Genomic DNA, 144179 nt, shown 5'->3' on the forward strand with positions numbered 1-144179 from the left:
TAAATGTTTTTATTTATAACAGATAAAAAAAAAACAAAATTTGCAGGACAGCTCAGCCACGTTGGTCCTCACACATGATCACAGCAAAGCAGGTGAAGGGTGAGGCCGCCATCACAGGGAAACTACAGCTTGAGGCAGTAATCTAATGACATGTCTAATAGAAGCTTCAGACTCCATGACTTTGCCCATCTGCATGGTGGCGGGAGGGGAGGGGGAGGAAACGCCACTTGGATTTATAAAAACCTTCACTGGGCCAAGCTTCAAAAGCCAGAACTACATGTTCACGTCTCATAGGAGACGATTCCTAACAAACCCGCTTTAGAGGGATGGAGAGCTCGGAGACAATACAGGATATTCTGTAAAAGATAATAAATCACAGATATGAGGATTTTAGTTATCTGTCAAAATCAAAGAGCTACACCCTGCAAATAGCTAAAAGCACTCTCCTCTAATCCCTGCAAAAAGAGAAACAAAACTAAGTGCTGGATAAAACATTCTCTGTAGAATTACTCTGATGATTAACATAAATGGGAACATTAGGGATTATCCATAATAAGGTTTATAGGTAATACCACTCAATCATGGCTCCTTAAACACCTGCTTCCTCTAATATTAACTGGATAAATGTGGGGTAATGTCAGATACATGGGCCTGAATTAACATATGATTAAACGTATACTGTAGAGAATCTTACGCATTTTTCAAATCTTTGCTGGAAAAACGCACGAGTCAAGTTTTTTGGTGCATATTTTTATTGAAATGTCACAAGCACAGTCAAGCATTTCCCCAGTGTTAATGGAAGACATTTTAGACCACTTCAATTATCATACTCCGTGTTTTGCAACTAGAATTGAGCTTTTGAGACAGAAACGAATTAGGCAAAGTAGACTAGAGTACATGTGAGGAGAGCCAGCCAAAATAAGCAGAGGCAGGGATGGTTACCCTAACCTGGCTGCTGCAGGGATGGGTGCTGTGATCTTTTTAGCCATGAGTGTAGCTTAAAGAATGACATTTGTCACAGTTGAGCCCTCAGCTTTTACTCTTTCCGTCACCTGCTGCACACACACGCCTGCTGTAAACGCTTCCTGTCAGATTCGTTCAGTAGTTGTTGCAAAGAAAATTTGCTGTAGATACTTAAGATTAACTGCAGATTTATTGTTGTAAATATTTACCCTGATAATACTTACTTACTTATTCAGTCATCAATCATTTTGAACATGCAGTCTTTCTTCTTCCTTTGTTCCTCTTTGAGAGTATTCATCTATGTTCATTGTTTATTAATGTTTCTGTTCCTAAGCTGTAATTCCAGCCTGATTATCTGCAAAGAGATTTTCATGATACCATGGGATGTGAGATATGGGAGATTTATATTCTATCTCTGACAATGTGACTGTTGTTATATCAGCCAGATCTTCTGATCTTGTTTTACTTTGCAGGTGAAATCAGCTCCATCATCAGGTACATGCGTACACTACATGGTAAACATTTTACCTGCTAAGCGTCATTGTTAGCATGCTGACATAAGCGTTTACATCAAAATACCACTGTGTCTAACAAAAGCTCCACAGAGCCCGTATCACGGACTTACGCTTGTCACTGGATTACGGTTACTCGACGGGTTTCCTCACCACTAAGCCACTGGCACCAATCCAGCATGTTCACCTGGGTGTAAGGATGAAACAGACTTCAATGAGGATTTTCAACTCTACTCTTTTTCTCTCAGAGATGACGGCATATTCCTCAATCCAGCTCCGCCAAATGCAACATGCCCTCAAGACTTGGGCCATAATCCGCCATCAGAAGGGATGTGCTAGATTAACCGGTGTAATACAGTTCACTGCTGGGGCACATATCACTGGTGCTTGGTCACCAGGTTGTGAGGGAAAAGAGGCTAAAAGGAGTAAGGGGACCAATGAGAGGTGGATGCTGGACAGGGAGAAAGGCAGCCCATTATTCTCCCAGTGTATGTCCAGACACAACTGACGTTTTTGTCTTTTAGCAGCTGCTGACACCGCTCTGCTGTCACACAATGATGCCATAATTACACAGTGGGGACCAAAGAAAGACACTGACAAAGCCACGGCCCACTTAGTGGGAAAATCAGCACACACACAGGACGATTACCCAACGCTTGCTCCATGTATGAATTTGATTGTCTCTGCCTTTCACATCCATTCCCCTCTGGTCCTTTTGGTGTGTTTTACTTGTGTACCTTAAAGATGGCAAGCATGTCCTCACATATACACATCTCAGACAGATGAAGAAATCCATTTTCCTACTGGAGGCTACGATTTAATCACGAGTCATACTGTACTTACACCCTCCGAGTAATCAGTACGAATGATATTCTCTTCTCAGTGGTAGGAAGGCCTCGACAGCATATCAGGCTTTTTTCTGTTGAGTGATGAGAACATCTCCAGAGCTTTTATTGGTGCACCTACTGTGATTAGTGTTTGGCACTGTGCATGATCATGTACTGCAGCCCCAAGTGATTATTATGCCCACCACATTCATCTCACCAAGACCATTGATTTGCAATTAGTCCAGGCATGATGTCACGCAGCCAGGTCTCCCTTTTACAACCAGGTACAGTATCTTTTGTGTGCAGCGCTCAGCTATTGTTGTAGAGTCCCACTGTGCTGCCCCGAGCTCTGAGTCATTGTGGATAGAGAATTCTTCCAATGTGGTGTTGCCGCCTTCCACCGTGATCTCCTCAATTATTGTGTGTATAAGTATGCAGGCGGAGTGGCGGTGTGTGCCTCCTCAGTCTCCTGCTCCTCCTCCATAGTGAGGTACGCTGGCGGTTTTATCAAACCCTGACTGGGAAGACAGATGGGTTTGAATAGGGGAGCCTAATGTAAAAGTGTGTGGAGGATAGCAGAGGGGGAGATAAGAAGCAGCTGGCCATTTCTCTCTGGCTGTGTTGGGGTACAGGGCTTTAAATCACCTGTTATCTCCTACAGCCTCAGCCAGACGCTAATGGTCATCACAGCGGGCTGAACCGTGCAGGCAGCAGCAGGGGGAGGAGGGATGGGAGCTGAAGCTGTGGACTTTCTCTTTCACCGCTGCTACAGCAGCAGGTTTCACATGGACACACGGAGTGATAGTGGATGTTCCAACAGGAACATTAGTCTTTTTGCTGTACAGTAGAGCCGACGTCCCATCGACACACAGCCCATTAGTTTATTGTAAAATGTGACATCACTGTGCTGGCAGAATTACAGTAGCCTGGAGGTGAAACCTGCTTCTTAAGAGAATGCATTGGTTTCTTATCACATAGGTATTGTTTTTGTTTTCACTGCACTCACTAAAGTAAGTGACATGGGGAGACTGCAACATTTTGACAGCAAAATCTACCAAAGCAAGAAACATGAGCCATTCAGACAAACCGGGAGTTTAGCGAGATTGTCTAAAGCACACAGAGGAGGGAGCAAATTACAGGGACTAACTATTCACTCTAGAAGATATTCTTACAGTGGACTGGTGGTCCTGCATGACAGCCTAATCACAAATAGTCCACTTCTGGGTACTGCTGATCTAAAGCACTGATGTTTACTTGAATCTTTGATTTTTTTTTACTTAGATTTTTGTTTATTTAGTTGCAAGTGTCAAATAGTATAGATAAATACTTTCGTACAGGCTTTAGGTTATAACCTGAGAGATTGTCTGACAACTGTGTTTGTTTTGGACACGGAGTTCTCAGAGTTCAACAATCATTGAACCTATGAAGAAAAGTAACAATAAACCACAATTATCCTTTTTAAACATAATATGCTGTCACAATGTTAAATTCACGGCTCCCATTACCATGTATTAATATGCCATTATCATGACATCAGCGCTAATAACACACTTGGTCTTCATCGGGATGGCAATACAAAGCGCTTTGTCTATTATACAACAGTTACACAGACTCCAGTGACTGCAGCTCCATTATCTGTATGACATCACTGAGCTTTTAGACCAGCTGTGTCCTTCAAGAAACTGTCAACAGCTCCAATGTGGGTACATGTACCTCTTGAAACCACTGTCAGCATGCTCTTATGGTATTTCAAAAATCAGCGCACCTCTCTCGACAGAGTGACATTTACCTGAAATCAGTTGGAGCCTTTCGTCACCTGTGTAGTTCATGAACACAGGCATGTAATATACTCTTTGTATTTATAGCTATGTCATCTTTAAGGCTTCTTGTAAGAAATTGTGAACAATTGAAAGTGGAAAAAGAAAAATCTAATTTGACTTGATTGATTTTTGGTCACAATTTAATGTGAAAGATCAAAAGTTTCTTCTTATTTGAATGTACCAATTGAAATGAAATACAAAAACACACTTCCCTATTTTTTCATGAAGATGCAAAATGTTTTTGGAGAGGTACCGTTCCAAATAATAATGTAGTCCTCTGTTGTGACAGCAAACCATTAGAAGTACCGCCTTATTGGATCCACAGCAGGACTCACAGTTAAATACAGTTTGTGTGCCAAACAAAAAAGCCTTTGTTTCTCTGAGTGTTGATGTGCTTCTCACTGGCTTAAGGTGGCTGTGCTCTGTGCCAAGAATCAGGTTTGTTGTGCTTTGGGATAACAGGTGGGATTAATAATACTGAGCCATTAAAAACTAAAGTGCAGCTGAGTTGATTTAAGGCGAAGAGAAGAAAGATTGACACCCTACAATCTTATGTGCCTTGTGAAAACCTGACACTTTCTCGTTTGAGTTCCCGTCCTCAGCTTTGATGTGGGACAGGTACCGTAGGGCAGACTTCACTTGTTGCTGCTGCGGCAAAAGAGTACTGATTGGAGCCAGCCAGGACTACAATAACCATTTTCATTTCCTTTCCCTTTTTCATGAGTCAGTCAGAATTAATTCAGCTGCCCTTTACAAGATTAGAATTGCACAAGGCGAAGGCGTACCCTCTTATCTCTACATAATATTCATTCCATCAGAGTTACATGGCCATATTGAAATCTTGGTCTGGGTCCTCTGAGCATTAAAGGATATGGCTTTATCAAGTTTGACTTAAAACAATAATCTCACTCCCATATGTACGTTGTAAGAGTTACTGGTCATTGCAATGGCTCCTCCTGTCTGTGCAGACCCTAAAACTAAGGCTGCTTCAATGTAAGAGATAGGGGGCAAAACCCAAAAGTCCATATTCTCCATCTGTACAAACTTTTTAATGTCATCTAAAGCCAATATGATGCTTCTGCAGGTTCAGAATTAGTCAAATCAAAGCAAATGTAATGGTCTTTGTCAGCTACAGTAGCTTCTCGGATGGCTCTATGGATTAAAAGTTTGCGTGGACTTATGTTCCTGGTTCCTTAGCGTATATATTTTAATGTCTTGATTTAACATAGTTATCACCATCATCAGGTCGAACATTCAGTTACTTTAATACATTGGTATATAAACAGAAATCAGCAAAATTAAAATTTACACTGTGTTACACGTTAGTGTTTCTTAAGAAGAAACCACTTTAACTTTGTGCCGTGGTTGTAAAAGTATTGTTAAAATACAGACTTGAAATAAATATGTCCTTAGCTTTTAAAGTAAGGCTGTGGGAAATTTTTGACCTGCTGACAGGTGTTTTGAAATGAGGTACTCAGGTGGGACGGTTTGCCTTTCATAACAAGTCACAGCTTCATGTGGGAGGCCCACAAATGGCCTCAACAAGCGCTGCAACAATTAGACCACAAACGGAGAGAAAGAACCTACGACTAAAAACCTGAATGCTCTCTATCAGGAGTGGTGGCCAATTAACAGAATAATTAACTGAACTAACGTCTCTCTTAAACGACTGTTACAGGCCTCGGTGACAGCAACGAGTGTGTTTTAATTAAAGTGCCCTCCAGTTAGCGTGTGCGTTTATAAAACCCACGAGGGACTCTTTCCCAGTGAAAAGAGATGTTCAATGAACTGCTGTACACTGCATGTGCATTGTGAAGGCTTTGTCAGCGTGGGCTAAATTGGTTGCGGATTGTTGTCAGGAAGGGGGGAAAAAAAAAAAAAGCAATAAAACTATTATTCTTCCTCACACACACAAAAAAAGCTCATCTCTGCAAGCAGCTCCGTGGCTTTCCTTCTGGGTGTCCAATGAAGCATGCAGATCAGCGTTAAAATTAAAGAGAGATCTGTAATGAAACTCCCAGAGCCCCCTGAGTAAGAAAGTAACAAGACAGCCCATAAATAAGACACAAAGAATGAGATCATACACTTGAGACATGTTGGAAGCGGGATTCAGCGTCTGTGTTTCTGAGGGCGGAAACGTCATGTAGCTGTCATGTGGAATATTTAAATGAAGGACAGCAATGTCTCTGTTGAACGTACTGATCTTGGTCCTCGGTTTGAAATGTAAATCAAAGCGAGATTTAAGAAATTCTGCTCGGAAACATCTTGAAAACGCATTCACGCTCTTACTGAAATGATTTATAAAACAAACTACCGGTGCTTTTTTTAAAAGCAGGAGGTAGCACGAATCCTGGGATGCCAAAACGATATCAATTTTAGAAGCTGGGTCTTCCTTTTTTATGAAGATATCAAAAGATGAACTTCAGGTAATGACTTTTACTCTTCAAAAATAGATGGAGATCCTTCAGGAAATGAACTCTTTAAATATAAAAAGCCTTGATTTTCAGTTTCGAATGTATAATGTGTAATGTATCTGAAGCACGTTCAGCCTGATTGAACGAGCAGGTGTCGCCTGTTAAGAGGCCGCGGAGCAAACGGTGAACAGAATCAGGCTGAAAGGAAAAATGCTGTGTTGGTTTCTCAAGTTTATTTGATCTGTGGTTATCAAAGACAATGCCCAAAAACATAAGTTATGAAAAAAAAAAAGCCTTTATGAATTTGATATGATACAACATTATCATTTTTAAACATAGGCATATTTTTCCTCATTTATTTTAAAACAGCAATGTTAAAAGTAAAAAAACAAACAAACTAAGAAACAAATATATGGACAGAAGAGACAGCAGAGATGCCAAGAAGGACATTATCTCAGTGGAGTGCTTCTTTATGGCGAGCCTCTGGACGGCTCCTGTGTCTGGGTGTATGCGTGCACCATGAGTTCACCATACTCCACATAATCTTACCATTGTTCACTAGAGGTCACTAGCAGAGTGACAGGAGATCACCGTTGTTCCAAGTGCTGGGGGGCTGAGGACAGATCCCACTGTCACCACCAGTCTCCCACTGGCCACACAAACACGAATCAGTCAGGAGGAAATGCAGAAATCAAAACGCCGCACACAGGCGCACACGCATCCACCGTCTCTCACACACTGTACAGTATACAATGCACAAGCCCCATACACACTAAATTAAGACCATTAAAAACACTTTGATAAAAGCACAGCATGGTATTATAAAATTAATTGCACGTGTAAAGACAAGATGGAGGAAGCACAGTGATTGGAGCAAGAGGGAGAGGGGATGGGCAGCGGTGAGCATGGCAAGAAGAGGATACAGTACATTCAGTAAAAACAAAACAAAACAAAACTGGAGAAAAAAATCAAAAAAACAAAGGCAAGATTAGAATTAAAACCACTGAAAAACACCTTTTTTTCCAGTTTGTCTTTTTTTTTTCCCTCAGTCACTGATTTGAAGCTCACTCTGCGGTGTCCCAGTCTTACAGTAGTCCCCAAACCGGTCTCCGGAGAGCAAGCTTGGTCGGTTGTGTAGATTTGAATTGTTTTCTTGCTTTATTTAAAATCAATGTTCATGTCTACATCTCTACAGACGTCAGAGCGTCAGGTGGGGGAGGAGTGGTAGGGTGCAAGTCTTCCATAACCTGACATATGCACAGGCATTTACACGAGTGCGTGCACGCACGCACACATTCACGCACACATACATACATTGACACATACATACACGCTCTCACGCATAAAACACACAGAATGCGTTCTCATTCCTATCACCCCTGGGTACAGGATTTTTCTTTTCTTCTCAGCTTAGCGCACTAAGTACGCCTCTCTTCTGTACATAAGCAGCCTGGTTTTCTGGATTCGGAGTCTGCGTTTCTCCTCACTCCTTCTCTACCTCTTAATTTTTTCAATTCTTCTTTTACTTCTTTTGAGAGTTGAGCAGTTTGTCTGCCTCGGGGTACATTGGGTACTTCACGGTCTCAATTTTCTCTTTGACCTTGTAGGAAGGATAGAGGCCAGTGCGGCCCAGTTTGCGGTTGATGCCTTTGGAGTATCCGTCCCAGTGGTTGCCGGCCACGCCGATCACGTCGCCAGGCTCCAGGGGAATGTCCTCGCTGTTGCGCGGCTGGTGGGGGTAGATGGCGATCTGGTTGTGGGCGTTTTGACCTCCAAAGTAGTAAATATCATCCAAGGAGTAGAAGAAGGAGGAGGCATCTGGGTGCAGTGTCTGCATAATCTCATATGCCACGCGGCAGACCTGACGCAGAAACAGAAGCAAGGATTATTTTCATTTTTCTTTCTTTAAATGCAGAGGAATTTGCATTGATGACAAAGCTGTAGAGGCATGTGAACACTGGCAGAGGGACAAAAAAGACTTATACTTGTGATTTGAGTTCAGGTGAAAGAGGGATAGATGTGCTTAGAACTCGTCTCAGACAGATCATTAAAGTGGACTAATAAATCCACAGCGTGAATGGGAATTATGTGACTCGCACATCATTTTCAAGGCTGGCACGAACCCCATCCACTCCATGTTCTAACCTGCTATAAAACAGCACTTCAGAAGCCATTGTAATCCGTTGTAATATTACTCATTATAAAGGTGATGATTACTTTCTATGCTTTGGAACATGTCGGTGAAAATTAGGTTGTTGTCTGATTTTGTTTTCTATAGACTTGCTTGTAACTTAAGAATCATTGTGCCTTTGTTTTATCTCATAATTTCTGTTTAAATACTTTACCAGTACCATCTCACCCTTCAACGCCTGAAAATTATTTTCATGCTGCAGATTGGAGAGAGTGGACCCACCTGTGAGGAGAAGGTGCAGACCAGGAAGTCAGTCTGTGACAGGAAGTGGATGTCCAGGATGACTCCTCTCAGCGAGTTCTCAGTGTAGCGGTTGTGAAGGCCTGCCGACCATGAGATGGAGTTGTCGCTGATGAACTCGTAGTCTGGATACCTGGAAGGGCCAATAAGATAGAAAGGCTGAGTCAAACACAGGCATAAAACAAAAATAATTAAAAAATGAATGTAATTAAATACTGGATTTACTAGTCAGCCAACACACATGAACACATTCACATACCACAAACATAAACACACACACACACACACACTATTGAACACTGACTTGGTCTTGGCTTCCTGCAACAGGGAGGGGTCATCGGTGGCGAGATAAACCCGTTTCTTGTCGACATGGACGCGTCTTGCCAGATGCTGGAACTGCTCCTCTACATGTAACATGTACTCTTCTATAGGATGGAAGGCTGCCTCTGTCCCCACTTTGTCTGTCCTCCTCACATGGACTCTACAGAGATGGACACAGGCGGGGTACACGCTAGCATTATATCATATTACATTGAAACAAGAAACCTCTCATTATATTGATGCCCCGTTTGGCTTCCTATGATTTTTTGATTAAGTTGGCGTTGAGTGTTTGAGCAATGCTGTTGAACAGTAGAGGAACTCACCATAAAATAATCTTTAATAGTCTATAATAATAGACTAGCCTGTGTGTTTAAACAACTTGTGGATAAATAATATGTATTATGGCTGCAGAGATTAGTCCATTTGTTCAACATTTATTTACAATCAATGCAGTTCTACATTCTCCATATGAGATTTTCTTTTTTCAGGTATGGAATGACTTTTAACGCTCGCCAAGGCAATGCAATGCACAATTTGAATGACAAAACACTGCACAAGTTGGCTACGTTAGCAGTTAAAGAAAACCTTTATTAGTCCCACAATGGGGAAATTGCATTAAACTTATACTATTTACAATCTCCAGTCAGAAATGAATCCTAACTGTTTGAAATTAGGTGCTGCAGAATCTTTGACTGCTGATAGACTAACAACAACACTAAGGACCTAAAACAACTAAAAACGTACAGTGTTGAAGTTAAAAAGGATCGATATTGATGTATTTTATACTTACTGACAGGACCCTGCTATGACAACAACAGTAAATTCATGTGTTTTATACTTGATGACAACAGTATTTCATTTTGCTGCCAAAGTAAAATAAGACCCCTTCACTCCAAAAGGCAGAACAGCACTTAAACTTAAATAGCATCTTTTTAAAAATATTGTTGGTATAAACACAAACAAAAAAAAAAAGAAGAAAACAAGCAAAAAGGGGTAAACAGGATGTGCAAGAAAGAGAGTTTGAGAAATGCAGTGAGTCAGAAAGATGGACAGGAAGAGAAATCACTAACACAACTGTAATTTTTTACTATCCTCGTCATCACTTCCAGTAGCAAGGACAAAGAGAGAGTGCTGTCACCGAGTGTACGCAAGAGAAAAAGAGCACAGCTTGAAAACAGAACAAAGGATGGGTATAAAGGAAAACATTTCTTCCTCTGACACCACATCAAGCATCCCTGAAACTGATGGATGGTGAAACTATTTTATTGTACACCAAACTATTCAATTACAAAACTACACAGTCACATCTGCATTGTGACTTATGGCCTCGAGGAGCACATTGCATTTTAAAATCTAAATGGGAACGAGACATTTTTCAACTTTCCCTCGCTGAGGGAAAATTGAGCGTACACCCCTCTTCCCCTTCTCCATGTTCACAGATTGTACCTCCACCTGGGAGCTGCCCAGTGCAACCAGCTGTCTGCTGTTGGCCAAAGAGCATCTCCACTGGAACGTCCTGGGTCACCAGCCTTTTAAGAGGCACCTTGGTGGAAAATATTAGTCTGACCCTGACCCTTCCTCCATTCTGGATTACCCTCCCGTTTTAGAGACTGAAGCCCATTCTCTAACCTAGAGGCTCTTTGGTAAAAGATAGAGGTAGAAGAAGTAAAAGCGAAAGAGACAAAAGGTTCAGGGAGAAAAAGAATAAACAGGCTGTAGCTAATTTCTACCAGTGGCCAGAGATCAATCAGTGACTACTGAGGAAGCTCGCCGGAGAAATAGACCCTTTATTTAAGTGGCAAATAAAATCCAAAGAATGGAGGTGAAGACAGGAGGGCGAGAGGGTGGCGGGGGTGTCAGAGTCTTTCATTCGGCTTCTGTCTCTGTGATCGGACAGAGGTCTTGACTCCAGGCTTTACCATCCTTTGTCAGGCTCCCTCTCTCTCTCCTGCTTCCTGGCTTCTTTCATGTCTGCTGTTTATTGTTCCTGTGAACCCTCTTTGTCTAGTCTCTTTCTGTCTCCGTCAGAACAGCAGAGGCCACGCTGAGGCATTCTCAGCACTCTCCCACTCTACTGTAAGGTGGGTGTAAAAGCATACATTAAATATATTAAACACACCTACTCGAGAAACAGCAAATGTTGATTCTAGCAGAATGCCACAATAACATATAGACAGAATAAATATGTTTTGAGGTTGACCTCCGTGCTCTGGCTGCCTATCAGCAGCAGATGAAGAACACAGCAGCTCTGGGCTACTTGGCTTTTGAACCACAGCTTCCATTAGCATTTGAATCATTGCAAAACAGCTCATAGCATTTTATTATACAGGCTGTGGAATTGCTGCTTATGCAACGCGTATTTTGGCATCAAATTTACATTGTTCACTGGTTGTTTGATGTAATGTCAAAGAGCTCTAGTATCCCAGTGTATGCTACATGCCCAGCACCAGAGTGTGGCAGATAAAGTTAACGACTACCTGATGAGCATTTGGCAGTTAAAGATTGAGATGTTTCATTCACAGTAGAGACAAAAACAGAGCTTAAACATAAGTAAATGAAAGTAAACTTTCATCTAACCCTTCATCAGGAGGCCATAAACACGAAACTAAATGAATGATAAAGTAACTCTGTATCTGTCTAATGTGAACGGATAACGGGTGCATCATATCAGTGCTTTTTTTAGTAATAATTACTGAGTCTGGTCATGAAGCACCTGGATTTTTTCAGCATTGCATGCATGTGATGTTTATACCAGCAACAAGATGTGAGCTGCTGTAGTTTATTGTAAAATGTATTTATTACTAAAATTGTAAAATAGAAGATTTATTGATTCTTGTGTATTAAGCGCGAGTCAGAATCTCTTACCATCTCTATTCACAAAGTGAGTAAAATGGTGAGAAAACGCTAATTAGCTGCTAATTATGCACCGGAGTCGCACTAGGTAAATTCCTATTTTGGAGTTTCTACTAGTTTTTATCAGGTTTTCATCCAGATAGGTAGTTTTAATCACAAGAGATGACAAGAGATGTTATAAAAGATATACTGCACTGTATAGTGAAGTCACCTCTTGATAACTGCATTGCCATGGCGATAACACTACCCTAATATCAGCAGAAGCAGAAGAAGAAGAAAAAGCAGCACATTATTTTTCTGACTGACTGTCTTTGCTGCCATTAAGCAGCATTAAGTGGTGGCAGGACGTAGCTGTGCTGATAGCTGGTTTTAGCTGGTGGCTTCAAGCCTTCCTGCAGCTCACATCCTGAGGGAGCAACTGCTCGAGAGTGGCGGCAGAGACTGAAGTGTGTGGGGGTTGTGGGGTATTCTAGGGACAAGCTGCTTGTCTGTTGTTGTTCGTACTCTCTCCATTATCCTCTGCGTCACTGCTGCCCTCTCCTACCTTCTTTTACACGTCACATTCAACAGTCAATCCTCCCCCTGCCACTTTCCACACACACACTCACACACACACACTCACAAACACACATACTGTCCAGTATATGGCCTTTGCCTACAGTGCTGACAGAAGCAGACAGGCACTTTGTTGTAACATCATTGCAGAGTGGAATGGATGTACAGTATAAAGAGCTGAAGACGAAGAGGGCAAAAAGGGATAAAAACTTTGTTCTACCCAGTGCTTAATTTCAATAACTCTTTCCCCAGTGATGTAGAGGGTTGAGTATGTGTGTGTATGTGGAGAGGAGATGGAGTCTGAAACCCAAAGAACTGTGATAGAGAAAAACTAGGAGAGCGAGAGAATTATGGGTACAGATCCACACCTGGGGAATGTTAGAGAGAGGTGAGTGTGAAATAGCAGAATTTGAAAAATCTTGGAACATGATGAACAAATGAAGACGGAGGAACCATCACAAATGAGAGGATGTGAGAGGCTCAGGCAAAAAAAAAAAAAAAAGTTGGGATGAGTCACAGAAAAGGGAAACAAAGGAGAAAAAAGGGGGGAGGAGAGTCAAAGAGGGCTGCGAGAAAGAGATGGCAGCTGCTGGGGTGATGAAAGGCAGAGGTAAAAAACCAAAGAAAAGAGCATCTGAGAAGAGGGAGAGACACAGAGAATGAAAGAGAGTCGAGCAAGAGGGAGTGAGAACTAAGCAGAGCAGGACAGGGAAAGAGATGGAGAGCAGTGACGATCGCTCACAGCAAAATTTAAAGAAGAAGGTGAGAAAAGGCAGAGCTATGAAGGGCAAGGAGCTCGTACAGAGACTATGAACATACGGATGTGAACGGTATGAAGGGGATGACAGAACAAAACCAGGCTGACTTTATAAACTATTAGAAAATAACTTGTAGCATTTGTTTTAAAGTACGCCTTTTACCAGGTGGGTGGAGTCAGCCTCATGGGACAGTGCAGAAACTTTTGACAGAAGTAGTACCAGAAAAGTACCTGAAAGTCATTCTTTTCCCATGACTGACAGTTTACTAGTGACTGTGTGCATTGTCCTAAGATTGTAAATCCTCCCTCCTTATGCCAGACAAACTAGGCTAAAACAACTGCAAAGTCCTTTTTGATCCAGGTATGAAGTACTGCCTCAAGATGGGAGGAATTATTTATGAGTCAAGAGAGGCCGACAGACAACAAAATGTTCACTGACTGAATGTCTGATACAGAGAAAAGTAAACAAGTAAATAAACAGCTAAACATGTTCAACCCATTTCTCAGAAGCTGCTATTACACATGGCCTACAGTACTGAGACTGCACACACTCCTACAATGGGCTGGACCTCATCAGAACTAAGCACCTCACACTGAGGAGCATTTTCCAGATGTGCTGCACTGGACTATGTGAGGACTTTGTGTATCACTAGCTGTACTTGTTAGACGGATCATTTACTTATTATTGTTGGTCTTCTATAAGAAATTTGTGGACAGTAGGAGAACAGATACCAGACTACAGTCATCTTTATCCTTTAATTGAAATCAATTAATGAAGAGAAGCTGCTAGTATTCAAATCATTAGTACAATATACAACAAAATATCAGCTCAGTATAGGATGTCGGTGGATTCTTTGGATTAATTTAAAGACCAAATAACCTCACTGTGACATTCCTATAAAAAAAACAACAACAAGGCCAAATTAGATGAAAAAGCAAAAGCTGAAATAAATTAACTAACAAACAAAGCACTGTCATCAAATTATGTATCTTTTAAAACTGTTGTATTAACCTTGTATTAAACTCGCCCAAAGCAGTGCTCTTTGATTTTTTTTTTTCTTCTTATGCCTTCTGTTTGCTTTACTTGTGAAGCACGATTTAAATATATCCACATTAATACTACAGTATAGAGATTATGTCATTATTATTAAAGTGTTTGTTATCACAGAAAAATCAGAAGATGAACATCATACACTGACAGCTGAGTGTTCTTACCCAATGATGGGATGTTTGAAGCCCAGCTTGGCGGTGCTCTGCTGGATCTCCTTCTCCAGCCACCCCTGAGGACGCACCAGGTACTTCACAAACTGGGACACCCACCAAACAGAGGGATCGCCATGCAATCGCTGCAGGCGTGGGGCCAGGTCTTCGGGGATGGCGAGGGGCAGGTAGGGGGGTCGAGGGTGGAGACTGTCGACAATGGGCAACTCCACAACCTGCACGTCTTTATCGTGGGCTTCTCCTAGAAGAGCAGGTAGAGAATCAGACACTTGAACATGTTTTAAAGCACGGCCCAAGTTTAACGCTGCAGTGAAAAATACTGATCACACTTTATTACAGATGTCTTTGACTGGCCACTCTAATATTTCGTTGGACCACTTTTAGCTTTGATTACAGCACTCATTCACCGTTGCGATGCTTGGATAAGCTTCTGCAGTGTCGCAGCATTTATTCCCGTCCAGAATTGCATACATTTTGCAAGATCTTGTATTGATGATGGGATACAGTTACGGTCTGGACTTTGTGGTTGCCAATCCATGTGTGAAAATGATGTGTCATCCTCCCTGAACCACTCTTTTACAATTTGAGCCAGATGAATGGCATTGTCATCTGGGAATATGCCCGTGCCATCAGGGAAGATAAAATCTGTTGATGGAATAACCTGCTCATTCAGTATATTCAGGTAGTCAGCTGATCTCATTCTTTGGACACAACATCGTTGAACCTAGACCTGACTAACTGCAGCAACCCCAGATCATAGCACTGCCCCCACAGTCTTGTACAATAGGCACTAGGCATGATGGGAGCATCACTTCTTACCCTGACGTGCCAAAACTCTGGAACTGTGTAAATCTGGACTCATCAGACCACATGACCTTCTTTCATCAATCTCCTAAAATGTTTTCTTTGCTTGATTCATTTTCATAATTTGACCCTTCTGAAACAGAATAACATCTTTTCCACAACCAAAGGATGTGTCTTCAGACATGGTTGTTTAAGAAATAAGAAGCTACCCACCGCATTAGTTAGGGTTAAATAACTTGTTGCCAGTTGAAACATAATCATCATTGCAGTAATTATTCAATGGTAGGCTTTTACCTATTTGCTTATTTAAATTCAGGTGGTGACTTTTTTTTGGATGGACAGTGTACATGCAGATTTAGCTTTTGTTTATTCCTGAAATCTTTACACTCAATCATGTTGTAAAAAAACAATATACTACATTGCGATACAGTGTGATAGTTCTGTATTATTCCCAAGCCAATTTCACTTCTGCAATATCAATCCAAATCCCTCAAACCCCCAGAGTCTAGTTTTTGTGACTGGCAGCTGCTCTTTGCTTGTCCTTGCTTAAAGCCCAAGGTAAGCTTATTTCAATCACCACTGTGTAGGGCCAGGGGCTGGGGCAGGGGTGATGGTCTGGCATTGGCCCCTTCAGGCTGAGTCCTGCTTGGCAGAATCCCTGGGTAGAGGTTTGAGCAGGGCTGATCATGAAGGTCACATCTCTGGGCAGCAGAAATCACACACATCAAGGCCAACTGTTGTGTGTTGTGCACATGTGTGATGCACACCTGCATGTGTGATGCACAAAGGTGGAAAACATACATTGGCACCCACCCACAGGTGTCCACAAAAAAGGCCATGTAAATACACACCTGGACACACACATGTATGGGGTCGTGTGGACAGTTGGAAAAAAAGGTGGTCCAGCAGTGGCTATTAATGGGGATCCAAATAGAATAACAATAAAAATGTGCATTTACACACAGAAAGACACACACACGCACACAAAGAACCCCAGCTAATCTCATCTCACCAGAAGGGATATGCCTGGCAGACACAACCTTCACTCTCTTTCAGTCTTGAAACCCAAGGAGTTTTTTTTTGGTCTGCGTGCATGCGTGTGTGTGAGCGCACGCGTGCGCATGTGCGTAAACCCAGATTTAGGCAAAAACAAGTGCTCGGCTCATGATCTGTAAGACTAAAGTGGCTCCTCCGACTGCCACAGACAGGCTCTAATACAGCTGCAAACACAGCCTCCACAGCACACTTCCAAATAAATGGCATAATGAGTCATTAAATATGGCCTTTCATAGAAAGTGTACATAAAAAAAACATGTTAAAAACAAGGACAGAAACAGAGGCTGCCAATTGTGTGAGCGCACGCTGGTGCATGGTCTGAATATAAATTGGTAAAGCATTAAATATTGAACAGAAAAATATTCCCACTCCTGTCTTTGCTTATATAACAGCACTGGCATGATTCACATAAGGGGAAATGGGTATATTTTGAGGCCTGCACTTCTTGGCACAAATTTACAGAAAGGCAGTATGTCTTCCTCCCACAGCTACTTAATTAGATCACAAAGCTTTTTTTAATTTCATCTCCACTCTAAAGCTTCTGAATATGGTTTTTGTATCATATCATTGCTTAAAACAGACAGGTCTGCACTGACACAGAATTCCTTCATTGCTTTTGTTTTCTCTTATATGGCTTTTTACACACTTTTCTGTTTTCTTTTAATGCATGATTGATAGTGAAACTAAAATATTTCAAGATTAGCATAGCTGGGAAACGGCACGTCACAATTCAACTCTTCTTTTAAAACATTTGAGATGGAGTTTATGAACTTAGAAACCTCTTGTTCCAGTTTTCACGTGCTAGGGAACATTACATTTTTCCTGCTACTCTCAGCTTCCCTCATAAGGCAGTAATATCTCTACAGAAGACTTCAAAGGAACACACTCTCTTTGGCAAATTAGCACTCAGATCAACGGGCCTTTGGTTTTCTCTTTGTGAGTTCAAAATGTTGTCTTTTACCAGGTGTGGGATGGCGGTCAGCTCGGTCCCAGTGTCCACTGGGTATCAAAATTAATTACTTGTTTGTGGTAATGGCAGTTTTTAGGCATTATTATACCATTCTCTGTCTTTCTGTCTATAGATGTCTCACTTCATAGGATAACTATGTAAAATCTTTGGTAGGATCTGGTATGGCTGCTTGTTACTAAGGACAAATCCACGCATAAATGTGAGGGTGTCCACAAAGGATAGGTGGCATTTATCACAGAATGATACAGAAGAGAGAGGATGATAAGGATTCAGGAGTGACAAACTTTATAATTTACAACATACAACAGCAAAACTTTATTTCTATTTGAGATATTCAATGCATATCTTTTTAATAACCCAAGCATTTAGCATTTCTTTTGGGATTAGTGCCCAAGAAATCGTTTTACCTAAACTGTTGGCATGGCCACAGGCCTAGCTAGTTAACTGGCCTGTCCAACAGGAAATACTGCCTTTACAATTAGCAAGGGTGGAGAAATCCGAATGGCTGGTGCCAGGAGGGGAGTGGTGTTTATAGTGAGTTGGCTGCGAGCGACCAGATGGCATATATGGATCTTTAGGAGGATGTTTATAAGAAGGACACCAGAGGAAGACACTAGATAGTGGAAAAGGACACATGAAAGGCAGGAAAATAAGAGAGGAAAGGCACAGGAGATAAGAAGGGAGAGCCCAGGAGAGCACAAGTCAAATGAGGCGATAGGAGAAAAAAATGAAGAGCTGTAAGGATGCAATGATGAGAACAAGACAGCAATGAGAAAGAAAGAGATAGAGCCAGAGAGAGAGAGAGAGAGAGAGAGAGAGAGAGGCAGGACAAGACTCACAGTAAAACCTCCATTTAGAAAGGCTTTGGTTTTGTCAGCTTAGCAGATGCAAACACACTTGTACTGTGGGACTATCCATTAATCATATTAAAATCACTATTTCAATTCATGCATCTGTGCAATCTCATTCGTAAATGATTCTGCTACCTTCGCATTAGTAGGGAGATCCATTTCCCACAAACAAGCACATCGATCTTTGCTCTAAGGTACTCTGGTACTAGGTATACATATGAACTACCTTATGGTTGAACATGGTGTTCATTATGGACAGTCCATGGCTGCCACAGAATACTAATAACACACATAAATAAGAAAAACACTCAGCAGCCAAGCTAGTGACTCTGCGATGCTGTACTTTTTGCTGAAAGCACTGTGGCAGACGTATAAGATTTACCGTTTTGTTAGCATCAAGAAGAGGGCTTACAGTACGCCCGGAGGTTTGTTGGCTCAAACACAGGTCAACAAAAGCAAAATTTTCATATTCAACACAAGAATAATAATGATCCCCACGCTACAGGACAAGCTTATAATGTAAAAATATAAATCACAATATAACAAAACTTGGGTGTGCGATGGAGAAAGTCACAGAGTCTTCTTCAGTTACTACACTTTAGCTACAATTGTCAGTGATGAAAGATATTCTCAGTATACAATACATGATGAATCAGAACTGTGCAGGGGCACTGCAACAACACATAGTGTGCAACACTTAAAACATAAATTCATTACATTTTCTCTCTGTATCAGTCACACAGAAACCTACTGAAGGTCAGAGGAGTAGGTTGTTCCTGTAATCTGAAGTCACATGATTTCTTGGCAGTGAAGCCTTCATACATTCACCTGCTGCTGTTAGATTGGCCACCAAAATGCTTTAACAGGAATTTCATAGTCTTCCCTAACCAGGGAATTCACACAGGTCTGGCAGACCTTTTGTTTCCCTGGGATAGTCCACAAACCAGTTGGGGTTATTCTATTACTAAGCAGTTGATTGTAATCGTTGTGGGGAGCACAGTGCTGTGAATGAATGTAATACACATAGTGCGGGTGTGAGTACCTACCTGACCAGTGTCCAGTGGTGGCCCCAGAGCGGTCAGTGCAGGTGTTACTGACGGGCAGGAAGACGGTTTCCCAGCCGCCTGGAGCATAGCGCCAGTTGTGAGACTCCAGAATGAGCGTGCGCTGAGTGCCATAAGCGATCATGAAGCAGTAGACAACATGGTGGAGCTGGCAGCCATAGCCACAGCCCTTATTGATGTTACACACCAGCTTTCTCGCCTTACTGCAGTCTGGAGGGTTCTAGGAGGAGGAGAAACGATGTTTGAACATTTTTTATTGCTTGACCTTCGTCTTGTATCCCTCAAAGCCCTGCTCTCTGACTTGTAATAACACTATGTTTTCTTTGTTCCCTTTACCTCTCTGCCTCATACTTCATCAATTTATTCTGTTACCTGCTCACTCCTCAGCAACACTTGCAGATTGTACAACTATTTTATTATAAGACCAACATATTTTAGCTCATGGCCTTCATCAGGGTCTGTTCAAAGTACATAGCCAAGAACATTTAAATAATATGGTGAGGTTTACTTGTCGGAAACCACATAAAGATGCTTCAACGAACCCATGGAAATTAGATTTCATTCTATTTAAATGTTCTTATCTATGTACTTTTTACAGGCCTTGATAACGGCCATGAGCTGAAACGTGTTGGTCTTTTTGTTGCTCTTGCATTTTTGTATTGCTTCACTTTCTCATCCCATTCATTTGCTTTACATTCAGACAAAGTCTGTGAGGAACAAATCCAAATGAGAGACACTAAGGGAGGAGACAAGGACTTCTCTTTTTTTGTATAAAAAAGAAATAAGAGGAACTAGGAGTGTGACACATGCTGTGTTGTCGATGAGTTGCTGGGAAGATTGTGATTCGCTCGGCAGCCGGTCTGAGCGACTCAGCAACCAGCTCGTGCCAACCGGCTTCCTAAACAGCAATTACCGGCTGATGGGAGTGTTTTCCTCATTAGGCTGCTGCAGCTGTGGATGGTTCACAGTAATCAGGCCGCCCGGCACCCACCGGCTAATGCTGCCTATCACACACTAGCAGGAGAGGAAGAGGAAGAGAGGGAGGAGGAGGAATAGAGAGGGAAGTGAAGAGGAAAACAGATGAGAGGATAAAAAATACAGAGGAGATTAAAGAAAAAGGAGGACAGGGCAACAAGAGGGAAGGAGGAAGAAGAGGGAAGGGAAAGAGGAGATGAGGAGAGAGAAAGAAGGAGAGGCTCCTCTAGGTGCTGAAAACTGATTACCACCACTACTGTTCAATAACGGAGTACAGCAGCCATCGAGCTGACAGAGAAGCCACACAGGTATTCCTTCTGAGCTACAGGGTGCTGGTTAATTTTTTTTTGGCCCAAAGGTGCAAGCAAACCAACTGCACTGATCATTTACAGTGATGTTCTGACCAAAGGAGCCGAGGAAAACTTCATCTGCATCTGAGCCACTATGTCTGTATGAGATCAATGTGCGGCATGACCCGTGTGGCATAAGAGGCCAGGATGCCGCCATCAGATCCCAGGTTGATAATGATGAGGCTGGAATGACTCTGAAATGCTGAGAGACTCAGTTCAGCGATAATGACGGCAGCTGTGTGTAGAAAGGCTGCCTCTGAGTACCGCTGTGCACTGTAGGTTAAGTGTCTGTTTAAATGGTCTGCTTTTTGAGCGTGAAACATCGAGTGACTCAGTTCAGAGAGACCACTGGGATATTGTTTGTGTAGGAAATAAGGCTGAGAACAACTGGACACGAGAGATTGCATGTCAAGCTCAGGTGATTATCCACTGTAGTTCCCACAGTCAAAAGCATAGAGGACAGACAGAAAGTTGTGCAACGCCGTATAAAAATGTTCAAGGAAAGACTCAATTGAATACATTTTGTTTAGGTAAATGTTTTATACTCTCTGTTGCCAGCAGATTTCTAAAATACCAAACCATAAACACAGCAATAACATATCAGCTTAATGGGGAAATAGTTTGATAGTCGCCAACTTTGGTTTGCCTGCAGGTGGAACAGTGTATTTTTAGGCTGATGAAGTAGATAAGAGTAGTAAAAACAAACGATAAGAGTAAAGTTGCCAAGTACAGTTGTCATGTGATCCATTGTTAATTAAAAATGTATTGCAGCTTTAAGGATTATAACTTTAAAGCAGAGAACACACTCGTTGTCTGATAAATGATCTGGGGAATGCAGCATTAAAACACTAAAGATCAAAAACACGATCTTGCTCATTACTAATAGTCTCATAGTGCAAAAATAGATGAAAAGCATTCCCAACAGAAATCCATCTGAGGAAGCCAGTCGTGTTCACTGAATGTCGTGAGTGGACAGATGGAGCAGACGCAGAGATGGAGTTAGTTAAACCAGGAACGAAGGGAGAGGAGTGTGGCGCGGGTGGCAGGGACAGACGGATAGGAAGGAGGAGCCTGTCTGTGTGTGTACATATAGATGTATGAGTGAGTGTGTCTGAGTGAGACAGCAGCACACACACACACACACACACACACACACACTAGGTGATTCTAGGTGAATCCATCTGTGCAGAAGTCGGTGTGTGTGTGATGAATTAGTGATGGCAGCTGGTGGAGCGGTGTGATCCCTCAGCAGTGGTGACAGCAGCTGTTAGTGGTGCTGTCTCCACCCAGCCAGACTGACTGGGTCCTCTTCATCAAACACACTGGCTCATTAATGCTGCAGGGCCCGGTGCCGCGTTGCGGTGCCCCACCTGACAGCCCGGTAGCACCAGGGAAGGGGAAGGGGTGCAGGGTTGCTGGGGGTGAGAGGATGTATCCTGGGCATCCGGCTATATATGTGGAGCTGTTACCATATAGCACATCTAGCTATGCTTGAGTGACTGTGTGTTTTCCCTTTGTACTGTGTAGCTGGTTTTGCATTTCCACACATGCGCGTCTGCCGATCTGTCATTTGCATGGGGATCTGTGTGTTTTGGTGCCTGTGTCTGAGCGAGCGCATGTCTGTGTGTGTGTGTGTGTGTGTGTGTGTGTGTGTGTGTGTGTGTGTGTGTGTGTGTGTGTGTGTGTGTGTGTAAGTGTGTCACTAAACTGCTGACAAGCGACAAGAATCCTGCTTGTCAGATCTGACTGCTGAAACAGTCTGCTATCACACCCCTCACCTGCTCCTTGTGGAAACTGATGCTGACAGTTACGGATGGTGCAAATGAGACAAGCGAGTGTGAAAGATGTTCTCAAAAACACATATGCGCATTTGTACGTGTGAGGGAAACATTTGCATGAATGCTCACGAAGTATTTACGTGTGTCAACATGTGTGTGTATGAGACACAGTAGGTGTGTCTGCACATACCTGTAGGTAGGTGATTCTGTTCTGGACCAAGTCCGATAGGTCTTTAGCCTCCTTTACTCTCCACTCGCCCACTCCGTCTGCCTGGCTGAGGTAGTACAAGTCTGTCATGATGGATCTGCAGACACATACACACATATTAAAACTAAATACATAATAAATCTGTATGTTCAACCCGCTTACTGCTAAACCACCGCATGATACAAACTGCAGCTAAAAAAAAAAAAAAGATCAGTGTGAGGTGAAATTTACAATTCAGCAAATGTGAAAATAAGCATAAGGTATTTTTAAACAGCAAAAATGCATCTGTGGTTGTTGATGAATCAATGTGTCCAGTGTCCAGTCAGCTCTATTTGCATGGTGCGCCTTAATAATCACAGATCAGGGGGGTGAATGTGACGGGCAGGAAAAATGCATGCTACTGCTACTATTCAGGTAAAATGTTCTGTGTCTAACTGGCCTCATAAAGAACTCTCATCTCTGGCTGTACTAAAACATCAAGACCAAAGAAAATCAATGATTACGCTTGTTGGCATCACAGAAGTTCCAAGATAGTTGCTTTAACGCGATGATAATACCATCGCAGTCGTTTAATTAACAGGATTATTGCAAAAACAGACACTCCCACATGAGTGTTTAACTTTCTAGAAAATCAACTAAGTTATTATATAGTGAGGTAAATAAGATTATAATTCCCCCATAGAAGATTTCATGGCCCACCCCCACTTATTTGTAGATGTACTGGGCTGACACACTCTTCCCTAATTATTTCAGTCCAGATAGGAAGCCTAACTTAATCTTTTCAAATGCTTCTGTGACTTGCACAGAATGTTTATGATTCTGTTTCAGTAAACTAAGAAATATTATGAATGAAAAGATGAATGAATAATATGATCTGTGTATGCCAGCAGTTGAGAGATCGTGAGGCCTCGAAGATTAAAAAAAGCTTCGGAAAAGAACATCCACTAGACAGCATATGTTAACAGTGTACTGCGTGTTAAACATTACCGAGGCTCAACATGCTTTTGGGATATTTATAGAAAAAATGTCATTTCCGTCATGCTGACTGATGGCAACAACATCTTTCTGGTTATTTAGCTCTTTTGGATTAGGTCTGCCATCTGCAAGCCTGTGACAGCGAATTTGTGTATGTGTCACACACTGCCAAATATCGTGACCATCCACTTAAAAACATGCCCAAGAGCTCTGATATGTGCAGCTCGGGGCAGATGCAAACACATCTCTCTCTCTCCCTCTCTCTCACACACACACTTACGCAAGCTTAATTTATTACTCACTTCTTTGACCCAAATCAGTCACATCTTGTGTGGCTGAGAGTTCGTACGTATGTATACCGTCTAGAAAAAGTAAGTGAACCCTTTGGAACGATCTGTCTTTGCCTTAGAATATGGGCAGCTCTCATCAACAAATACAATATACTTGAGCTAATAGCACATGAATCACTGTATTTCTCTGGTCCAATCTGAGTCATTCAAATAGTTGTGAAGCTCTACACCAAGAGACTAGAGTTAGGAGTTAGAAAGCCTGGAAGTATGGGTAAGAGGGACCTTGACTTCTCAGAAACGCTGAATTCTAGTTCTACAGTCTCTTGTTCACAAGAAGCATCTGTTGTGACTCATGCCAAACAGTGTCACAGGATTTAATAGATGTTTGAAAGATGTGCTCAATAAAAGTTTGAAAAGTGTCTGTGTTTTATTAGCTTAAGCACATTGTTTTTCCAAACATGAATGCGATTTCGAATGTGATCAGGCGATGCCTTATCATTTTTCTGAAATGTGGCAGCAGCAGGGAACTTTTGTGTGTATCCTTTTGTGCGTATATAAAGTTGCATTGTCTGATGCTGCATCAATAGGAGAGCAATTACAAAGTTTCAGGTTTAGATTAGAGGAAAAAAGGCAGGAAAGACAGTGTGTCCTGTTCCATGACATAACGGGTAGTCATTTGATAAGCTCTGTCTATTCACTCTGAAACTCGCACGTGTTGCTTTTGCACTACTTACAATAACACTACCAGCCACACTGTCCTATTAATCCTGTAGCATGATGTGATGTGTTGAGTTACAGTAGAGAGTTTCACAGTAATGGCAGAATAAATAAATATTTTGTAAATTTCTATATTTTCTCTGTTTTAGTTAGTTTTTAGGTTTTTGGAGAGGCTTTTAATTTGTAAAATTCTAGGTTAATAATTACATACGTTGTTAATCACCTTGGGGAAATTGTTGCTGGGCAGCTGCCAAACAGTACATGTCAGCACTACTACTACAGGGTTTTGGTGTATTGTGCAAGGACACCTTATCACGTAGTCAGGAGGAACCAGGAAGCAAATCTCATGTCTCCTGGAGCAACTTAAGTAACCTTTAACAAACTAAAAATACTTTAGTTTAATTTGGTGTTTGCGGTACACTTTACAGTATGTACAGTGACGGACCAGCATTCATATTTTCCTTGTACGTGCAGAAATGCTCATTACTTGCTTTCCTTGTTGCAGACATTTAAACTTTGGACCATTAAGTTGTTTGGCAGATCGCCACGACCTTTCACACCATCTCATCTTGGCCGTCTATAAAACTTTGAGAAATTGAAAGCTCTTCATAACGCAGTGATCATTTCCACTGGGAGAGCAGTACACGCACTTGTACTGTTGTTTAATGTATATTTTTAATGTCCTATATCTTTATTTTACTTGGCAATTTTTCAACACGACAACCTGAGCAGGATTTAAATGTAGGAGAGCTGCATTTATCTTTTTATTGCTCCTTCCACCTTTGCCCCTATCTCTGCTGCCTCCCTGAATCTTTGCCTACAGTACATACACAGAAATCCAGCGGGCACACATGGAAAGTGAATGCATTTGAAAGCCTGTGTGACTACTGTATGACGTTTTTGTGTGTGTGTGTGTGTGTGTGTACATGCAGGCTTGTGTGTTTAGAGTGAGGAATCATTCTTGGGAAAGCTGCTTAGGCAGCAGTGACTAAGACAATGGGTCCTGTAAGCCACTTCAGGAGGATTACAATGAACCACTTGGCTAAGTAACACCATGCCATTCTTCATTCAGCTTTGTGGAAGTCTGCCGTCGTGATGACGGAGAGGGTGTGTGTGTGACCTTTGCCCTTTGTTTCACAGTTACTACTGCAGGTGCTGCTTTCAAGTCCTACTGCTGTAGTAAATCTCCTCGTTTCAGCTCTTGCCAGTAAACAGTAGCCTGTGAGTCTATGAATCAATACTAAATGCTTTAAAGACAAACCACCCCCCCGCCTCTGACACTACCTCTTGAGGTGGCTTAAAGGTGGGTTTAGGAGGAATTGGCACAGCAAACACCTCTAAAAGTGGCTACTGTCAACGTGGCCACAGGTTTACTGGTAACCTACAATTCCCAGTGGAACATTTTTCCACTTGTTACATCTTTCCACGTTTTCAGTCGTGGCGTTCGCCCACCTTTCCTGGTGTCCAAGGTCCTGCAGGAGTGTGTCTGCGTATTTCTGCCTCTCACTGGGGTCGACATTGGCCAATTTCTTCACTTCGCTGCGAACAAAGTACCAGAACTCCTTAACGCCATTCTCCACCCTCCTCCGCAGCTCCTCCTGAGTGGGCCCGGGGCCTGCAGTGGGGGTAAGAGAGAACAGCTAACAAACAAAACATAACAAAGCTGGTGTGACATTTGAGGCGTATGAGAAGTACGATCTAAACAATGAATGGATCATGTTAGCTTCAAAGGACTTTCATAAGAATACAACTAGAAGAATCAAGGTAGGAAAGAGGTTTTTAGGAATGTCTGAACATTAGATTATGTGAGTGTAAGTAGGCTCATGGCACACATCAAGGTTTTGAAATAACCATTAAAATTTTCCTCTTTCATACTTCATCCCTAGGTGTTGCTTTGACCTCATTAAGCAGCACTCGATCAATGTTTTTTATGCTCATGGCTCTCTCTCATGTGTTTTGTCAGACAGTTCTAACAACAGGAAGGAACTCTACACCCCGACTGAGCCAAACAATGTAGAGTAACCCACATGGATAACACAGCTGCCTGCTCATGTTCTGTGGAGAGAAGTAAACAAACAACAACAACAACAAAAAAAAAATCAAGGGAAAGAAGAAGAGCCTAAAGCAGAAGGAGAAAGAGGTGCTGGTGAAGAGGGTAAATCTCTCGTTTTTACTAACCTTCCTATCTCTCGCACTCTCTTTCCTCTTCACTCGCTCCCTTGGTGGAAAAAAAGCTGGAGGGTATTTTTAGCCTTTTCTTCCCCTGCGGCAAGATGGAAAGGCTGACCCTGTGCTGCCCTCCACGCTCACATGTCCTTCTTTATTTTCTCTTTCGGTCTTTTTTTTCCCCTCTCCTCTCTCTCTCCCTTTCTGCTTTGGGGCATTCATACTGCATCCACTTCATTCACACATTTCCCCACTCACCTAACAGCTTTTGTGCCCCTCTGACCACTGCTCACAACGGCAAATACACACATAACCCGTCCGACCGCACGCCTCTGCCATCATCGCTGCAAAGCTAGTTCTCACTGCAGGCTCACAAGTCTGGTTTCCTAACATATACTGTCAACCCCACAGCTTCAAAATCAATCCAAGCTCTGTGCCAAATCCTTTCCTGCTACCTTTCAGAAAGCCTTACTCACCATCTCCTGTGAGTTTCTGGAAGCTGTGGATCTTCTGTTTGGCTCTGGTTAGCTGGTCCTCCAGGGAGCGCAGTCTCCCTGCAGCCAAGGACCCTGCTTCTGCCTGACCCTCTGGTATCCTGAGAGAACAAGGCACAATGAGAAGATACCATGGATGAGCATGGGTAGTGCGACAATAGAATATCCTACTGTTGCTAAACTATTGTTCTGTAATTACCAATTAAAACTATATAGTAGCGGACAAAAATCCTCCTTTTCTACATATAACTGGTTGTACATAGTACTTGCTTTGTTGTAATTAGGTATTATTGTGTATTATATTCATTTGGACCATAAAATACTCAACAAAACTTTTAATAAAACACTCCAAGCCACACATTTACAGAAGTGTGCTCTATTTTCTCTCTGTAACACGTAGTCTGAATAGTCCTTAACAAGATGCAAGAGTTTGGAGACGCAGTTAATGTTTATCATCTAAACATTTACTGACTATTCCAGTGCGCATTTTACTGGGATGACTCAATTTACATTTGGATGTTTCTAGATCTAAAAGTTGCATTAAAGACGGGAGCTGTAAAGGCTGGCGTCCAGAAGTGTTCACCACTGAAAACTATATTTCATTTGCTTTGACACCACAGTGGAGCCTCCCGCAGTCTTGTCCTGGTTTATTTATAGTGAGCTCAAGATTATGTACAGAGTACTGAATCATCGTCTGTTTTTGTTAGGTTCACATATACTTATTCTATATACTTATGCACAATACACCCAAGCACATCGTCTTACAATATTCACTGAATAGTTTATGTGATGAACGGCTAATCATGATCAAATGCCTTTCTGTGGAATTTAATTGAAATGCACAAAAGAAGAAAGAAAGCTTTATTATTGTCCTTTAAATCCGGTTAATAGCCCCGTGAATGGTTAATTTAGAGCTGGTAAATCTGTAATACAATGCTTACACATGATATCACTTTAAGTCTATAATGGATACAAATGTAAAACAGTGTGACTCATAACATACAAATAAAATTAACTTACCATAAAAAAACACATCACTACATCACAGCTAGCCAAATACAGTAAATTAATTAAATATAACTAGTTCTTATTTGACCATGTATCAGCAGCCAATCTGGAAATACAAGATATGTATGCTTATTGCATACAGTGTGCTGTTGTTAATGTGGCCCTGGTCACGGTATTGTAGCATGTTCTTTCTAACATGTGTGAAAGAACACTGCAAAGACAAAACATGTACGTCACAGGCAACTGATCATTCCTTGTATTCCTGGCTATTAGGTTACAGGGAAACCGGTCCTCAGGGTTTTTTGTTGCTTTGTGTGGCTTTTTCCGTACTAAATATGCAAATGCATCCGGACATCTGTGCTCAGATGTATTGCATTCATTCTGCTTTTTACATTTACAGCTGGAAATCTTGCTATGCTTAAGTGTGCATTAGAGTTGAAATGATGTTTAGACAGCTTTAAAGTCCACTTCATATATTTCACATTGTGGAGTGCATTTACTGTGTGTTTTCAGTGTTTTGTAAATTATAACACAGCGATAAATAAAGATATGACATATATTTTTTCCACAGCACTGTGATGATGAACTATGAATAATTGCTGCATGCATGTAATGAGAACAGAACGACATGCTCAGACATAGTTCGAATCAGCCAAGGAGAAAAAAGAACTGCCACTGACATTATACCAAATCAATTCCTCTACATAAAACTATTAAAAATAGAATATGTTCGAACGCACAGGGGCATTGGTGAAGCGCTGCAAAGGCCATGTTAACGAGCCATCAAGGCATGCAAACTCAATTTGCTCCCTGAGTGAGGAACATCAGTCGCTGCCAGGCATAAAGATGAGACTTTTAAAGTTGCAACAGCCTCGGTCCCTGAGAAGCCCTGGTCTCCCACTTCACTGAGCACTAACTGAGCACTGTGCATCAAAGCCAGGGAAATAACCGAGAAGAAAAGAGATGGTATTTTAACTTATATTATGTAATCATATGATGGACAAGAACTTCTCCGTACCTGCGTGTGGCATCGCAGATATTTATGGCGTATGCATGTATTAAATTCACGCTTCTGTTCTCTGTGAGATCCATGGTGTGCTCATTTCAGCTGTGTGACACAGATGTTTTGAAACAAGACCCAGGTGCATTTCCCTTTCTAGTATGAACTTTAGTATCTGTTCTCACCGCCAAGTCTGTTCAAACATTATACAAAAGATCTCCCAAAGGCCAAGCCTTAACCTGCTAGTTACACCACTGTACAGGAAATGGGACCATTTCACTCAGTGACATCATTTCCCTGGGGTTTTAAGAGTTGCTAAAACTGTAACATAAAGCAACACAGTATCTCCTTGAACAATGCAGAAGAAATAGGCCAGAGCAGCACAGGATCAGGAGCAGAGATTAGTTAACATACTCCAAAGAAACATGAATTGCTGAAGCCACAGTATTGGTGCAGGCAAAACACACCCCCAATGACGATATGTAGATACAAAATACATCTAAACACTGAACAGTATCAAAACACAGACACACACAGTAAGGAGGAAAACATTGTACACAAATGATCCCTGATGGTATCTCTAGAGGACTTGAAACCAAGACTAGACTAGGCAGCTGGATTCCACAGTGTCTCAATCAAACGATACAGGCGCAGTAACAGATGAGAACAACACTGACTTGGGGGAAGTAAGGTAGGAAGGTACGGGGAGACACGCTGGAGTCACAGACAAGCTATCGGCACTAAGCACTGAGCCAAAAAGCAGGTGAGGTTCACCGTGCAGCTGCAGTTTTTTCTGAAACTGCTTCACAGAATGATCCGAGCTGGGCGGAGCAGCCTGAACGGTGGGTGGCACTGTGGCACACACATATATTTCCATGGTAAGATTTAATATACTATGCCTGACAAAAGAAAACCCATGTGCTCACCTGGGAAGCCATATACATGGATGGAGATTTAAAGGAGACGCAGGTGAAAGGGCACGACGTGAACACAATTAGGCAGTAACTTACTTTGATTTACTGTTCTTATACTACGCATGTGTATATAAATGTGCACAGCCATGCTGTGATGAGTCGAAGATTCACTGCAGTGCTTTTTGGGAGCTCACAATACATTTCTCTAAACCACGTGACTCCAATAAGTCAAGCTAATAAACCACAGGAATGTGGCAACGCGAAAAAGACCCATAAAGCGTAGAAATGGAGGAAAACGTTCTTTAAATCATCTGTAAGAAGTTATAGTTATTATAGAAGGAGATAATGATAGAAACAACACAGTCCCCATATACAGTATATTGTACTGACACACATACAGCCCTCTACGCTCTCTCTGCTGTTTCTTCTGGATTGTATCACATCAGTTAATCTCGTCTCCAGGCCTCTTCCACTTTGCTGTATTCATGTTATGTCTACTGACTCAAATAGCATCATTCCAAGTAAACTGATTCTGAATGGTGCATTCCTGCCTCGCAACTTTCAACGCCTCAGCACATCCATACCCAACCAGATTCGCTCGGAGCCCTACTTGACAGAGATGTCTTGACCACAGACAGCTCCCACAATGGGGCTAGTGTGTAGCAGTGGTAGACCTTCTGAGCCTGAGCGACGGCCGGGTCAACGAGAGTTCAAATGTGAGAGCAGCAGCAGCATCTGTTCATTGGGGCCCACACAGGGTTAAAACAGCATTTCAGGATAAATATTTCCCTAAAACTGTCTCCTAAACATGAGTGGACTGTGGTCTCACAACGCCAAAACATTTACATATTTTATGTTACTTAATTAAAATAAAATATTGAAATGAAGTGAGGCAGACATAAACAAAACCTATTGTACCACAAGAATGTACAAGCGAATGTTGCTGGAAGCAAACTATAAAAAATAAACAAGGGCACATAGAAGAGGAGTAATTGAGGTGTAATGGTCAGATGCCAGCACCATTAAAAGACAATTTAACTGAAGCATGAAAAAACAATTTGTCTCAATCTTACCCTTTTCTCTATCTGTTCTACTTCTGTGTTACATGGATTGAATATGCAAACAATGCAATGCATTTGTTCTACATCTGATAGGTAGAGTTTACAGTACTGGGTTAACTGAAACTGTGTTTAGCAATTTATCAGTGAACTAATGGTGCTTTATCACCTAGTTTCTGATGGTGCTGTACAACGACAAACATCTGCACTGTTCAGCTGAAATAATGTTCTCCATGAAACAGATTAGTGAAAATAATCCTTTCTTCTTTTTGCTCTTTAACTTCCGTGCCATCCTCACGCCATCCATCATGCCAACCTCCTCTTCCGCATCGCCCCCGTCCATCTCTCCATCCTTCTGTTGGCATGCCTGGGGGAATCGATCGGGTCCTCATCGCTCAGTCCAGCTGTCACTCTTGCCCCTCAATCCATGCGATGTCACACCATCGGGCTGGTGTGTGTCATTGTCTCCGTGGGAGTCGTGGCTTCGTGCCCGAGGTGACTGACAGCTGCAGAGAGGGCGGAGCCAGACAGACCCGAGCTGCTCGACCTCGTGCTCACCTCTCATTAATGCTTCTGGTTGATTGGTAGGTTGGCACATTTCCTGCCACTCAAATCACTCACGAATGGCCTGACTAACCGAATCACTGGCCTGAATATGTCGGACAGCCAGGTGACACACTTGGATCACTGATTGACAGATTAATTAATATAACATGACAATTCAATTTTAAAGTTGTCAGAAATATGATCAATAGTGTGATAAGAATCCACCGAGCAGGTTGAATAGTTATCTTCTTGGGGACACTACACAAATTTGCTATTTGTGATCAAGAAAATCAATAACTCAAACAAGCTGCTTCATCACTTTACATCATAAAACAAATGAGACAATGTAAACAAGATACTTTCAAATATATATAATGAATGCACAGTACTGCACAATAACACAAAACACATACACACATCCATCTAGTCCTGCAGTGGTGTGATGACACTAACCAAGTTAAATCCTACTCTGAACTATAAATCAATCTCAATGCAGTGAGTTTCTATGGAGTAATAACTCAACGCAAATGTGTAATAATGTCAGTTTTATGGGTTTAAATCTCTCTGAAGCCACTCATAAAAAATGAATGCATTAATGTGAAGGTTAGGTGCTTGGGATGAAACCTTCTTTATTATCTTTTGTCAGCAGGGTGCTTGCAAAGAACTGAACTCTCCTCCTTGTACAACATTCAGAGATTCATGTTTTGTCCAAATCTGCAGGGAGAGTAATGCAGTGGATTGAGTTAGGCATGCCTTTAGCTAGTTGATCAGTGAGCTAGTGAGTTGTTACATAGTCAGTCAGTCTGTGGCAACTGCCGGCTGGGGCTTGGCCTGGCGCCATGCTTCTGTCAGCAGTTTGGTAGTCAGGCAAAGAAGGAGGGAGCTGAAGGAGTGAAACAAGAAACAGGATGAGGAGCTGAATAAAGAAGGGAGAGGCTGTGGCAGGAATGACTGGCAGCTCACTAACAGCCTTTCTGCGTCTATTAGGACTAATATAAGGATGAAGACACACTACAGAATGGGTAAGTGGTGGAGTTATCTCCTGGGCCTGTCTCTGACCACTCACACACACATGCACAGAGGTACAAAATTGAACAGAAGACAAACCAGCCCCTGTCACCGTCAGTAGCTCGAGAAGCTTAACCTCAGCAAGCCGGCTGCCTGCTTTTGGCTTGCTGTGCTGGATACTTAGATGAAGCTTGTAGTGGCTTGTAGTGCTGCCCCAGTGAACAACTGTGGGGGCCATGGCTCCAGATCAACAACCGAACTCAATAACAAGCAACAAACGTGCAGTGTGTCAGAGACCCATCTGGACACCGGACGACTGAAAGCTGCACTTGTTTTCTATGCCATGAATTCCACCTTTATTTTTGAGCCAATTTTTGAATAATTACAAAAGCAGGGGATTTCATCAGGGAGCATCTGACTGAAGCAACATATGCATGAGTGTTTTCATGTGTGTGTAAACTGATGAGGGCTACGCATCAAAGTGAATCAGAATATCACAGAGCAGCAGCAATGGCAACATCTGAAGCCTGAGCTCGCTCTAAATATGCTGCACACCAGGACACACTACTGTACTACCGCAAATGAATGCACAGTCACAGACATACGCAGCCATGCACAGACACTGTGTTTATGTGTAACACTGTCGCAGTGTGGAGATAAGAATGGAACCATCTGTCTCTCTATTACACATAACATGAATGTGTGAAACATGCTGAGTCGTTCACAGGCTCGTACAATGTACTCGTCTCTGCCAAAAGAAAACAATAAAATCTGGTCAAGTGTGTGACAGTCCATCTGTCTGTCTGTCACACACAGCAACACCACTGATCAACTTTTGATGAAACATTTCAGCAACACTTGTCGAACTGTATACACACTATAGGCAAGATGCTGTTTTAATCAGCTGCTGGGTGAAATGTCAGAAAACACTAAAGAAATGATCATCTCATTGCAAAATGGCATTTGTAGAATTACTATGATTGGACTGCCAGTGAGCTATTGTATTGAGCTGTTGTATTTCAGACAATAATGCGCTGAATCACAGTCTTTTCATATTTTTAAGGACTAAAACATATTTGCATGCATTGTTTGCTCAATCTTCAACTGTGTTCTGTGTAAAATCTAAGATCCACACATTTAGAAATGACTCTAGTGGGAACTGATGCTTTTTACCAAAGCATTCAAAAAACTAAATTTAACTAAGTACTAAAAAGGACTTCAACAATATAGTTTAATACATAAGTGCATTACCTGTGTCAGACTTTCACTTTCATTCTCAAGTGTAGAGAATTATATTTATACTTGGGCTGCACAATTGTAGCTGTGTTTGTCCATGTCAGACAGTGGAGAGCTATACTACAGTATGTGCTAAAGCTTGTGATAAATACTGTAGTATGCAAACACGCAACACAAAACTGATAACTTGTAAAAGTGATAACTGCCACACCTGAATTTTGCCTGTAGCAGTGACTGTTAAAAGATTTTATGGAGAATTGGCGCAATACTATTTGTGCTTGCCTGGAATATTTCTATGCACTGTGCATTTGCTGCAGCTGGACTAATGTTAGCTAAAAAGTTAGTTAATACACACCACCTCCATTATGTAGATAGGGTATATATGTGTTATATAAATACTAATAATAATAATAAAGGAATTTACCTTTTTCTGTTAAGTTTCTTTGCATAGAATACAACGCTGCTGTACAGTACACACACTGATTTAAACAGATAAAAGAGGAAAAGTGCATCTTGTTGTTACCTGAGAGATTCAGCCATGCGCCGAAGGTCTTCATTCTGTTGCTTGAGCCGCTCTAACTTGGCCAGGATCTTAGAGAGCTCTCGGCTGGACCGCTCCGGGTGCTCGCTGTCCCTCACCAAGTGACCACCGATGTAGAAGAGGAGCGTGCCCCAGGCCAACAGCACCAGGGTAATCCAACGCCATGAACCTGCCCAGGGCCGCATGGTTCAACCACGCCCACCCAAAAATGCCTCTTAGTGTGCCTGTACACCCACCAACCCACCGGCCTGCCTGCCGGATGTGCGCACACACTCTGTGCCCCGTCACCACAAGTACCACAGAGGCAACCTTGGCACTGGCATCTTTGCAGGGATGGTAGACAGTAAATGACAGATGAGAGGGAGATGAGTGCGTTTATGGCTCAGGAATGCCAGTGGGTCTTTCTCCAGCAATCAGCTTGACTTCCCTGTGTGTGCTAAAGCATGGCTACCATGCTCAGAAGTCTGTGTGGTTCAAATTGGTTCCTTCTCCCCTCTACCCAGCTCCGTGTTGACCAGATTGTCCCACACCGTCTTGCTGTTTCCTTCCACTCCCACAGGATTCTTGCATTAAGGCTGCACCCTGTAGAGGAGAAAGAGGAAGGAATTAGTTGCACAAAGCTTTGTCTTGCAAATATTTGATGTGCTTTATAGTCAAGCAAATTTAAACCATTCAGTGGTTAAGCCAGCAAGTAACCTTGACAGATACTACAAAAGCATGAGACATGCTTCTTATGGAGCCATATAGAAAGAACTCAAACAGGGCAAACAGACCAAGATACCAAGATATTGCTGACTGGTCCTGACATAACCCTGTCTCAGCAGCCTGCAGGATTGATCAGCATGACACTGCAATTTGCATTTACATTGTGATGTGCAGTCCCTGAGCTTTGCTGCATTGCTGTCGAGGCAGGACAGGGATGTTCCACTTTCCACGTCCTGCCTGCTTGCACATTACACACATACACTTGTAACCGCCCACACTCTAGTTTCTGAAACGTACACACACACACACACACACACGGACAGACATACATACTGAAGCCACAGCGCAGACAAGAGTTCATCTGTTATCTCATCATTTGCGTCTTCACCTCACACCACATTTACAACCCCAGCCTACCACAACTCACCACCAACACTTTCACCCTCAGCCCGACTGAGGGTTACTAAGCCTAACAGATAATGGAATTGTTAGGAGATGACAAAAAGTTCTTTCTCAAGTGCCCACTCCCATCCCCGTAGACTCTGCGACAGAATACAACACAGACAAAGTAAAATGGTGAGCTCAACTGAGCAGAGGGAACGAAAAATCCCTGGATCATCACTTCCCTTTATCCTATAGGAGCGGGGGAGGCGGAGATGGACATGTTGGGTTTATGAAGCAACCTTCGTTGTCAACTCCCCAACAAAGCCTTGCCATGCAACTGACACTAGTCATGTGATGGGATGAAAACTGGCAGGTGTGTGTGCTATCATCTCTGAGCGTGTAAGAGCATACTGGAATAACTCCAAGCATCTTAGACTTTATGTGAGTGGCGGTGGAGGGGCGGGGTTGATTGACACATCCGAGTGTCTCTGGTGTTTTTGCCTGTGAGCGCTGAAGACAGAGGAAAGTGTTCCTGCTGGGGTTCGCCTGGTAGCACAGAAGTAGGTTAACAGAAGTACATCATGTTTATTGTGGCAGTATAGTTGATATGTAGGACATAAATGGTGCCATGCAGTAATACCACAGAGACTGTATGTGCTCATTGAAGCAAACTGCCCAGAATGCAACAGTTGAGATCACTAAAACAATGCAGTGCAAACTACTCTCCTTCACTTCTTATTGAATAATGTGAGATTACTGAAATGTGTGCAGACGGTCCTTCCTTGTCGTGCGCCTGTTGTGACTAACCTGGGCTGACACAAGGGTGGCTCCTCTTTATGTATGCAGCACAAGGATGTGCTGAGCTGCATTTTATTATGGAAAATAAGCGCTCCGAGAGGGTAGCACTCTACCAGCTATTGCGGGACTGGGACTTTAGTAACAGGCAGGCTGCAAAATCCCTTGTCACTGTGTTTGAGGAGCCATAATGAGGTTTGTGTTCAGTAGACTAAAACTGATAAATATAAAAGTGTTGGATGAGGAAAGCAACCGCTGCCAAATAGGATATGAGGAATTTCTTCTGGTTACTTGTTCTGGTTTAAACCAAGTCATTAATACATATATTGGTTTATTAACAGAACTTAGTCAGTGACGTGTCGTGATAATAGGTATATGTAACTTTAACAGATTCAGTAAAATCAAGTCAGTTTTACTTCTATCAGCACTCCACCACTTTCACACAGTTTTACAGGCCTGTTTACTTCTCACAAAGTGCATTAGCTATGAAAGCGGCTGTATACTGTCCTCTGTGGCTCTGAAGGGATTCGTGTAGAGCCGGAGAAAACAATCCTGATGATGTTGACAGATTTGTCTTGCGTTACACAAGAAATTCCAATATTTGACAGAAATCCTGTGTTATAAACAAGAGAATGAAATTTTAAAAGCAGGGAAGGTCTACTAAAAATCTTTTGAGTTGTATTATGGGAATTGTAGGATACAGTTTTTTTTTTTAAGGTTGACTCAGCTGGCACTCTAAAGCAGGATATCTCACAGTCTGCTGCTGTTGATTTTGAATACCGTTCTTTAAATATATTGTTTGCACGTCGCCTAACTTTATAAAAGTGTGATATTTAATTGCTAGAGTGGACTTTTAATAGCTTTAAAATACAAAGCTAACATTTAACAAGGTCAAAAGAAAAGGAGCCAGCAGGCTCAGGTATAAAAGACCAAATGCACTTGATAACTTTTCTTTCACACCTAAGGTCATAAATGTGTTTTTTGATTGTTAGAAATGGCAGTGGAGACACAGTGGCTGCACCATTAATACCAAAAGCAAATTCACCCTATCATTTGTTTAAGTTGTTGAAGTGGGCTAATCTGGTCACATTACTGGGAGCACACAGTTTGCAGGGGTTAGGTAACAGTACTTGTATCTCTCAGAATTTAATAATCACTCTCAAAGTGAAGTTCTCCAACTCAGGAAGTGCAAAACCTGAAGGACTATTGGTCAATTCCATTTCATAATTAAAGCCATCCGTACTAACTGCACATTAGAACAATTATCAAATCTATTCAATGGCTTCAGAAAATGAGCGAAGAAGGTTTTACGATTCCTTTTCAACATGCCTCTCAGCTTAGCCTTGGCTGCTATGAAGTGGCAAAGGAGATGAAAAACGCATTCATGGCCCCTCGTTTGATGGTTTTAAATTGCTGTTTTATAACTAAAAGAATGACAAGACATCTATTGAGTCCTGTGTCAGCAGAACGTGGTCCGATTAGAAAGAAAATGATACTCTACTACAATCTATTCCACTGATGAAGATCTGGAAGTGTAATATTCCAGAGATACAGTCGAGTATGAGCTGAGCACTGAGAATTTTTAGCATTTTCCCAGAGCTCTCACATCTACCCACAAGTCACCAAGAATGAGGAGCTATATAAATAGTGGAAATTATAATAATGTAACTTAGATAAATAAATAAAGAAAGAACCTAACTGTGGTACAATCACTTCTAAGTTGGACTTTGTGACAGATCTGCTGAGTGTGGGACTTTAGCCATATAGTGCCTCTTTTCTTATTCTGCTTTTCTCCACCAAGTCCCCCCTCCCTCACCCTCGAAGTGGAAACATGATTGCGAGGTTTGAGATATTCTATGAGATATCTGACTTCCTTTTGAATATGTATTCCTCCTGCCGTAGAAGTTGAAGGGATAAGTGGGCTTATGCTCTTCACAAATAGAACCTTTTGTCTGCACCATCCACACTTGCTCCCCAAATTTTCCTCTCAACCTTGTGTTTCAAGCATCACTCTTCCACAATGCCCTTCACCTTGCAGTCACGGCAACTGAGAGAGTTGTTCAGCCGGTGAAGGCGGGCGTGGCACATGTGGCACTGCGGGGCGAACTGTCACCGCTGTCACAAAACGCCCCGGTGCAGAAGCAGCATGCAGAATCCCAAGGGTTCAGCAGAGATGACCTGTTTTTAGTCCTGCTGCTGAATCTTCAACGTGACTCAGGCCGTAGCGGAGGTCATCTATCAGCGGGCTCTGGTCTCCAGGCAATAAGCATCATGATGCCATTCACCACTGAATTATGCATGAAGCTTGGTTAAGGACACTTTGTAATACAACAACACAACCACTCAAGATCAGGGCCAATCTATACCATATATAAATCTGTCCCCCCTTATTTTCGTGCGCAGGAGAGTGCAGCCCTTAAAGGGATATGCAAGAGGTGGTAATAATAAACATGCTGAATATGACCTATGAATGAACAGCAGATGTATTTGTGCTGACATGATCAAACATGTTGAAATTATTTTTTTATATTTTCTCAATCCCAGCATATCACCACATTGACAGAGTAGAAGTGGAAGCTTGCAGGTGTTTAGACTACAGAAAAATGCAGCACGAGAAACATCAACTCCAACTCTGGCTGCAATTTTTAACCATTATTTATCCAGGGGTGTTTCGCTGAGCATGCTGTTCTTGGGAAACAACCTTCTTTATAGCCATAAAGTTACACTGATTTCCATCCGATAGCTGCCTGGTGCAGCCACAGTCTCCTATAAATGGCAACTGAGCAGCTTTTCTGGTTATTATCTCAGCTTGTCTAGAGGTTCAATCCAGTGACCTTCCAGCCTCTACTCTAGATTCCAGGGTGATGGATCACACTAGTGTTGAGAACGCATGGTTGACATACTGTAGTTCGAATATAAGCACCACAGCCAAAGACACATAGTGGTGGATACAACAAAGATAGAAAAGAAATCACCCAGGGTATGGCACGTACAGTAGCAACACAGGAAAGCAACACAAATGTTTCAGGAAGATGGATTGTAACCTGAAATGTTTGCTCCCCTGTTTCCTGCCATTTGGAACAAAAACATACCGATTAAATGTTGAGTGTGTGATTTTTTTTTTTTTCTCATCAATGTGAATATCAGCAAATGTCTGACTCACTCAGCAGCAGCACAGTGCTCCCACTCCTAGTGTTCCCTTTTGCTTTTTAGTTGGCTCAGAGCCAAGATGCAGAGACACCCTCAGCTTTTAGGGGCGCCCCAGTGTTTTATATGCGTGTGTGTGGCTGTAAGTGGATGTGTCACCCGGCTTGGTCGGGTACGGTTGACTGCACACACATTCACACACACATACGGGAGAGTGGTGAATATTTCATGAGATGCTGTTTATTTCACAGCATTTCTAAGCTGAATGTGCAGGAGTCCATTAACTTAGGCTAAATGGTAGCGAGAAAGCCTGGCGTCGGGAAAGAGAGGAAAGCAGATACAGTAGATGGCGAACTGGGAGAGTCAAGGGCAGGACGCTCAAAGTAACTGCAACGACACATACACAAGGAAAAGCCCATCATTAACATAAACATAAAGCACACTGGGTTCATGTCCTCAGAATTGTTTATGGAAATTTGGGAACACCCTGAGAAAGAGTTCAGGTACCACACTTACAACCAAATAATACATGTTTTTTTAAAGGTTGACACTGATATTCTTTGCAGTTTGTTTAAATGCAACAATTTAACTAAAATAAAATGGAGAAATGCAAAAGAACTTTACTTCCAGCGTGGACGTTTTTATTAATATGTTTGAAGATCGTAATATACAGAAAAGACTGAACTGTAACATTTAAAAATACACAATAATGCAGAAATATGTGCTGTACTGTATGTTGTAGTGGTTGTAGGTTTAAATTAAGAGAGACTGGGTCTCAAAATATTAAAGAATAAATTATTAATGTATTTTTTTTAAGACGTTTTTAGTTCTGTTACATAAGGGTGTAACATCAAAAAACATTTCCATCAGGAAATCTCTGAGTTGAATATATGTATGTTAGTCTCAGTACTTTCTGAAGCCTCTGTAAATAATATAGCAAATAGTTATTGTTTTACTATATTTTCCACGTGATGTACCTTCTTGTGTGTAACTGAATCGCCACAACTAAAACAAATCACACTAGAACCACTTATGTTAATTCAGCCATGTCGATAAAGTAAATGAATATGAGCCAACGTATTGGTCAGACATTTGAAGAGGTTACTCGAGACTTTGAAAGTCAAATATATGTCAGCTCTGTTCAAAGACAGCCGTGTATTCACTGTGCAACATACGTTTAGCATCAAGCACCGTCGGAGCAGTGCCTCCACTCGAGTGCTGAAGGCAGCCCACCTCATTGCAACTTTGGGATTAAGTCTCACAGAAGTGGCTAAAGGTCTCACTGAAGTTCTAGCCTCACAACCGCTGAGCCTCCTGCAGCTTGCCATTCAGTATCAGCTAAGCACACAGCCTCTCCTTCAAGGTTATCTCTGTGTAGAATTCGCTGACAGCAGGATACACACGCACACGCATTCACATGTGCACGCTCACTCACATGGTGACACAAAGACAGGTACCCACACAGACAATCACAATGGGACACTACCTCACTGACCTGGTGCAGTGGAGGGAGTGGAGTGTGTCTTATTTGAGCTGGTAGTTTGTGCAAACAAGTTAAATTAGGACACAGGGACATGTGATTAGCAGTAAAAAGCACCAATCATACCTCGTTTTTTATTACTGTTCATGTCCAAATAAAAACACGGACCTGGGCGGGTGCACCACATGCCCAACGTAATCGTGTGTCTCCTGACAAGTGAAGGTGGATCTCAGGGCTCAGACGTGGTCAAGGACGGCATAGTAAATCTGTGTGTCAGTGAGGGTGATGAACTGGCTCTGCAATGTTATGCATGTGTGTGTATGTGATAGTAAAGAGCAAGAGTCAAAGCCACTCAAGCAACTGCATGTATCACACCCAGAGCAGAGAGGGCATAAAGCGTCAGAGTATGTGTACGTGAGAGTCTCACTGGCTAATTATTTGGGCATGGGAGAGTTTTGAGAGAAATTGTGGAGCTAAGCATCATTATAAATTGATCAATTTCTTTATGCATAGCAGTATTAAGAAACACAATCCTTTGCGAAAGCTACTGTGCACACAACACAACCTTGACAAGATACAGAAAAGGGGAAGATCAAAGTCTGAGTTATCCATCTACTTTCAGCTATATCACTGACAAACACAGACAAACACACAGACTTCCCGTCTGTTCCAGTTTCTGTTCCTTGTAATGAGTCCCAATGACAGCCGACCTTTCATGGCCGGCAGCGACAGCCACGAACTAGAGAGGTGGGCGCACAGAGGGAAGGTGGGGGGGCTTGTAGTGACCCCATTCAGGGGATGCCAACCTTCATTCAGTCACTTTACAGTGACCTAATGAGTGACTGAACAAACCGGAGAAGATAATAGCAGAAAATCAGTGGCCAGAGAGCGAAGAGAGAAGGAGGAGTAAAGAGGATAGAGAGAGAACAGCTACTGTTACACTGTGCTAAATTGTGTGATTTTTATCATCTGAATATGCGGTGACGCATAATGTGATACGCCTGGATCCACTGAATATAGATTTTGCTCAGATTACAATCAGACCTTTGTAACAAAACTTGGAAGTGGTCAGGCTCACATTGTGATTGCAATTCTATGTCATTTTGCTGCAGTCCGCAACGTGCAATATGTGAAAGAAAAGAAAATATAACAGATAACAGACATAAACAGAGTTTTTCAGTTTAAATCCTGAACAGGTTGAACAGAAAGGTTTAGGTTAAATGTGGGTACACAGCTGTGTGAACCAATGGAACACTGTTTTTGAGGACGTATCAAAAAACATCTCACTAAAATGGCCTGAAGAGTAATCACAGTCAGTCAGTCCGACAACCTTGGCATGAAAGTAAAGGCAGAAAATCAGAGATGGCACCTCAGTGAGAAGAGACAGAGAAGGAATGTGTCCGAAGCCAGCCATTAGGGAACACCAGTCACGGAGACAGACAGTGAGAAAAACTGTCCTGACCTCCTAATAAAACTGAAGATTGACGGGGGGCATGTTGGTCTCCTGTGCGATACGTTATGTTTCAAACGCTATATGAAGTGATCCCCCACCTTACTTATTTTCTGCGACAGGGCGTAAGAAGCCCCATGCTCTCCACCACAAGTAAAACTGCCCACTCCTGATAAAGCAGTGGCTAGTGGAGGGAAAAGATGGAGGGGAGGGCTGTGGCAGAAGAGACCAAGGCAGCAGCAGAGGAGGAAGACGACAAGGAAAAAGGGGAAAGTAAACAGCATAAGAATGCTCAGACAGCAAGAACACCAAAGAAAAGTCATAAAAAAGACAGGGGAAAAATAAAAAAGGAATGTGGTAGGATAAGTGTGAACTAGGGAGGTGGTAATAGGAAAAAAAGATGGCGATTGCAGACAAAGAAACAGAGGAGATGAAGAGTGTTCCCCGAGGGGCTCAAGTCCTGACTAATACAGAGAAGGAGTTCTATAAACAGCAGTAACACACAGCTCCCACCGATTCACCGCTCTCTGCTACATTACCTCGACTCTCTTGTCTTCAACCCTCAGCTCTTTTGCTCTATGACCTTAAAATCCCCACACTGTGAAAACACTTCAGCAGTAACAAGTGACGTATTTATTTATCCTCTGTGCTTTTTTTTTTTCCCAATGCAAGATTGAAGAAATATCTGGCAACTGCACGAGACTAATTGAGAGATAACTTCCTAAACAAAAAGATTCCACTTACATTTCAAAATGTCATCCACTTTATGGAAAAAGAACTTGCATTTAAAGACAAATCTGCAGATGCTAAAACTGTCTTTTAGACTCAGCCATACTCATAGAGCAAGAAGTCCTCTTAGACTCTCAGCACTGGTCTTCTGCATCAGCTTCATTCTCCATATTTGCTCTTCCCTTTGAGTTTCCTCCAGGTGCTCTAGCTTCCTCCTGCACTCCTAACACATACATGTGAGATGAAATGAAAACTCAGAATTGCCCGCAGCTGCATGCATTGGTCTGTCTGGAATGGCCCTGTGATGGACTGGCGACTGGCATGAATAAATGTTAAAGTGGGCTAAGAAATTAATAATTCACAAGTTGAGATGGGTGTTATTGTGCAGTGCTCCTGCCTGACTGCATTTGGCGGGTGTTCTGCCGTCCCGGCTCCTAACTCACTTCCACTCCCCATTGCTTTATTCTGGTCTTTGGCTTCCTCTTAACTCAATTTCCTCTCCCACATCTTTACAGATTTTTGTTAGGGCTTGACATTTAAACCTAAACCCACTGGGAACTGACAAGAACAGATTTGGTTAAGCTTGAAGTGAATTTCCCATTTAATTGCTTTGCTTTGGGTCACGATTGTTCGAAAATGTTAAAATACTCTTACCCTCGCTTAACGATGAGAAATTACTTAGCAACGTTCAAGATCCTCTTGGAATTAACCAAGTTCAGTTGTAGATTAAGCAGGTTTTACTTGTGTTTAAGAAAGATCAAGCACAAATTTCCAAGTCAAGATGATATTTTTGGACGTGGACACATATGCTGACCACCCTTTCTTTCTTTTCCCCTCCATCTTTCTTTAAAGTGTCTTGACTTTTTCTTGACGCTCCACCGCAGCAGCCTGCATGAGCCACGACATAAGCCACTATGACAGAACTTCTCGTGCCCGTCAGGTTGTGTTTTCTGCGTCAGATCCGTACTCATATGTCCTCGTTCTGACTTCTCGTCTGTCGCTTCTGCTCCGGCTCTATGTCTGCCGGTGTGTGCTCAGCCCATAAGATTTCGCTTGGATACTCCTTCCACTTGAAGTGACCTATTTGTACATCTTTTTAAGTTGTTAAGTTAAATTGTGTAACAATTCAAAGTGTAGGCCAAGGAGATGTAGCACTGCAGTGAAGGTTTGAAATGTTTTTTTTCAACCCATTCAACAAGAGTTTATTCTGGTGCTGCCACAAAGCCCTGTCACCAGACTGAAGGGTTTCAGCTTTGCTTTAGAGACTAATCACATCCACTACAATCATATCTTGACTTGCTTGACTTGGATATAACATTGGTTGTTAGCGTAATGAAACAGACAATTACAGGCTACAGTGCAAACATTCCCTCTGTGGCTCTCCATAAACAGAGGCTTGTTTTTTAGTGTAGTCATTCAGGCTTGGCCCTAAATGGTTCGATGCATTCCTCCAGAGGACAGTGCAAAAACAAACCCTGGCTCACCCCTAGGGGGTGAAGTTTCCTAAATGCGATTAAAGAGAGCACTGGCACCGTGTCTTCCCTGACCTCTATTAACGGAGTCGGAGAAAACAGCCACCACATCTCTCCTCTCCACACGCCCTGACACTAAGCAGAACCTGTTGCTTAAATCACATTAACTACCAGCAGATGAAAAAACTCAATACACAGCACGCCTGGCAATCGTAACACCGAGGTGATACAATCACACCTACAAACACTATGACACCTTTTACTCCGTCTCTCACACAGAAAAAAATAGAGGAATAAAAATCATGCACAGCCACAATTTTATTTCTAGTCCTTCTCTTTATCCTGTACAAACACTGCTGAGGCCTTATTAGTACTTGGTAAAGCCAGAGCAGGTGTTTACACAACGTGAATTTTTAAAAGCAGAAAGTGAAGGTAGAGACTAAACACTTCGCTGTTCACTGGCAGAACATTGTGATCCAACTGGGGGCACCTGCATCCTTGTTTTAATAACCCATCAACAACACATTCTCCCACTCCAGTGGTGAGGATCAGTTGAGAGACACCCTGCAGGAAGATCAACTCTGCCTCTTTTACTGTGCTCTAGTGCATTATGTGTCATTAATGTCGCACAGCAATGATACATACAGTATACAGTATATGTAATTTTACATGTGTGTCTTCTCTGTTGTTTATAACATTGGTGCTGATACAGGTCTAGACAACACAGGGAAGTCCATCAATCGTCCTCTGGGGAAGGAACGATTTGCTGCTTATTCAGTTCCCTTTTACAATAATTGTGCTTTCACCCCCTCACTTGCTTGCAGCTCGTATTCTCTGGGTGTGTAACCAGCCACTGCGCACAGCTGTCATGTGTCTGGTGAAAGCGGTGTGACTGACACTCATTGTTCAAGACTGAATATGCATTTCTCCCTTCAGGACTGACGCGTGCCAAACGAAGGACATTCCCCTGATTGATGGCATCTATTTATAATAGAGTTCTCTCTTTTTGCTCATGTGCAGACTTTCTGTCCATTTGTCTCTGTCTACCATGCTGACCTTTGACAAGTCCAGAACTGGAGAATCCACCCCTGGGTACACAGAGAGAGTTGAACTTGAATAGCAAATCCAGAGTTATTGGAAATCTCTTCTAGTTCACTCAACTTTCCATTAAAAGGGTGAAAAAAATTCACTCATTCGCTGCAGAAATTATGCATGTGTGCAGGGAGAAGGGGAAGAGGAGGAGGATTACGCCTAAGCACCAAGGTTAGATCACAAACATAATCAATAATGCACTGCCTATTGTGTTTCGCACTGCAGTCAGCTGAGTTCTATTCAAGTGAATCTACAGTGCCAGACCAGCTGGGCTGGCCTGTGCTAAGTCAACAGTCCAGATGAAAGATGGGTCTCCTTGAAGGCAACAACAGTAGAAACAGCAAGGAAGGGGAAGAGGGGATGATGGCCCGAGCAGATGAGAGGGAACGTAGGCGGACTTGGCAGGAGAAGGAGGCACAGAGGGAGTGCCTAGTTGCCACTGCTGCAGATGTTGTTTATCAGTCTTCACACAACATTGCGCTCGATCTGCAATCCACCAAAAGGGATGGAGACTATGGCCCTGGGCTGAAGCACTAGATCGTAAAATAACAATAATAGTAACAACAAAAACTGCCATCTTTTCTAGTAGATGCACGGTGCAATAAATACTTCATTCTATGCATGTACCTTGAAGTAACCTACTTAAATAAGTCTGGCCTGTCCCCATCTTTGTACCCTCTTTACCCAACACTTTTGCTCTGGCTCTTGACTTATCAATAATAACCAAGTCATGAAGTGAAATGCTGAACGATGAATGCTCGGGACAGCATTGACTTCAACTCTGTAAACCAAAACACGGGCTGGGAGAAATGTAGCCAACTGCATTTGGGTCCTCTTGATTCTGTTCCTCATACTGGTAGCTATTAACAGGGCTTGGATGTGCACAACAATGTAATTGATTATCAATACAACCTCTGTATCCACACATATACTACAACATGATTGTGGCCATTCACTGGGCATGGAGACAAACAGGCCATTACATGTTATTGCTGCTCCAGTACATTGGTTTGTAACACAAATTAACTGTGTGCCCATGTGTAACATAAACAAAAGAAATATGCATATAGATCAATTACAATAGACAAATATAGACCATTTGTCAATTAAAAAGAATATCTGCAATCATGGAAACAACTCAAATGTGAAGTGAATTCAAAAGCTTTCTTCTTTCTCTCATGTACAGTACAGTACAGGCATGTTTTGTTTTTATTTTATTTTGTATCTTGAGATAAAAGTGAATCTTGTTCGACTGTTCTGGAAGATCTTCAGCAAACATGTTGCCTGTAATTCAGGCAGCCACATGGCTTAGAAATTCTAATCACATCTCTGTGAATACATGATCCTGGAGAACCACATAAACCAACAAGGCACATTTTGTACAAAGTATGCATTGATCTTAGTTTTGTTCTGCTAGCATTGATCTAATGCCAGCTCCGTGAACAGGCAGGGTGCTAGTTGGATCCCGTGTGCTCATGTGTATGTTGGTAATAGTTTAGTTTGGTCTCAGCCTGTCCGGAGGTAGAAACATCCTCCCCCTACGCTCCCTTCTTGCCTCCTTAGTCTGTCGGATCTGATCCTCCCAGTGTGTCCTCTGTGGTGTCTGCTTCTGTTCCCTTTCCTGTCGGTGAGCTGAGGGCCAGCAGAGGGGAACGGGCTGCCAGTGTCTTGGCCTGGTTGCCTGGCTCCCCACAGCCTAGTCATTACTGCTGGCTAACAAGCAGAGAGCGAGGGACGTCTGTGGCTGCTCTTCCCCTTAACTAACAAAGAGAAAGACCTCACGGGTAACTGTGGTAACAGCAGCAGCACAGAGGCACAGGCTCCTGTTGGACCAATAACGTTGCTTTCTCATTATATGCTGTCTCCATCGAAGAAAAAAAGATGTACATACCGGGATACAGGTGCTTTCAACTAGGCACTGTGGGACTACAGGGGTAGAAAGTAAAGAACATAATGTACAGAACCTTGTCACCTCACTGCATTGAATTATCTATACATATATACATGTGGGTGTATATCCGTACATGCATGTCTTCAGTGTAATCCTCCAGTGTGCTCAGCTGGATGCTTACATGCTTCTTTCATATTTGACTTGTTTAATTCCAGAGACTCTGTTAGACCCAAGGCAGGACTTTAGGAGCCCATGCATATGAAAATATACATGGTTTACACACACACACACACACACACACACACACACACACACACACACATTGCAGAGGCGTATTCTGCTTTTTAAAAGACCCACAAACGTGTGGTAAATGTACTTGTTTCCCAACAGTTGGCAGTCACTTTTAGTGATGAGGGATGGTAGCGTGGGATATCTTTATTAATGACTTGTAAAACACTCTTAAATCCTCAGCCCACCACTTGTTTGACAGTTGTTTTCATCAATTTTCACTTGTGTGTTCATATTGAAGTGGGCTGTATTTTGGCAGCATTTCTGTTGACATTTCATTTAGTCAGCTCAATATCTCATCTTTGCGCAGCCACAAAAGTCTCTCACTCCATTATAAGCTAATGAGACTAGCGTTACCTCACTTGCTCAGGCAAATTTACTGGACTGATCATTGTCACCTTTGTGAAACAAACATAAGTCAGTTACCTCTATAGTTCAAACAGCATCACTGTGTTGAATACATTGACTTGTGTTGACAGTTGTGTCCATATAAGAGGTGGACAAGATGCTACACAGTAGGTAATATCTAATGCAACCCAGTGCATTCTTGCAATATATATATTTCACTGTTGAGGATTTTGTGATTTTTAAATCTGTACTTTTGTGCAGTGTGCAGTATTTTCTTCCACTGGTCAAATAACAGTAGCACCCTACACTACAGCTGTAAATTCAAAACTGAACTTTTGAATTGCATCTACTGCCTGAAAATCACAAAAACAAAACATGAAAGTGATCCAACTTTTGTGTGTTTAACATGCTTCAAATAAAGTTTTGACGCTGGGAGATGGTTATTGGTGCTGAACAAGAAGTGATGATATAAAAACACAGAAACCTATCACTACAAACTCTTCTGAGAAGCAACATGACTCACAATAAAACGAATAAACCGCTGCAGCACTTAAAATGAAGCCACATAAAGTTGCAGATAAAAAAAAAAAAAAAAACAGGTATAAATAACAGTTAAGTGCATCACAGCAGCCAATTTAAATATAAAACCATTTGAAGGGCCTTTCATTAATTGGATCAGCTGCCCAATTCAAATGAGTATAGAAATGCAGAATCAGTTGTAGTTGCTCTTACACAGATGATATATTGTAGATACCAGTTACCTTCCTACCTTAGAGGAATGACCCCCATATGTACTCAGGTCACGTGACTGATCTTTGACAGGTTGCACTTAGAGGCCTGCACAGTGCAGCTGCACTGAGACCAGAGCTCTGACCACTGGTAATGGGTCTCCAGGGTAGTAGGTGGTGGTGGTGGTGGTGGGGTGGGAGGTGTTGAGGCAGCCAATCCTATGCTACTCTGTGCAGTTGTAAACTGACTGACTCCTATCACGGGACTGACTCACACTTGCTGCAACCTCTCTTCACCTATCCTCCCTCCACTACCCCCACCACAATGAATGCTGTTGCCAAGGTTACTCGGGTATGGGAGGGGAGGGGGGATTAGGTGGTACAGATGAGATGGTTTGTTTACAGCCTTCACGGTTGATTTGAGGCCATATAAATTTGAGACCAAATAGTCCTGGTGTTAAAGGTAGTGATCGGTTGATGGAGGTGGAGATATTTTGTTCTGGTGGGGACTTACTAAAGGAGGTAAAGGAGTAAATATGTATGATTCTGAGAAGTCCCAAATATATCAGCATATATGTGTGAGCATGTCTAAGCAGTGCAGAGGTTGATGAGGCTTAACAGACTCTTTATTATGTAAACTAGCCACTGTAGCCCTACCTTGCATTCCTGTTGCCACTACGATTCCCTCGCCTTGTCTTCATTTTCAAGTATGTGCACACAAATAGAGTTTGAACAAAAAGTGAGCAGTCATTTACCACGCATTATCATTTCACAGCTATCTGATACCTGTGCCTCACCCAGCTGCAGCCATCTCCCGAGATGACTGCCCGAGGGAAGGTTCAGTGCTTTAATCTAATCAGATGACAAATGATTCGATTAGCTTGGCCACTGATTAACCTCTTCCTCTGAGTTTTGTGCAACTATAGCTGAGCAAGTCTCATTTCTCCTCCTCACCACATCCCCCCACTTGCGACATTTGCCTCTACAAATGTCAGTGTTAGCTGCATGTGTCACTGACTTGATGCATTGTGTGTGTGTGTGCGCGTGTAACAGTGGCTCTACTGCACCCATGGCTCACCAGCCATCTGCAGCCCACTGAGGGACACATGATGATAACGGCTGAGTCACCCATTAGCCCAAATTAGAGCCATCCTTCCACCATTCTAGACAGAGCCACTGGCGATGCCACGCAGTCAAAGCCATTATGGAAAACATGCACTAAACTGATTTTGCTCTGCAAATACCATTAGCTGCTGCCCCAAGATTATAAATATCCGAAGTCCCAATCTGACAAAGAAAATGGGCTCAGATGGGGAAGCATGTTCCTGTATCAGTGTCATGGACTTCTTCACTGGTTGCCAGAGGGCAAAGAGAGGCCTGTAACGGCTACATCCAGTCACAGAAGATGGAGAAGTGGTGGTGATGGTGAACAAAGGCATGGACATGGCTGCTAGTGGATTTTTGTTTGTAAAAGACACGTGGTGAAAAAAGACAGACACCACCTACATTTTAGCAATCACAACAGTTAAACTCACAGCAACATTACAGCACTTTAAAAACTCACTGTTACCACTGCAACAAGAAAAACGATTTTAAAGTTCAGAGTCAAGTGCTCTCAAAAATGGCTGCAATAATGGTGAACCACGCTGGCCTTGGTTTGGTAAACAACGGTCCTGCATGTGGGCCAATTTGTGAAAACAACATAGTCACTTCAGGCCTGGGGAAATTGCCATTTTGTCTATACGACTTAATTTGATTCGCTCACATTTCCGTTTTGCCACAAATGCACCACAACTCACCCGCCTATTTCACCATCTCCTCTACTTGAGGGTTCCTGTCGAATGCCAACAACTGTTGCCTGGCAACTAAATATTCACCCTGCAGAAATCTGCCAGATTATTATTTCTTTCCAAGTTTCACGTTTCTGAGAAAGAAAAGATAGCTTTGTGATCTCAAGTTTACAAATCCCAGTGGTGCACAACCAGTGGTATGCTCTTCAAATGAAATGCACAGTCCTCTGTCACATCAGAGAGGAACAGTTGCAGAGACACAGAAGAACTTCAGGGCACATGTGTGAATGAGAAAACTATTAATAAACGCTGAAACCAATCAAACAGACTAGTTGTAAACACAACATTACAGATGATCTGCTGTCTATGTGATTATGTTAACAAAACACAAATTACAGGGAGGTTTTTGGGTTTGTAACGTTGCCCTATCAAGAAAACAAACAAGAATATAGTCTAATGTAGTATAATATAGTAAATGGGCATGCTTACATGTAACATGCGACACGTTCAAACACCATATAGAATTTCTAAATACATTCTAAATGTGTTAATTCCCACTTAATGATTCATACGTTTGCTTGTTTATTTATGAGACAGTGCACATTAATCAACACTGTTAGTGTTTAGGCAATGACAACGACAAAAGGCAACACTACAAACGTAATTTAAAATGAATGAGAATGAATGAATGAATCTCACAGCAGCACTGACTTCATTTAACTTCATTCAATAATATTTACACTCAGCCAAGATGTCTCTTTCTCAGATTACTTTACTAACCGTCTGCATTTTTGAATAATAGAACCAAAGTTTTATATTTCAACTGATTTGTGGTGGTCCCATCCAAATTCTCAAGCAGTGAACATATCTTTCTCTCAAAGTCTGAGCGTGTGCCTGTGGCTAGTCGGTGGTGAGGGCTGAACTCTGGACTCCCAGTAATAAGTCTATTTATTCCAGGCAACAAAGGCCCTCTGTGATAAATACCACTGGGTGGAGACTTATAATACACAGTGTCAACATTGCGTTAATTTATTATTTTCCAGTTTTGTAAGGTTTGTATCATCTGGGCATAGTCAGACCAGTACTGCAATAATAATGCACATCATATGTAGATCAATCCAATTGTGTTATTACTGTTCTACCACAGTTCTTTCTTTTCCTTTCTCTGCCATCTGTGTGGAGCAGTGGCAAGAGGGGTGGGCTGCTCACAGACACATGCACAGTGGAGCAAAGCGGAGATATTACCTTAACCGACTGAGTGGACCACCATGTTCGTTAACTGTACATCCAACAAAATCGGCGGCGGTGCAAATGTTAAAAATAAAAGTTTTTGTATATTTTCTTTTTTTGTACTCGACACCAAGCTGAATCATACTGAACGTCTCTACCGCATGGAGAAATGTTAAAATGCCATTTATTTGTTTGGCGATAATACTTTTCAGAACAGCAGTTATGGTTCGATGGCTCCGTTTGTTCCCTCTGACGAGCACGTTGTCTATGCTGCTGTAATGTCTGTCTGTTAAAGGTTTATTTACTTGAATCATCTATACAACAATAATGCAGTTTCTATTGTGCACTGCACATAGTGCAGGATAATAAAGCAGAGAGACACATGATTACAACACTGGTAGCACAAATTATTCATTCAAGGGAACTGATTACAAGTTAAAAGACAGAAAGTATTTATTTGTGGATTGAAAAATGCCAATTGTGGTGCAAAAACTAGCTTTGCTTAAAGATTCTGAGGTGAGCAAGACAAAAATGCACCTGTTTTAGCCATTATCTTGCTCAGTACTCCAAATTTAGCTAGACAAAGGTGATAAATCACTGGTTTATTAGAGAATCAATCTCTCTCTCCCTCTCTCTCACCAGGCCAGCTGGGATGTACTTGAGTCCATTTTTTCAGTAAAACCGATCAGGCAAACTTCTGAAAAGAATTTAATGATGCATAGTAGAGCGCTGATTCTTACAGTGGATACATTTGCACATTCACCATCATAACTATACAGTCAGGCAAGTCAGCGAACAAGTGCACCAACACAGAACTAGAGGGCCCTGTTCTTTTCAGAATTATTGATGTTCTTCTGAGACCTAAATGAGTCTGCTTATCTGATGTACGCTCTATGCGTGGTTGCTTATTAGGATCATGCCATATTTAATCTCATGCAAAAATATGAAAATGCTGGAGAACAAATGATTATGCAAGAGCAAGTCTGGAACTAGAAAGCAGACTAGCATGAAAGTGCGGGTGTCACAAGTTCACGTCAGGCCCCAGACATGTTGATCATCAGGTCCAGGACCTGGAGGCAACCATCACATATCCAGCATCTGTTTCTACATATTGATATCTGCAAACCACCACAAGTGAGAGTGTGGGGGGAGAAGAAAAATGTGTGGCCATACCAATCTATAGCTGTCACCCAGACCCACCTTGTGCATTTGTGCTTATGCAAATATTTATCTGAATTCACACTTGGCTTAATTTGACAAGAGCGACCCAGTCTTGAATGACTTTGGATGCAAAATGGTAATTACTCCTAAACCAAGCTGGAATAATGAACTCGTTAGCATGCTCAGCCTCCTGGAATTCATTACCCTGCTCGATGCTGCACTCCTGACGGAGCAAAACCTGATCCGTTTCTCATTCCCAAATTCTCAAAAGGGACACACACTGACGGGAGCTTTGACTCAAACGATCATGTAGGCTGTGACATGTTGAGCAGCCGCTTAAACCTACTGATGTGCATACAGAACACACACATACACAGCAGCTTATCTAATGGGACTGGGTGGTCTCTTTCCTGCTTCCTGTGGTCCCATGAGATTTTGCACAAACGCACACAGACCCTTCAGGGAAAAACAAATCAGAGAAAGGCAGAGCAAGAAAATCTAAACTGGTACATGTCATTATGCTCACTGAAAGAATGTGAGTGCATGACAGTTACAAACAAGCAAATGGGACTTAACGAAGTCTATTAATATCAATATCACTAATTAGACACCTGAAAATCGTGTTTTCTTTTGTATTAGACATAGAGGACAGTGATGGGACTGGTATTGGGACTGTTTTAGCAAAACTTAAGTGCTCTCTAGGGAATTTCACCCTTGCCTGAAAGGACAAATCCTGCATAATTTGAGAGTTTGGCTCATATTTAATATTTTCTATCAATATGAAATTAGGATATTTTCACATCTTAAGTTACCTTTTGTAAGATGTTGTTGAAATATCAAAGAAAACAACACCAGAGACTTTGAAATGGAGTAATCCAGTATGTAAAATTGCATCAGACTATAAATGTGCATATTTTGAGATCCAGTTTCTGCTAATAGGAGCTGAAATGAGACAGGAGGAAGTCTCTTTCTCCCTTTTTCCACTTTCTTCTAAACAGAACTTCTTATGGTTATCAACAAGAGAAAAAAATGAGATTGCAGATTATAAAAGTAGCACTCGCGTTGAGTAGCACTTTGTGATATTAATATAGATTCTAATGCTATTTATTTCCATTTAAAATAGTACATACCACAAGTCTTGTTAAATTAAAATGCATAAAAATAACTCACTGAATGCAGAAAATAAACTGTTAAACTGGAATTATTACCTGACTGTTCCCTGAGCACCCCATGTACCCTATCTCTGCTTTGCACAGTCTTGTTTTCTCACCGTCTTCCCTACCGGCTGGGTCAAGGACAGATCAGGGACAACACACCCAGTCAGCATTTGTCGTTTTATCTAAGCAAAATGCTCGCAGGCACTTTGCCTGTTTGTCCAGCGTTTGAGCCAATCACACCACCAAACAGTCTTACAATCAATGCACACATTGCTGATTACATTTCAGATGGGTATTTGGGAGGTAAACATTTGAATGACAGTACAAACAGACGAGGTACTGACAGACACTGCTCTGTGCCTTGCCAAGTCTGTCACACAGCAGCAACTGTAGATTTATAGAGTACATTCTGCCACAATCCAGCTTTGCCAGTTCCTTGAAATAACTGATATTTTTATAAAACTGGTTCTCTCTAATGTTGACAGTTTACGACTACAAACTAATACTATCACTGCCCCCCCTATGACTCAGTCTGGGTAAAAGCACTGGCTAAAAGCCTAATATCTGTAAAATATAACACAGCTTTTTACCAGAATAACTCAGCACCTGGACGTGAGGAGGCTTTATTAGGGCTGTAGTTTATCTGGTGACAGCTTAAAAATCTTCAGGATTGGGGTGTTTAATGGAAATCGCAGGGCAGCATGTGGGTTAAGATAATGGCTTTGCATGTTGAGCAGAAGTGGCGCTAAGCTCAGGCTATCAGAAAGTCATCGACAAAGCAGACCTGCCGCTGCATCTCTCTCGAGCTCTGTCTCGCTAGCCCCGCATCTCCAGCTCTCCTTTTTCACTCTCCTCTAAGCACCCATCAATTGAGGCAGTGAAGCCATCAGTGCCCACGCTTAGCCCGCCTGTCTCATTGCTTGGATAGCCATGTGTGTGTGTGTGAGTGAGAGAGAGCTTTAGTGTTTGAGGGTGCTTATGTGTGGAGACCCTTGATTGGACTCTACAGCAGAGGCTTGGGCTTTAATGAACACTGCCTGTCACAGTCCCAGTCCTCTCTGCAGATCTCTCACCCATCACTTTGGGCGATGGATCAGCACGGCCTGATCTAAATGGGCTCTCTTTTACTTTTCTCTCCCCGCGGCCTGCTCTGCTGACTGGGGATCACCGAGATCAGTGGAAGCATCTAATCCCGGTCTCTCACTGGCCCCACTGCCCTCCTTCCTTGAGTGTATGTTACAAGTACCCTGGTGGTGTTCAAGTCAAGATTAAAGTCAGCTGACTGGAATACCAGACTGTGGGATTTAGACAAAATAATAAACCTTAAGGGGAAACTTCTATTGGTTCTAGTTTGGGGGGTACATGTACCGTATGTGGACAGTATTAAATTTCCCTCTGCCTTCATTATATTAATATATCTCTTTGCTTCAAGGTGAAAAAGCCCCCAGTGACACACTAGTCCAATTTTTAATTAATTGATTTTTTATACTGAAATCATCATCTTCTCCAAATGGTTTATTGAGAACACTTTATTGAGTTGATATTATTTCATGTGAGTTGTGGAGGAGCAGGTGAATCAAGGTTACAGTTCCCATTATATGACTAATCCAGCAACATCATCTGAACTGGCAAACTCACCCAGATGTAAAGTGGAAAATCACGAAGGTTGCCTCTTTAATACAGCATGATACAGCTTGTCTTGCCACCATGCAAAGTATTACACTGGTACTCAGGTACTCAGACCAGTAAAAGTCAGATCAGTGCTTCACCACAATTAACATATCTAAATCAGTAAATGTAAAAATATATAATAACTCACCTTTCATAATTTTTTAGAAAATACTTAAAAATGAAATTCTTTATTGCACATTTACTGTATAGTTTTTGCCACTGCAGCACATTTTCACAAAGGCTGCAACAATTTAGATCATTGCTGGGGATTCGATTATTTGTAACAGATCAATACTTGGGACCCACAGAGTGAAATTAACTGACAAAACATTTCCCTCCTCAAAATACAAATCCAAAAACCAATTTTAACTACAACCTGCTTGGAGTCTGCAAAACAACAGCATGCACCCAGAAAGCACCCAACCACATAATGTCACCCTGCATAACATTCTTATCCACGTTAGGAAGGAGTGCTCATTATGAATATGCAATGTTACAGTAGAGGTAGGCTTTTGTCCTTACTTCCATGTTTTATTTAATGAGCCTGGGGTTGGTTTGAATTGATTTGCATGGGCTTGTTATGGAATCACACTGTGCCACTGCTCATGCCCACACACTCCCTATATAGGGACATTTTGATTCCATTTTTTGCTTGACTTGTCTGTCAGTTTACACAAGCAGAAGGACCATGACTCAATTTTCCACCGAGGAGGATGCTGGGGCTTTTATTTATGTGCAGTATTGAATCAAAGATGAAGGTTCTACTGTGAGAAGTGTATGCACATGTTAGCATATGCTTCTGTATGATCTAAGGTGTGTGTGGGAGGTGCGCTGTTGGGGTGAGGGTGGGGGGGCAGAGGCTCCCCAGTGAGGGGATGCTCTCAAGGGAATAGTGCTGATGTGGTACCTCGCTCCAACAAGAGCCAGAGAATACCAAATGAGGATACGAACAAATTAAAAAGGCCTAAAAATGTGTAGCCAGTTGGAATATGTCTTTGATAACACAAAGAAGAAAAGACAAGGCATGAAACTCCCTTGTCTCCGCTCCTTTCTAATCTGGAAATGGCATGATTAGAAATGTGGCTTGTACCATACTTGGCAATTAATCGCCCACAGGGCAGAAATGTGTCCCACTTTGATGATGTCAGTGCTTTGAGGAGTGAGGGACAGGTCATTGCTAGCGTCACGGACATCAGAGGCCCTTAGCACTGCGGCGAGATGTCAGCCCAGCTAGCGCCAGTGCCGTGTGATGAGGCCTGGACAGACGTGCACAGGGGCCAAATGTGACAAGGCAAGCAGAAATTAGGATGATTCAACCCTGCAGTAAGGATGGAGGCAGGCAGAGAGACACAAAAAAAAGACAGTGTCTGCTCCCCGACCACCTAAATTATATATATCAAAAACCAACATAGGAGGAGTAATTCATAAGATCTTGATACAAATAAAGACGACTCCTCTGACAGAACAAAATAAAAAGAAAACAATCAAATGTGGACTGTTAAATATCAGATCTCTCTCATCTAAATCCCTGTCAGTAAATGATTTGATACCATCAAATACATTTATTTTGTCTTATTGAAACATGGGTGCAGCAGGAAAAAAATGTCAGTCTGAATAAGTTAACCCCCCCCAAGTCATATAAATTATCATGTTCCTAGAAGCACAAGTTCGGGTGGAGAAGTAGTACTAATATTCCACTAAAGCTGTTTATTCAACTTCAGACATAAATAGTTTTAATTCGTTTGACAGCTTCACTCTTAGCCTCTCTGATCCAAACTGGAAAAGTCAAAAACCAGTCCTGTTTGTTATTGTGTACCATACCGAGATAAAATCAATCAGATCCTCCCTGCAACTGGCATGGATAGTCTTGCATGTACAAGACTATCCAAGCGCTAGATGTATTTGTAAGACCTCACTTGTACTTAGCGACAGCTTCTTCCCCATAGATCATGCTGAGTTAATTTCAATAATTAATTCATCTACACCATCAACATGTCTCTCAGACCCCATCCCGACTAGACTGCTCAAAGATGTTTTACCTTTGATTAGCACGTCCATATTAGAGCAGATCAATCTATCTTTACTAACAGACCACGTACCACAGGCTTTTAAGGTTGCTGTAGTCAAACCTCTACTCAAAAAGCCTAACTAATGATCTTCTCTTAGCGTTGGACAATGGACTTCTCTCTATACTCGCATAAAGGTTTCCCTTTTTATAAAGCTTATAGTTAGAGATGGATCAGGTGATCAGGTCGAGGCAGATGGCCGCCCACCCTGGGTCTGGTTCTGCTGAAGGTTTTTTTCTGTTAAAGGGAGTTTTTCCTCTCCACTGCCGCCTAGTTCATGGTCAAGCGGGGTGTTGGGTTTTCTATATAATTCTGTATACAGTTATGTTTTGCAAGGTCTTAAACCTTAAACACTATAAAGTGCCTTCATATGACTTCTGTTGTGATCCAGCACTATACAAATAAAATTGAATTGACTTGAAGAACTAGAGGAGGGCGGAGGCAAATGGGGGGAGGAGGGATACACTGAACACATGGCAAAGAGAAGATTGAAAGGGAGGGATACAGACAGAAGAGGAGGAGAGGGCAGCGGGAGAGATGAATATGATAGGGACAACAAATGGGGAGTTTATATATACGGTAGAGAGGAATTCACCAGGGGGTGAAAGAGGGAATGTATTAATAGAGAACAGCATGGAGTGAATGAAGCACATTAATGAAAACGGGTTCTGCTGAGCACAGACGGCAAAGGAGAGTGGAGCTTTTGAATAGCTGAACCTCGCAGAAATAATGACTGAAAGCCATGATGACGGGATTAGAATTAAAAGGCGAACAAGTGGCTTGAATCAAAACTGAAAAAAGGAAGTCAGCATCAACAGGTCCAATTGAGGATAAATACCCCACCTCCCACCCGCCTCGCTCAACATGAACATATGATGAACACACAGTGTCCAATCAGCACCAGTGTAGCTCTGTACTGTAGCACATGAAGAAAAGGAATGTGTGATTCACCTGCAGAGCACCTCCAGCAAATCTGGATGTGAAACAGGGCACTGCAGAACAACAGAGGACATCCTTTGCTGAAAACGTTCAGTGAATAATTTATTAATCAGAGTATTAAAAAAAAACATACTGCTTTTCTATTTTCTGTCACTGACTGATCCAAAGCAACTGTGATTCAATCTAAAGAGTCTCTGTGAAAGCTTTTTGTAAGACAAGTAGTTTCTGGTATGTACTCTAGAAACTAAAAAAAAAAACTAGTGGTAACATTAAGAGAGCTGAAACAATAAATGGCTAAATTAGTCAAAAAACTGTTTAATGATCTGAAAACTGTTTTAAAACGGTACAAAGGAGGAGACCTTGTTAAGAAATTAGCCTATTAGTTACTTCTGTTAATAAGTCAAGAGAAAGTTAGTTTATAATAAAGGTATTGCTAAAGTTATGACCTCTTTTCCATGCACATCCAATATCAATGACAGTGATACTGTGCCAGAAATCCCTCCACAGTAATTACTGGAAGATTTGTGCTAATGAGGAGTTTTGTACAAGATATCTTTTACTTAATTTGTAATTGCATACTTTGTAATAAGGAGCACGAGTTGTGGGTTGGAAGGATGCAGGGAGAGTTTTGCAAGCAAAAGGTGTAGCACTGGAACCATGACACCAGCCTTCCAAATGCTGGAGGGAGCTGAGGATCCAACAGAGAGAACAAGCTGCCACTTCATACCCACACCTGAGCTCAGGGCACTGTGCATGTGTGTGTGCGCGCAAGAGATGTGAGAAAGATGGAGAAAGACTAAGAGTTAATAACCTTCTAGAAATCAAGAGGGGGTGCTTGTATGATGATGATTTAATACAACTCTAGAGCAGCATCAGAAAAATCTGACCACTTCAATTTTGTTACACCTTCTTGTTTTGAATATTTATTTTTTTTCCTTTAATAAATACAAACATAAATAAATAAAATGTTCTTATTTACACAATTCAGGATAAAAAGCTGCAGACCTCAACCATAAAGTAGTGGTGAGACATAGATCTTATTCTAAAGCTTAGTGTTCTCATGAGCACAGTGGCCACAGTAATTGTGAAATAAGGGTCTTAGTTAGGAGGTGACCAAGAACCCAATAACACTCACTTCAACAAAGCTTTAGAAGTCCCCTGCAGAGACTGAAGAGCCTGATGGAAGGTTGACCATTCAGGTCCTTATAGTATAGAGAAGGTGGAAGTCACTTTAAGTAAAAGGCAAATGACAGAGTTTGCCAAATTAAATTTAAAGCTCCCAGAAATAATGAGAAATAAGCCATAATTTCCCGTTTTTCTTCGCTTATGTTAACCTTTTTATACTTCCACCTCTACTGGCATGGACTGCACATGAACAAACAACGCAAAACTGCAGTAAGTGTACATAAATATGCATGTTGTGCTGTGTTTGAGCATTTCTACTTCAGGCAAGTCCGACTTTAGTGTTATTACACCATGCCTTGAGCCTGGTTAAAGCAGGTCTGACACAGTCTTGCTCTATTGCTTTTTGCACTGTGGCCTAGATAGTAGGTCAGTAGACAAACTAACACAAAAAACACACTACTATGCATACAAACGCACAGTGAGACCCTGTGGCTATATTACCATTCTCCTTGCTTTCAACCTAATATATGTTGTTGGTTTGCTGGCTCTGTGCTAGCCAGAAGCATTTCCCTGATGCAGTCAAGCACAGCCTATGCCGGACACACAATCTGTCAATGGCAGTAAGCAAGCAGACCACTGCACTGCCAGAAATATGAAATAACAAATCTACACCTTACAGAATAGGAGGGTGTGGACAAGGGATATATAGCCACAGTATATGATTTGAACGGTGGGGGTCAAGATGCAGGAGAAGAAATGAGCACCCTCTAGGTGTATTCTAGAGAATATAGAGGGGGAGAGCTGATGTAAAACTGAATTATAAATCATGCAGAGCTGAATTTAAAGAAAATTAAACTATACATTGTGACTTACTGTAAGACTGTAAAAATGGTAATGATAAATACTGTGTGAAGATTCTTCAGGGAAAATAAAAAAAATACAGCACTGTATAATAGCATGTAATGGAATTGAAGGGAAAAATAGATGTCTCATTAATTTTCTGCCCTCTACTGTATACATATATTATGGTCTTTGGCTCAGCGAATGAATGGGGAGTTTGGGATTCAATAGCGGGAAACTGCAGCCTTTGTTTTAATTAACTGCTCAATTATCAAGAAGCTAATGGCTCGGTAAATATAATGGGTTAATAACTGAGCAAGCAAGATCAATCATCTGATGTCATTTTGTGAAGCCGGAGAAACTTCCAATTTAGGCTGCACAGATGTATGTACTTTTATGCACTCTGTGTATGTGTGTGCTCTTGTGCACAGCGACTGCCAAGACGGGTTTTCCATTAAGTTTCTGTGTGAAATAGACAAACTGACCTAGTATTAGCTCTGAGCTGCACATATTGGGAGGTCATTTTCTGTAAGCCGCTGATCCTGATGTTAGGCAGTCTGGCATGTTCGCAAAGTAGCTTTTAGCAGCTTGTAGAGTGTAGGTCAATTGTCAGCAATAAAGGGAAAATAAATAATCCATCCCATCACTGCAACGGACCAAACGACTACAAACTACAAAAACAATATTCAAAACGATGTTTGTAGTCTTTATGTCCCAAAGGTAAAGAAAATCACGATCATTTCAACGTTACATCCACTTTAGAGGAACTATTTGAAATGTGTTTGCCTTGTTTAGGGCATGTGTGGTGGGCATGAACCCAATGAGGCAGAAAGCGTGCCAGTAGCCTTTGAGGACGAAGCATGTGTCCAACATCCACCACTGTTGTGCTGGGTCACAGATGTCACCTGCTCCAGCAGCCTGCCCCACACCACTTCCCCTTCCCCCGTCATCATTTTCCCACTTGTAAACAGTCCCACACTGGCGGTGAACACAAGCACCACACAGTATTTTAAAATTATCAGTAGGCTATCAAATTATTTTGTCTAAAAATAAAATTTGAATGTGTCACAGAACAATCACAAAAGTCTACAACAGTCTCTGAGAAAAAAAAAAAAAAGAGAGAAATGTTATTCAGAGCTTGTGGCTATGTTTTGTTGCCACAGCCTTGCCAAGTACTGACACTGCAAGTTGAAAAGATTTAAACACTGCTGGTTCGTTGGGTGGTAGCCTTTAACACAGCAAATCAGACTGGGAGAAAAAAAAAAAGCCTGGCAAAGAATAACATACTGAGGTAATGTCAGGCACAGGAAACAGTGTGAAACCATCATCCCACAAATTAGATCAGATATGGGACAGGTTTGTGTAAGTGTTTGTGTAGCAAGAGCATATAGACTCTGCTAATCTTTCAAGGGGGCTTCCTTGTAATTGTGTGGTCATCTATTTGAGAGAGCCTGAAATTCCTTTTTGCACGGATCACCACTTGTTTGCTTGAGAAGCCCAGAATGTTTTACCACAGGAATCCTCCATGGAGAATGTTGATGTATGCATCTCTCTCTCTCTCTCTCACACACACACACACACACGAACACAAACACACACAGACATTAAACGTGCCCACCCACACATCACTGACATTTCTTTTTGGAGCGTCTTTAAATTACCATGCATATTAGTGAAGCACTGCCAAGGCCCCGTTTTATTATTCTTCTTAATCTTGTGTGCTTACACGGTCAGTCACTGCCCCTACTCCTCGCTACGCCATTCTCTCCCCTTCACTCTTTCGTCTCTGTGCTCTCCAGATCCTGTCTCCCCTCTGGCAGCAGAAGCAGAAGTGGTTACACCCAGTGTCCCGTGGAGGTCCCTACTGTGCTTTGCCGACAGATCAGTGTAGGGCTCCACGCTCCTGCTACACACCTGCCTCCTCTCACTGTTCTTGCCGCCAACCAAACCTTATTGAAACCAACTGACTCACATCTCAAAAAAACTGCTTAAATCAAGCTACATATTAATTAAGACTATTGAACATCTTTCATTTATGTAACAGCAGGTCGTTTTTTCAGTTGATAAATGCATCAGTAGTGTATGTTTCAAACTAAGTTCTTGGTGGGTCATCAAACAGGGTCTGAAACAGTGGGGACCAAATACTAACAACCCAAAAATGCCAACAGAAAACTGGTCATGTGTGAATGTGAGAGAGTACGGAGGATTTGATCTTTGCTCTCAGGCTCCTATTTGTCTTTCTTCACATACCTGTAACACCCACACCAACACCAAGAGCAACATCATGACGAGACGCTGTTTGAAAGTATGCACTGCCACCGCCTCATTTGAATGATTCGTGCTGTGCCCCTCTCTGACCGCAAGCTTCGGATGTTAAAGTCATACCCTGTTTGTTAGAAGCACAGTGACTCTTGTGCTTGCACACATGTTCTTTATAGGCACTCTACTGATTTCTTTTGTTTGCAGATGTGTTGCCACTCTCACAGCATTGCTAAATCAAGTCCTTTTAGAGCAGGCCTGGTTTGAACCTTGGGGTAACTCTCATTCGGTGGACATAGTTAATGGTGAACTACTCTTTAAGTTAACCCTTAGCACTAAAAGGTAAGGTTCATGATGCAATGATAAGGTGGAAATAATGATTCTCTAAGAAATGTCCAAGGGCAGGAAGAGAGTTCATTCAAGTACAAAAGCAGGGGCATGAGCGCAATGTGGGGGCCTGGTGGGCGCTAGAAGCCCATGCTTCTAATCCCAGTTAAGACAAGCCCGGCAGGCGAGCCGACACAAAGGAGCTTGGTCCAGTGTTAGTGGAATTAAACCAAAGCCTCTCCTCTGTTGTTATGCTAATCCACAAGACAATGATTATCTGCGGAGCAACGTTGCCACGGTGATAAACATGGCTCAAGAGTGCCTCAATTAGGGCGCCAATTGCCAGAGGAGAGCAAAGACCAAGTGAGTAGGATGATGCGGTACAAAGAAGAAAAAAAAAAAAAAAGCAGAAGGCATTTTGTTATGTCATCTGAGTGGATGGGTCCATTTTCAAATAGAAGTGTAAACTTACACACAAAGCTTGACCCTCAGCCAGGCCTGACCTTCTCCATGCTGTAAAGACTTCCCCTCTCACTGGGACAAGCACTTCACTAGTGAACAAGTAATTATCTCTCAAGTGCAGATGCAGGTTATCATATTCTGCAATGGCTATAGGATACCATGATGGCTCTCAATGTCACGTTCTCCATGGTGTACAGGTGGAATGATGATGAGTAAATGTGCTTTACAGTGTTGCAGCATGCCATCCTCTAATGTACCAGCACAGCAGTTTAGTTAGTTGCACTGTTTTAGTTTTTTGTTTAAACATCAAGAGTTAGAGGACAACCATAACACTGGATTAATCTATAATAATCCTACATTTACCTCACAAATCAAAGCGAGGAGGCAAAGCCCTTGCCGGGTGTTTAAAGCTCTTCACTGAGTTGACGTGCCAACTTCAATTCTTTGCTGTTGTCAGAAGATCAAAGAAGAGCGAAAAAAAAAAAAAAAAAAACAGGCTAGGGGAGGTTTTCTGTTTCTGGAGCGGCCTGTCACACAGCTATTTTACAGATGCATATTTGAAAACCTGGTAGTGTGGCTGGCATCACACAAGTGTCTCCTTGATCCTCATCAAATCTAGCTCAGGGCCAGCAACAAAGACAGACAGAACACATCCCATTGGTTCGGGGCATATCCATCCTGTCTATCCAATCCTGTGTCGCACCTTCTGTGAGAATTGCTTCATCAGTTTTAGCACGTGATTGGTCAATGGCTCTTCCCCCATCTCTCCTTTCCCCGTCTCCCGCCTGTCCCACAGCTCCAACAGCATAATAGGCCTTGGACTGCAGTGTCATCTCATTGAGTCATATTAGGGGCTCTTATATCTGACTGGCATGTCGTTATTGCTGTCCTAGACCAGAGCTAACACTGAGGAATGGAACGGGCCCTTTAAAGCCCCTTCTGCATTGAAGGCACTGCCGATGCGAAGAACTGGGGTTGTAGTGGAGGGTGCTAGCACAGCAACATGCGTTATGGGGGAGAGGGGGAGGGATGTCGTGAGCTGCAACATCCCTGTGGCTACAATTGGTCTTGTACTTGTTTGCCATGGGCTTTGCCACAGGTGAATGAGTGCTGCTACTCACAAATCCTGAGAAGGAGTGAAGGGTGTCAACAAACTTGCAGTGTTTGCAGGTTTTACTAACAGTAATGTGCTGATGTGCTAGAGCAGCAGTGGCCTATGATTGTGACTGGGAGCTAAGCACAGGTGGTGGGTTTGGACAAGAGGTCCTGCAGGGTTCGTTCCTTTCCAGACTAGCGGAGCGAGGTTTTACGGTTGCTATGTTTTTAACCCAATGACCTCAACTATATGAGCTGAAAAATACAAAGACAGAAATGAACAAAAGTGCAAGAAGGCAGAAGAAAGGGGACTAAGTCGAAGAAGAGGGAAGCAAGATGTGTAATTTTCTAAATCTTCAAGTGCAGGCTTGTGCTTATAAAAACTGCTAAATTATACATGTATGTCTACATTATGTTGCAGAGACATCAGAAAACATTAAACCTCTCACTGTATCCATCAACAATTCTGTACTGAGAGAGATTATATTCTGTAGATGGATGCTTTAAGATGCTCCATTGCTGTGGGGGGTTGTGGAGGAGGTGGGGTTACAAAACTCACAATGCACAATGTGTAAGCACAATGCTTACACATTTTTAGTAAAGCCACTATTTTGCTAGACATAACATTATAGGGGAGATGACAGAGGCCAGGATATATGACAAAGATAATGAGACTGCCACACAGCTCAATTTACCCTTAACACTGTGGTTCCTGTTTACAGAAGAATGCACAGCCTTTTCACTTCTGCAGTCATTTATTTTAGATGTGATGTGGAACTGAAAAATCAATGTGTCCCTTTTTGATGGAAAACCCCTGGCAACCAATAAGGTCTGGGTTGTCTTGAGAGTAATACATGTTACGTTTCACAACACATGCACATAAATTATATGAACTGACACTACAGACTATAAACACCCACCGTCTGCACCATACAAGGGCTCATATAGCAATATCCATAATACATGGCTTGTAGCATGAACATTATAAATTCATTTTATTATTTTATTTTAACCCAATCAATATCTAAAAAACAAAGAGAAGAAAATGAGACTATGATCACCATATCTTACATCCTGTTGAAACTCAATTTATGTGATGCTAACTTCAAATGTTAGGTTTAAGTTCATGTGTGTTCATTGCAAATTAACATTGCCTTCACAGTCATCTGCTTAGAATTCCAGTCCTTCCTTGTTAATTACCACCTTGTGTTTTTTGCTGATGTCCTCAATTGAATCTACCTTGGTTCTAAAGGAGAGATGTGAGAAAAGAACTAAAAAAAAAAAATTCACCCTCAGACGCTCGAGCTTGTTGAAAATCATCAATAAGTGATGAACAACGCATTTCAGGAGTTATTCTGTGTTCTGTTATTCTGTTATAATTACTACTTTGTTGTGCCCACTTTCCTTCAGCGTTCCTCGTCTAATTTGACTTCAGTTAGTGATTTCCTATATTTCCCAGAGTGCTTTTCAACAGCCCCCCCGAGAAAAGGCCTGACAAGCTCAATGGAACAAGCTGTTATACTCTGTTGTGGGTTATAGACCTATATGCAGGGGGAAAATGATTGTAAGCATATCAGAGCTTTTGTTAGTTAAGAGCATTGTAACCTTAAGTCAGAAAACAAAACAGCTTGTAGCTGCATTGCACTCTGGTCTTTTCAGGTCACTTTTGGGAGAAATTACCATCACAGACTGTTTAACAATGTATTTCTGTCAGTGTAATAATTAATCACCATTTACAGTGTTAAAAAAGTAAGAAAAGTAAGACAGAAAGTATTTCTGTCTGATTCCGAGGAGTGAGTGTAAAAACCTGAGGTCTCTTGTCAAACAGAGGAAAATATTACACCCATTACATGACACCCTCTAGATTTGATTGGTTTGATATGAAGTAGAAAATCTACCATCAACCAATTAAATGGTTCTAGAAACAAACTACTAATATTATTTATAACTAATTTAAGGTGGATTCTTCCATTGAGGCATTTTTAAGAATCAAGGATTTGGCGGACATTTGGATCCAGAGCACCAGTGAGCCAGGTGACAGGATTGCTGCAATGGAAATCCAATCAGGCCAATCCTCTGCGAACCCTTACAATCCTCTCAGCTGCCACACTACACCGCCAACTATCAGTAACACACATTGCACATACCACGCATACTTAACAATGAACTCTTTGGTAGATATGGAGAAGCACATTCACCACCTCATCTACTGGGAACTTGGCAGAGACGCTGAGGGGCACAGAGCTAAGTGAAAAAGCACTAAAGCCCTTGCAGCTACGAGGGCTATGTGTTTAGCTGACCCTACATTCAGACCTCTCAATGGAGATCAAAGAGATGAATTTATCCCTTGGAGATCAATAGTGCAACAGCAAAAATCCACAAACACTCCCCCCTACCATTGCAAACAAATGCCCAGGAAGCAGGATCGGCACCAGTGACATAAATAGACTCTCACTGTAAAAAAAGATAATGTAGGCCTTTCATCAGGGCCCAGGTCCTTCTGAGGTTGAACCCTCCCTCGACCTGTGTGGAGGTCACCTGCAGGCCATCCAGTACTAGCCCATAGAGGATCAGATACCACTGGCTAAATGAAGCCCATTCAACAATCCTCATGTCTGTGGATAAAGGTGGAGTGGCTGCTGGAAATTTAGGCTTCCAGCTGAAATATCCACAGAATAATACCCAAAACCCTCTGTGCAGAGGCAGGCCTGTCGCACAACCTCTCTATCCAAGTGTGGGAAATGTACCGATTCTGTCAGATGAGCTCATAGTCTTTATCTTTTTATTCCTATATGTGTGTCTTTGTGGGCTTGCACGTTCTGTGTTCTGACCACAGAATAAATTTGGGCTATTGTCACTATGATCCTAATGGCCAGCATCTGGCTCGCTGGCTCACTTTTTTGGATGTGGAGGGGTAGGGGATCTGACTGCTTGTGCCCTAAGCTGCGCAGCTGTCCCAATTACTACCTCTCTCTTCTCCCCTAATTTTCTCCCCATACCCATCTGCCTCTTCTACACTCCAAATATCTGTGCCATCCATCCATGGATGTCACTAGTGTGGGTTTATACTTTCAGGAGGCTCCCATTCTAGAAATAGCAGACTGAAGTATGTTTAGATCCTGTTTTAAGTTAGACACTGTGTGGGCATAACACCCAGACAGTCCAGTATCTTGTCAGGAAGCTTCGAATTTTTAGCAACTTCTCTGAATTCCTCCAGCCCCCTGTGTTTGCTCTGAACCTGACCTGAGCCGTGGACTCCGAAGGGCTGACAAGGCTGTCTGACTGGCTACGGGCACTGAGAAAAAGGGGAATTTGTGGGTAGGTGGGTAGTTGTCAGGCCGAGAGGGAGCTGTTTGTGTCCCACAGTGAGTCCTTCAGCAACTTCTGGTGAGCTAAAAATTCTCAGTGTGTGTCATACCCATGTGAATCCAGTTCCTCACACAGAGGAGACGGCACAAACTTTACTGCATTGATCTTGTCCTAGTGCTAAGCTTTACAGAGACGCTGAAAAACTTGAATAAATACACAGATGCATAAAGACACTCTGCATTCTACAAAGATATTTGAAAATGGTCTAGACAAAAACACTGCTATCCCTTAGAAGTGGTGATAAATAATTGCATTGAAGTAATATTTCAAGCAGACAATTACATTTATTTATTTTACAATCAGTGATTCAGCCCATTTAAATAATGAAAGTCATCATTTTTAGCCATGTCTGTGTGCACATATATATTACTGAAAATGGAAAAAAGGGAAGGAGAAAATCTACGCAGTGCATGTGGATGTAAACATGCCTATTTCTGGACGGCTCCAATGAGCTGAAAAGAAATGTCGCAAGTCCCACTTCCCGGCTCAGACTGCTGCAGCAATAACTCCACAAGATATGACAAATGCAAGTGCATACAAGTGAGCGTACAAATGCACACAAATACACATCCGCCTCCCTGCAGGGCTAAACTAAGCTAGGGCAACACTCTTTCTGAGGGGGAGTCCAGGTCAGGATCTCTGGCTGGTCACAATAATGGGGACAGAGCACACTCAGAGCTACCCCTCAACCCAAACCCAACACACGTTTAAACATCCTCTAAAAACCACCCCAGACAGCTGTGGCTAAAGCATTATGCAATCTAGATCCAGTCCAACACAAATCCAATCTGATGCCACATGGCCATGGGGCCAAACTCCTATTGTGCCCATCTGACTCAATTGCTGTGCAGAACTCCCTTTTCTTCCACCCTGTCTTTACACATTCAGCTGAGTAAGACAGGTATACAAGCAGCAAGACATTTAGACAGGCAGACAGCAGGGCAAGCCTGCTGGGGCCTTTTCTTATTCTGCAGCTAAAGAATGCTATCAGCATGGATCAAGCTAGCCTGCTCAAGCTGAGCTTCAGCAGCCTTATGGCCTGGCCCGCTTTTCTCCATGGAAACCTGTCCCACAGTCGCCCTGTGATTGGCTCACATGATCACTAGACAGACACTCTGTCTTACAATACAGATAATAATGGCCCTCCAGCAGGATGAGAGCAGGAGAAGAGTGATGGTAGAAAAGTCTTTTTCCTGCAGATTTTGCCCTTTAGAAATGCTGCATTCTGCAAGCTTACAATAAACCAGAAACTGCAGGCTGTTGCACATGACATGCAGTTGATCAGTTCAGCGGTCCCTACACTAATGCACAATACATCACTAAGATTCTCTACACATCTATTAGCATTTTGCAAGGTTAACGATTATTTCCATTTAGTTTTTCTGGTGCCCTCAGAAGTCTGGAGACCGGAGAAGTCATAAAGATGAACATCAAACACAAGTTTCACAATGCTAAATGTCAGACACATGCCAACACTGAACATACAACGATTGTTTGCTGAAGTATATGCAAAAACCAGCTACTCTTTATCTTTCTTCTCTTGACAGGTGAAAGTCTTCTCTGTCCTCAAAGCAGGAATAACAAAGGCGAAAGCTTCTTTTCAGTGGCTTCTGCTCTATTTACAGTACACTGCCTGGAATTTGGAAGCAGAAATACCCTGCACAGAGATTAACAATACCAACAAAACAATGCAACCAGATGAGCCTTCCTCTTTTGGTAGCATTGTTGCTGCAGCCCGCTAAAAGCAATGCCGCGTCTTGCATAGCCTCTTCACTTCAACGTTCTTTGTGTTTGTAGCATGAGGCCCCAAACTGGGAACATGTCTTCAAAATGTGCTGTTTGTTTCCTCCACAGCTCTATTCAGAGCTCTCTTCTCATCCGTTTGACGTTTTTAGAAAAAAAAATAAAAACCAGAATATATCTGGGACAACAGGGTGCAAAAAGGGGATGTATACACAGCACACTGAAGCCAATATCAAGCATTATACACACACTGTACACTGAGCCAAAACACTGTGATGCTTGAAATTAGAATGGCTTTTCATTCAAACAGAGGCGCTCGCTGTGCAGGTGACAGGCTGGTATTGCAGACAGAATTGAAATGAAAAACAAATCCAACTGCTATTTTAAATAAAACTCCACTTGGCAGTGTCTTGCTGTGCTAAACCAAAGAGAGAAATGGCGCTTGCCACGTGACAAATGTGCAGTGTTAAATACAGATAATGAAATGAGTCACCGCCCATTTTTGCTCACCGTGCCACGTCTAACCTCTTTGGCAGAGCAACACTAATATGTTTAATGAACTCATTAGTCAAAAATGAAGACAGACAGTGGCATGAGATATGGAGGGTGGAAGCACAAAGGGCAGAGAGAAGTAGGGAAATGAAGAAAGGGGGGGTAGAAGAGAAAATAGATCAGCTAAAGTGTGTGTGTGTGTGCGCGTGTGTGCATGCACCTCTAGAAAGCCCAGACTCCTGTATTATAGATGCTGTATCATGTTTTACAGTAGGTTTAAATGTGTTCAATGGAATCAACCCAACAAGCAAGTAAAAAAGACAATATGTGAGGCAGCCTGCAAACAAACTGCAAAGTACTGCAAATTTCAAGGGTCAGTGTTACCACCGCTATTTGATTTAAGTGCTTCATCAAAAAATTACGCAGCCTGAAATAACCTCCTCTAATGTAATTATTTGCATTTGGCTGATATAAATGGGTCCACCCATGGCTATGCTTATTCATTCCAAAAATGGCAAAGCCCAAATGAAAGCAAATTGTTGCCAAAGCATAAGTCATTTTGCTTTATATAAAATAATTGGACCCTGACAGTTGAAAGCAGTTCAAATCTTTACAGACATCTATCTGAAGCAGGCCTGTCCCCACCCTGCCATGGCATAGACTGCTCTTACTGCAATATATATGGCTGTTTACTTATTCATGAGTGGATTAAGGCTACTAACTCAATCAATCTGCTTCCAGTTACCAAGGCTGACTTTATTAAATAGCATTAATGATGCATTAGTTGTCCACAGGTGTCGAGTTTCTCCCCTGTCAGCAACTACAATTCAAATGACACAACGGATACTGTCTGCAAATGAATCAAAACGGTGGCGCTGTACAACACTGGGCGCCAGTAATTCATCGTCAGACAATATGTTGTCAAAGAAAGAAGAAGACACCGTGTGTCTCACAGACGCCTTATTATACTGTACCAGCGAAATACTGTAACAATCAGAGGATGCTTATGTCCTGTGACACTTAAAGTGCATTGTTCCTTGGCATTTCATGTTTGATGTCACATCACTGATCCAAATACAGTGAGTTTACAGTATGAGCTTTATCACAAGCCCTTGTACATCACCATGAAGGCACACATCTTGCAGAGGGTTACCCCTGCTGGCACCTGAACGTCTGGCCTTAGCAGCACTGACACCAGCCTCTCTGTGTGTACGCGGGTGCTGCCATCTATGTTATCATCAGCTTTGTAAAAGCGTGCGCCCTGTGAGGAGACCACGGGAGGAAAGATCCCACCCTGACTGTCCTGCTGTGATGATGCACGGCCTGAGCTGGCTGAGCTGGCTGAGCCATTTCATTTCATTTCACAGCCACATGTCGCTGGGCCTTATTGCACATGAACCACACCTCCAGACGCTGAAAACAAACGCACGCCTGACTTGGGGGTGATTATTACAAAGCAATCTTGAGCACTAGCAGCGGTGCACTGAGGCTGAAACACAGGCAGCTGCTTTGTCTGCTCGCAAAAAAACAAACAAAAAAACAAAAAACACGATGGACGTGGAGACACTGGAGGATGCACACGGTTGTCAGACGCCGCGCCTTGTGCATCCTTGTGCGTATTTGAACGCGGTGCAGCCGTGGAGGTCAAACGCGTGTCGACTAACGGTGTGAGCTCCTCCACGGCCACGACAGAACAGCAGAAAACAAACACAGCTAGCTTGTGGGCTACGCGCGTCTAGCACAGCTGATGCTTTTTTAGCCTCCAACACAGCCACACGCCACTTGAGGAGCCTCAGCTCCGGGAAAGGCATGCGGTCTCTGGAGGCAGGTTTCAGGCGAACTCCCCCCCCCCCGTCGTCAGCATCGTCAGCCCCGATTGTTTTGAAGATGCGCGAAGAAGCAACAAGAAAGGGCGCAGGGGACTTTTCCTTTTTGGGTACGCAACAGCTACATACGCGTAAAGGGAGCATCGACGTGAAGCGAAGAAAAGGAAAATATGTGGCGGCAGCGGCGCCGGATAACGGGACCAGACCTCGCCGCCTGACGTGACCGCTCTCTGGTCTCCGTGATCTCAGCAGCGACGCAGTAAACAGGCCGGGATGTAGCAGGGGAATCTGTGAGGCGAGCGCTGCCTCCGTAGCTGCTACATTTCCGCCATGCACAAGCGGCTTGATCACCTACCTTGGCGTGATACACCGGCTTCCAGTGGCATTCGACCGGGGCTGCGGAGGCTGGATCTGACGCAGCGACACCCGGGATTCGTTGCTCCACAAAACTGGGTAGATATGCTGCGGCGGAAACAGGAACTGGGGGAGCTAGGGTCTCTGAATACGGCAGTCGATGGTGTTCTGTGGGGATCTGCTGGATGGAAGGCGTCAAGCAGCGGAGCAGCGAGAGAAACCCCGACATCCGGTGGCGGTTCTTTCACAATAATAGCCTCACTAGTCGTCACTAAATACACACAGCGTGGAGTGAATCTGGTTACAGCTCTACAGTTACTCAGTTTATTCCAACAATAATGACAGTGCTATGAGTTTTAAGTCAATGCTGTTTATTATTATTATTATTATTAACATTGTACTGTAACAAACATGATCTTATATATTTGATGAGTTGAGGCTTCAAATGTGTCCCTTTATGTACACTGCATATACTTAACAATGATAGTGTATTTATCAACTCAACTTTAACACTTTGAGCTGTAAAAGTGGCTGTACAGAGTCATTTTTCTTTGTTGTGATCACATTTATCTGCGGACTCGCTTGTTGCTCCTCTAATCACCAACTGTCTGGTGTGTTTTATTGTGAAGACACAGAGGTCTCGCTTCCTGTTTCTAGTTGGATGTCACCAGTCAGCTTGACAGACTGATAGAGACCCTGGTGGTTGCTCGTCGGATGGAGCTGCAGTGCGCACACCAGTGTCTGGTGGTTGTACTGCAGTCAGGCTCCAAGACTGACTGTCATCAAGGTGATGGAGGGCACAACTCACCCCGGTGGGGCGACCCCCTGCTCCGACCTTCAGCCTGACAGAGCCTGAACAATGAAGTGTGATATCGAAAGGGATTGTTTTACTTAGTCGGTTGTTCCCCATTACTCATCTGTTGCAACATCTAAGTCAACTTCCTCATAACATATTTGATGATTGTTTTTTTTTTGTTTTGTTTTTTTTTTTTTTTAACCACGTGGAGGAAACTGGGGATTTACATTAGTTTGTGTTACACACTGCTGCCATACATTTTCCACAACATCACACTAAATGAGTGGTTTCAGCATTTAAATACAAGTATAGTGCATGGAAAATGACTTGATCCAGGACTTACTCTACACCTGGATTAGTTCCTATAGTAAAACTGTGCAGACTTTTATGTATTTATTGTATAATCATAGTGTGTGTGCTTCTAGTAATCATGTCGCAGGGGACAGAGTGCTTACTCATGTTGACATGTCCACATTATGGGAACTTCGAGACAAAAAAGGGTGGTGCCCACAAAGTAAGCCAAGGCTTTGTTTTTGGTTAGGGCAAAGCTGTCGTTAAGATTGTTGTGGTTATGATTAGGTTGGGCAGGGATTGAATGTTGATCATAGTAATAATTAGTAAACGTGTGTGAGGTAGAGTGTTGAGAGGAAGCATAACTGAAAGTGTTTTTCATAATGACTACTACTACATTTGGAAAGTTCTTAACATCAATTAGCTGTGGCTTTGCAGGAATACCTTTGAAAGGTAATCTAGAAATAGTAAGTTGTTGTCCTTAACTTAAATAAAGCATCATTTGTAGGGTGCATATGAGTAGTGAACACGTTTTAAATAATGCAATTTACAGCTCTGCACATGTCAGCATTTTAAAAGTAGTTGATAGAAGTTACATACAGTAATGTTGGCTACAACCTCATCAATATACATTTGTAAATTGAATGCCTTTGTGGTCCGAGCTTGTGGACAAGTCATCAGTCACACCGCGGGACATAATTGTGCTCAGCAATCTTCCTGTGCAGACCTGCTTATTCAGTAATACTCAGTCATGGTTTAGATACCATACATTGATTTTAGTCTAAGCTTGTCAACATTATTCAGCAGTGCGGTAGTTCATTCATGTGAAACTGAGTCAACAGAGAGATATAATCCCCATAATGTTTATTCATAGAAGCAGGCTTTTGCCATACCATAATAGGCAGGCTACATTAGTGCGGTAGCTGCTATTTAGTATGCATTCACATCCATTTTCTTCATGTAAAACGGCTGACCCGAGTTAAGGTCAAGTGTTTCCAAGCCAAAATGAAGGAAAGAGGAGTTTGTGTGTGTGTGTGTGTGTGTGTGTGTGTGTGTGTGTGTGTGTGTGTGTCTACTGTGTGTACAGGTGCCGTAAAACAGTAAACAGGCTCTCAGGTAGCAATTTGTTGCTGTTAAACATGTACTGAACACCTCTCTGACAAGTGTATTATACATGGATGTTTCTCTCTCCTCCCTTTTTTTAAATCTCACTTGAGAATTATGCCACTAAATGAAATTCATATTACCCAAAGGCTTTTCATTTGTTGTTGCTTCCCCATCCATCTTTGAAAAAACATCCAGCGTCCCTCTGAGAGGTCTCACTCCTGTGGCGGGGAGCTGAATCACAATAACAACCCCCACCTACATTTAGCGCTCACATATTTTCCAGTTTACTTAGTTGTTTTGGCTCCGAAAGCTGGTGCCGTAGCGCCATCGCGTGGTAAAAAGGATGCAGTGCACTGGCTCTGAGAAGAGAGGGCTAAACCACTGTCTTAGTACAGTGGATGATAATTTAAAGAAAAACTCTGACTCATGTTTCACCCAAGATAATTACTCCTTCTAATGGTTCAGTGGGTCACCTATAATTGTCGTTAGCAAACACGCACGAAAAACACCCACTGCACATGGACAGATGCAGAGAAACTTCTGCCTCCCGCAGCCCACATCCCAACTACGCACCGGAGAGAATTTTATTACCCAAGTTTTTTCTCAGCTGTGTGGGGGAACGTCTATCACAACTGACTTTTGACCTTTTCAGATTGACAAACCGAGGTAGAGACAACTAAAAGACAACTCTGCTCACCTGCAGGAAAAGTCAGGGTGAGACGACACAAACCAGTATGAAGGCACGCAGCACAGAGTGGCAGAGGCTTAATTATGTATGCAAATTCAGCCTGGTAATCAGACTGGAATGCAATTTCATCTTCACAGTAGTAGGGCAGTGATTCAAAGATGTGTAGACTAAGACAAATCAGTGCAAGTGTTACTCGTCATGCCACAAAATGAATCTGATGGTATGAAACTAAAAAAAAATGGAATACAGTTATTAAAGTATAATTACAGTATCATTACCACGTCAGTTGATAGACGTTAGGCAGAATAAACCATCATGTTAATCAGACAGCATTTCCAAAATGCATTCCATGCAACCAAAATGTCACAAAAGGTTTGACATGTAGTGACATGTATGCACTGTGCCCCCTCTTTTTTATTTAAAGATGAAATATAGTCAACCAGTTTGAGATCCCTAAATGAAATGTAAATGCCTGAGAGCACTTCATTGTGTTGTAGATTTATATGTTTGATTGTTTCAAGTCAGTCTACACTCAAAAACCCATAATGACTAAGTGAAAATGTTTTTTTTTTCAATAAATGTTTACAAATGTATTAAAAATCAACTTAAATTTCCAAAAGTGCTCTGATCCTTGATTCAGTACTTTGTAGAAGCAGCAGTTTCAAGTCTTCTTCACTTCAAGTGTTCTTTAATTTATCCAATTGTTCCTGGCAGATCCTCTTAAGCTCTGTCAGATTGAATGAGAAAGGTCTGCCATCTCCAGGTCTGTTCACAGGTGTTTTATGGGGCTTAAGTCTGGGTTTAAGATGGGCCAATCTAGGACAGTCAGAGACTTGTACCTAAAGCCATGCAGCATGAGGAGATGAGCAGTGCCTGGTGTGGTGTACTTCTGGCTAAAGGGTAAAATTGTGTCTCATCAGATCAGGGATTTTTTTCCGTCAAGCTTGTTCAAACCATTTGGTGTTTGGCAAACTAGAAGCAGGTTGTCAAACACCTGAAATGGCTTCTGTTAAACTGCTTTGTCATAAAGCCCTGAATAATGGAGAACTATTAAGACAGTCATGCTTCCAGCAGGTTCTCTCGTCTCTGGAGAGAGGTTTTGAAGTTCTGTTAGAGTCACTGCTGGGTTCCTGGTTACATCCCTGAACAATGCACCACCTTGCTCCTGAGAACACCCAAAAGCTTCAGAAATAGTTTTATACCATAGCCCTGATCTGTGCCTTACCATGGTTTTTTGCAGACGTCTACAGTCTAGAAAGTGTCAAAGTAAATACGTTCTCAAGACACAATGTTTGCTGAATAATAGAAAGAGTTGAAGGTATGACTAGGTGACTAAGTGAAATATTTTAGAAATGTCAAAACAAATCTCAATACTACAGTTAGGGCTTATATAGGGAGAGCATTGCAAAAGTATTGCACCATGTGTGCTGCAGTTAAAGTAAAAAGAAATGAGAATATGACAAGGGCTGATTTCCCTTCACATTAAAAGTTTTAATGAACTTTAGAATGAGGTCAAAACTAATAAAACCCCTCTAACCTCCATTATTAATGGTGTGAGTGGCGCAGATGACATTTTGAATCTATGGCAGAGAGATAATTGTTACTTGTTTAATTTTGTGCAGTGCAAAAAGTCAAGCCTGCTGTTAATGATGCTGACTTCATCATGGCGACATCTGAGGACATATCTGAAGCAAGCAGGTCAAGGGCTACCAACCTCTGCTCTCAGTGGCTTCACTGGCAATTTGTAGGAATTATATTTGTTTGTTTTAGCATATAACAAAGTTACGTATAAACTAAATAATAAAATAATGATACTTTTTTGCATAATTTCTATTGACATATAACATTTTCTTTAAATTTCCATCCCTCTGAAACAGTTATTATGCATAAGCTTGTAACAATACAATTTGTGGGATGCAGCCAACACAGATAAAATAAAAAATGAGTCATATAATTATAATGATTAACTGAATGACAAAGTTCAGTATCCTGCATGTCTCTGAAATCCACAGCACCATTCTTTTATTCGTCACCACAGGGTGGAGTTGATGCACACACAAAACCATTCATTGACATGATATATTCCATAGCGCTGCCTATCGCTAAACCTTTTCCTAACCTTAACCCTCTCCCAGCTCTCTGAAAGACTGTGACAGCAAGAACCAATCAAACTGTCATGAGCTTTCTAAAAACAGTCTCGTTCCCGTAGCGTTAAACTCAAACAGGTCATGAGCACAACACAAACTTCCAAAGGTGGGTTTACCAGTTAATGGAATTACAGTATAAACTGAGGCTGGTGGAAACTGAACTGAAAACTAAAAAAAAAAAAACAAAAAGCAAATGAAGAAAAATGCAGCAGACCATAAAGGGGAAATCAACTGACCTGTGCAAAACTACTTATTCAGTTAGTGCACTCTTTTTGTTTTCAAGATGGGCCATTTGGCCCAGAGAGTAAACCAATATCAAGATAAATCTGCTCGGTGCCCCAGGAGTTTTACATCTCCTCCTTATGTTTCTGCGCAATGAAAGACAAACAAGAAATGGCTGCAAGGTAGGACAGATTGCTCTGCTACAGCCTCTTTAAAGTTTATTGTTGGATTAATAAGTAGTTCACTCATTTGTTCTGCTGGGTTATTAATGCTTTGCAAACCAGTTAACAAGCAGCTACAGCAGGTGAACTGCAGCTGCCAGGTAGTGGTGGTAATTTAGGCTTCAGATAAGTGTGAAACTGATGGATTTGGATGAACAATACAAACAATCATAAACAGAATATTGCAGTCATGTGCTCTGTTAATGTTTTGCCTGCAGCTGATTAAAATCCAGTATTGATGTTTGTAACATTTCTTAGTCAACAGGTAAGTTGAGACACTGATATACTGTACATATAATCAGGTGTGTGCGCATGAATATGTGTTGAAATAAGATTAGTTTTTTGTTTGAAATATGTAAATTCTTTATGTCAGATTGATATGATGTGATACAAACATTGTTTTGAATGCATTTATATACATTATAGCTTTGGTTCTTGTGCAGTGATTGAGTATGCAGTGCTTGGAAATAAATAAATATCATCATGAGTCATAACTCGTACCAAAAAAAAAAAAATAAAAAAGCAATAAGTGTAACAGAGTGAAACAAGAAAGGGAAGATTTTGTCTCATGAGATCACATTAGTTATTGGATTCACATGAATTAAGGTGTGAATTACCTGTGAGGTCATGTCAGACTGGCACTTTGAGTAGCTAATAGTTGGTGCTGTCTGCTCAGAGACAGTTGTTCTAGACTGAAAAGTAGAAGGTTTTCTGGTGTAATAAATATCGGATGAGCCATTTCATGTTGCAGGGCTCTGTCCAGTCATTCTGAATCATTCAGGGTTTCCCCAACAGTATGCAAAGCCACAGCTCATCAGATTTTATTAGAGCACACCTCTCATTTATTCTAATTACAACTATAAAACAGCTGCCATATAACGATGTGCACCACCTGCACTTTATGTAAAACAAACTGCTTTTAGATGTGGAAGACACTTTTAGGAAAGTAAATATATAGGGACATTAACCTTTAACTCATCATTCCCTTTTATACACTAGGTGGCAGAATTACATCGTGTCTGTGCAGCATCAGTCTGCCCACAGTCCCAGAGCCGTAAATCCAGCAGCATCCATACATGTTGGTAATTATATTAAGTGTGTGTGGGCTGGACTGTGTGTATGGATTGTGCTTATCACAAACCTTGGTTTTATTATATGCACTGTGTATTCTGTGTTTACCTCACTGTTAATGTCATGTTCAACCACCTCACCAGTGCAACATCTGGGGACATATGAATGTTCCTATTGATGGAACTGACTGAGGAATGAGAGTGACACTGTTGGTTAAATGTAGATAAACACTATTATTACGGGAGGCTCTTCCAGGTTTGTCATTCCGCCAGCAGGTGTCACTGGAGTTTCCCTTCGATGCAGGAGGAAGCTCACTGCAGTCTCCAGCACGCCTCTCCGGCCAAGCCTTCATCTTTGTCCACTCGTACCGCTCACCGCCACCACCATCATCGTTGCTATATGTTAGGATTACTGAGGTGCAAAATTGAATGTGAGTAACTGTAAATGGGATCAGGGACAATTTCAAACCATATACTATCATACAACAACTGATTACATTCTGGATTAAGCTATCAGTCATCCTTTCAGAAAGAATACTGAGAGATGCTCATCACTTTCAAGTCCAGGATCCTCAAAATGTAAAAAAAATGCTTGCTCTGTCTGACTAACTGTGCAAACCGAAACATATTTAATTTATTCTCATACTGTATAAGAAAGAAAAGTTCTCAGAAACACTGTATGTATTAGCATTTGGTGTCAGCTGATTAATCACTATACTGAACGTCTATACTTACAGATATGCATCTGTACACAACTTATGGATTTTCTAAAAAGGAAACTTTACGTTAAACCTGATAGTGCCACACTTACAGTACACTGTGATTGAATTTAAATCCACTGTGAGAGTGTGCAGAGCCAAAAATGATAAAAACTGTGTGACTGATGGATCTGACTGGACAAAAACATAATTGGCAGCAATTCTGACAATAGATTAGTTGTGTTGGTCCATCAAATAAAAATGCTAAACATTTGGTAGTTTCAGCTTCTCAAATGTCAAGTCACATCATTTAATCGTTGGCTTTTGGACTTTTGGTTAGAGACAACAAGCAATTAAAAGAGACGAGACACGTTGGGAATGTGATTGGAATTCTTATAGATTTGCTGTTTGCTGACAATGTGATAAAAAATCAATAGAATAGACAGTGATAGCTGTAGCCTAACTTTGAAACAATCAAAAATCGTTCTCCCCTCTGTATTATGTAAGTCAAAAGTTGTAAACGCTGACGGTCTAGCCTGTCAGACGTTTCATCACTCATTCATAGAGCACAGAGTGCATTAATTCATCTGACTTGTGGCGCGTTCCCAGCATTTGTTCATTTTCAATGCGCCCTTCCCAGCAGTTCCAATTTCATCTCTGTTGTGTGATTCACACCTTTATTTTTCATAAAAGCTGCTGAGTCACACGGCAGGTTTTTGTGCTGCAGAGTAAATAAAGTGAACTAGTGCTGTAAGTTGAGAGTTTTCAAGGTTTATGATATGTGATTTTAAGAGCTCTCTCATGGCAATGGAGCTGACATCTGCACCGTTGTACCTGTACCACTTCATGGTTGATGGCAGTACCTGTGTTTATTGTCACAAGCTAGGTTAAATGACTTCAGCTCTTCCATCTGTGGTAGTGCCTGACATTTAGACTTAATGAGGAAGTAAAGCTGTGCAACTATAAAACTCATCAGTAGCTACACTCAGTTTGAAAATGCCACCCATTTGACTGCAGTGTAAAACAAGCATGCAAGGTGAAGCTATTAGGGCATTTCCAGATCATGTACCGTACTCAGCATGGAGACTTGCCTTAGTGGAAAATTCTTGTCACCTCTCTAAAAAAGATCGTTCCAAAGCACCGTCTTATACTCAGCATGTCAGGTGAAGATTTAAACTGAAATCAGGTGGTTGAGACTGTCACAAATCTGCAGCTGTTAAAGAACGTGCTGAAGGAGAGCTGGCTGACTGACTATTCTAATTTGTGAGATAGTGGGTTATCTGGGAAATCTCATGCTGTAAATGGGAGGTGCAGCAGCAGTGAATAGTTGGAGAGATACCGTTTATATTGTGTGTACTGTGTGTGGCAGGTAGACTGTATGAGCAAATTACAAAGCACAAAGAAAGTAGTAAACACGTTGGACAGTTTGGTTCAGGAGGTATCAGGAACTAAACTCAGGAGCAAAAGCCCCCTTTATACTAGATTACTGTGTGAACGAAAGTGAATGAAGGCCAATAAAACACAATGACCTTTGCAAACTCCACCCTTATAGTTTCTGCTGTCGCCCAAAACAGCTTTTTTTGGCACCAGAAACTTATAGCAGATGAACAAAATTTCACCCTGGTTCCAGTCCAAAATCCAGCGAAGGTTCATTTCTGAGAGTTTCACTGGTGGAAACACTTTCACATTAATTTAAAAACTCATGCATGGCAAACAAGTTGAATAGAGCACAACAGAGATTATGCAAACACAACACTAGAAACTAGTGAAATGCTAGCACTAGTTGTACAGTAAGTATCTTCAACAAAATCAAGGTCGTGCCATTACGTTTTAAATTAACATAACAATGTGCATTCACCACGATCCTTCAGGCCAGATGGATCAGCACAGCGTATGCTGAGAAACACTGAATGCACATCACGTTTGACTACAAGAAAACGCCACAGGTTACATTTAAACATACCATCTGCTCACACAGTATGAAAAAGATTATCAAAACTCTGTTTAAATCTGGTTTCCAGGGGTTAACCAAAGTCCCAGCTGACTCTGAGCACACAGAATATGAACTGAAACTACAACTGGTTGTCTTTTCCAGAATATACAGCAACACTCAAATAAGACAGAGAGACACAGGGAGGGAGAGCAAAAGAGAGAAAGAGAGAGAGAAGGAGAAACAGCTGCAAAATCAACAGACGAGTGTCCGTGTGTTTTGTTTCTCCTTGTTATCAGCCTTCTGTTAATGATAACACACCCAGAGTGACAGGCATGGATGCAACAGTGACCATGCTGTCTTCAGTCTGCTAACCAGCAGGACTGGAGACACGGCTCCTCTCCCACTGATAGCTATGTTAAAGAGGACACGAAGCAGAATGATGACAAGCCACCCGCAGAAATGCACCAACACAGAGACAGAGAGGTGAGTTTTAGTGTTTCTGGTCTTTGATTTTAGGGTTTTTGCAGAGAAAAACAAAACAAAACAAAAACAGGATCATATTAACATTATCAAAGCATCTTAGACGACTGTCATTTCATTCTGACTTTGGTGCCAAAACACAGGAATCAAAGCACAGAGACAAATGAGTACAGCAAACAAATCCATACACACCCCACGAAAAAAAACACAAACAAAAAAAAAAAACACATTTCTGGTAACTAATCACCATGACTCAGCACAATGAGAGAGGATGTGATGTAAACTTATGCAAAGTCAGTGGAGGATGAAGTTGTAAAGATGTCGATGGCAGCCATCATCGCGCCAGCCTTTCTTGGCAAGGGCGTCTCCTCCCTCTGACTCACTCAATAAAGCTAGATGGCAATCTGGAGCCTAAATTGAGCCACGTCCCGTCCTCTGACAAGATGAATTCACTTAGTAATGAGAGCATTTGGGATTTATGGGTAACAGCGAGGTGAGCCCCATCCCTCAGCGGGCATGGGCTTTTAATTCCAGCCAAATCCACTGACTCACGCCGTCTCTGTGGATGTTTGCAGCCATACACACAGTGTAAAAGTGCCTTTTCACTCTTGTGTACACTGCTCGGCACCAGTGATGGCAGTTTATCCGATGGAGCCTGTCCTGCTCTATATTTGCAAACCACAGTGCTAAGACCGTATTGCTGAGGACATGATTCACAAATACACCGCCCCTCCAAAATAAAAGTCACCACCTGGATTTAACTTAGCAAATAGGTAAAAAACTCCCATTGGATAATTACTGCATGGATGATTTTTTTTATTTAACCCTAACTAATGCAGTGACTAGCTTCTCAATTCTTAAACAACTTTGTTGGAAGACACATTCTGTGACCGTGTTAATCTGTTTCAGAAGAGTCAAATTATTGGCATGAATCAAACAAAGAAAACATCTCAGAGAACTGTCCAATGGAAGAAGGTCATGTGGTCTGATGAGTCCAGATTTACCCTGTTCAAGAGTGTTGGGCACATCAGGGTAAGAAAAGAGGAAGGGGAAGTGATGCACACATCTTGCCTAGTGTCTACTGTACAATTCTGTGGGGGCAATGCTATGATCTGGGGCTGCTGCAGTGGGTCAGGTTGAGGTCAGCTGACTACCTGAATATACTGAATGACCAGGTTATTCCATCAATGGATTTGTTCTTTCCTCAGGGCACGGGCATATTCCAAGATGATGCCAGGATTTATTCATCTCCAGTTGTGAAACAGTGGTTCATGGAGCATGACACATCATTGTTAAACACAATGTTTATGTCTTAGAGACGCTTTTGACTTGCATAATGCTGTAATCACGCTCAAGAAATAATTTTTCTCCTTAGGGAGTGATTTATTGGCAAGGATTTAACAGAAAATATATGTGATGGTAATGAAAGTCATGGTTCCCAACCAGGTGGTGAAATCCCCCTAAGGAATTACGAGATAAATATGAGTGGATGCAAGGCGATTAATAGGAAGGTAAAGCAGAAAAAAAAATCATGCTACACAAAGTTTAATACATTTTTCAGACATTAATCTGTCGGTTTAGTGCTGCATAACACTGCTTTGTTTTACACAGTTAAAGGGTTCAATCTTTTAGGGTAGATGTTAATATTGATTTATGGTTTATGGTCCTCAGCAACATAACTACACATCAGGGCTATAAAAGGTACAGAGATACCGTGTGGGGACTGTGAGGATTGTGATTGGTCATTTTGGGTGACTTGAGATTTCTCCTTCAAGTTTCTGTTGCTGGTAAAGTGTGTTCGGAGCGGAGAGTGGTCTGCTTCTCAGTAACACAGTTTCCACTTCAAACCTTCATCGCTGCTCAGTGAATGAAAGAACAAAAACATTAGGCTGTTATTCAGTAGCCTTTAGTTTTCTGAATGTTGCTCCAGTCGTGCAAGTCCATAGTACTTAATATGTGAAAGGATAGAACAATATTTACTGTGACGAATATTAAACAAAAATATGGCTGTGTCCCTGCACCGAGTTCAAAACTTTTGTTATAGGTACTTTTCTGTTGCAGAAGAGTCCACCTTTACATGCCAGCTATTTGTTTATAACTCTGCCCTATAATTATGTGAAGAACAAGTTTGAGAAGGGATGTTAGGTGGAGACAAGCAGCAAAGGAGAACACAGCAGGAGTCATTACTGCAGCCCGGCCAGTCAGCATCAGTGTTTACTGTGAGCAGAGCATGTTCTCAGTCCTACTGGTGCCCAACAGGCTCATTTTTTCCACAACTTGCTGCTTCAAGGCAAAGCTTCGTTCTGTATATAAGCCATGCATGGAGCCAGCGAAGGAGAAACTCACGCTAGACAATATTCCTGTATTCATGTCACAGAAATCTGATGAATAATTCTATAATGTGAATACATAGTGTTTCATTACAAACACATGATGGATTGGAGTCCCGTTGAAAACTGCAGATGAAAGCTGAAGTTCCTTCTTGGCACAGCTAAGTGCAGCTCACCCTGCCTTAACCATTGTAAATGAGTTCTCGCTCACAAAGGAAGGCTGCCCTGCTGCTCGGCCTCACCGGGCCCCGCCTCGCTCCACTGGCCCCTGGACTCGCCACTCAAAGCCTCCTTTTTCCATTTTCCAATGCGGCCAGGAGCCAGCTGGCTTTATTGGAGTTTTTTAAAAGCTATAGCCTCAAACATTCATCCTCTGTCTCAACACATTCTAGACAGTTTCCCTTTCCTTCTCTGCCTCACTTTGTCTTCATTTCTCTCTCCCCCTCTCTCTCTCTCTCTCTTTTTCAAAACTTCTTTCCTGTTCCCCATTTTCCCTGTTCCCCTTAATCCTTAAACTTATCCCCAGAGCTCACTCCTAAGGTTCAGTTTGGCGTAGCTTCTTCTAAACCCCTTCTCACACAGAAAATCAACACTGCCAGCACAAATGCTAGTTTCAACAATATTAAATTCTCATCTCTCCTTATTTTGCACTAAAGCAAAGTCCTCAGAGTACTGAAGGCTGCTCTCATCTACTAAGATTTAATTTAGGTTTCGCAAAATAATGCAAACACACACTGCTGTCTGACTCAAGTCAAATGAAAGACCTGCGACTGGAGACTGACTTCAATTTTCATCCTGTACCTTCTTATTATTATTTTTGCTGGCAACGAGTCCCAGGGCAAGGTTGTGGTCAGTGGCTCTCTGTGGCGCTCCAACAAAATAATTACAACACACAATTGGGAAAACCACAATCAATGACAGATTAGGTGCATTAGACACAGTTACCCACTCCATTTGAATCATCAGGTTCATTCTTTCATGAGCATGTGTGCTCACATATTGCAAATGTGCTAATGCCCTTGAGACTTTAGTCTGTGGATCACATAACATAGGCTGTTATTCTTTGATTTAGACCTAATTACCACTTGAAATGTAACACTGACGTACTGTATATGCACAAACTGAGTCATAGAGCTGCATACATTTAAATATTCTGCCCCCAGCAGAATTTCATAGCCATGTATGTCCATATCATTACTGGGGAAAGTCTGAAATCTGCATACAGGCATTTCAGTCCCCTTGCCCAGGGAAATGAACACATCTGTGAGGGGTTCAAGGCTCTCAGCAAGGCAAACAACACAGCATCTGTGTTTTTGGAGATGCATATCCGCAACAAATAGGGCATGCTTCAAACTGAACTAAACGAATCCCCTAAAAAGAGAGACAAATTGGGATACCATTTGTAAATTGGAATGATAATTCAGTGGGAAATTAACTAATTTGGACCCTTGTGCCATCAGTGGCGATAAATGGTTGCCATGGTTGCTTTTCAGCTTTCCATATTGTCTGTTTGATGACGAGGAAACAGTCTTTTGGTGCTGTTGCCCTAACATGGAGATGAGCTATGCTTATTTTCAGAGATTATTTAGACACAAAATGGTCTCCATTAGTTTTAGCCTGTCACTATTTTCTATTCCCTCTCATTTAGACTTCATTAGCATTGGTATCTTAACTCTTACTATTTCATTCATCATGTCATTTTCAACATTAGCATAATAATCTTTTTACTCATTGCATAATTTCATGCAGATGCACTAATATCCTGCTCTTGATCAGAAACAACCAATTTGTTTTATTATCTTACACCAAAATTAATGAGTAATCAAGTATCATAATATTTTGGGCTAAAATACCCCAATTAATTATGTAATGTCAAATTGGGGAACTTCAAGTACATATTTACACACACACACACACACACACACACACACACACACACACACACACACAAAGTAAGAAAGTTACTGTAGATGTTTGAGTTTTACCCTAACCATGATTAATCCAAACATCTGTGTGTTCACAGTTTTCTAATGGTCAGTTTGACTCAGCCTTTGCTGTATTATTGGTGTTGTAAGAGCACACATCAGTCAAACCAACATTTAAGCTACGTCAGGTTAATGGTTCTAACTAAAAGCCCTAGAAATAGCACAAATAGAAACACATCACCGCTTCTTGCTTGGCTGCTTGTGTCACACTAGACAAACATTTACTCCCAAAATAACATATCTAGACGTTTTCCTTCGTTTTCATCAGCATACTAATGATAGTCACCTTAAACATGACATGTCAGTGCTACCAACATTACATTAGTATTAACACACATATTTAGATAGTATTCATCACTGAGTAATGGAAAAGAACACACTTAAAAGAAAATGAAGCTGCTCTTTGGAAGGAGCATTCAAACACTGGAACCAGCAACAAAATTTGTGCAAGAAGAGAGCTGAACAAATTGTCCCTTAACACACCTATACTGTACTGGAGCATGAAATCATAGGTAAATTAGCAGTAAAATAAATATAGCACCTACGGAGGAGGTTGCAGAAGCATGTGATGTTACCATGGGCACAAAGGTGAGGTTAAGTTAGGCTCCTAATGAACACCTGCACTAATATGATTGGACATGGCTGATCAGCTGAGCCAGAGAGCTGATGAATGATGCATGAATAAAACAGGTTGATGCTAATACACAAACAACTTTGGGGAAATTAACTCCAACTTTTGAGCTTGAATTAACTTGATGTTCCATTCATTGAAACCTGCAAGTGTTTATATTGTTAATCTCTGTATTTCCTAATCATCATCATCAACAATGCAATCTTCTATTTAATCTCAGAGGAGAACACAAAGTTTTACTGGTTCTTTTGATTAATAGACAGCAGCAAATAAAACTTCTATCATGAGTGGGATGCAATCATGTGGTTAGATCACCTTAAAAAGATTAATTAATTTGTTGATGTTACAAAAATTAATTAGCAACTATTTTGATCATGTATTGTTTGTGAAAATACTTGATGGTTCCATATCCTCAAATATGAGCATTCAGTGCTCTTATATTATTTTAATACAGGGACAAAACAATCGATCAATGAATCTGTTTATAGAGAAAATAATAACAAACAATTGTTAGTTACATATACATATATAATTAAAGTTCTAACATCACAAGGCCCAAAAATCATATTTAAAACATTTGTTTTAAATATGATTAAGGGTTAGTTTGATTTATTTCTCAGCACTATGAACGCTGCAAATGAAATCCTATTCACAAAATAAGTTGGGAGCACAAACCTCTGAGACAGATCAGACTTTCTGCAGTGTAAAAATATACGGTACGTAGCCTGCATTGTTACATGTGTAAATCAACCTTTAATATTTGAAAGATTAATGTCCTAATTTCTCCCGCATTGCCACTGTCAGCATCATTGTTAGTGTTACTTTACACCATTAACTTTATTATGATCATCATTATGTGCTCATGAGACGTTTTTCATTTTGTATTTCCTCCTTCCTTGGGCTGTTCATCATCATCAACATCATCCTCGATATTGTGTGTGATGCGTCTGTGAAGGTGCAGAAAAATGAAATGATTTTTCTGCACCATGTAACAAGGATAGTGTTGGAAATGTCAGCGTAAATAGCCCGCAGGAGAAAGAGAACAAAACAAACAGAGGTGATAGCAAGTTTGATCTGCTATTTATGAGAAAACGGAAAAATAAAGCAGGCCTATGAAATCAATAGCTTCCTAAATCACCAAAGTGAGGGAGGGTTAGCAGGGGCTCCTGGGCAGCCCTCGAGCTCAGGTCCTGGCAGTTTATGGATCCTCTATGACGTGCACAAACACACACATGCAAACACACAACCTCCGAATCCTGACACAAATATCTTCACGTGTGTCTCTCTCTCTCTCACACACACACACACACACACACACAGACTTACAGAAACCCCCCACACACAGAGTAATCCCTCTTTCTGTTACACATGCACAAACACACGCTGACACCCACAGTGACAATCCCTAAACAAAATCCCACAGCATGTCTCACACTCTCACACACACACACACACAGACTTTCAAAGACAGACGCACAGAGCCACACACTGACACCCACGCACACTCATCCCTGCTTTCACGCAGAAATGTATACATAAACAAAATTTCCCTTCGACACACACCCACAGACACACATGCATGGCACGTTTTACACAGGCACGGTTCCACTCTATTTCCAACTCACACAAACACAAAATCCTGCTGAGTTTGAGTCAACGCAGTAAAAAAACCCAAAACAAACAACAACATTGACGCAAAAAAAAAAAAAAAAAAAATCCAGCTTCCCCTGCAAACTATTTTAGAGTCATATTTTTAGGTAAAAGCTACGTGTTGAAATATGACATGGGGGAGGGGTTGTAAATACATGCAGTAAACCGCATCATGGAGATATACTGCGCGAATAAAAATGATGTATTTGAGTTTTGATTGTAACTTGCACTTGTATGCTGTTTACTCACATCTCAGTTATAAATAGCTTAGCTGCATTTTTGTTGTCCACTAAATTCCCTTCACTGCCGCGCTTCAACACTGCCTCAAAGTTTGAGGAAGTCAGTTTCACAGGGACACAGAGACGCACTAATCATGTTGACCTTTCACTTTATCGCACGGGCTCTTTCATGTATTTATATAAAAGTTACTGCAGCTACTTTCAGACTCCACTGAGGGCTGCTCGTTTGTTGATGCCGTGGGGTTCTCCGGTGCTGCTCCGTCAGCATTTTGCTACCGGTGTCGCAGAGGGGTTAAGGTGAACGTCTGGTCAGCTAAATTTAGGCCACCAAAGGGAGACACTTGATTCATATTCACAGGCTCGTCTGCATACATTATCATGATCGGGGATGACACACAACCAGCGCATGCTTCCACACTCCCTCAGCAGGTGGTAATTACAGCCACAGCGCTTGTTAGCTCCCAGAGAGACCGGATGAGAATGACAGGTTAGAGAACGAGAGAGGGTTGAAATGAGGCAGAGTGACAAAGAGGAAATGACAGAGGGGAGGAAGTCAAAGAGACAGTGTCAGGGAGAGAAAGCGATTGAAGGGAGGAGAGTCATTCTGCCAGATAAACAAGGGTGGAGGCGAGATGTTTGTTTAGCTGAGTAAAAAAATGAAAACCTGTGCCTGTATCTTGGATAATATACGATATGCTGTCATATCTGTGTGAGGGCCCACTGGTAGAAATGCAACTGTGAATAGGGAGCAAGGGATGATGAGAGAAAGAGAGAGTGGAGGCCAGAGCTGTTTTCTCCTGGGCAGGAGGCACCATGTGAATATATAATCAATAGCTATCAGGACTCGGGAGGATTTACTGTCTTTTGATGCGGGACCTAGACACCCGAAGGCAAGCTGAGTGTTCAGACCGGAGCAATGGAGCATAAACGCTCTAGTACAGAGAGCCGCTGTGATACAAACAAGGATGAGGGACCAGAGACGACAGAAAGGACTATCTAACTTATCTTTGTTGTGTCATGTTTCATACTGCTTTCTTTTTCAATTATTTGAATACAAACCCTTGGTTACCCTGCCAGCCCACCTAACATCACAACCTCTACTCACTGCAAAAAGTAGTTTTTGACTTTTGAATGACAATACATTATTTACTGTATAATGTAGTAGTAGTAGATTTGTTTGATGTAATGTCCCCTCAGTATAGACCTTGGTGACTGAAATCAAATGTTTTGAAATTTTTAAATATTGGTATTTCTATTAGCCTTGAAAAATCCACAGATATTTGTCACTGAAGGGCGTAATAGGATGAGTACCAGTCTGAATTAATAGCAGTTTCAATATACAGTACAATATTAGGGTGCTAGAGGGCAAAGGATTATGTAAGATAACACTGTCAGTCTGTCAAACACCAGCAGCATTAATCAACTGGTAGGTAAATTGTTTGCCTGAAGGCATAGATCTGAGTAGCTTAACCTGAAGCACACTGCGAAAAGTTGATTAAAACTATTATTGTTTTAAAATAAATATCTTATTCCAATGATTGAAAGAGTCAGAAGGTGCAAAATGCAGGTCTATGTTAAAAACAAGCTGCAAAGGTTTACGTGGTGTGTTTTAGTGCTCAGTTGGGAAGCAGCATTCAAACGCACATATTTAAATGTTTTCTAATGAGCAGATGACAAACGGCTGAGGTGATTTGGTTCGGGGGAGGATCCCACAGATGCTATGACAGCCATTTTTAACTTTTCAAACACAGGTGTAAACAATAATAATCAGGAAGCTTGCACCAAGCATGCTGTCTTATTGATGTACTATATCAGCACACTTAATTGGAACCTGGGTGCTGATGTTATTAGTTACACCTGTGCAAGTTCTGCTATGACAAGTCTGTCTAGAGACAGGCCTCTAAAGACTCATTTCACATCAGTTTGTGCTCATATCGTCAGTCATCAGTACATTTAAATGTAACACATGGAACTACTATGGCTCAGGAGGAAGAAGTAGTCGTCCACCATTCAAAGGGGTCCCCTGTTGGATCCCTCCCATTCCTCTAATCCATGTGCCAAAGTGTCCTTCAGCAAAACACCTAACTCCAAGTTTTCCCTGGCATGCGTGTGCACCTCACTCAGCATCCACAGCATCAAACAAGTTTGTCTGGAGTTTTCCTACAGCTTTTTTTTTCATAGTGACGGCAGATTTCCTAATGACATGGGATTGGTTTTTTTCCAACGTTAATGTGAATGCTTAATGTGCTAAGAGAAGCTGCTCTTGCCTGTGAAGATGAGGGTATCAAGGAAATTGTCATTAATCAGTTACTGCATGCATGCACAAAAAACAATAATTACTTTAATCATTATGCAGTCTGCATAATTATAGATACAACCTAGAGACTTTACAAATCCTGCCGTAATGGTTGGGATTACATATTGACAAGATACTAGGATAAATCTGCAGATTTGAATGCATATTAAATAGACGTAGGAGGTGCACAACTAACAAGAAACTCATGTTATTGGTTTCAACTTTAATCAGGTAATCAGCAATTTGTATAACATGAAGTTGAACAGTGATGACAATTTAAACTCAAGTAATAAAATTGGCACTAGAGGATAAATATGATCTATCTGGCACCAACACTTGAGTGAATTCCATTCTGAAATGCCCAACAGTTTAAAAAATGTGTTATCATTGTGGGTGGCGCAGCATGGCTACCATGGGTGATAATTATGAATAATTACAGACGATACTGTTTGTTTTTGGGTTGTTCTGAATCATTTTGAGAACAGAAACCAGCTGTTAACTACTTACTGCCGTGTCACAACCTTGGATCCTTTGTGAATGAATCTCAGTTCCTCATGTAGGTCTTTTTATATATGCACCAGAAAACACCATAGTTAAATGGATTGAGTTCATTAAGATTTCAAGCTAGATTTATGTTGACAGTTTACACCAACAACGACACATTGACAAATAGCTATTAGACTGAAAACACACACCCAGTGACCCTACGCACACGCAGACACCCACCTACAGGCATACGCACATGTAGCTCTCCCTAAAAGACCCCTGAGGCCACGCCAGAGTGGCCTTGACGTTTATGCTGATCTAGCATGGCAACAGCAGATATTGCTCTGCACTCCTTCTTCATATTGTCTCTGCTCGGCCCGGCACGGTTCACTTACTCACCGCTCCACAGCCTGGCGGCAAATAGACTGTGAACATCCAGACTGTCCATCATGGAGGGGAGTTTGACAGTCCTCTGACAGGCCCGCTGAATTGATTCTTCAGGCCCGCTGTTTATTTTCGCCTGTCTTGCCAACCCGTTTCTCGCCTGGGTCTGGTCTCTTGCTTGCTCAAATTCAAGGTCCAACCAGCGGCCCCCTCCTCTTCCCCAACCCATTCAACCTATGCCTGTCACTGTACCAAACAACTGACACTGACAAAATAAGAGGGTTGCATGTTTCCCTCTTCTGTTTTCTAAAGCTATTTTCAACACCATGCAACATGACAATGAGTTATGACTGGCAGGAGCTGGCAAAAGGCAACGTGGCACCAACTGAGGCCCCTCTTTTTAAACATACTTATTTCATCCAATTTACACCCATCTGCCTGACACTCTCTCACACACAAACACACACACACATTTACACAAGAACAATTTGCCCCAGGCCACACTTCTACCCCTATAGACACACACTACTGACTACCCCTATAGACTACTTAATATACACACAAACCCACAAAAACAAATCCGTCTCCTGAAAACTGCAGGTATAAACAATAAATCTGCAGAAGAAAGCGTGTTTTGTAGGAACAGTAATAATGTCATTTACTGTATGTTCTGTCTGCATAATGACATCCTTACAGCACATACATCTGCAAACTGTTTCTGCACCAATTTGTTCTGCATACATTAAACTTACGTCCTTCCTGCACCTCTACCCAGTCCTTCCTCTTCCGCAGTCAGTATTCATAAGTGTAAAGTAGATTTTCATGAGTTTACACTTAACTCTTATGCCTGCATGGGAATTTTTTTGTGTGATCATCAATGAGCTGGATATATCTGGAAATTGTTCACAGCAGGGGGTTACACCAAACAATTAATATCACAGTTACAAAAGTCTGACTATTTAAAATGTTGTTAACGAAATTAATGAAATGTCATTAATAGAGTTCCACCTTTGCTTTGGCTTGATTCCTTTTCCATCTCTCAATAAGGTGCAACACATCCACTGTAATATAGTACATGTGGACTATTCCAGTGTGTCAATGTTTATGTTTAGATGACCCAAGACCATTGGTTCAGGCTGGAGAAAGATTATGTTGTTGGTCAAATACTGAAAAAGTTAACAATGACCTGAAGCACAAAATGTAATGTGGGATGCTGAATGTGAGCCTGGGTGTCTGGTGTCAAAATATCATCCCTCCCCAACATCCCAAAACATTACTGGTGTACACATTTCAGGAAGCAATTAATTCTCTCTCTGAAACCTCTTTCAAAAGAGAGGTTAGAAGAATATACACAGGTTCTGTAGGAGTTAAAGTGGCCAAAGCTCACGTATACACAATTTACCTGAACATAACCCCTGTCAAATCCCTCATCCATACAGAAATACTCTCCTCCACATATATATATCTATAGTGTTGTGCACACAGAGATGCAATACACATATTTAGTCTAACAGAAGTATGTTCACATAAAATCTATATAATTCACCGAACAACCTGTCTCTGGCCTTTCCAACAGCATCAGAAATGCATGGGTGAGGGGCGGTCATAAATATCTATGATAGGCCATTCACATTCTCGGTCAATACACTCTTCAGTCCAGTCAGGCTGGTGGTAATCAAACTAGGTCAGTGCTATGACAATATCACCCTGACCTCAAACTCATCTTATATAGCCATGGGCGTAAGATCATACTTCTTCATTAGCTGCACAACCATGTAAAAGCTTGACATCTCGGCTGTCTCTCCATGAAAAAAAAAAAAAATGATGCAAGGCCCTTTTATGTTTTACATCAATGACATTGGGTTGCAGGAACAAAGAGAAATTTCCAGGGGGAGACTTTAATCGTGTTAGTTTTTATTCAACCACTGTAACCTTTGTTTATTGCTTGGGTCCTCTGGAGGTCAAATATTTACTAAGATAATTCCTCTTTAATAAGAGATTCTTCAGCCATGCAGGTGGCTATGTAATGCTGATTAGAAAGTGAAACACATTGTGAGAAAGAAGGTCCAAAACGGCTGAGCAGTGATTCAAAGAAGCGTTCGCAATGAAAAGGTTGAGCGATGTGCCTACGGCAGCCGTGTTAAATGGAGTAGTTGAGGTGAGGATGATTTAAGGAGCCAACACAGTCAACATATTGTAGATCACTTATGATATTTCATTTCACACAGAGACTATGAATCTGTTACACAAACTGTGCCATTCCATCATTTAGATCCTGAATTATTTAACCATGAAAATGAAAATGTTGTGACCGTGATGGTGCTAGGCGGTCTGATTCATCCTCTGTGCATCATAAATGTCTGTAGCTACAGCCACAAGTAGTAAATAGATCTGATTAATACATACAATTCTGAAACTGAACAGTTAATTAGAGTATTTCTCTAAACAAACTGAAAAGCCTGCTCGTGCTGATTGTAAAACTAAGGTGCTATAGACTCCTAGGATGCAAGGCAGTGTTGGCAGCTATGGCAATTCAACTTTCTGGTCTCCCTCCACAGGACTCCAAGCCCGTATTGGCAGTGTGGATATGTCTCTGTTTCAGCGCCATTACTATTTTTACCCACCATCCGTTAAAGCTCCTTCTGTCTCTGGTGGTTTGTGGGAATACAGCCTTCTATCCCTGAGTTGCAGCTGGCAGCATCTGCATTCAAACCACTGCAGATACATCCCACCTGTTCCCCTGCGAAAACACAGACACACTTTTACTATTAGCAATAAAGAGTATTTTTTTTACAATGCCTTCCCTCTACCATGATTTAAATAGATGTTCTGCTGTATAAATCTTTGAAACTTGTTTCCCCAGTGTTAAGATTTTGGAGGTCTTTCTCAGTCTGTGTCTTTGTCCCACTGGTCTGATTCTTTGTGCTGCCTAGAACAATATTCTTTGATCCACCTTAATCCTTACTGTCTTTCACTGTTCAAACCCTAGTTCCTCCATTTCTTCTCCTAACGCCCCTGATTTTTTATTCAATCCTCCACCAGCTGCCTCCATTCATCCTCCAACTCTGTCCTGTTCTCTTTCTGGTAATGTTGTAGAAGTAACAAATTGGCTGAACACTGAATTAAACTTGGTACACATGAATTAGAAACATCTACATATACTGCTATTATAAATCCCTTTGCAATGTGTGTCTTTACACCATGTTTAATGACTGTAATTCTTAGAGGTCATGTAACACAACTCTGACAAGCAAACATTTATTCAAGCTGTTCTTGTGGGTAGCAATAGTAACTTAGCACTGTTTTTCTCTAGGTGACAACTAGAAAAGAGATTATTTTGGGCAACAGTGGAGATTCATCAAAACAATTTGACGTTATCTAGTTTGCCCTCAGTCTCTGAAGCTCAACTCAGAGTGCACAGAGGTGTCTCCATATCCCAAAAACACCCTTACTGACTGTGGCTTGCTTTTTATCAACACACTTACTGTGTCGCCCGCAGCATAGCCTCCTACAACTTACAAGCTCCATGATCTCACCTGCTTAGCAGCGAGGACTCTCACGCATCCTTTAGGCAATGGAGAAGCTGACGCCACTATGAATGTTGTAGTACATTTCAGTGTTTGCCAATTTAACCAGAGCCATTTGAATCATTTCTGTAATTTTCTATATACTAGTATATGCTGGGAATACTGTTATCCAGTGTTAGGGGTAACACACTACATATAAATATCACATTTTATAGTAATGCAGTAATATAACATGTTTTTTATAAGTACCTTTATTATTACTTCATGCTCTGAACCCTGGTCGAGCAGTGACCTTACCACTTTACTATCCAGCTGCATCTAAAGAGAAATAAATATTGAACCTGTTAACTTATTTCTTGCATGCATGCTTATTTTAGAAGTGGAGCCCAATTTAGTAAATTAGTAGTTGGAAACAAATCCTGGTGATTAGGCATCTTGTCTTTTTCTTAGTCTTCTTTGGATTCATTAGTTGTAATAGTGGTTGTATCAGGTGCTGTCAAAAACTTTCTTTCTATGATTATTCTGGTGCAGAGTCCTCTAATTTTGCAAACCTGCACCTGCTAAGCTCAGTGATGGTACTATTACCTGCACTTATCGGATGAAATCTGTACCACACCACTTAACCAGTGATGCACATGATGCACAGTTAAGGGTCAGAATGGGAACCATGAGTCTGTGGCTACACAGCCTTAAATACAACAAGTTATGATGCACTGTGTGTTTTGACATTTAAATTTTCTCTTGCTAACCCCAATTCAACATAACATGAAAACCACTAGGTTGTGTTACTGTTAAGACCGATGGTTGTAGTCACTTTAAACATGTTTATATGTTTTTATGACTCAAAAATAAGGTCTCCATTTGCAGTCAATCATTCTCAATTAGACTATTGACGGATTATTAGATATGATGACATGGAGCTGGTTAAAGAAAAATGTGTCTTCATTTTTACTTCTGTTTTTATCCTCATCTTTCTTTCACCCACTACTTGTCTGCATTTTGTATATTTTTCCCATGACTGCACCGGTGATTTAATATCAATAACTCTTTTACCCTTTACAAACAATTTTTGCACAGGTACCCAAATTAAGTCATTGATGGCTGTAGTACACACCAGATATGCCATACAGAAAGATTAAGTACAAATCCAGAGAGAGAATGTAATAAAATGGCAATGAGAAAATGGCATTTCATGATGCAGTGTCTTGATACAGCTGGTGTGTGGGCTTATACAGAAAACGATATGCCCCTGTGTGTTGCCTTTAATATACAAACCATTTAATTTGCAAAGTTTTATTTTGGTTTTTATCCTCTTGGTACATTTCTTGTCCCTCGCTGTTAAACTATAAATGTCAAACAATGGTAGAATAATCTCACCTTGTGCAACTTTAAGGACCTGCTGCTTATTACATGATATCACTACCTCTTACCTTATCTGTTTGGATTTATTTTCTTGGAGAGGAACTTATGCAGCCTTGTGTGTATTACAAGCATCCCTCACAGTCCGGTTTACAGGAATGCACAGAGCGCTCGTGGACGTGTCACTTCTGCAACCTCTGGTCTCTCAGTTCTGAACGTTTGACTGATTCGAACTTGTCCCCACAGCAACAAAGTCTTGGTCCCTATTTGGTCCCTCCTGTCACACTTCTCAAAAGTAGAAATACAAACACACACACACACCTCCACCATCTTATACAGCAGCACCTTCTTTCTGACTCCTCGCCCAAGTAACCCCCCCCAGCCCCCACCCTCACACCAGCAATGTTTTCATGAATATTCATCAAAGCTGAAGCCAGTGCCCAGAGGGGAGACTCATTTTGTGGACTGCGAGGATTGGCCACTTCATCTTCAAGAACAACACTCTGTTTATTTAGGTCTCGCTGTGCATGTTGTTATTTTCTCCCTCTGCTCTGCCTCAGCCTGACTCTGGTGATGAACTTGCATAATAAGAAAGATTCCCAGTGGTTTGTTTTTCTGTGTTACTGTGCATACACTATATACTGTAAATGTGGTGTACATATGCAATAAAAGCTGGGTAATTTAAGAATCAATTCTGGCCTCTCGTATAAATAAAGTGAAGTGAAAAGTGAAAAACTGTATGTATGTAAATATTTTGTTTTTGTAGGTGGAAAAACTGCAGTTTTGGAATTCCCATTTTGCATGTACAGTTTACGGATGTAAAAAGAAATGCCCACGGGATCTAATACACATCAAATACAGAATAATGCAGTGACTCTGAAGTAGGATCACTCAGGTTTTCTTTCTGCTGCTTTTTTCTTGTTGTTGTTAAAAGCAGCCTGTTTCTGTGCCTGTTAGCGAACCAACGTTATCACTTCTCAAAAGTGTTGACATCTGAAAAAAAGCAATATCTGTAAAAGTCAACTCTTTTTTGACGGACAGAGAATAAAAGGAGCAAACAACAAAGGATGCGTTTTTTGATTTGTTCTACACATACTGTAGCTGTGAATGAGTGAGTCCACATCGGTCTTCTTTTTCACCCTTTTCCTTACTTTGTCCTAGTTCTACTTCTACATCTCTGGGGCTACATCCCATGGGTGGATTGGTCAATGAGTTCAGCACTTGCTGGTGATTATTGTTGGTCTTTGCTGATCTTTTTCTTCCTTCTAGCAGAGCACTGACATACTACAGCACCAGTGCAAAGGTCATCTTTTTTTTTCATTCTGCACTCCTGTACAGCCTGAGGTATTTTAGGTTTCAGTGTTTGAATTATCTGCAGATGTGATACTAGACCTGGCAATCAAATGCCGGTGAAAACCACGGCTGTGGTCTAATTTAGCTACATAGCATTATCTGTAGGTGTTGCAGCAGTAAAAAAAAAGACCCTGAACACACTTTTGCATGAAACAACGTTATAGAGCTCAATGGAGCGTTAATGACAGCACTTACAGCAATTATCCTGTAGCAGAACATCTCTGAGAACAATGGCAGCTTCTGTACAATCCTCCCACCTAGAATCATTACTTCAGCAACCTTACTCCACTCGAGTCACTAATATTAATGAGTGCTGCACTAATTGCAGGTCCATCCTCAGAATCTCCTTCCTAAGTGTAGGGGGGAAATCCAATAACTGTGCTTCAAGCCATAAGAAATTCTCAATTTTCTAAAATATTACTCACTCTCTCATCTGCACTAGAACACAATGGCCTCACATTTCTTCTTTTCAGTGCTTAGCAACCAAATCTTTTTGGGCTCCACCTTGCCTGCCCTCTTCGCTCCCTTTGTCGTCTCTCCAGGCCTCCCCAGTCTTGCCATAAATTGGATGGCAGGCAATTAAGTGAGTTGTCGGAGTGCTCCCTGACAGCAATTACAAGGTGTGTAAGAATTAATGTGAAGACGCGACACCCTGCACTTTTGATTTCTAGACGGATGTCTCTCTCCCTCTTTGTCTCTCTCTCTGGAGAATAAGTTCAGAAAGATGAGGAAAAGAAATGTGAGGAAGCCAAAAAGTCCAGGATCAGGCTGATCCAGATAAAGCATAAACCAGGGAGAAAGAAAGAGGAGGCAGGATGTTCTGTAGATGGAGACATAGAGAGGGATGTAAGTTCAGGAGGAGGGGAGGAAAAACAAAAGAAAGGGTGGATGGTAGAGAGCAGCGAGAAGAAGTGAGCAAGTGATCAAAGCCCAGTCAGGGTTTTGTCAAAGACTGCGGGGCAAACTAAAAAGAAGCCAGGGATAACCTCCACACATACTGTGCACTCCACTGGGAACACAAGCTTCAGTAAAAACACAAACAACGGCTCATACAGAGTGTGGGCAGAGAGACGCCTTCTTTAACCTTCGCTCTTAAAGGGTTTGACGTGGTTTGAGTAGACTTAAGCAAACTCCAAGATACCAGCACACCCTGAACAGGCACGTCCAAAGTAAATGGGATTTTTTTATTTGATTCTTAGTCTTTTAAAGAGTGACATTTTCACTCTGAAGAGCACCTCTTTGCAATAATGATCACATTGTGACTCAGCTATTATCAAAATCATTCCACTACGATCAAATTCATAGAGTTGGATAAGACTTTAAATGCTTTAATCAGTTATTCCAACTGGAGTTTCTGGATCATACAGTATTTGTTGCTGTGTACCTCACTTGTAAGTTGCTTTGGATAAAACTCTGCCAAATGACTAAATGTGAATGTGTCACTAATTACTTTAACACACAATCATGCAATGCAGTTACGGTCTGCTTTCTCGAGTAAGCTGATTTCTTAACTATCATGTAAATGAGAAGTTATTAGAGAAGCACAATTTTCCCAAGTAGATTTCTCCTTGAGTACGGCGACTGGTTTCTTAATGGTCTTTTTTTTACAAGTATGTATGTGCATGACAAAAGACTGCAGACTGGATGAAAAGAGACACTGTCACCTGGAGTGAAGCTTCCTCGTATATAAAACAAGCCGACTCGATAAAGTTTGAATAAAACTGGAATTAACACAAAGTCCTGTAGACTCTCACTACCACCTGAGCTACTGAACAGAACACACAAAGTATTAAGTATACACACACACGCATGCGTCTGCAGCCATATTTCAAAAAGCTTTATTTGAATCCACTGTTAAATAATAGATCCCGACACGCACGCACACAAGCGTTCTTCATACACCCACAGAGATTTTAAATGCTTTACTTGAACTCACTGTTGAATAATACATCCAGACTATGGTTTATGGACACAAAAAAGCACAAAGCAATGTCACAAGTTTGATTACCTGTTTCGCCACCATTAACACATATAAACTACAACATATTGAAAAAGAGAGTCCTGTATTTTTGCTGCTCCTCTGTAGCAGGTAAAATGTTTCATAGTCTGGACACTGACTTTGACAGTCTAAAACCCTTCATCCCTCTAATTGAACTCCTTTGCTGTTTTGGGTCATTATCTTGCTGCTTAATGAAGGATCTCTCAATCAGACTGGTTGCATATTTCTTTAAATTGACAGATAAAATGTTTCCGAAGACTTCTGAGTTCATTTTGCTGCTGATTATTGAGCCTGTCCTAGAAGAAGCCATGCAAACCCAAGCCATGACATGACCTCCAGTATTTGGGATCATGAGCAGATCCTGTCTTTCTCCAAACTTGAGCTTTTTCATCACTTAGGTTAAGGTTTATCTTTGTCCAAGCCTTGTTTCTATTCTTTTTGTTTGGCAAATTCCCTCCTAGCCTTGCTATTCTTCTTGCTAATGAATAGTTTGCATCTTTTGTTCATGAGGTCTTCTGTGAACAGTGGATTATGTGCCTTCACTGGAGGTTGTCGCTGATGTCACTAACGGTTGTTATAGGGTCGTTCTTCACAGCTCCCACAATGTTTCTGCCTTCAACTGTTATTGTTTTCCTTAGTTCACCTCCTTCAACATCTGTTACTTAGTACACTAGTGGTTTCTTTCTTCTTAATGTCATTCCAAATGGTTGTACTGGTTATGGCTAATGTTTATACAGTAGCTCTGATTGATTTTCCATCTTCTCTCAGCTTCACAATTGCTTGTTTCTTGCCAGTAGACAGCTCTCTGGTTTTCATGTTGGTTGCACCTCTTAACTATAAATGCAGTCTGAACAGACAAAACCCAAATCTGAAACTGAGCCTAATTATTCAGTGTTATTTATTGGATTTGAATTATTTTAATAATCTATGTATTTGGACACAGCTGGGCAACAAAACACACCTGTCAATCACATTTTGTAATACTTTAGCTCACATGAAAAATAGGTGGGTTCAAACAAAAAGTGCTATCTTCTAAGTTGTGTAACGGATCCAGATGTAAACACCTGGAAATTCCAGCTGAAGTGTTGATCTTTTGTCTCATATTCATCTTTTGATGTTAAACCCAAAAGCACAAATAAAGGAACTGGCCTCACTTTTCCAGTACCGTTGGACAGGAGTGTAGGTTCTATAGAGCCTCATTGTTCAATGCACTTCACACACTTAAACAGATCTGCAACCCAGAGTTCAGGCCAAAGATATAAAGTACACAATAATGTGGGTAAACACTAGCAGAGATACGTTTGCAATCGCAGCCTGCTAAACCATCACAATTACCACAAAACATTATCAACTGTTGGATCCAGAGTATGAGAGAGGCAAATTTCATATGTGAGTGTGTGTCCTACAGTATGTCTTTGTGCTTTTTCTTTTTATGCAGTAGTGTCATGGTCAATAAAACTTCTACTTAATAATAGTAGATCTTCCTCTGTAATATATTTAGAGCCCTGTACATACACCGTTTTCTAAAATCACCAATTTCCATTTTTCTTTTCATGTTTACTTTGGATAAAATTCACATAATAACATTATTGAAGATGAAGTGAACTCAACCCCATATTTTTCGACAAAAGCTGAAGAGAGAAATTCTGCAGACTTCAGTAATTTAATGAATGCATTATGGCAGTGGTGGAGTACTATCTGCAGAAGGAGAGTGCTTTGATGACAAGAACAGGCAAACTGGTAAAATTCTAGGAGAGCGTCTGCTTGCAGCATCAACAGTGTCAATAAATGATGAACAGCCTTGAAAACCAAGAACTCTTTTTGCTCTTGTTCCTTAAGGGTGTGTGTGATTGCTAACAGCACTACACAACAGCAATGTCATTTTGCTGTTTTTGGTTCTTGTGGCTCTAGGGATCGTAATGTCAGTCTGTCCGGCTGAAAGACTGAAATAATATAACTGCCTAATGGATCGGCATTCAATTTTTGAATGAATACTGATACAGATGGAGTGTCCTCTAGTGCCATGAGGAGAATATTTTACTGTATCCAGAATAGTTTATTTATAGTCTATGACCAATTCTAAGCACAAAATCCTGGCATGCTGAAGCTGTAGTTTGTGATTAGTGCTAATTAGAAAATGTTAGTATGCTAACACATTAATTGCAAGCAATTAGGCAAGTGGTCTAAGAGATCGTCGACAACAACTGCAAGGTATGTAAGAATTTGTGTGGAGACGTGCACTTGGATTTCTACATGGATGTCTTTCTCTTTTTCTCTCTCTTTAATGAACATGGTTTGTTGGTAACATTATACTGTACCTGCTAAATATTAATGTGCTATTATTGTCATTGTGTACATGTTACCATGCTGATGTTAGCAATAAAATCACTGTCTTACTCATGAGCGTAGATTCAGCCCTTCTTCTTGTTGTTGCCGTCACTGAGCTTATTGTTGATGACTTAGAAATATATAAACGAAAGAAGGGCCGAAAAAGACTATAATAGAGACAGTATTCTTGTGATAAACCATTGTACATATGTTACTGCTGAGCTATGGGCCTTAAAAGTCTAGTTTTGTACAAAGCAGACAGATCCAAATCTAAGACTTGACACTTTTAATGTTTCAATGTAATAAATAATTATTAATGCAAAAATAAATTTCTGAAATAACTAAATGTCTGTTAGGAAATCAGCAAAGTGTTTCTACTAGAAATAGATAAAACTAAATAGATAAATAAATTAAATAGATTTTTTTTTATTTCCCCTGCCTTGTCAACACCAGAATATAAATTATAATTTCGCAGAGCATCCCTTCTATGGTCACGCTCAAGGACACTTCATCACCTTTATACTCCTTCACATCCATTTAATTTTATAATACATCATTCCATACATGGGCACTAACCTGAAATGTTGGCATTTTGGACACAGACACAGACAATGTTGCATAACTCACCTGATGGGGCCGAAGTGTCCGTGTTTATTTTTGTGTGCTAGAATACATGGAAACCACTCGGGTGATGGATTTACTGAGCCACAGTAAATGTAATCTGACAATGACCTTAACCAGGAAGCAGAGCTGTGAGCTATGAGCTAGAACAGAGAAAGAGAGACAGAGACAGAGAGAAAGACAGCAGGTGATAATGGAGTGAAAATAAAGGGGATGGAAGTGCATAATAACCTGCATGTCCTATATGTCATGTCACAGAAGCTAAGCATACTCTTACATTTCATATTGACTTAAATGCCACTACAGGAGGAATATCTCAAATTATGTTTTACTGGCCCTGATCCAGGTCCTTTAACATTTTGTGTCTGACAATATCATGTTCAATCCTATACATATTTACCTATAGTCAATGTCTTTAATATGAATGTGGCACTGAAATATCAGCTGTATATAATATAATCTGACACATTTTATTGTTCTAAATCGTCCTAATCAGATTTTTGAAAATTAGGAATGAGGCTGCTGAGCATGCAGAGGTGGGTACGTGGTTCCACCATTGGGAAACCAATATGATCAAGCTTAGCCTGAGATCTTTTGAGGTGAGGTGAGGGGACCACAAGACGTCATTTGCTTGCAATGCGCAGTGGACTGGAGGGATTGTAGACCTGGATAAGGCAGTTTAGGTAGGACTTAGTGGGGACAATCACGAAAGACCCTACGCTGATGTTGTGTTGTATTAAACGTCTGGCTGGGAAAAAGAGAACTTCTGTCTTGGAAAGGTTGAGTTAAAGATGCCTCTCTCTCATCCAAGCATAGATGGCAGAGAGACATGCAAAGATGTGTAATGAGACAGTAGAGTCATCTGGTGGAAAGAAAAGGAAGAGCAGTGTGTCGTTAGCATAGCGATGTTGAGGAAAAGCCTGGATAACTGGATAGGAGGACTTTTCTTTTCTCTGGTGTTTTAAACATCTGTTTTAATCTAGTTTACTTTCACTACACACCATTTATAAATGCTGTTGTAAATGTTACTCAGGTTTAATAATCCTCTTCCATGTGCCACCATAGAGGTGCCAGCACAGAGACCGCTGTGAATGCCGTCCCACAGCATCTGGATGCGCCAGTGAAATCATAGATGAGGTACACATGCACACAAGGAAATAAATGGCAGCCAGCAGCATCTTCCCAGAGCACACTGTGGTGGCACTGTGGTGTGTGTGTTGGTGCATGGTGCTGTGGGACTTTTACAACAGGGTTTATAGACATCATCTGGCAAAAGGAAGAATGAAACAGATAATACATGCTGGACAGCAGAGAAAAGGAGACAAATTATGACCTCTTTAGCTTTAAATACACATGATGTGAGGTATATTATATATATATATATATATATATATAACCTGCTGCCCCTGATGTTTTTAATCAGTGAATGCAACAGTCAGCACTGACTAAAAATGAAAACTGTTACCTGAATTTTTTTTACACTGCCATGGTGTGCTTTCTCCACATACACTACATTTCTATTAGAAGTAATTTGCAGTCCACTGAATTGCTTAAGGACACATGTAGAGCCAAGGATGAAATCACCTCATGGCCCACCTGCTTTATCAACTGAGGTACAGCTCTTTCACTAGCCTGCACGCAGTCCTGACCGAAATTATTAATGAATCAGAACTGCTATCTAGGCCTTATTCCCAGCAGCAACAACAATTTTCATAGCAAGTGCACACATACTGTGGAAAACATCCACATGCGGCTTGCTTTAGAGACATTTTAATGCCCCTTGTCTTTGATATGAGCTGCTAAACAATCACATATAGATGTAATGTTTGGCTGTCCATACAGATTTAGCCAAATAAATGTTTTAAAAATATAGGAAGGGTGGAGAACAGCAAGGCAGGAACAAGGGGATAGCATGATAAAGGAGGTAAAGGAGAGATGGTTAAAGATAGAGATGGATTGCTGAAGAAGAAAGATGCATCACAGGAAAAGAGGAAGTCACATTGAGGATGATTTGTAAGGAGGAAAGAAAGAGTAGCTGGGGAGAAAAAACGGGAGGCAGAGATGGATGAATGGGAGCAAGAAGGAGCTACAGTATGGCAGGTGAGGTAGGTGGATGTGGGATGTATGGAGAGAGAGGGAGATGGAGGGAATAAGTAGAGGGAACTGAAGGCTGTGTGGCCCGGGTTGTGTCACTGCAGGGTGTAGTGCTGGGCAGCCGGCCAGCCACAGGGGGAAAACCAATCCAATCAGCTGTAATGGAGTCAAAGGTCACTGTTCACTCCTGCAAAATTGCTGTGGCAAACTGAGCAAGAGACATCAAACTAAAAAGCGCATGTACACACACGCACACACAAAGATCGCTCACTCTTCCAGCAGCTGTACTATATCCTGATAACAAGAAGGGTACATGTGAGTGGGTGTGTGTGAGTGTGCTGCTGCCCTTGTGTGTTCTTTATGAAATAGGGAGAGCAGAGAGCAGAGAGGAAGCTGCGTTTAATGCCTTTTGTCTTGTGCACGTCTATTAGGATAAAACACATCCAGAAATTATTGATTATTTGGCAATTGAGAATAGGAGCCAATCTAGCATGTTAGGAGCACGTATAGGTCTATTTTAAATAGTTAATGGAAAAGTCTGATAATCATATATATATATATAATTTTTTTATTACTAATAAAATCCATAAAGACACAAACCAACAATAATTAGATCTACAACAGATTTTGCTTCAATAGTTTGTTTATTGTTCCATAAATACCTCCTCAGCACAAAAGCACAAAGTGAGCAGCAAAATTATTATCATTAATGTAAATTATAGTACAAGTCATTTGACAGTTTCCAGCTTTTATAGTTTTCAGTCACATGACTGGTGTAGCGAGAAAAGTTTACAGAAACTCATCATGGACATGCCATGGCCATAAAAGTGGAAGTGTAACTTTCCACATGGTTTAACCTATGTTGTGGTTTTAAATCAACATAGACCCTGTTAATTTAAAATAACTCTAACTCTGACAAAAGTGTGGTTAAATATCCAAAACAGACATTCAACCAAGTATTAGGAGGACTAGGGAATCTGGCCTGTTCATAACGATAGCACTTGACTAATGAAAGTCTACGTGTGACCCCTTTTTGAAGATTTACAGCACCAGTATACAGATTGGGAAACTCCCTTCTAACACTAAAATATAGGCATTGACCAGGTGTGTGTCTGTGTGTGTGTGTTGTACTATTTTCCATCTCATATATCTGTCACTCTTTGAACAAATGTGTAACACTGCGAATACATCCAGGAGCTACTGGGAGACTTTTAGCTCCATATTGATTGATATTATAGTGTCTTGCTGTGCTCTATGTCGTTGGAACGACACCTGAGTTCATAAAATGTTAATTCTTACCAGTAGCTTGTTCCGTCAATAGCCACAAATATTATCTTTTAATAGATCTAACAGGACTGCTCCCATGTCTGAATAAAATCCAATAACAACCTTTTTCCATTTAAATGCCACATTACATTTGCAGACTTTGCCAAAGCCTATGGCTCCCAATTTCTGCAAACTGATTGATTGCAGTGATGCTGGAATCAACCATTTCATACTGTTGCTGGAAGGATGGAAGAATAAGGGGGTATATTACTACTCTTGCTTCATATGAGCTGAAATTAAATCTCGCTTTCATTCAAGTATGAGGATTTGAAAAAAAAACAACAATGGGAAAGGAAAAAATTTACATGAAACCAAATGCATGGCTGCGTTTTGCTATTAAAATTTGCACAAACTGTAACCATAAGTCATTTTGTTGTTGCTGTAGTTTTCATATACAGCAGATGTAATTACAAAATCCCCCTAAGTAGTGGTGGTCCTTAGTTCAACATTCTAATCTTTAACCTCACAGTACATTGAAATCCAGTGTTCAAGTTGTAGGTACATTTACTGTAGGCACAGTCTAACTAATTAGCCACTGTAGTGCAAATGTTTTTTTTGAAGAACTGGGGAAATTGGACAGTGTTACAGCAGCCTCTGATCCATGGCGCATGCAGAGCAAAGGGCAACACGAAAAACCTTTTAGAGTAACACATGCGGTGTAATCATTATCCTGTCCCTCTAGCCAAACTGCACAGTAAAAATAACTCTTGTCGATAGTCCCTGGCTAGCTACAGTATCTGGTCTATTTCTGAGTAATGATCACTGAGCTGCAGCACACTAGAAAAATCATACTGTTCAAACACAGAGCCCAGAGGCGTCGTGCAGCAGGGCGGCTGCACTCACGCTGCTCTCATCCACTTTGCCTCTCTGGGTCCAAGAGTCAAAGATTGTCAAGTAATTAGATACTACACACTGGCATGATGTGCGTCGTCACTGATTATTATCTGGACATCCCCTTGACAGCCTGATTAATGTCTGGGCACACTCTTCTCTTTATTCCATGCTTTATCTGTGACATTGTTGACTTGCCCACTCTCCGTTGCATCTTTGGTTAATCTCCAAAAGCATTTCATGCATGAAAAAAAAGGCTGCTTTATTGTTTTTAATTAAAAACACATTTTGCTCAATTTCCCCTCATTACCACATGCAGGGAGAAAAGGCGGAGAGGCATCGTTTTCTAAAGAGCAGCTAAGACCTTGCTGCTCAAGGGTGTCAATTCGTGGTGATTTAAAACTACATTTGAATTAATGGGGGGAAAACAACATTAGAGGCTTTTTATGGGGTGTTTAAGGGACAAATGGTTTCCAAACTGTCCCATCATTTAGTAAGGAGCTATTCCTTGAAGTATCTCAGCAGGGGCACTAATTCAGACCTCAAAACAAAACCTTGAAAGTCTCCCCAGTGGATGCAGAAAAAGAGCTTCAATGTCAGCTTCCCCGCATTAATAACATTTTTTGGAATTAAAATCCAGTAGGCAATATCATTGATCCTCCTTCACTGACCCGATGAAACCCCTGTGCTGCACACGGTGTAAGTGAAAGAGACAGCAGATGCCCAGTGAAAAGCAGATGGGATAAAAATCAATAGGTCTCAGCATCTGTTACTAGAAAAGGAGTTGGAGTGAGGTGAAAGAAGGACACAGATAGCAGAAGGCAGCGATAAGCCTGGGCAATGAGGCTGACGTGAACACAGGGAGGATGCTGGGAGGCAGGGTCCGTAATGAACACATGTACTATGATGTACTGGAAAATAGTGAAGCCCCTGGAGAATGGACTCTCATCTATTCACCTCACGAGTTCAAAGTATAAAGTATGAGATTTTATTGATTTAATGAATTTGCTAACATCTTTGCAAAGTACAGAGGAAAAAGCCTGAGTAGAAATACAGCAAGACATGAGCAAAGTTTCATATGAAGAAAGTTTCTGAAAGAAGAAATTTCTATCTTGACATTTATTTTTAATGGCGCTGGTGTCCATAAATGATGGAAAATAGAGACACTGTATTAATTAATGTTTTATTAATAGTCACAATCTTCAGCTACAATCTAATATTGAATGAACAGAAATGGGCCAAAGAAAATCGATTAAAATCTTGATTAAATATGTATTTACATATCAACAGCATCATCAACATCAACAGCCTATTTATTTGGCACAACTTATTTTCCAATAGCTACCTGATTTCAATCTTGCAAGCTGACTCTTTAATATTGTTCAGTTATTTAATTAAAGACTTAGCAATTAAATATTGCACTGAGGCACCTTATTTGTTTGTTATTAACTTAATTTGTTATGACCACAGCTGGTGTAGAGCCCACCCACCCCTCTCGAAATGTGTAGTTTTTATTTTTTTCACATGATTCACATGTGTGAACTTAAAAACAAATTAAAAACATGAGGATTGTTTGCATCCCTGAGCGCTAACAACTGTGAACTGAGATCACGATTACAGGAACTTTCTGACAACGCTGAATGCGAGATAGACGTTTAGCATTTTGCAATTAACAGTTGTGGTTAGCAGGGATTGGTGGGAAGCTTGTGATTTCCCTGGAGGGGTCGCCATGATGAAAATGAGGCTAAGAGAAAGGTGAAGAAAACATTAAACTATGATAAAACCGGCTCTCGTCTATGCATTCATTGAGTTCACTAATGAGGGCTGTAAAAGCAGTGAGGTTTAGCCCCAAATTAGAACCTTTTCTCACTAATTACACGAAATTACTGTACTTGACTTAGCACCTTTCTTGATGTGCATACAAAACAGCCACACTGGGAGATTATATAACAAGGGAGAGCAGCATGTGTGTATCAGCTTGTTCTCCACTGAAGCTGCATGATGAGTGAAAAAAAAATATATATATCAAACACTATTTATGTCTGCAACCATCTGTCTTTAACACATCTTTAATCCCCCGTTTTTCATCATTTCAATACAGTAACTTATGTAAATAAAATGCCAATAGAGCAGTGTAATGCAGTTGTAAGTACAGTAAATATCGATGATGATACAACTGGGTCGCGTTCTTCACACATGGAGTTATTCAGATTACAATACTGATGATTTGATATGATGTGAGTCTCGAATTTTTGGTTTAAAATGTATCTGGAGCTGTTGTCATAGCAACAAGCCCTGATGAGTTTGTTTGAAGATACTGTCGCTGGACAGATAAGATACTGTCTAAAGCTCAAAAGAAAGAATTAGTTGATGTTATGGTCACAATTGAATGACATTCACTCACACAGGATTAAATATGAAACAAAATAAAAGACTGCACATTAAAAAAGAATCAATACAGATGAGACGCTGTACTCTAGACTTTAGGGCAAAACAAACATGGCGTCAGACTGTCATGGCTAGTAGCCACAATGCCACTTGTGTGTGTTATGTTTGTACGGAGAAGAAAATAGGAGAAATAAAACTGTGGAAGAAGAAGATGGACTCATATTGGCTCCTGCATTTTACAGCTTGAACTGGAAGTGAGTTGGAAATAAATTTTTATTGTGTTTATTGTCTCAAATGAGGCTGGTGGAAGCTGCTGTTCAAAGTACACAACATCTTGCTGCTGGGGCTGTTGCAGGTTTCTGCTCAATATTCCATCACTCTTCTTCTCATACTACAGGATTACAAGTTGGATCAATTATATTTGGTGCCGACAATTTGAAATTGGTGATACTTAATGTCAGTCGGGAGTATTATGATTGTGTAATACATGTTAATTAGGCAGATAATCAGTTACGACGGACCTCGAGTCGGCCTCAAACTCGCGACTGTTGGAAGGGGGAAATTAGACCAAAAATCATCCTGTGATGTGGATCAAGCATAAAAGATTCTGAACGAAGCCAGAACATGACATTTTATGTGACATTAAAATGTGAATTTGCAATTTAAACCTAAACCCTATTAAAATGTAAATGTAAAACTCCCGGAGCTCAAAATTGTTTAAAGCTATTTTTCAAGACGTCATACATATTTTATTATCATAAAATGCTTATGATTATGACTTAAAAGGCATTTCTGTGTCTAAGGATAAGAACTTTACCAGTATATATCACTTATGGTCTGATCACAGTAATGAAAATGACAAACAGCGGGAACACGGGAAGCAGGCAAGTAAAATTCACATACGCATAAAATGGGATTATGAGATTTTAGCTCACCTAGCTCATGTGCTTTTGGTCACATGATCAACACTCAACCAATAAAACTAAAGAAGATTGGCTTCAACTCTCAGAAGATTGCATTGTTGCATTTTTAAATGTTACTCTGACATTTCTTTCAGTGTGAGAAAGCGGTCGGCTTCATTTTACTACATGTGTTGCAACTTATTTTCGGCGTGGCTACTGTCAAACTGAGGAAAAGCAGCTGGTAGCTCTTTTTTTTTACTGGATCATCTACTGCATCAGCAATACGGTGTGTTTCTGAGTGAGCAAACATTCCCTGGGGATGAATCCGAGCCAACCAGGTGATCCACGAAAGGTTAGAGGTTCAGCGAAAAGGTCAGTTCCCTCACACGAGACTTGTCTGTCTGCTCATGCTGCTCAGCTCAGCTCAGCGACAGCCTGTTTCTCAGCTTTCAGAGCCCCAGAGGTCACACTCAGCTACTGTATTTACTTATGTGTGGACACAGACTATGTGTGTATTTCGTCTCCTTTGAACCTGAACTGTCACTACTTGTGTCAGTGAATGTGTGTGGATTCTACTGTTTGTCCTTGTTTACACATATGACTCTGGGGGCATGTATGTTCAGTAGACAAAGTATTTGGCTGCACACAGACTCACGCTCTGTGCTCTTTCCAGCGTCCTCATCAGCATTCTGTCCTGCTTCCCCCCCCCCTTTGCCACCTCTGCCGGTGACCACCAGTGTGTGTTGCTGACATTTCTGGCAGCCTGAGGACAAAAACCACACATCTCGCTACTCTGTCACTTCACTGGTCGGGAAGAGGCGACTTCTTTTTTTCTTCCATTTTTCACTCTCACACAAACTCACTATCTTTAAATTTGACCAAAAAGCCCTGCGGGGGCCGCCTATTAGGAGGGGACAAATACAACAGTAATGCCCAAATATAGCCTCTGTGGCCCATTTGGGCCTGCTCAAGACAATCAACCAGCCATGACACCAACAAAGTCTGACTGAAACGTTTCCATGGCAACAAAAACACGGTGCGATGACATTTAAATCAAGGCCGCTTTTTATTGGTCTCACTCATGTTTTCATTCTGGGAGACAATAAAGAAATTTCACCTTGGGAGTAATAAAGTTCTTTAAGTCTTGACTCGTTAGTTGACGCAAGGTTTCTTCCACTGCACGCCGTCCATCTGCACTCAATATTACGTCTACCGATAATTTGTCAGCAGCATAAAGCTCATCAGGAAAGCAGGATTCACTCATTACTTTATTCTAGACTATTTCATTTCCGATTTGAACCTCATTTGTCTCTCAGATTCCGGATGCTCCCCTGGGGTTTGTCTTTTAAAACAGGCAAGCAGACTGATTGCTTTTTAAATAAGATGATATAGAGCGAGCGGAGTATTTAACCAGCCCATTTGTCATGACGCAAGATTTTGTGCGCCTCGCCACAAATATTGAAAGATTGCTTCCTCGTGGTTTTAACCAGACAGACAACGACGGCAATAAGATTCAGCTCTAATACTCTCAGCCCGAGAAAGTTAATACACCACAGAGCTGCTCTAGCTGGAGCTATTTTTCTCACTGCACGTCTCCTCATTTCCTTTCTTCTCATCTGAACTTGCTCTCTTCTCTTTATTTGTCTCCTGCCCTCCTTTTTTTCCCCCTTCTCTCCAGTTGTTCCGTCTAAATCTATGATTCAGCCTCTGAAATCACGCTCTTTCATTTCTATTTCTGGGCACCTCCCTCTTTTCACTGAAGGTGTAAGTAGGGAAGGTTATCAGGAGCACGCTGAAATGGAACCGTCTCTTCAGATTAAGATGCATGCTACGGTGGAACGTGCAGTGACTGGGAAAATACATTAAGACTGACTTAGCAGTGGGGGGGACCAAGTGTTATCTAGGTAAGGTGTGGCGGCTGCAGGATTGGGGACAAAACTGTGAAACATTAGCAGTGCTTCAGCTGACATTTTGTTATTTTATCAATTTTAGCCTGAAACCTATTGTTTACCAACTTTCATAGCTCTGTTGAGTCAACCACTAAATGTCAAGAACTACAATTGAAAAGCAACTCACATAAAAGTTGGCTGTTTGGTGGCAAGTATATAACACAATCAAGACGGGATCACGGGGTGGGATTTCACAAAAAGAGAAAAGCAAACATAGCACTTGAAGATTAAGCACCAAGGTCACCAAGGTAAGGTGAGTGAGATATTCAAATTCACTCTCAAATAAATATTAATATATTGTGAATGAATTTATGAGTCCTGGGACAAGCGCAGCTGTTCTGAGAGCTACATCCTTGATTTAATCACTGCTTTGGCCAATGACATTTCCCTCGTTATTATAAGTTGCTCCTGCTCAATCACAGTTGCAAACACTTCCTTTTCTCATGAGCATACAAGTTAACAGACTCCAGTATGGAGAGTCATAGCCCATATGCTCAGGTAGCCTCCCTGCTGCTTCCTCAAGGGAGAAAGCACATTTGTCTCATGAAAAACCAAATTCAAAGTGTCACCTGGTTAATGAGTGAACACTAAAGGAGTGATTCATGGCAGCTGGATACAGGCTTTCACTCTTTGACTTTTTGTGCAACTTCGGGGCTCAGGGGCCAACTGATTGATGGATTCGGAGGCACCACGTAGAAAAATAACAACAAAACTTTCACATCTGCAATAAATTGTTTGCTAATGGATATGGACAACGTGCCACAGGAATTTATGAAATCTGGACCCTCATTTGTTCAAGCAGGGTGATATTGCAGATAACATTAAATGCGTCCGGCTGTAGCTGCAGCTCGCATTAATCATACTCTCAGTGTCAGACAGTGTCAGACCAGATTAGGTGGGGGAGCAGTGCTAGCTTCATTACACCTCTTCCCCTCACTCCTGGGTCAATCAAGATCACGGAAAGTTAAGTGTGGGAGTGCAGTGTTTGTGCACAGGTTTCATAAAGTGCTACCATCCCAAGGTCCTGGTAGTCCAGGTACATTTAAGGTTCAACAGATGCCTTTGTACATTTCTGTGTGTGACTTTTGCAATAAACTGTGATGTTAGGTGTTTGGTTGTTGTGGGTTAAAGCTTCGATTGGTCGCAGCTGGTGAGATGCAGGAAAGGCGATCGACTCCGGCAGCAGTTAGCCACAGTCCATCAGCAGGGTGACCTTACCGCTGCTCTGTAAATTTCACAGCTGCTTTTTGGTGTCATAAAGATTAAACTTAAACACCAGATAGCAGCTGATAAACAGTGATGCCTCATAAACTTCTGAACATCAGATAAACCCCTTGCTACCAGGGGAACAAATTTGATACTAAAAAATAGAAAACACCCTTATCCCTCATCATCAGGCTGTGCTTCTTTTTTAATAGAGTTGAACTTCATCGTGACTGACTGCGGGGGAAATGGAGTGCCTGAGGTTGCTGCTGCATTTCACCCTGATACTAGAAGTAGGGCCTCAGCTACAAAATGTGGCTTCAAATGCTGGGATTAGACTTTCTCTTGCAGTTATGACAGATATAGTGCTGTGTTAAACAGAAGTTGTGCCAAGCTACTGGCACACATATGGATAGGAAAAAGTATAGAATGAGCAAGGGACAGAGAGGAAGAGAATTAGGAAACCGAACAAGTGTGGGAGAAGATGAATGGCAAAGCATGAGAAAATTCAAATCCAAAGTGTCGTGGGTAGACTATCATTCCAAGGCACAAAGCTTCATCCTCACTTACTTGAACTCTTTTTTCATGCATATCAATGTGTGTTGTTCAAACTCCCTCCCACAATCAATGAGCCATTCATGTCGTCAAACATCAAAAATTACTGTAAAGCATCGGGGACGCTCGGGCGCCCTCCTCCTGTGTTACCACGATGATTCAGCGGTGGGAGCTGACAGATTGGTGGAATAATGAACAGCGGCATGCTGGGTGAATGCGGGTGTAAGCACATGCCTTCTTTTGCTCTTCAAACTTCTGTACAGCAGCTACAGCAATGGCAGGCCATCTTTCCTCCTCCTCTTCTCCCGCTGTTCCTGGAATGGTAAAAGCTCTTGCATAGAAACTCCTTGAGTGAGTACGGCAAAACAAACAGGTTTGAAAAACTTCTTCTCCTGCAGAGGTCCCAGGTGACTTTACAACCTTTCTGTGATCTTGGTGCCTTTCTTGTTCTGTAACACTTTTCTTTACTTATTAATCCATCTCCGTCTCACAGTGACTTTGATCCTGCTGACGCAGAGCTGTCCTGATTCTGTCACCAGAAGCTCTAAAGGTGGGGTACAGTCATTGTGATGAAGACTACAAGAGCTTTGGAGAACCCCAGTGGTAAGTTGAGTGGGTGTAAAACAACGCAGAGTCCACACAGACAATTTTAGCACTGGAAACAAGAACAAAGGGCATTAACTGACAATTTGTCAGTTTATGTTCACTACAGCTCTGCTCAGCTATTTGGAGCAATGAGGAGTTTTTCTGAGATGTCACGCAAAGAAACGCTCACAACACACACACACACAGGCTTCAAGGTACTGTACACAAGTGCATTAGATATTTCTCTGTAATCCCCCCTGTGGATAGAACAGGCTTTGTGTATGTTATTCCTCTGGAAGAAAGTAAGATGGGAGGCTGGCAGGATAGCAAACAACTAAGAGATAGTTCAGCAGGATGGTAGCCAGTGGAAATATGTTTCAGAGAGGGACATAAATGTCTTTGGGTGGATTAACTAACACCGATACTCACTTCTAAGGGAAGATCCCTGGTACATGCAACTGTGCTGAGTCCTTTGTTGAAACAGCACCTTCATGTCTGTGAGCGTTACTTCGCACAACTTAGAAATAATTGATGAGAATCATTTGTAAAAGATTAATAGAGATTATTTGCTTTGTTTTGCTGACTGTTGACAGACAAGTAAACTCTGGCCGCAGCTATGTATGCTGTTTGTCTTCCAAAAAACCCAAGAGGCTATTTCAGAGATGGCGTCCATCCCAGTTGTAAATTACTCTGGAGTGAAGTCAAGGTTGACTGTGTGTGAACATGTGTGGGCAAGTAGAGCAGCAACTATGTCTATCCATCATTAAAGCTATGACACTGGGTAAGTAAAATAATTAAAAAAGTAAAATGATGGAAGTGCAAGACAGAGCTTCATAGAGCATGGATGAATTAATTTACTAACTACACAAACAGTTTTGTGTCTCTATTTAGTTTCAGGAAGGAATACAATCAAGTCATTTGATATGATAAGTGAGAGCTTCTGCATTTGATCTCCCCTATGGCGACTCTGCTCCTCTGCTCTGAGCTGCTATCATATACTTCCCATCCTCCTCATATACAGTAGATGTAGAAGTATGTTGTTTAAAAGGCTCCTATGGGTACTTTCTGCAGATTATAGCATCAAATACCTTAAACAAAAGCTGTTCAAGCCTGTAACTTGATGAGAATTTTTCAAGACGCTTTTCAAGGCAGGAAATAACTTTTGATAAATACGTTTATGGAAATGCCATGCAAAAAGGGACTAAAGGGATTGTCAGGTAATTTAATGCTGATGCATTAAATTGTTGTTTTGCAGACAAGGAAATTACCTCAGCTAACCACAGATAACACATATGCCAAGGGACAGCACATTCAAAGTGGCTGCAATTTAGATCATTTTGAACGTGTATATTCAAAGATGTCTAGTGTCAAAATGTCAGATGTAATTGCTGCCATTAACATTTACATTAACTAGAATTTCATCATTAAACTGCTCTTGCTACGTGCTAAACGTATGCAACCCCAGTGTATCACATGAGCATTCAAGCAACAAAGAGCATGGTATTCCAGCACCAAGTGACTTTGATATTTTGCTGCTGAAAGTTTGGCATTAAACACGCCTCTGACATTGAAACTTGGCTTTACGAAACTTGCGTTGGAAAGTTAAAATGATTAGACATTGGCATGAAAACGTCTCAACGTGTGTCATCTGCTAACTCAGTTTTGATCATGCAAACACATAATGTAGTTGAAAGCGCCACATAGAAATAATTAAATTGGCATGAATGTGGTAATATAATGCACAGTATCACGATACAGGGGTTATGATGCTATATTCTGCAACATATTGTAATACTGTAAGTAAGATGATATAGTGCAATTTGTCTGCAACCGAGTGAATCAAGTTAACAGTCCAATGTCATCTCATAGATATGTAGATAGATAATGATAGATTGTTAGAACACGACAATTGTCATCTGCTTCTTATATGTACTGATGGTGGTTATTTTGTAAGTGAAACTACAACAGAGATGGTGGGGTATTCATTGATATTCTTAGACGTAACCCTAGGTGTATTCAAAAGCTCTTCAAGAGCTTCGTCAGGCAATGTCAGAATGATCAAGGACACCGTCTGATAGTTATGAATCACTGTGCACATAATTTCTTATAAAAGCTATGTTTGACGGCTGTCACAACCTGGCTCAAAGGAAGGACAAACAAGAAGACCACACATGACATTTAAATTCAACTATTTTTTAACTTCAATAACACCAATCAAGCAAATAAAACCTTAAAATGTGCTAATCTGTGATGTCAGTGGCGTAGTTAGTGTATGTATGTGTGGAAAATGAAGTAAAATGAAACTAAAACAAACAATTTAGGCCAAATCACAAACCATATGCCCAGAAAGAGAGAGACAAAATGAGCTTATATGCCTGGAGGAGGAGCCAAGACAATAATGACTTCCTGCCAAAAAAGTCCAAGAACTGCCCACACAAGACAGCCAAGACAGGAAGGAAAAAGGGCTGTCACACTGCTGAGACAAGAGACTGTTATTAAAAGGACAGGGAAGAAGAAAATACTTTGGGTCTAGTGAATAGCAGCACATTTATATGGGAATGAATTTATTTTACCTGGAAACTTTATCTTTTTATATGCCAGTGTGTGAAGTCTCTAGTTGTTCATACAAAGAGGTTTCACTGAACTGCTCTTTCACAACCTCTTAAATAACATTTCTCCAGCTCACAATAGGTAAGCTATTTCTGCTGTTTTAATTTGTTAAATACATGACAACTCCCAACATCAGTTGGCTGTCAATAAATCTAGTTCTGTGTTTCTGTGGATTATATAACAAAATTGTTTTTTTTCTTCATGCTGCTTTTGACAAAACCCCTTTTGCAATGACAAGAATTGTCAATTCAGTCATTTTATTATTATATTGAGGGATATTAAAGTATGAGTCAACGGCAGTCTGTTCAGTTTCATATTTGAAAGAAACTTAGTTCTGGAGTTCTTGTTAAAGTAACTTTATAAAATGTTGAGTTCATTGTCTGTTAAAGTCATTTTATACTGCTGAAACAATATTCATCCATTATCTATGACACCACTAGCATGGGGAATAAAAGCGATATGACAGGGAAATGTAAATCAGAAGATTGTGCATGAAACACATCATCTTTGGCTGTGCTTTACCTTTTGTCTCCTGATGCAGTATTCATCTGTCAGCAGGCCTATGACTGTGAACAGAAAGATTTGAATGAATGTTTTGCACCCTTCTTGTTCCATTTCAGTCTTGAAAAGAGACTGGTTTTATGGCATTCATTAGTGTCTATTGTTCACTTTTTCCTCCAGTAAAATATAGTTTTTAAAGTCAGTTATTTCATCATTTGATTCCTTTTTTTTTTGCTAAATATATAATATACAGACACACATACGGTACAGTATATATGCAGTAGTTATATATTAGTGACATAATATATGTATTATCCATGCAGCAGAAACTTGCCTCTCATATACTGAGGTTTATGAAAAGTATGAAAGGTTCAATTCGGTTTAGAGGTCCATCTCTTTGTGTTAAGGTTTACCCAGAAATGCACATTGTAGAAATACAATGAGGGATGATAGTTAAGCATGAGTGTGTGTTACCTTTGATGACCTCAAAGGTAAAAACGGTATTTCTCTGTTATCTTAACTGGTGGTTGGCTTTGCGAACACCCATTTTCAGACATGAAAAGGACTGAGCTCAGAGTAGCAAGGGCTCAGAAGAGAAAGATGAGAGGTTGATAACCTATTATCACTTCTTTGTTCATGTCTGAGTTTATCTGAATGCATAAATAAAGAACACAACATGTTACACTGTAGTATGTCGCTTGTAAATGTTTTATTTTATAGTAGTGGATGTGTTTTTTCACTTTGTGGTGCCAAGGGCTCATCGTGGTCAGCTTCTCTGTTGCCTGAAGTGACTGCTCTGACAGCAATGAACAGTTTAGCAGCTGTCATGGCAAATTCATTCTTGGTCGCTTCAGGACAGTCTTCCACTAGTAGCTGTGTTTTCCTTTTAGGATAAATCCATCACAGACATGCCAATGCTCAAAAGATGTAGTCAACCATCATTCATACAATGTCGGTCTGTAATAAAAACAATTAAAAATGAAACTGGCATCCACAGTATGAACACTTGAGGTTAATCTCATTGAGAAATCCCTGTCCCAGGTCATGAGCTGTAGGACTGGCAGCACATGGTGGAATTACCAGGGAGCTGTCATAGTGTCTGTCTCAGTACCAACACTGCTCTCACTGCCAGAGGCACCAACATCATTCACTTGACATTGAGCCAAGAGTGTGATGGAATGGCTCTCCCTTTGCAGACTGTGAGCGTGGGTATGGTAGAACCTGAATGAATGAACATTTAATTCCTTATTCCTCCTCCTTATGACAGATGCTCCATAAAATCTAGTGGGTAACAACTGTATTCTGAGGACAGCTTTGGCTGATTCTGTCTTTCTGCATGTCCTTGAATATGTGACACTCAAGTTGGCCCTTGAAAGTTAGGCTAGAGATGTGCATAGTAACACGCTGCCATCCACGTTTGTGTGGAAAAAATGACTGAATGAGAGGCAAATTGGGAAGGACTTTGGATAAAAGTGCTATGTAAATGGAATCCATTTGCTATTTGCTATTTCAATGCAGTAAGGTGACATTGTTATAGTATAATCACCACCTACATATAGAGGAGATCATGAGGAGATTATGATGGATGGATGGGCTGAGCTCTAACAAGTTTTACTTCCCATTTTCAGGTGACAGCCAGCATTGTTCTCAGCTAAGATCTTAAAGTGTAACTACACCTTCAAATGTTTCGGCCTTAGTATATTTTAAAAATGCAATAGAGGAATAAAGGAGCAATGTTTACTGAGTGAGACTGACCACTAGTGTGGCGAGGACAGACTTAGGGCTAACAGGCATAAGAAGATGCTGTCAGACTTTGCTTATCTCCACTGGAAAGGCAGGGGGTCTGGTGGAGGTTTCACATTAGAAACACATTTCCATATGTCCCTTTGAGAAGGTTACTCCATGGATACCTGTGCTGTAACTGAACAAGCAGCTCTACAACAAGTGTGTGTGTGTGTCTCTAGGGGAGCATCAGTACACAGCTGTAGTACTACTACAGTACTGCATCATTATTCCTAAATATCTTGCTAAGCTCTGAATACAGAAGTGTTATTGGCAGACTTATGTGTTATGCTAGTAGTTGGGATTTTAAACTGTGTTTTGTATACATGATGTAAAACACTGGTTCTTCATCTTATGTATTTATTTCACCCTAAATGTCCTCTGACGCTAATCAAACTGTCGATCTGAACTTGTTCTTGAACTGAACCAAACTATAAACACACGGTTGCCACATTTAGGAGCCTTTTTTCTATCCGCTTCTATGTCTCCTTTTATGTTTTTTTCAAATGTCATTTTCAATCCAGGTTAAGCTCCTGACAGGAGTAAACTGTACTTGTTCTGACCTTATGAGATGTTCTAACAGATAAGGCCATTAGTATGGTTGCGTTTTTTTTACAAGCAGTTGATGCATTAGAGCCATAATTACCTGTGTTAACATGTACTGGATCCTCTGTGCTTTTAGAGTTCCAACTGCGAGCAGTGGCTCTGACCCTCATTAACCCAGCCACATACCTGCTCCTCAGTTCATATCAATAAGCAGATGGCCTTCACATTGCACAGTAATAATACTGGACAAGGTGGTACTAGCATAAAGTACGGTATTCATTCAGTGAGGAGGGAAAAGCTATGTAGACTCACAAATTACTACCACGAAAGAAGAACCATACATGCCACTAGATTTATCCATTTCTTGCTTTTAGTGTGATGAAACGCTTGTGGTGCAGTTGTTAATAATAGCATTGTTACTTGGCTTGAATAATTAAATGAATCCTAATCTAATCTCTTTACACAGTCACTTCCCTTATATCAGGATACTCACATTATAATACATAATGCAGTGATCACAGTTAAACTGCACACATTCTACATGGCTAAGCAATTTCTGGCATATTTTCCTGTCCTCGCAATGACCTATGAACACACACTCTTACTAATTTTAAAGTTGAATTATACATTGTACATGATCTGTAATCAAAAAGCCATAAAAAGCAGTGACACACTGAAACTCTTGTACAGAATAAATCCATTAGCTGCAGGCATGATGACTGTGTCAGGGGCAGATGCAGAACAAAAAGCAGGTTGGCTGCTAGACTCACATTCTGGGAATGGATGCCCGGAACATGGGCCAATAGACAGCAGATCAGACTAGAGTTGCCAGTGACGTGGGCAGTCACTCTTTTTTTTTAAAACACAACCCCCTCCGTCTCCCAGCTCCTTTTCCCTACTTGTCGTGACGCCTATTTTTCCTGCTCTTTCACTTTGTCTTTGGGGATTAGCTGCATCTTCCTACAGATTGTATCTGTACATCTATCTGGTACCTTTAAGCAAAGTTCCTTTATCTTCACGTCTCTCTCCTCCTCTATCTCCTCCCTCCATTTTCTCTGACCTTCTGGTTATAAAATTGTCAGAAAAGCAACATCTTGCTTTTTATAGGGAGCCACTTAGGCGTCTATAAGTCTCACAGAGTCACTCTATATAATGACAGAAGCCCCTTGTAAAGATGGCTGCCACATCATTTGTCTCATCATTAATGGTCCCCAGCTGGCCACACAAAACCTAAAAAAATAAAAAATAAAAATTAATAATGATAGAATAACTAAGGATTTTCCGCTTGTTTTCTGAACCAGGTGATTGTGATCAGATAACATGCAGGACCAGCGGGCAGAACTGATTGTTGTTTACGCATAACAGGCTCTTTCAAACTGGCACAATAGAGTGGAGATGTGGTCCTTGACCCAGTTAATTAAAATACTGGTGGAGATGTAACACAATAATGCCTTTGAAGCTTAACACAACACTCCCATTCATGTTCTCAGATTAGCATTCCTTTTGCATCAGTTTCATTTAGTTTATCAAGGACTTTGAAATAACACTGCATCTGGAACTAGGAGTACACCATGTTAAAGGTCCTAATTTATTTTATACGAGGTGACGACAATAACAACCATAGACACCAACATGAACAGCACATTTTTGGTAATAGGATGATATCCACCAGAGACTATTTAAACTATCCCTGACAGCTCCCATCCTGTCAATGTGTCTGGGCCGTTTGTGTCTGAATGTCATGTATGTTTGGCAAAACAGTTGTCCTTCATCCTACTCTCTACTTTCATTAACTCATTGTCTGTGTGAGGAGTTCAGGGACTGCACAGAGCATAGGTCATCTGTGTTTCGAAAGCACTCAGAGCTGCAAGCAAATATCTAAGCCAAGGAGAAGAACTTTACAGTAAAGTGCTCTAGAAAGAGCTGTTTCACTTTGGGTATAAGTGCAAGATTTTTAATCACTACATGAACTTGTTGGAAATTGTTATGTACTATCAAGAGGTGCCTTTTATGCTATTCTGCAAAACAAAAGAGTTGCTGATGCACAATAGTTGCAACATCATGCAGTATAGATTATCTTTCATATACCAAAACTGAGAAATTTCCCTTTGATTTCAATTTTCTACATGACTGCCTGCTTCTGATCCTACCGCTGTGGACTAACTCAGTAGTAGTAGTGCAATCTTTATCATTACAAACCCTTTGTATGTGAAAATGATTGGGCGTAGCAGTGCTTCATATAACAGCAGAAACTCATAGTATCTGAACCATAAGGAAATCAGACAGGGAGTGGACGCTGCAGCCAGGTGACTGGGTCTCACTGCAGATAGATTGTCTTCTGACAGACAGAGGCCAGCCCTCCACCTCTCTCTTTACAGATAAATAATAGGACAGAGCGATGAGCAAAGACAGCCAGGAGGGATTGAGTCTCTGAAAGCCGCTACTCAAAGTGCAAAACCATTTATCAGTGTCACAGCAAACAATTCATGTTCGTCAAACACACAACAAACACACAAAGTGTACACATACACATAATGACTTTAGGCAACAGGCAGGAGTGTACAATCTATTCGAGCTGTAAGCATCTTACAGAAGTAGACAAGAATTAGTTTGAACTGATTTAAACCCTATGTCCTTGAGCACCTCAGATATTTCTTCTTAATATTTATATATATATATATATATATATCACAATCAAGCTGTGTACATGCAGTACACTGTGCTGCATTGCATTTGATTGACAAACGTGCACGCATATATTAAGCAAATAGAAAACAATTCTAATATCACACAATATTAAATAAGACAAACACATGGGGTTAAGAAAGCATGAAATAAAATACAGCATACAGATTTCTGGTCTGTGTCACTAGATCATATCTTTTGCTCTCAGATTAGTATTTTTCAAGTAAGACAGTTTCACAAAGGCTGTGAAATTGTGGAAAGTTAGCCTCCCCACCATCTTACTTATTACTAAGAACTTTGTTTCCATGGTAACAACCGGTGACACCTGCTGACCAGTGGCACCGACTGACAAAATGGGGGAAAGATGACTCATAATTACTGGTTTGCTGTCAAGCGACCAATGAGAAGGTAAAGGTTACTTTCTCCGCTGAGTTTCCACAGTAAAAAATAAAAATCTTCCACAAGATGTAAGGTTTTATGGAGGGATCTGAGGTTGGATGCAGTTGTCTGGTCAGCCACGCTAAGCATTCATAGCAAATTAGTCCTACTTAAGAAAGTCAGGAACGAAATAGCTGTGTGCAACAGATACATTTAGATCTAGAGTCTGTTAGTTAGAGCGAAGCCATAGTCAAAGTAAATCTTTGTGAAATAGGCCCACGAGTCCTGCTGTGTGTGACCTACCAGATTAGTATGTGAGCCTGATGACGGAAGTCTTTACTCAGTATGTGTGACAGCTCAATCCTGCGCGACACACTCCTGTCTCGTTGTCTTTATATGTCTACCTCCCGAGGCAACAAGTTGACAGTTTCACAGCAGCAAAGAAGAAAAAAAAAACCCAAAAAAAACGCAATAACCCCACTCTGTCAGCAGAACGGCAGCCACTCCTTTCTCATTGCCAAAACCAAGAGGAAGATTGAAAGATGACTGAGTGGAGATGGGGGAAAAGAATACACAAACAAGTGTATTATGTGCAGGAGGTGGAAACAAATAAATGAGAACTGTGTGTAAAGCTGTCTCTGATCATCACAACCTGTAACATGCTGCTCAGCATTTGTACAGTGGCAGGAAAATGTAAGTCAACTATTTGCTATTTCCTGGTTTTCTGCTTAAATTGGTCACCAATGGGATGTGGTCTTTACCAAAGTCACAAATATAAACAATATTTTATGCAGAAAAATAGGATTGCATCACTTACTTTTTCTGATTTACTGCTGTGCTTGATTACACTTATATTGATAAGAAAAACTGCTATTAAAACATCCCCATACCTAGTTGGGATATTGTATGTGTGTCTGTCTCCCCTGACAGAGAAACATGAAAGAATTCAGTCCATCCAGCTTGTGTAAAATGCAGAAATTAAAGCTGGCAAAAAGAAGAATTCTACAGGAAATATTAGCCCACTCCCCCATATTTAATACCAATACGAACATCAAATGTCAACAAAACTCTCAGAGAATGACAGAGACCTCCTGAGAAAATAAAATACCACCGTTAAACAGCGTTCATATCACAAAACCAACTTTCTTTGACTTAATATTGCAGCGTTAAACCTCCTTTACAGCCAGGAAAGGTCACGGGTCTACATTACCATGCGTTGTGCGCACACACAACAATTTGTGCTCACACACGTGCACATACACACACACCAACACATATATTACACACAAAAACTATGTATACTGTAGTTTTCTCATTGTCTGTTTCTAATGTCTGTTTGATACTGTGCACTAACTATGCAGCTAAAATCAATTGAGGGCCACTAAATGTAAGACCCACCACCTCAGCTCTCCTTTGTCCCCTCTTCCAGAAGACCATTTAAAAAATGTGTAATTTTATTTATCAACAACCCTGAATAATGTGCAAATAATGGCAAGTGCCACTGTTATCGTCCTATTTTGAATTTAATAACTATTTTAATGCCTTGTCCATTTTATAATTGTAAATTTATTCTTATTGTTAATTACATTTGGGCTCAATTGTAGTATTATTATATTATTATAGTGGTCACTATAGCTACTGTGTCTCACGTGGTTCAAACTACTTTATATACAAATGCAGAACATAGTAAATATAAAGGAAACATTTGAAAGATGTTTTATCTATTTAAGATTTTCCTGTGTTGATAACTTAAATTGTGTTGTGCTTTATAACTCAGCACACTGTAATTTCTGCAGAACTCCTTGCATGAAGAACCAGATTCTGTGAATTAGAGTGAGCAAAGAAGAGAAGAGGTCCACTGGAACTTCTTTAAGAGACTAATAAGGACTTGGGGACCAGGCAAGCATTTTAGAGAATGTCCCCTCTTCAAACACTAAATGGGTTTAGTGGCGGGCTGCTGTCATTCAGCAGGAGGGAGAGCAGTTCAGATACACAGCTGGTGGGACACCATAGTGTCACAGTCTTCACAATCTGATTCCTGGGTCCAGGAAAGCATCCAATTGGGAATCACTTATGAAGTGTCTGGTGATAACAAGTGAGGCTGAAGCTTCTATCAGGGGCTGCCAGACTCATGCTTGAAGCCACAGTCCAAATGCAAACCCTTTACTGCTCAGAAGGACGACTGAATCCAGGCCACTGGCACAACAGTTAGTTGGTTAGAGGATTTCTATACAATTGTGGGTGGGATGAAACAAAGGAGATGAAGGCAATCAAGATACATAAACACAAATCTGTAAAGGCCCATGTAGAAAAAATGTTGCAAGTTAAAAAATAACTGTTTTTACTCTTCAAATAAATGCAGTATATACATCCATTACTTACTTTTATCTTCAATGTAAATCAAACTGCAGCAGAAAAGTTCTATGAATTCCTGCTAAAGTAGTGGTTCTAAGTTTCAACCCTGTTTGTTTAGATTATGAACTTTAGTTGTGTAGAGGTTTTTTCCAACATTTAATAATTCTTTATATGGTTTCAACAATTGAACCATATCAACAATTGTTCTCGAGGGATGGAGTGTGGTGAATTGTCACGGGGATGGATCTGATGTGTCTCCCTTGCAAGCACAGTAGCAATTGTAATTTTATCCACAGCACTACTCACCCATGTTGGCTGAAGCAGGAAAGTTTCTTCTTTATTCATTCTTACTACAAATCTCTTTGTGCAAACCCGGCTACTGAGCGTGCTTGTTAACAGATCCATCTCCATGACAAGCTCCCTCCGCTGATGAAAACTGTGTCATACAGCTGAACGCTCCACAAAAAGCCAGAGTGGACCCTGAGATTGGATTGTTTTAGGAAACTTTTGCTGATGATTTAATACAGAAAGGAAGATGATTTAATACAGAGAGCTGTAAATGACATGCAATCATTTTTTCCTGTTGTGTACTAGAAGCTACAACAGGACCTAGCAAGCTTGGGGCTGTGATCAATCTTTCAATTATTATGGATTTCCAAATAAATCTGTCCTTTGTTAATTTTCACCAATCAAGCTGCTGTTGTAGAGTAAAAATAAACTGGAATACTCCTGTACTACAAAGATTCAATGGCAGAAAGCAGTCTCTTTATTAATTGCTTTTAAGGTGTTAACAATACGAGACGATAAGGACTAATGAAGATTGTGTACCGTAGGTAGTACTGGCAAGAATTTAAAACTACTTTAACCCCTGTTTTACATTCAAGGTTTCACATTCATGCTGTGAAAGCCATGCAGGCTTTTATTGTGAATCAGCTACATGCACTACACTGTGTTTGTAACCAAGATCTGATGCTCACATATTGTTTGTTACAGTTTTTTGTAAACAGTGACTACTTGGAGGTGCAATGGATCAGAAGTCAGAGCAGGTCATCAATTCATCCCAGGGTCAGAAGTTGATCTCCCTGCTCCTTGTGTTCACATGCTGAAGCAGCCCAGGGCAAGACATTCAACCCCAAGTTGCCCAGTGCCTGAAACAGCAGCTACAGTAGACCATCACTGGGGAGCCCTGAATTTTCCCAAGGGGACCAGTAATGTAGGCTGGTTAAAAGTAAAAGAATTAAAGGGCTTTTTTAGACCATTTTCCCAGGTGCTCAGTTTTAAATGTAACTGAGAGAACACTCACAATGAGCTTAAACCAGAAAATTGGATTGTAGTCACTCACAGCAAGACACTTCACATTATTAGTGACCTGAGAAAGGTTAGGCCTTGGCTTATGTGTGGACATGAAAAGAAATCTTTGCTCGGAAAAGGTTGATATCCATTGATCAAAAGTACTTTTGTGTGCACAAAGAAACTTTTTGTTTGTTTTCGTTCAGGGATTTAAGGGACAGATATGCTACTTGCTGATCTGAATACTAAAAATGATGCTCTGTCTCTAAAAGATGCACTGTGACTTGTATTGTATTGTGTAACACTCCAGTGTATAGCTTAGAAATAAATAAATATCTGTTATAGACCCTGTATTGTGTGTATTAAATTGCCTTAGTATTAGAAAGGCTGTATAATAGCCTTGAAAATTACTTGTAAATCTATGAGCTATCCTGATTTCAACTTGCCATTTGGTGCTGTAAGAGATAAAAGACAAGGTGAGAGAATTGTAAATAAACTGTGGATAGGAGACAACGCTTAAGAGGCAGATGTGACTAAATTGTTGATTTGAACACAAGGAGAAGTTTGGATAGATATTGTAAAGGAATGTAAAGAAAGGACTGACAGGAGGCATAGTAGTCTTGTAAACTGTTGCATCAGAGATGGAAGTCCATCGGAGCAAGAGAAATCAAGCGGTTTTTGAAATGAACCCAAAGGAGACTGAAGCGGGAGGGAGTCAAAGAAGCGAGATGAGTTGTAAGATGGGTTGAGGTCAAGAGGATGAGCATGACTAGAATGTGTAATTGAGAAAAGTTGTTTTTTTCTGTTTTGAGAGGTTGTTTAGCTAGCTTCTACTAAGAAGTTCATATGAAAGCTGTCATTCAAGAGAAGAAGCATGCTTGGTGAAATCTCCCCAAAGACCAAAAACACCCCTTTCCAAAGTGAATGTCTAATGCGTAAAGTGCTACGGTATCAGTCCGTCGCCTCCTTGTATGAAACTTTGTTCTCAGTGTGAGTTTAGGCCAAAGAAAAAAAACATTTTTGAAGAAAAAAATTCAAGCAGCACCAGAGTCTTGTCACTACTGATCACCACTTATCCTGACTTAACTCCATGTTGAGTCTTGTCAAGCACTTCTAGTCCTTGCTTGAGTGTCTCTGGGGCTGTGATTGGAGTGTCAGGCCAAAGCACAGCACAGCACCACGTAAGTGGCTATGGTGGTGCTCCATTTGGGAACACTTAAGACTCTCCCTCTGCTAATTACATAGCTCTAATTAGCTTGCGGGTAGAATCCAGTAAATACCTAATTGTCTATTGACATTATGCAATGAGCTGCAACAAAACCCTCTATCTCAGTTACCGTATCGCCTCAACAGCGAAAAAATATAGGGCTGCTGATAGTGGCAGTCTTAAGGTTTTGAAGTGCATTTGCAAACTCAAGCGCACAATGGAAAGAGAATACGAATATTCATATTCAGTATTCCAATCATGATTTCTCAAAGTCAGCGGAGATGTGAAAGACTCAAGTCTGTCAGAGTTAAGCAGAAATATTGTCCTTGTTTCTATTTTCTGGTTCTCTCCGTCTCTGTTTCTGTCTTTGTTCCTTTATCAAATAAAAATTAAATGAGCTCTATTGAACTAAAATACTCATGTCTGAACAACACAAAGAACAATGCAAAATAAATGCAATGCTGAAATACCATTAGACAAAGATGACACAAGACAAACACTCACTGATTCTGCATCAGAGGCAAATCCCAAGAGCATTTCCAGGAACCTCCAAAATGCACATTTTGGGACACTAGAAAGGATGTTATATGGATGTAAACACCTACAGGTTCTAGTGGTGGGACTAAACACATGTTCAGTACCTGAGTTTTTATTGGTGTTTATTCTCAAGGCTTCAGCTATAATAAGAATAAACAAATCCACGGCAGTAATTAAATCATGTTATTTTTTGCTTTTAATCCAGTCCCTCTGCTTTGCAGGTGGAACGTTTGAAGCATCAGCGGCACAGTATGGTCAGCTTTGCAAGGTAAAATTTACCGAAAATAATCATTTTGGTTGTCTTTTGATGTCGCAAACTAACCGAGGCTATGGCAGATGCGTCAGGGTGGTTTGATGTGGCACTTAAAGCTTTTAGTTGTGTTTAGGAAAGCAGCAACAGACACATCTGAGAGCCTCTCCCTGTTGTCTTATTACGTGCACTGCGAGAGGCAAACTGCTGTTAATTCAAAGTTTATTCAGATTAATGCAGGGAATACATCCTGTTCAGATACACTCCCTCATCGTTGCTTTATCAGAACAATAAAGCGAGTGCATACAAGTGCAGCTGATAAATAGTCTGGAATCATTGCTTGTTTCTGTTCCACTAATCTTACATATTTCCTATATTACGGTGACTAACTAGACGGTTGTTACTGCTGATACAGCATGCTGTGCAAATATGGGGTTTATATTGCTTTATTGTTGTGGTCACGGCAGTCGTCGTGCCTGAAAACACTTCTCGCTCTCGAGTTACAAGGCTCTGAGTCACATTCAGTGATAGCAGCAGAGGGACAGATTCAGGCGATAAGGTGCTGACTCGACGGTTAGCTGACAGGAGCTAACATTAGCTCGTAAACCTGTATTTTCCACACAGTGCCTTCTGTCAAACAAGCTGCAGCTTGGTACCAGCGCTCATGACAAGTATACCCACTGTCTGGAGGAATCTGAGTGAACTAGCTGGAAGAAAAGGACCATACAAATTCAAAAATTCAACAATACAACTGTTTCATGTTGCTTTCCTGTATGTTTTATTGTTGTTTTCAACAACACAGTGACCCAGTCACTCACTGGAAGCCTCAGCTCTATTTTGAGTTTAACTAATACTAATTAGGATGCTAACAAACTCAATTTAAACTAACTGGACATGGGAACTAGTAATTATATACAAATAGACTTTTTACAATAATATTGTGTCTGTGGAAATTCTGGAGCTGGAAAAGGTGTGTGAAAAATCACTGTTGTTCAAATTAATTACTTAGAAATCACACAACTACTTTCTGCATCTTTGTCTTTCCCACCAGACTGATCTATCACACGTTAATTAAATGACAAGATGTCAATGTTCAATATTCAAAAAGCACTAATTAGCTTCTATGCATACCTTCATTAATATGACAGGATAGTATCATAATTAACATACAGTATAGTTGCTATCCAGTCCTACTTTATATTACAGTTGTCTTCTTCTTACCTTGCTGGCTATCCTCTCAGGGGAATAATGCTGTTTTCATGCTGTACACATAGCAAGTTAGAAAATGGGTTTTCATTTCACGTCAGACCCAATTCTATTTCATTTTGTGTTGTCAGTTGCTTCCAGTGACGCAAGGTATTCACTATGGCAACAAACTTAAGACGGCTGTCTAAAGAATCATTTAGAATAAAAAATTTAACTTCACGTCATCAAGTGTGCATAAGGGTTAGGTCTAACTTTCCTTATTGATTTAAATGTCCCAACCTCATGAGTGACATCACGTTTTGTCCAGATGCAGTGGTGTGAGTGGAGAGCTGCCTTTGACAGCACCATTTTTAATTCATAGGTGTGTTTATTACTCTTAGTGCAGGTTTTTCAAAAGCATCTTTCTTGGTTGACATGTGTGTGAGAATGCATGTACGTGTGTGTGTGAGCGTATATATATATATATATATATATAGTTTATGAATGTCCATGTGGATGTGTGTGTGTGTGTGTTGGCTTTCTGGTACCACTTGGGGCCAAAACAACACTTCGACTAAAATACAAACACAGCAGTTCTGCAGAACCCAGAGGAGAATTACATCGCCGCAGGTGTTTTTCAAGGTGTTGAGTGCCCAGTGAGAGGACGTCTCTCACGTCTGTCTGTTTGTATGTCATTATGCATGTGCTATATGGGTGTGTACCTAATGCAGATCTCATAATACATAATACATCTGTATCAAAGTGAAGTTAGCAAGGGTCAGCTTTTTGTATGCAACACTGTGTGTGCTGATGCTGGGAAGCCGCAGGTGTTTTGTCAGTTTGTCAGGCTGCACAGATGTCACCCACCCTCAGGCAATACATCCTGGTCCGCTCACTGACAGGCCTTCTTTGGTAGCAAGTAGCAAGTCTTCAGCACACAGCACAACATAGTCCACGTCTTATATGATGAGAGGTGTGTTAAGTTCAGAGTTCTGCCCTGAAGCCTTACCTTTATTGCACACCTCAAAATACTCACATGTGCACACCATGACCCCTCGGTTTAAACTATGGTAATAATTCAAAGTAATTACCAGTGAGATGTGTCTGAAAATTCCCTTTAAAGCAGCTTTTTCTGCCAAACACCAGCTCTCAGATATAATTACTGCAAGCACTCAAGGTATATTAATACTGGCGGGCTGAAAATACTCACACACGCAGACACATGATGTGTATATGTATTCAATAAACACAATATTCTGTGTTTTTATGTGACGCGCTGTGTATCTTTTATACAAAGACACAAAGTAAATGGCTGAATAAAGCTCTGATATTGGCAGCAGGTATGGCAGCTGCATGTCAAAGGGGTTGCCATGGTGACTGGGCACAGTCAGCTCAGCCATCCCCTCCCTCTCTCTAGGCGTCTCTCTCACTTTATCTCCTTTCACTAAATGTTTTGCTCCTAGTTATTTTGTCTCATGCCAATGGACAGCTTTAAATTACTGTTGTGGATGTAACAACACATTTAAAGAACATCACGATGCTCACCATTAGCATGCAACCACAGGAGAGCTCCATCCCATCCCTGATGAGAGGACACATCTGCAGGAACATGACGCTGGCATCATGCTGTGATGCCCGAATGGCTTTTTCCCCTAAGAGCACCATAATTTGGCAGGTGGGGGTGGGGGCACCGAAGGAACCCGGAGCACATAATCACATCCTGACAAGAGAAATTATCATGTTCAGTAGCTGAGCGGGACAGTTGCATGTCTCAGACACAAATGTCACACGGCTTTCTGCCCCCCTGCCTTACATGCTGAGGTCATCAAGTGTCACAGTGTTAATTGCTTTGCCAAAGATTTTGTGACTGTCAAATGGTGCAGTGCCCCTTTAAAACCCCCTGAGATCGTGGCCAGCACAGCCCCACATCCTCAGAGAGTTTACAAAGCGCCTCGTTTTCTGGCTAAACCCTCTCCCTGATTCTGAGCTGGTCTTAACATGCTCCATTTATGCAAAGGGGTTCCTTTCTTTCACTGTATTCATAGACCTGTCATTAATGCCATTTGCCATGGTCTTTAACCCGCTCGTTAACACAGCCGATTAGTGCAGAGGAGCAAGTACAGGACAGGACGGTGGCAGAGCATAATGTGTAAATGTCAGCCATATTCTGTTTGCAGTGTGCACCCATAATGAGAGCTAGAGAAGTCTGAAAATAGGAGCTATTGCCTGTAATGGGAGACTCATGCAATGACTCAATGGGTTCTTTGTCTTGCAGAGCTGCCATACAGGAGCACGGTGACACACGTGCACACATGCTCACAGTCACACTGACGTTTAGATAGACACACACAAACATGGTCACATGCAAAGCTTTCATTTTTGCTCTTGTAATGAGTGCCTGAGAGCACACACAATGACTCAGAAAGTCAAACACAAAAAGAAAACAGCACACACGTTAATTTAGTGAGCACACACACTGCACTATATAACACAATACCCATACTTTGATGGGAATATGAACCATATTATGCAGTTTCTTCCCAACATCAAATTAACCCAGCTCACATAATCTTTCCAATTTCTTTCCCTTGGTAAGGAAGGGTGCAGTGTGCTAAGAGATGTCTTTCTTCTTTTACAAATGAGACTGTGGCTTACAAAGGACGTAAGGAAGGTACAAAGAACTGCCACAGAGAGTCTCATGGAGCAGAATTTGTGGTTCAGCCAACCAGCATTTGCCGTCACTCCCATGTTGCTAGTGTTTACAGACAGCACAGTGTGTGCTGAAACAGTCCTCTGTGCCTCAGAGACATAATTTGCGCCTTGAGAACCCACTACATAAAATGTTTGGAAATGTGATATGATGTTTCAGAGCACCAACAAAATCTGTGCTTTGAATAGATGCCCAGATCATTAACGTCAGATCTACCGACAGACTATGGCCCCATGGTGGGTGACTTTATCAAAAACACCCTACAGTATTTTTAGCATAGGTGGCCCCAGTGAGAGTCAGCCGTCTCTATTCTAACTGGATTACTGATAAATAACGCTTAGCACAAGTGTTTCCATAGCACTGCTTTTAAATGTTTTCATTTCCCTGGACCAAGGACATTTTCTCACTTTCAGACTGATCGACATGCCTGATGATCGCATAAAAAAGGTGACAATATTTAACTTACACTGGTTAAAAATAGCTTTATTCCACTATTAAATTTGCACATACCTAAGCTTCATATGATGGTTGAAGAATGATTACATTACCCTTACAATGCTTCATAAACAAAACTTTTTATTTCATTTCATATCATGTTCTTCCTTTTAAGAGAAAAGATGACGTGATCAGCAGTGATGGTTCCACAGTGCATGCATCTTAGTGTCCATCTGGCTAAGCTAAAAAGGACAACTTGTAGTAACCTGTAACCTGTGTAACCTGTAATCCAGTGTTATGTGTAGAGCAAGATGCTCACACAAGAGTTGACATCTTTTCTTCTATTTCAGAGTCAGTAGAAAATAGCTATTCTTAGACTTAGAAGAAAGATGGAACATGAATTTTTGTAATGAAGAAACACATCAATCACTGTAACAATGTGGCTCTCTGACATGTTTCTTTGTTTTTTTTTATTGTTTTTGAACAACTATGAAGGTCAGACAAGCTTAAACCAGGTTATAGAAATATATATAAAAAGCCAACAGCCGGACCCTTAAAGCCCTGCTTATACTCCACGACATACATTGACAGAGACAGCGTTCCACAGGAATCTGGAATATAGTGCATACATACAGTATAGTGCATTAAATAAAATGAGTCCTGTTTATCTAGCCACATGTGAAATCAAAAACTACACAGATCTTGTTGCACGTGATGTGCTTGGCTGAAAAAGCACAACTTTCTATCTTCCCACCACCATCTGGAACATCTCCAGTCCTGCTTGCTTGTCCAGGGCAAGCTTCCACATAACAAGAGCAGCTTGCCAGTTTCCCTTCTCAGTCATGGGCAGGTAAGAAGGACAAAGGACAAAAATAGAAGCTAGCTGCAGTAGGTCCAGTATCAGAGGACCAATTTTGAAAGGAATTTATAGAAGGGAAAAGATCAGGTTCATTCGTCCCAACTGGGCAGACGCCATGTAGGGAGAACATTAAGCTTTGCATATCTTGTGGCCTCCACATCCAAGGTCCCATTTTAAGCCATGTGTTGTCTCTCACCATTAAGCATCCAACACTGAATCTATCAAACAGCTAAACATGTTACTTATAGTATGTGCCAGCAGAAAAGGTGTGTTATTGTGAAACCTTCTTAGGGAAAGGGGTTAAAATCATCCATTTAACTTCACTTCATCTTTTCCCCAAACTTCTGAACCTATTACCTGTGCAAGGCTGTGTGTTGCTACTTTAAGCAGGCTTTGATTGTCAGATAGGCTGATAACCCTTCTGCCTCCCTTTCCAGCAGCTGTCAATCACCCGTGAGCCGCAGAGAGCATACGAAGCTGCACAGCCAGAAGGGAAGAGAGTGAGACACACTGAGGAAGAATTAAACACGGTAAAAACACACACACAGGCAAAGAGACAGAAGTAGACATCCACTCTGGACCCATTAGTGGTCCAGCAGGCAATACATTGACTAAATTCAGTTCAAGCCTGTTTCAGCATTTTTGATCATTAAACTAATTCCCAGAATTAGGGATAGAAGTCCATCACCAATGGTCTCCATTAATCTATTAGTGTTTATTGACTGGTCTGCTTTCTTGCTTGGAGATAATCATGTTTGCCCAACGCACCCTTATTACTTTGCTTCCTTTGCTGATTTGACAGAGTTGCTAGTTGCTGAGAAAGGCTAACAGCCCTAAATTGTCACATACTGTGTTTTCCTACTCCGCTGTGGCCGGTTTGTGTCCATTAGATGTGGTACATGATAATACTTCACATAAGAGTTTTTACTGAGGCCTGTCTGAGCTCACTTCATGTATTAGTTAGTGACCAAGCACTACAACATGAATACCCAAAAATATTTCACCAATTTCCTCCTGAACTGATTAATAAAAATATTTTACAAGCAACCTCACCTGTCTGTACCTATTTGTAACAGTTTTTTCCCCCCAGCCACAGCAACAGAGCTTGATTTCTGCAAATTAATGGTTGCATGGTGCCTTCATGATGCCTGCCCCCTTCATCAAATTTTAATAACGGGGATTGTGAAAAACCCAGACAGGATTATACAAACAAAGAGTGTAGGTGTGATGAGTTGTCAGAGCAAAAAGAAATAATTGTCAACCAATGTCAGATGCCCACCCCTAATTATGCAACAGTATATGTATGTATGTATATAAATACATGTAAATTATCTTATGTCTATACATATATATGTTTTACTGTTGTGTGTGTCTGTTTTTGAGAGCATTTCAGCAGCATCCCTGCATGTAGAGGAATGTGTGCAGTACTGTAAGCCTGTGTGTGCATGTGTGTGCATGTGTGTGCGTGGGTGTGGGAGACAGTAATAAATGTGGCAAGAGGGAGGTGGCAGCGGAGAGTGATGGATCGCCTGTGCGCTCCAGGCTGAGTCTCCAGGGAGGGACACTGCTACATCCTACCAGGAAGGGACAACTTAGAGTAATTGGGTCACTGGTACTGGGAGGAGAATTTCCGCCCAGCCATGCTTCTAAGTAAGAGAGTGGCACAGAAGGTAAGGAGAAACGAGAAGAGAGTGAGATAAGCAGCAAGGTAAGAAGAGTGATAAATACTGAGAATGTGATCTATGTGAAAGAGGCAGGCAGCAGCAGAGGAAAGGAGAAAAATAGAAGCTGGAAAAAATGGGAGCAATAAAAACAAGGAGCAGAAGCACAGTTGGCAGGAAGTAAGCTATTTTGTTTTTGGATACCTCCTAGAAAAGCTGCAGTGATTACAGGCAGCTATGGTTTCAAGGTTTTTTCAGTTTCTTTCTGCACAGAGTGAAGAGTGAGTAGATTTCAGCCTGCGTGACCTCCTACAAGGAAGTACACAATGTACAAAAAATGGTTGAGCTGACTCTTATGTGCATCCTCTTCTTCTGTTCCCCTTCCAGGAGGACTCGGTGGTTAAATGAAATACAACTCTTCTTTAATAGACACAAAGAGGTGCAATTTCCCAACGAGCACAAAGAGGTGCTCGTTGGGAAAAAAAAAACAGAGGAGAGTCTGCAGGCCGCTTATGGGTTCTGAAAGGAAGACTCAAGAGGATGAAGATGAAGAGAGTAGAGAAGGAGAGAGGGAGACAGTGAGAGAAATGTGGGCGTCCTCTGCTGCTTCGGCAAGACTGAGAGGTCAGAGATTGAGTATTGTGTAAATCTATCACTACAACGCCCGAAGGCTAATACACTAGAGCTGGTTGCCACACTGCTCTTGCTGGCCTTGTCTCCTAATCTAACCCGACCGACATTTGTCTGCTTCATTTGGTTTATTAATTAAATAGTATATAATATATAAGGGGGTATATTATGAAAGGGTTTGAACAATTCATCTTCAGCTTCTCTCCACTAGGATCTATAATAACAATTATTACACCCGATAATAAGATTCAGTGTTTGGGTGAATGTTGTATAGCAGTATAGCCAAAGATTTTAGCCACAGAATTAAAGCCAACATCAATTTTAGAGATTTACAAACTGTTTTGATAAGGATTGTCAGTTATCAGTCATCTCTGGTTGATAAACTATGTTCTGATGACACTTTTCATTTCATGGCAGAGCTGCTGTATTGAAATGCCTTAGGTTGCACAGGTGTGCATAATAAAGTGGCCAGTGAGTGTACACTGTTTTATCTCCAATAAGCTAATCAGCTGAAAAACAGGCACTTTAGAAACTATTTATGGTCCTTTAGTTTATGGAAATGTCCACTACATATTTAAATATATTTCAAAATGGTATCAAACCACATCAAACAACAAAAAACATCTCATGATATAAAAGAGAAATCATATTTTTAGAAATGTTATTAGAAATCTCACATTTACAGTAGTAAAGTACTCACACCCATAATTCAGTACTTTGTTGAAGCATCTTTGGAAAAATTCACAATGGCGTTGGTTAAATCTCTAACACTCCTCACACAATTTGTCAGTTTATTTAATTTTTCCTCACAGATCCTACCACACTCCATCAGACAGGATGTAAGGTGTCTGTTAACTAAGCTTCAGATCACTGTTGTGTCCTGTGTATACTCCGGAGAAGGTTTTCTTTAAAGATTTATCTGTACTTGGCTGAATTCATCTGTCCACACTTCTGAAAAGTTCCATGTCCCTGCCACTGAAAGATGTCCCCACAGCACCACACAGTCCCCCGGCCATGCTTCAGCTGTAAGGATGGTATTAGTTAGGTGATGAGCAATGCCTTAAAGGCTTGACTGATGAAGTGCTGCCTAGATGTTCATCTCTGCAGAGCACCTCTGAGGCTGTGTTACAGTTTTCATAAGTAAAAAAACGTTTGCTATGTTTTCCAAAAAAGGCATGGTGCACACAAGCATCACTGATTACTGTGCAGATTCTTTCATTAATCAATGGATCTGTGGGTCTGTGAAATTAGAATATGCTAATTTTCTGTCACAAGTTCTTAAAACCCACGCTTATGTCATCAAAATCGATATGATAGCACATAAAGTCAAGAAAAACAAGCTGCATTTACTGTATTTATGTACTAAAATGGTGTCTGGAAGGGTCTTCACTGCCACACAGTGATGCATTTTTATGTTTCTAGCAGGCACATCAATAGCCAACTTGGATAAACAAACAAACAAAGCAGGACCGCCTACAGAAACTTCACTGCAAAATAAGAAAGACATCCCAACAGCGCACACACGAACGGGCAATTTCTGAGAAGAGCAGTGGAAAAACACCACTGTGGCACAGATGGGAAATAACAATAAAGAATAATCATCCATTTTCTGCACCCCGACTTAAATACAGTGCATGGCACAAATAGCAGATGCTCTTTTGGAACAACAAACTTCATTTTGATTTTTGAATTTCGCCTGTTATTGCACTGTAACCTAGAATGGCTCACACGGAGAAGAGAAAGAAACGTGACATAAAGGCAAAAGCCTTAATTAAAGCCAGTGTTGAAGCAAATATGACACAAGTAACACCAATGTTCTACATCTCCCATTTGCTCAGTTTTTGTATCTTATCTTTCTCTTCTGTCCTTCTTTTATCTACATCCTCACATCTTTGCTCCCATTCTTACTGTCTTCTAATTATCTCACCTGCACATCTCTGCCTCCTGCACCACTATCCATCATCTGTTCAACCAGCCCTCCAGCTTTCACACTTTTTAACTGTATCGCCGCTTTTGCAGGCAGAATAAACGCATAGGCATTCTCAAAAAAAAAAAAACACAACATATCTGTCAGAACTGTGTTGAGTTAACATCCTGTCTGAACTTGTGTTTCTCTCAATCTGATCCAGTTTTTGAAATTCTATAATGAGGAAAAAACGGTGAGAAGGAAAAACATGTTTCTCTGATTAACTATTGTGGGTTACACTAGATTCATTTTTTAAACCACAAATTAGATTAGGCCCAACCATTTACTAAGTTTCACAATTAATTGGCCTCAGAAGCAGAATTCCAAGAACAAAATCCAAATAATAGGACACAAACTTGAAAGAAAGGCTAGTGGGCTACAACAGCAACGTTAACATTGGTTGAGATCATGTGGCAAATACAATAACCTGCCTTCCAACTTTGTTCATCCAAGCAAATATAAGTTTTACAGTTAATTAACTTGTGATATCTGGACATGATTAGAGTCTATAAGAATGGATGTCAAACTTAAGAGGTCCTGAAATGTAATGTTCAAAAAGTGTACTTAAAGATGAAGTAAAACTGTATTAAGAACTGCATGTTGGACTTGGAGAAAGTGCAATTAGTCTCTGTTGAGCTGCCTTCCTAATTTATGAGTTTGCAAGATCACAAAATTAACTTTTAATACTGGAAGCATGACATTTTAAATGCAATTCCCCACAGCCAGTATTTATTATTAAAGACTATACTGTAACGCTCGCCTTAGCAATTAATGTGTAAGTTTTAGACAAGAGTGATAAATAATAAACTTTCAACTCCTTCAGCAAGCAAAGTGGTGATGCAGATGAGAGCCGACCTGTCACCTGAGAATCCCTAACACTGAAGAAACCGTTCACCCTAAAATCATTTTCTGTCATTACCAGCTCGCCTCCGCTTTCAGTGCTAATACACCTGAGTATAATTTGAGTGTTTTTCAGCTAAATGACCACACACTGGATTCACCTCACTCTCTCCTATATTTTACTTGCTGATAATAACCTAGTTATCAGTCACACTCCACAGCGGCAAGCAGTGCTTTTCTTCAAAATGCTCAGATTATGCTGCTCAAGTTGTTTGGGGAAATGTGAGTGCTCTTTTGTGCTATTTTGAAAATGGTGCTCCCGTTCATTTTAACTGTTGGAGAGATGACTGAGATGAAACTAAGGCACTGGTTGTATAATTTTTACGCGTGCTAGCAGCATCGCTCTAGGAATAGCAGCGTCAGTCGGTCTGGACTGAAACATCTTAGCTGTTGTTGGATGGGCTGATAACATTCAGCCTACTGCATTCAGTCTCCCACTTTTCCTGAGCATGAGAGTGACTTGTAAAATGTCAATACTAATAATATCAGATAGATTTTCATATAATATAGTATATCAGCAAAGCCAGTGACATTCTCGTCAGCCGTCGGTATCAACTTCCATATCCATTCAAATGAATGCCCCTGAAATTCCCGAATGTCCAAATATCACACCTAGTTAGCTACACATATCCATCTTAGCATTTGTTTCTTGAGTCTGGAGGTCACCTCTTGTGCTGTGCTCGACAGCCCCTCAGCAGTCATAACGGAGACAACACTAATTACGTCAAGACCCAAGATATTAATCAGGCTTTCTACCTTGAGGCAAACCTGCAATCTGAGAGTGTCAATCTAAAGAAACAGCATCAATCCAAGGGAGATGAAAGTCTGGTGGAAACGCTAATTAGTATTAGTAATTGTGAGGAAACTGAGTGTTTGAGCCCTCTTACACAAGATTTCATCACCCCACAAATATCACAGTCCGCTCTGAAAGGGACAATCATATCAGGCCTCTGCTGGATATGGGCTAAGCTGGCTGCACCTTCATGCCGCTAGAGACTATGATCCAACAGGTGGTTTGGGACTGTGGTTTTAGCACCGGAGAAAATAAAGTAAAGGCATCTTATTAGATCAAACTCTCAAAATGTTGATTCTGCTCATTCCTTTTCAAACCCCCCCAAAATAAATAAAACATTGAAACATGCTGACTTCTTTCGGAACAAAAAAAGAAAAGAGGAGATCTTTTAAATGCTCTCATCAATTGTCCTTTGCGTGCATGAAGCCACATAGAGAAAGAAGACACAGCACACACCAGCCAAGGCCAACGTAGTACCAGAAACTAGTGAAGAGGCATAACTGAGACTCACAACACATAACAATGTGTGAAGGCTATTTCACAGTTTTTCATGTAAACACATTGTAGAAAACAGAGTTTAAACTGCAGCTGTATTTGTCTATTAAAAAAAAAAGAAGCTTAAAACACATATAAAGTGGTCACAAGCTACCGTGTACCATTCTGTACACAGTAGACATTGGCTGTTTACTGGCATGCAGCATCACATTACCACTGTTCATCTGCAATAATGATGAAGTTCTTTCAAGGTTTAAGATAAAAGATCCATTCAATATTTTTGCTACAACTAATTCAGTGAAAGAACCTAATCCAACAATGAATCAATCCCAAAACAGCTTTTATGCTTAGCTGGGGCGGAAAAAGTGGATTAAGGTGAAATATAACAAATGGAAACAGGCATAGTGAATTAATCATGATGTACATGAAACAAACAGAAAATGCCATATTTCCATCATGTTTTATGCATTGTTTATTTTCACCATTTGAGGTTTGGCTGTTGCTCTTTTAATGACATCTTCTTGTTTCACTCTCTTCTCGTGCAACGGTTTGATGGCACCCAACTGGAAAATTTGCCACCAGCTGTTTATCTCAACAAACCAACTCATACAATTTGCATAAGGCTAGTGGATGGAAACATTAGTCTTTTGTTGTTATTCTCAAAATCCTGTAACAATTTGCGCCAAATTTGAATGGAAGTCCTTCTACAGACAGAGGAGAGAGGAAAGAAAGGGCTGGGAGTCAAACTAATGCAATATTGGTTTTGCTCTTTTTGTGAATTTATTTACAATATGGAGAAATGTAGAATATTGCCAGCTTTTTGCTTTAAGACCTTTTTTATGAAGGGTTTGTGCTCTTGTCCAGCTCCTGTTTGTAATTCCTGCCACTACAGTAATACAGCTGCTTACATTTACGTATAGTACAAGGTCTGAGACGCACAGAAAACAAAGCAGGGGCTTGTGATACAAGTTTTAAATGCAGAGCTCGTCGTCTTTCCTTTCATCCTGAAAAGGTCTCGTAACTTCACTTTTTTTTTTTTTGGCCAGATCACCAGGCTCCCGTCTTTTGTGCTGCTACGTCTACAAAAGATTAGACTGAGCCCAACTTCTCTCTTTTCATCAGCCCTTCTCTCAATCAGACCTCCCAGTCCTGTTCCTTCCATCGACATTTATCAACGTCCCTTCAATCAGCCGCTGCCCCTCTACTCGTAAGCAACTTGTTTTCAGAATTTGCTGACCCAAGGGTGGGTAATGAGGCACAAACGGACAATGGGTCACTAAGGCGATCGAGCTGGAGGAGGTGAAAAGCATCCAGGTTTCTAACAACACATTCCCCTGATTGACCTGTGACCAGTCTGTTATAATCTCTGAAAGCTTCGGCTCACCTCACAGCTCACCTGGCAGAGCAATACTCTTTCTGTTTCACTCTCTCCTCTGGTAATCCCTCTCTCTCTCTTTTTCCCCACCCTGCATTCACTTGCTCTAATCTCACTCCCTCAAAAACCTCAGATCCTACACACCCATTCAATTCATCCCGCAATTCAATTTCGTTTGTTATATTAGCACAGGATGAGAAATGCTTATCTTGCCAAAACATGTATAGAAGAAGTAAATGGAAAAACATTAAACAACAGGCCATAAATATGAATAAGGATTAAAGTTGGTAAGCTGTCAAATTTACTTTCAGTCAAAGTTAGTTCTGCAACAAAGGATTTATATTCATGCAGCCATATGTGTCACTAGAGTTAAATATTAGTCCCAGGGCTGTAAACATTGTTACTTACTATTTAAATTCAGCTTGATCAGACATACAATCAATATGCAAACGATTTGTAGGAAGCTAATTCTGGCAAAAACTTAACATGCTGATCTAAGTCTAGTTTTATCTTGGAACAGCCCCCCTTTCTCTCTACAGAGAGTGCCAGGCAGGCTTTTAATGCACTTCACCACCTCCACTCATATCAGTGCACACACAAACACACACACACGCACATCCACAGAGGGATGCACACAATATGCTTCAAAACCCCCCTAGCTGGCTTCCAAATGCCAAATGCCTGCCTAATAAATACAAACACAAATGCATTAACCCACATAATGACATGCAGACACTTCCTCACGTATTTCACTGAAATCCTCCCACATTTAAACAGTCATTGATAATACACATGCCAAGGATGCGTGTGTCAGACAGTGCACTTGCTCAAATCAGCTTCATTGTTAACCTGCTGTACTGTACGGACTATAATCCTTTATACTAAATGTCTAGTTTTCTTTCATTTTGTCTCTATTGCTATTTATCATCGCTCGTACGCGCTTCACACCTGGCCAAATCTCACCACCTGTGCGCTCAGGTCCGGTCCCACTTTACATGCAGCGTTTTGACACCCCTGTTCCTCCCAGAGTCACTTGGCCCGACGCCTACTGCAGATGTGAGGCAAGAGAGGGGAGACTTTACAGGTAAGAGCTTTGAAATGGTAAGAAGCTCTGTTTACAGTGCAATGCAGATGAAACTGAGCCACTGTTACTTGGAAGGATTTACTCTCTCTGTTTGCCTCCGTATCTGTCTTCCTCTATCGCTTATTTGATGATGGATAAAACAATATTAAAAAAGGTTCACGTGGAGGTGAAAA

The 144179-nt window shown here is 41.1% G+C and overlaps 1 protein-coding gene across 1 annotated transcript; it reads right to left on the reverse strand.

Annotated features, from left to right (window-relative positions):
• Positions 1-6747: 6747 nt before the first annotated feature.
• On the reverse strand, positions 6748-73326 carry fut8b (fucosyltransferase 8b (alpha (1,6) fucosyltransferase)). Its single transcript, XM_026341427.2, has 10 exons — positions 73100-73326; positions 34666-35265; positions 27355-27473; positions 26165-26327; positions 22713-22827; positions 19402-19639; positions 14669-14915; positions 9272-9448; positions 8950-9100; positions 6748-8397 (listed from the first exon to the last, which is right to left on the reverse strand). Exons 2-10 carry the CDS (start codon positions 34866-34868, stop codon positions 8059-8061), a joined length of 1752 nt encoding a protein of 583 aa, XP_026197212.1. The 5' UTR covers positions 34869-35265; positions 73100-73326; the 3' UTR covers positions 6748-8058.
• Between the last annotated feature and the right edge of the window lie 70853 nt (positions 73327-144179).

The sequence above is a fragment of the Anabas testudineus genome, chromosome 24 (genome assembly GCF_900324465.2).
Source record: "Anabas testudineus chromosome 24, fAnaTes1.2, whole genome shotgun sequence".
Classification (NCBI taxonomy): Eukaryota; Metazoa; Chordata; class Actinopteri; order Anabantiformes; family Anabantidae; genus Anabas; species Anabas testudineus.

Bases quoted from the DNA above. Each gene is read 5' to 3' on its own strand.
- fut8b (XM_026341427.2), bottom strand. From the start codon at position 34,868: ATGCGGCCCTGGGCAGGTTCATGGCGTTGGATTACCCTGGTGCTGTTG. The intron at 22,828-26,164 runs GTGGGCGAACGC...ATGTGTCTGCAG, and splicing joins GACCTTGGACACCAGGAAAG to ATCCATCATGACAGACTTGT. The intron at 9,101-9,271 runs GTCAGTGTTCAA...TGGCCCTTCCAG, and splicing joins TTGCAGGAAGCCAAGACCAA to GTATCCAGACTACGAGTTCA.